Source organism: Haliotis cracherodii, unplaced genomic scaffold, assembly GCF_022045235.1.
Source record: "Haliotis cracherodii isolate W230 unplaced genomic scaffold, xgHalCrac1.p SCAF_14, whole genome shotgun sequence".
NCBI lineage: Eukaryota > Metazoa > Mollusca > Gastropoda > Lepetellida > Haliotidae > Haliotis > Haliotis cracherodii.
In genome coordinates this window covers 19,319,698-19,442,458 of record NW_027266269.1, presented here as the reverse complement: position 1 = coordinate 19,442,458, position 122,761 = coordinate 19,319,698, and the positions used below count along the sequence as shown (strand labels likewise).

General features: G+C 41.5%; 5 protein-coding genes across 5 annotated transcripts in view; 2 read left to right on the top strand and 3 right to left on the bottom strand.

Moving 5' to 3' along the window:
- Positions 1-16,677: 16,677 nt before the first annotated feature.
- LOC139461058 (uncharacterized) lies at positions 16,678-53,035 on the bottom strand. The gene is made up of 15 exons (XM_071242573.1): positions 52,925-53,035; positions 39,459-40,160; positions 37,096-37,526; positions 35,639-36,364; positions 31,102-31,342; positions 29,731-29,983; positions 28,175-28,315; positions 27,265-27,311; positions 25,475-26,176; positions 23,621-24,078; positions 22,030-22,746; positions 20,193-20,433; positions 19,342-19,594; positions 18,730-18,873; positions 16,678-17,633 (listed from the first exon to the last, which is right to left on the bottom strand). The coding sequence occupies exons 1-15, from the start codon at positions 52,983-52,985 to the stop codon at positions 17,477-17,479; spliced, it is 5,274 nt and encodes a 1,757-aa protein (XP_071098674.1). The 5' UTR covers positions 52,986-53,035; the 3' UTR covers positions 16,678-17,476.
- An 8,705-nt stretch (positions 53,036-61,740) lies between these two features.
- Positions 61,741-74,749, bottom strand: LOC139460617 (perlucin-like). The gene is made up of 5 exons (XM_071242085.1): positions 74,695-74,749; positions 73,142-73,224; positions 71,514-71,604; positions 68,859-69,078; positions 61,741-61,893 (listed from the first exon to the last, which is right to left on the bottom strand). Exons 1-5 carry the CDS (start codon positions 74,747-74,749, stop codon positions 61,872-61,874), a joined length of 471 nt encoding a protein of 156 aa, XP_071098186.1. The 3' UTR covers positions 61,741-61,871.
- Positions 74,750-76,141: 1,392 nt separating this feature from the next.
- Positions 76,142-87,160, top strand: LOC139460616 (perlucin-like). Its single transcript, XM_071242084.1, has 5 exons — positions 76,142-76,187; positions 81,162-81,250; positions 81,970-82,060; positions 85,853-86,084; positions 87,130-87,160. Exons 1-5 carry the CDS (start codon positions 76,142-76,144, stop codon positions 87,158-87,160), a joined length of 489 nt encoding a protein of 162 aa, XP_071098185.1.
- A 9,310-nt stretch (positions 87,161-96,470) lies between these two features.
- Positions 96,471-103,547, bottom strand: LOC139460615 (uncharacterized). Its single transcript, XM_071242083.1, has 3 exons — positions 103,356-103,547; positions 98,909-99,290; positions 96,471-97,306 (listed from the first exon to the last, which is right to left on the bottom strand). Exons 1-3 carry the CDS (start codon positions 103,545-103,547, stop codon positions 96,471-96,473), a joined length of 1,410 nt encoding a protein of 469 aa, XP_071098184.1.
- A 14,951-nt stretch (positions 103,548-118,498) lies between these two features.
- The window catches only part of LOC139460614 (probable methyltransferase-like protein 24), a 15,266-nt gene continuing 11,003 nt past the window's right edge, over positions 118,499-122,761 (top strand). The window contains exons 1-3 of the mRNA XM_071242081.1: positions 118,499-118,550; positions 120,334-120,556; positions 122,134-122,243. Coding sequence (XP_071098182.1) covers positions 120,386-120,556; positions 122,134-122,243 — 281 coding nt within the window. The 5' untranslated portion in view covers positions 118,499-118,550; positions 120,334-120,385. The remainder of the gene's footprint in view (positions 118,551-120,333; positions 120,557-122,133; positions 122,244-122,761) is intronic.

Below are 122,761 nucleotides of genomic sequence, written 5' to 3'. Positions count from 1 at the left end.
TAAGTCCGGAATTGCTTCGTAATTGTTTTTATGATTTCAAACATGTTTTACTTTTTATATTTGGTTTGCCATGGGCGTTTTATTCCACACGTGAACACGATTAATGTGTTCAGATTCCTCTCACATTTCATAAATGTGCGAAAAGTACATTTGTAACATTATTCTTATAATGTTTTTATAACCCTCTACAATACCACGTGGACAGGCGTATCATGGTGTGTTGATTATATGTTGAAAGTTAATTAAACAATACTTTTTAGTAATTAACATTCAGAACATGTTTCAGTGTGGTGCAGTGTGTGACTTGGTACACTTCAGTAATTGGTAGCGTGATAAAAAATCTTTTCGATATATTTTCAAACGACAGTAATTTCAAGTTACTTTACATCTGTATATAGAACATTCAGCTTACAACAACAAATCATGCGTTACGTTAGAATCATCATCGTAAAATTGAGCATTGGGCATTCTTTATTATTCCTCAACCTACCGATTCTTTCCTCTCACAAAACCAATAAAGATAATTGAAGAATCTCATTTTATTTTATTTTATATTCGACTACCGAGCAGAGGTTTTGAGAATTAAAATCCGTGAACAAACTAATTAAAAAGCGGCCGTAATTCAACGTTTGAACAATTTATCACGCGTTGCCCTCATGGCTCATAATTGAACTTGCCTACGCTGTTTTCCTCAATAGTTCAAGGTCGCCCCAAACACACTGCTGGTGCAGACTGAAAGGAACGTATTGCCTTCATATCAACCCCAGTTTGTATGTTGAAACGTCCAGTGTTGTTCTGAAGCAAACACTGTAGGTAAGTGGAGGTCATATTAACCTGGAAGTAAAATCCTGTCTGATGCAGTACCTGGGTGTTAGTTCGCTAAACCCTTTTGAAAGGTTGGTAGGTTGATTTTGAATATATACTGAGGGGCAAAAGCAACCATACCTCTCAGTTGATTTTATCACATTTCTACATTCCAAGTGAAAACATCTCAAGTTATTATATCCAAAAGGGATATGATACCCCAGGAAATGAACTGTACTAGCGCTTAGTCAGCAATCAAAGAATACTCCTACTTATTCTTATATTTTTTTCAAATATAACTTGATAAAAACACTTTAAAATTGAAAATAAATTCGCATATTACACAACTGCTGATTGGTATCTTAGACACCTCATCTCGGAAAATCAATGAATTTGCCTTTTTCGGCAAACACTTAAAACATTTCAAACATAGTAGGGGGGTCATGTGTTTAGAAATTCATTTCTTAACCCAGTCTTTATCGACCCAATTCATTTTCACACAAAATAAACCAGCCACAGAGATTACATTACAAGTATTACAGAAATAAATGATGGTTAATAATCAAATTGTTGCCCCCTCACTTTATATCGAGCATAAAGCACCTGCGGATTTTGTCCGAATCATTTAATAAATTGCCTGATAAATGTGAATTTAAATGAAAAAACTATTGATTCATCCTAACTAAAAATTGATTTGTCCTACTTTCATTTTTTAATTCATAATTTCAATTTTTAACGTTATAAATAGTTCTAAAAACGTCCGAGTAAAACCTTGTGAGATTTTGAAAATGGGAGCTAACAAATTTGTGTTGAATTAATGTTGTGCATAGCCAAACGAGTCACTTAAGTCAAGGGACGTAACTCCAAACCTGACGGTATTCCGAATTCAACCACAGATTGGCCCCTTCTCGGTTTTTTGTTAGATTTTTCGTAATGTAGTTTAAAACAGCGCCAACTAACCGAGAAACTAGTCTGTCCCAGATTTAGTTTTGTCGGAATCTTGTTTATACACAGACTGTTTATTTGGTCGCAATCTCTCAGTAAACAATGTTTCGATTGGCTGGTGAGAACCATGTGCCGGGTCTCTCTATGCTGCCATGCCTTCCAGTATTCTGACCACAGAGGCATCGTGCTGTTTGTTTGATGTTTAGATTGAAACAGAATCCTGCGTAATCCTACTGGAAAACACTGAAATGTGGAACAAATATTTTCCAATTTCAGAGGCATGCTTTAGAGAGTGATTTCTTCGTTTTTCATTGTCTTTGCTTTTCTTATTTCACCAACTTTATGACAAGAATTTATTTTTTTTCAAGTCGTATCTGTACATATTATAATTATTCTTAAAGTAAATGCAATGTAGGCATTGCACTAGCTGACCGCCGCTACACTAATATTTCACAGATGAGGCTAAACGTACTATCATTCCAGCTGTGCCAGAGACCACAGACCCTCACAGACAGAGAGGGTCACTCTCTCAGACAGCCACTGATTAGGGTCTTAACTTCAGGTCACATGGTCGGCATATATGGTCAGTCCGACTGTGAGACACGGGTAAGTTAGACAATTTAACAACCTTCCGACATTTGAAGGCCTTTCCAGCAGTACAACGCTCGACCGCATACAGCAGGCATCACAAGAGCCTGTCTACACAACAACAACGTTGATGTTCTCCCCTGGCCCTCCAGATCCCCGGATTTAAACCCGATTGAGCACCTGTGGGATGAATTGGATAGACGACTACGCCGACGCCAACCACAACCCCAGACGTTGCAGCAGTTGGCTTTTGCGTTGCAGGCCGAGTGGGCTAACATTCCCCAGGATGTGATTCGCATACAGGTCTCCTCCATGGGCAGAAGATGACTACAATCACCAATTATTCTCTCCACAACATTTTGGCTCCATACCTTGTACGCTTCCTCGCATAAATGTATTTTCCAACCTAACACAAATCTGGCGTTTAATTTTTTGAAGGGTATATTAGTCACAATCGACAAGTAAGGCTCATATGAAATACTATCAAAGTAAGCACACAGCCCCCTAGACTAACGATTAGTCGCTGAAAATGTAAGATTTTGACAGAAACAAATAACTCCTTTTATATTACAAAGGAGCCCCGATGAGATGGTGAGATAACCGGAGGAAAATCTGGACTTGCTTCATTTAGAACTTGTACATTAAGTGAGTGAGTGAGTGAATATGGTTTTCCGCTGTTGTTTGCAATATTCCAGCAATATCACGGCGGGGGAACCTGAAAATGGGCTTCACACAAAGTACTAATTTGGGGAATCGAACCCGGGTCTTTAGCGTGACGAACGAACGCTTTAACCACATTGCTACCCCACCGCCCCTTGTATTTCAGAAAGGGCTTGGTAGAAGGGAATGTTATATGGTTCAGGGACTGTGCGACTACCAGTACCCACCCTCCACCCTGTTCCTACGTGCCTGTCATTAGTCGCCTCTTATGTCAAGCGTGGGTTGTTGCAGACCAATTCTGACCCATGACACGAGGGGACGTTGCTTATGACATCAATCACTGGTTTGTCTGGTCCAGCCTCCATAGAACGCTGTGATACAGTTTGGGCACTGCTGTTTGTGGTGTTTAACAGGAAACAACCATAAAAGATGAACTGTTGTTAAATAAGAGTTCTTTCTTAAAAAAAGGTCTTAACAAACTCGCCCCTGAATGATTGGGGCGGAAGGTTAACGGTTAAAGCGTTAAGTGATGGGTACAATGTGTGAAACACATTTAAGGTGTCCCCCGTTGTGATATTGCTGGAATATTGCTAAAAGCGGCGTACAAACATACTCACTCACCCAATGGGCACATGTTCTATTGTTGGACTTATATACAGACGTGACATGCGAGGTCTGGGACTTTGTCCTCAAGAGAGGACGAATCACGCGCGAGAAACCGTTGACGACGAAAAACAGGTGTGGTTATGTTTCGGATAAAGGACGCCAAACAGGTTTTGTTTGAGTTTGACTCTCTTGTTGAAACGTTAACAAATTAAAACGTTTAATTAAACACCACCGACTATATCCTCTCACTAACAGTCGGAAGCAAAGCGTTACAGCCCAGCTGAACGTTCTGGTCCAATATATGTGTGTCATTTGGGTCCCGTGTAGTACAGTTATGTACAGGTAATGTGCCCCAACAAATGACTACACTGTGGCTCAAACGGTATGAACCTTGAGATTTACACGGACGCCATGGACGTAGGTACGTTGGCCTTTAATGGAGAGTACCGTTTGCGGGAATAGTTCACTTTATGCACCTTTGAGTTTGTTTGTTTGTTTGTTGTTTAACGCCGCAATATTCCAGCTATATGACAGCGGTCTGTACATAATCGAGTCTGGATCAAACAATCCAGTGATTGTCATCATGTGCATCGATCTACGCAATTGGGATACGATGACATATATCAACAAAGTCAGCGAGCCTGTCCACCCTATCCCGTTAGTTGCCTCTTACGACAAGCATAGTCGCCTTTCACGGTAAGCATGGGTTACTGAAAACCTATTCTACCCCGGATCTTCACGGTTCCATTGTGAGTGAATGTTGTTAAATGCCGTCGCCAGCACTGTAACCGTTTTATCGCAGCAATCTGTAAACAATCGAGCCAGATAAACTAGTGGTTGATATGAGCAACGCCCTGCCTCATCGGGTACGATAACACACAATTAACTAAGTCATCGAGCCACACTATCCGATCCATTTTCGTAGATTTATACGACATGCCAAGGTTGCTGGGGGCTCGACTCAATTATTTAATGGTCCCCGCCATACAACTTAAATATTTCTGTGTGTGGCGTAAAAAACAAACATGCAAACCAAATAAAATGGAATACTAAACAAATCACATAGGTTCCCCCATCTATAACCAGACGAAGCATTGGTGTTGATGTAAGCCTTCGTTACCCTATGCACCGACTTCGCGGGTTCGAATCCCTCGAGCAACACAGTTGTTTTCATTAAAATAACAGAGTGAGTGACCGGGTGAGTATGGTCGAACCCAGGACTTCGGCTTGACATGCAAACTATTATTCACTGGGCTACCCCACCGCCCCTCAAATGTTGTATAGGCCTTCCGACATTGCCTCGCGTGATGGGTGAGGCCAGACCAAGACAGTGCATCATCGATCTTTGATCGTGATGAATTAAGTCAAAATATGGTAGAAGCAGCTATTCAGGGCGTAGTAGTAGTTTGTTTGTTCGTTGTTTAACGCCACAAGCAGCAATATTCCAGCAATATGGCGGCGGTCTGTAAATAATCGTGTCTGGACTAGACAATCCAGTGATTGACATCATAAGCATCGATCCACGAAATTGGAGCCGATGACATGCATCAACCAAGTCAGTGAGCCTGACCACCCGAACACTTTGTCATATTCATGCAATCTGGGAAGACCTGCACGTAATGGAATCTGGGCCACACACATCAGTATCCCAACCATGCCTTGCTGTCGGGGTATGATGACAGACAGTCAAGTACATCAACGAGTATGACCAACCGATACCTGACCACTTGCAATTGACCTCCCCTCCCCCCCCCCCCCCCCCCCTCCATACTGACAACGGCAGCAGGTCATATTGAAAACACTCTGATTTATATGTTTACTGTACCCTACCGATTAATGTGATCGAACATTGTACAATACGTTGACTTTACCCAAGCGATTGACCAGAACACTGTATAATACGATCACTGTACCCTGGCGATTGACCAGAACACTGTAGAACACGTTCACCGTACCCTAGCCATTGACCAGAACACTGTACAATACGTTCACTGTACCCTAGCGATTGACCAGAACACTGTAGAACACGTTCACCTTACCCTAGCGATTGACCAGAACACTGTACAATACGTTCACTGTACCCTAGCGATTGACCAGAACACTGAACAATACGTTCACTGTACTTTAGTGATTGACCAGAACACTGTACAATACTTTCACTGTACCCTAGCGATTGACCAGAACACTGAACATTACGTTCACCGTACCCTAGCGATTGACCAGAACACTGAACATTACGTTCACCGTACCAAAGCGATTGACCAGAACACTGTACAATACTTTCACTGTACCCTAGCGATTGACCAGAACACTGAACATTACGTTCACCGTACCCTAGCGATTGACCAGAACACTGAACAATACGTTCACTGTACTTTAGTGATTGACCAGAAAACTGAAAAAAACGTGTACGATTTCCATATTGATTTACCAGAACATTGAACAATATGCTCACTGTATCCTAGCGTTTAAGGAGAAAACTGAACAAAACGTTTACGATATCCCTAAGGATTGACAAGAGCACTGTACAATACTTTCACTGTACCAAAGCGATTGACCTGAACACTGAACAATATGTTCACTCTACCGAACAAAACGTTTACGATATATTCCTTGCGATTGAGCTGAACACTGAGCAATACGTTCACTGTTACCCTAGCGATCGACCATAAATCTGAACAAATTGTTTACGACGTGTGGCGAGCGGCTGCGCTGAACACTGAACAATACGTTCACTGTTACCCTAGCGATCGACCAGAAATCTGAACAAAACGTTTACGATATATTGCTAGCGACTGCGCTGAACACTGAACAAAACGTTCACAGTATCCTTAGCGAATTACCAGGACACTGAACAATATGTTCACACTTCTCCATCGATTAACGTGGAGAATCAAATAGTGAACTCACTATTTCGAAAACATTACGTTAATTTCAATGCAAACAATTAACACTTTACAGCGCATCATTATTACGCTTAATGCTCCGACGTTATGATGGATAAGCCGTTTTCCTTGACAGAACTGGCAGTAGTTTGAATAACGAGGATTTAAGATATGTAACGAGGTCAGCTGATGTACCGCCTAGACATGGTAACATGTTTGGTCAAAAACTTCAAATGTTTAAATGACGTCTTTTGTATCTGTGATGTTTCATGAAAATATCACATTTCATTTTGTGAGTGTACGATGACACAAGACACTAGACATAAATTATTAAAACTGCATGTAGCATAACGTAATATAGAAATTCCAATTTACGATTTATTCCAACAAATTCATCTATACGATTAAGGAAATTCATCCACGAAATTCACTCATTTTTCAAACGCGTAATTATTGATAAAAGGATATTAATGCGTCCTCTTTAATTACAATTATAGACATGTCAATTTAAAAATAAACAAATGTGGTATATCAGTAATCAATTACGATAAAAGAAATGTATGCACTTGGCCTACCTGGGAGTAGGGGCAACAGAAATCGCCACATCACTGCTTCGTCCGACCTCCGAGTGCAACAGACACCAATTTCGGTGACATGTCTATCTTCTAACCCGAATAACGATACCACAAAGGGAGATAACTGCTACCTAAACCCCCCAAAATGTTTACCTTTTCCAAGTTTTGTTCTGTCTCACAGCCGTACGCATATAAGATATTAAAGGCGTGGCGTCATCTAATGAATTATTTATGACCAATATATGGATTCAATATAGCTTCAATAACTTATCACCGGATAATGCTGAAAGACTTAACGTTGACAGCACAATATTTTATTTTCGTGTGATTGTGTACCCAAAGGGAGATGACTGGTGATAGTTAGAATCACTTGAGGACACGGAAAGCTTAATTTGAGTCTTGTCATTCTCAACATTGTCTCAGCCGAGAGGTCAAATGTGTACACTGCGCTTGATAACGTTTGCTGTGTTGGACGCGGCTCACTAACACGGTCGCATTTCCGATAAGTCGTTTGTTGACATGTTAGAGGATGTCGTAGGCTGCTGGCTCAAGTCTCTTTTGGTCTTAGGATATCTTGACCAGTGGCTGAGACAAGGAGGGTCAGTAGTGGGGGGTGTCACTGCGGATATAACGGGGGAGGGAGGGCGGATCGGGTGTGTGTGTGGGGGGGGTGGGGGGTGGGGGTGGGGGCTGTTGCCTGAGGATCAAGGCCATGTAAGTTATATTGTCTGTTCCGATTGGGGAATCGGGTCAGTGTTTTAAATATTGAATATGAAATAATGTTCAATTATCCTCTCTCTCTCTTTCTCCCCCTCCCCCCTCCCTCTCTCTCTCTCTCTCTCTCTCTCTCTCTCTCACACACACACACACGCGCGCACACAAACACACAATATAACACAGCCTCGCACAACATTACACAGCCTCACACATTACACAGCCTCACACATTATACAGCCTCACACATTACACAGCCTCACACTACATTACATAGCCTCACACATAACACAGCCTCACACAACATAACACAGCCTCACACAACATTACGCAGCCTCACACAACATTACACAGCCTCACACAACATTACACAGCCTTACACAACATCACACAGCATCACACACAATATTACAAAGCCTTACACACCATCACTCATCCTCACACACAATATTACACAGCCTCACACAACATCATACATCCTCACACAACATCACAGAGCCTCACAAACATCACACAGTCTCGTTCCGCATTGCACAGTCTCACACACAACATTACACAGCATCACACAATATTACACAGTCGTACACACTATCCCTCAGCCTCACACATTACACAGCCTCACACACCATCACTCAGCTTCACACACCATCACTCAGCCTCACACATCATCACCCAGCTTCACACACCATCACTCAGCCTCACACAACATTACACAGCCTCACACACATCATCACTCAGCTTCACACACCATTACACAGCCTCACACACCTTCACTCAGCCTCACACAACATAACACAGCCTCACACAACATTACACAGCCTCAGAAAACATTACACAGCCTCACACAACATTATACAGCCTCACACTATATTACACAGCCTCACACTACATTACACAGCCTCACACAACATTACACAGCCTCACATTACATTACACAGCCTCACACAACATTACACAGCCTCACACACCATCACTCAGCCTCACACAACATTACACAGCCTCACACAACATTACACAGCCTCACACACCATCACTCAGCCTCGAACAACATCACACACCACCTAACTGACGTGAAGTCCGTCTTAAACACAAATGAAAGAACGTGGTATGGTTTTGCCTATATTTAGATCTATACATTAAGAATCGATGAGAGGGACAATAAAGTACTTCAACTTTTAAGTGTGATCCCAAATATAACATTTGGTACATTTGACAACTATCTGAAATGAACTGTGCGTTCATTTAACGTTCCAAGATTCTTTCCCTTCATGTCGAGCACCGGTTCAGCCTTTAGCGTCTACATTCAACAACTTTTAAGGATGGACCTCTGTGGCCACAAGCTTTAAAGAATCGATCCACTCCATCATGTCTTAAGGCATTGTGTTTGTGCGAAAGCTGAGCATCCACAAACAATGTGTTGGACACTCTCATTACATTTATTGCATAATCTACATTTCATGTGTACCGTGAAAATCTGCGGTGGAATAGGTCTTCAGCAACCCATGCTTGCCGTAAAAGGCGACTATGCTTGTCGTAAGAGGCGGCTCACGGTATCGGGTGATCAGGCTCGCTGACTTGGTTGATACATGTCATCGATCCCAATTGCGTGGATATTAATCACTGGATTGTCTGGTCCAGACTCGATTATTTACAGCACGCCGTCACATAGCTGGGATATTGCTGAGTGCGGCGTTAAACAAAAAATCAACCACCATTTCATGTTTACATTTTGATGCAAAAACACACATTGACGGTTTCAAGTGGGAAGTGACTGGCCCTAAGCAGCAAACAGAGAGCCTTTTGTTTCACTTTTCAGGCCAGCCGACTTCATCCAACGAAGGACTCTGCAAGGTTGCTGTATTTCTCAACAGACTCACATACACTCGATACAGTGGTCGTTCAGATAGTTCTTTGAAACAGACTGGGCTGATTTAATATGGCGCTTTGCTTGGTTGACACTCATTTCTGTACCATCGAGCAGTACAGAACCATCAACAAAATCAACAATAATAAGTTCCATTTATCATTAATATTGTCATTGTTATGCATATTGAATGCTCGGCGATACTTAATATACTCACACGCAAAAGAAACGCAAGTGGTTTTAAGCAAATAGGTAACAAACACGGAACCATAAATTGATACGAGTTTTAGCATGTAGTGAAGCCTGATGGCATCAATATTTTTGGTTGCATTTTGGAAGCCCCGAGTAAAAACTCAACATAAAAAGCGAATCGCCTAAACGCACCATATCATACATTCATTTATTGCGAAATCGAAAATGCACGAACTGTCACGAACTGTAGTGGGTATAAAACTGTGGCCGATTCTTGGACCTACCACTCTTTGGTCAACAATGCCACGCCTAACTCAAATTCAGAGAAACCAGGCTATCGGACGTTTGGAAGCTGGAGAGTCTGTCCAAGATGTCGCCGACCAGCATGTCGTCCTATTCTCCAACCACAGTATCGACAAGCACGACTTCCTCGGGCACAGGGTCATCACAATAGGCGTCATCGTGAGTGGAGGCGTGGCATCTTCTCTGATGAAAGTCGCTTTTGTGTCTCCCATGCAGACGAAGAGTCAGAGTTTGGCGGCGTCAATGGGGTGGACCTAGCGTCATGATATGGGCAGGGATTGGACTTAATGCGAGACTTGGACCCAAGTGCTTTCTGAATGTTGGTCAAGGTCGGGGACACGGCGCCACTGCTCAGCGGTATATCGACGAAGTCATCTTCCTTTTAATCCATTAAACTGTCTTCAGTCAATTTTTTGTCAATCTTGGCCTATTAGTATTTCTTGTCTTTACTGTTGAAAATAAATAGCATGTATACTGCATACTCGACTTGCGTTTCTTTTGCGTGTGAGTATATGTATACGTTATCCTGGTCATGGTAAGATAAGCCTGACCAAGCCACGGTGTCAGTGTCAGCGGTGTTGAGTTTAACGTGTTTTAGCTGTCTGTTAGAAATGCCCAAGGCAACTGTGCGTCAAGTGTTTATAGCTCCATCTAAAAACCTAGCCTGACCCAGATTCACATGCACAGCCTGGTGCATTTGTCACAAGTGGGTGTACGTTTTGAAAGGAGCCGGATTGGCTTGCAAACTACGAGACACGATACTGACGAGGTTAACCAGTTACAAAGACTATTTTTTGGAGATACACTACTGGGCAAAAGAAAGCATTTGAACCAAGTTTTAATGGTGGCTTAAAACGAAACAATCAAGACGTGGTTATGCTATGGTGTTGTATTTGATTAAAAGACAATGGTCAACATATATGGAACAGACTTTTACATATAGATTTAAAATATATTACTATTCTCTTTTTAAATTAACATTGAAGTGTGAAGAATATTTGAATTGTGAAACCGTGAGTACATTCCGTCAAGGTTTAGATGCAGTGCGCACTGGATCTTAATGAAAACTGGTAGAAAATGTATCATCCCTCGTAAAGAAAGAGTTTGCAAACTACATTGTATGTCAAGTTGGCCTAATAGAGGACGAGTTTCATTTCCTAGTAGTGTGACCTCACCTACGCCATCTCTGTGTTCCTTCAAAATGTTATTTACACCCAAATGTCCACAAGTTACATATACTTTAATGTACTATTAACCCACGCTCAATAATATCTGTATAACATTAAAGAAGAAAAAACACGTATTTTATCATTGTGATTGTCGCCATAAATGTTTTTTACATTTTGTACAAAGGGCATGTGGCCTGTATAATACTGAATAAATACGTATATATTATTTTGATTTTGATATCTGTCAACCACTGGTATGACCATAATAAGTTCATGGACCCATCTTCTCCAGTCGAGGGAGTTACCTGACTGTAAAGGTCCAGTTTCCACCATTACGTAACTAGGCTGGAATTATGGAGTTATATTCTGACTTGACTGATGAGTATGTGCATAGTCCAATCAAAATCGCGTAAAGAAATCGACATCCGGGTCGTAAACAGCCGTGCAGATATCGGTCGATGCAGGATTTGCAAAGCATATGTGCCGTCAACTTAGCGTCAACAGATATTTCCAAAATCTGTTCATGTTTTTGAAACACGGAGCTCACGTTATTTGATGCACTTCGCGAAATAAGACCCGCTTTATTACAAATAGATCTTGATTATCGATCAGATAGTCTTGACTGTGCGACGCCAATTGATTTGAAGCAAATGTAAGTGATATGAATCTGATTGGTCAATAGCTGGAAGGGAAATAACTCGTAATAGTCACTGGTGGCGCTGCGACGAGCCCAGAAATTCCAGCCTAATTCGGCAAGGGTGGATGCTGGTCTTTCACAGTCAGTTAACTCCCTTGCACCGAGAAGACCAATGGATACGTCCCAGGCTAACTTACACTCGTCTATCTTAGAAAAAGGTGCATGGTGTGTTGGTGTTGACGAAAATAATAAAATGCCGGGTACATACTACATCCATGAAAAATGGATTTGTCCAAAACATCACAAACTTTATCGCCGAAACACTGCAAACTTAAGGTCCAAAACACAACTATGATACCTTATCAAATACATCACATCAAATAAGTAAACCTTTTTGTGTCTGTTTCATGTTTAGCCACCGCTAAACATGGGTGTATACTTTTTTTTGCCCGGTTTGAATAAAGTGCTTGGCCCCTCCCCAGAGAAGGAAATATAGCAATGACAGATACAAATTCCGCAAAACAATATTCCAATATTGATGTTATGTATACGATACACTGGCTCCTAAAGAAAAAACTTGCGAGTGACCAATCCCAGAACCCTTGTTTGAAGGGAAAACGTTTGGAAACTTCACTGAAATAACAACGGGTGACAATTTAAAACAGACAGTTTATTGAGCAATTTAGTAAACATATACATATATACCTGGCTTTGTACGTGTGTGTAACAAAACCACAAGCATAGCTTTTTACACACTATCTCACATAAATACTCACACTTCCTTTATCCCTTAGAATTGTCGTGAAGGAAGAAAATATTGATATGAACTTTTCCACAAAACACAAAAAAATCTAGACATGTGTTATAGGCATCTCTGTTCCTGACGGACTGTTTCCTTATTAGGCTTATACACAGTAAGTTATCATAAATATGTGTTTGATATGTGCTAATACACCTTGTAATCCTATTAACAGGAAATAAAATCTCAAAGGCTAACACCAATATTCGTGTTGAACGTTTTGTAAAATAAACAAAGATTTTTCAACAATGTAGTGCTGTCTGGTCAACATATACTACTCTAAACACGTTAAAGAACACCACAATTGGAAGGCTGGGTGTTACAATGCCCGCCAGCCATGACAGACTAACTATTGTAATATGAAAAACGACCCGTGAAGATCTCGGGTAGAATTGATCTTCAGCAACCCACAGTTATTGTAAGCGGCGACTATCGGGATCGGTTGGTGAATGTCATCGTATCCCAATTGCGTAGATCGATTCTCATGATGTCAATAACTGGATTGTCTGGTCCAGACTCGATTATTTAAATGACGCCGTCATATAGCAGGAATATTGCTCGCTGTGGCGTTAAACAACAAACAAACAAAACACATGAAAAAACTCGGGTGTTCTTTAACCTCTTTTGAGTTGTAAATACACATGGAGAACGGTTCAGCGCCTCCTTCAATGGTATTTTCCATGCACAAAAAGGCCATTTTCTTAAATCGTATCCAGTATTTATTTTCTGAAACACAGTTGTGTTTTCAAAGTGACAAACTCTTTGACATCGAGAAACCGAAATCGGTTGCCTAATGACATGCGTTGCTACTCCTCCATAGCAATATCTAGTATATGTACCATTTGACTTGACTCAGTGCTTGGGAAATGTACAATGTTCTTGTACCTCAGAGTAGGTGGTATTTTAAATATTTATCTAAATTATATCAATGTCAAATGTGGATATTTGAAAAAAGATGCATGAATGTTTGAGATATATGTAAATAAACCAGGAATGGTTCTGAAACTCTTTTCCTGCGGTATATGTTTGTTAGATTCTTTTTATCTGTTTGGATATGTTAATAAACCTAATGCTTGGGGAGAGTGAGTGAGCATGGTTCTACACAAATATTTTACCAATGTCCGAGTCTTCATCGTTCAGGCCGAACGCTTTAACCACCAGGCTACCTGTCTAAACATGAATGGCTTAAATCTTTTGGAAAAAAACAATAAAAATACATTGGTTGTAAATACACATTGTCTACCGTCAACCAAAGCGTTAGATTTAAATTAGAACTACAGAAACATCATTTCATTAGACAAACTACAATTGTCCATACGCCACAAGGACATAGTCGTCCCCATCTGCTTGCAAGGGGCAACGTTAGCAGACAATAACGTAAACTGAAGGTGGCATGTTTAAGGCAAGTTATGAATTTTACCACATTCACATATGATGCTATCATATATACGTTCTTTCACTGGTCCCCCCAAAAGGATCAATGTTTTGAAAATCAAAAAGCGTCGCGACGCATAACGAGAAAATAATTCCAAAATGTTTTAAACCTTGTACAACGTTGACATTAACACATTATTTTAAACAAAGATATATTTTAAGATAAATCCTTGTCCGAAAGAGGCAATTGATTATTTTGTACCCACAAGACATTATTGTTTCAGAACAATGTATTTAACTTGTAACAACTGAGAACAACTTTTTTTTCAGCATTTCCGTTGTTTATATAACTAATTTTAAAACCACTTCCCAGACCCCCCATAATATCAAACGGTTGGCTCCTATGTGGACGTTGGTGAAACCTATTTCTGTTAATCTTGATTTTTAAAACTTTTGAACAATTGTCAATATTTTTTCATCTTACCATGGCTACATTCACAACTACACATGTCCAGGATACCACGAGTAAATGTAACGGAACTTCCGCACTGATGGGTAGAGACAGATGTTTATTTGCGGAAAGGGATTAAGCAACAGAGAGGCCAGATGCGGTGTGAACGTGGAAATTGATGAAGATACACGCGGCAAAATATTTGGATTAATACAATTTCAAAGAAGAATCCTTCTCCGAATTCCAGGTCAGTTTCTATCATACTGATACAGTTACTTTTCATATATGTTGTTTGTCAAGAATAAAAAAACAACATTTTGTTACAGACAGCACATACTATATTTGTAATATAGAAACTTTCTTAATTATTTGGTTTTCGTTATTTATTAAAAAATTACAGGATTAAAACAATTAAAAAATAAACTTAAAATATTCCGTTGAATATGGTTTAAGTGGTGTAGAGCTGGAGAATATTTTTTAAATGAAATGTAAATTCTTGAAAAGGAAGGAAGGATACGTTAATTAATGGCTTTTCTATTGGACTATTTTAAGATGTATTTTTTCTGACTATTTTAGGATGTATATTTTACTGAAAACAGGAGTTGGGTATTCAGATCTGCATGCTAAGTAATAAAACAACAGCCTGATATAGGACATACCATGTTCACACACAAAAGCTTGATGAAGACACTGACATAAACCTCATATGAAGGCTTGGACTGGCATTTATGGTACACTTGACATTGACAATGACAGATCGTGCAGTGTTTACAAACATAAACAAAGCACACAAACATTATTTTATATATAGATAACATAAAAAAACAACATTTGATTGTCACTATGAAACATATTTGAAACATTAAACGCACTGAAAGGCATCATGACACAACAACGCAGTCTTGTGACGAAAACAGCAGAAGAGCAAGGGTACATTCGTCACCACTCGCCAAGACAACAGCTCGTTTCAACGATCACAAAACAGACAGAAGGGGGGTACGAGTAGCGATTCGTATTGACACGGATTTTTTTCCGGAAAGACTCGAGATATCACGAATGGGTTTTTTTCAGTGTCCGCTTCTAGCAATGAAACTCGCCTTTGGGCTTGTGCCAGAATGACACGAGTGGTAACCTTTGCAAAAAAGATTGATAAGTTTATTATTTACGTCAGTTATATTGATACTAACACACGAGTCCTTACTTACAGTTATCTAGAGTAGAAGAACAGACATACAGAGAGTATCAAAAATAGTTTCATGAGGGCGTTTCCATAAATATAATTATAAACTAGGTTTAATTTCGTTTCATGCAATCACTTCTGTAACGAAAGTCGACCATTCATCTAGTGCTCACCATGTGTTGACTGAGTGGGTGAGCTGGGTTTAATGCTGTTTCTGGTCACAATCAAGGCCAGCATGGGATTCGAACCACAATCAGCGGATCCTGGTGCGTCTAAGGGACGAAATAAAATTTAAACAAGGAGTAGGTCGTTGACGTTTTCCACGTGGTGGAACCGACGACTTTGATGCAACTTAGCAGAGACTTGCAGCTTTCGGCCACTAGACCACCCCGTGAGTGGGAAGTTACACCACATTTAGAAATTAATCAGCAATATCACAACGGGGGACAGGAATGGGCCTCAAACTTTGTTCCCATGTGGGGGAATCGAACCTAGGCCTTCGGAGTGACGAGCGAATGCTTTTAGCACTAGGATCACACCTTTGAACTGTGAAAAAATAACCGGATAAACAGTCACAAACAGCGTGTTTGACACACGTCGTTGTATGGGATGTTTTGAATGAGACAGTACGCATAGTGCGTATCCACATATACAAGGGGGAATACGCTGTTGCAAAAATGTATAAAAAGTTGAATTGTGGAAAGAAAAAACGAACAAGAAAAAGACGTGATGCAGGTTGGTGATGATGACGTCATGTTTGTCACATGTTGTGATCACTATGTACTTTGTGACCTTCATAGAAGCTGATGTTTTTGTTCAATTGAACCACCTAGTCCTAGGCGTCATGTCATCAACCGAAATTCACAGGCTAACAATGAATCTCTTGTTTCAAAAGGTTAAGGTGTACCTATAAACTGTAAGGGGGGGGCAAAGGAAACTATACCTCTCAGTTGATTTTCATCGTATGTTTGATTCTCAATTGAACATATCTTAAGTTAACCATATTTCACCGTTATATGTCCATCCTTGTAATTCTGATTCAGTCCAACAATTTATTCGCCTTATGGCAACCTAAAATTATCAAGACTTAAAATCTGTTATGTTATATTTCAAATGTTCCTCAAGACCAGAAATGTACAGAAATGAAACATGGACTTCTATTTGTAAAATTATCCTGTACTGTATTTTATCCACATCGTGTATTTGGGCCTACGGCCTATCATACAATAAACATTTGATTTGAGATATTACATAAAAATAATAACTGTACTTCTACATTGCTTATTTCCTTAAAATAAAAATTGATTTAAACTTATATTTATTTTTTCTTAAAATCGTATAACACACAACTGCTGATGGTCCTATCTTTGAAAATCAATAAAAATTTGCTTTTGTTTCGGCACAAATGTACAACATTTTTAAACATAGTAGGGATCTTGAGGTTGTACGTTCCATTGAACCAGTTTATGTTAACACAGCCTCAGATTACCTTTTACAAACTGTTGCAGGAATAAGTGATAGTTAAATAGACATAATCAAATTCAATTTAATTCTTTCTATTTTCAATTTCATTAAAACAAACTCGGTGTACTTTTCTTTGCCCCTCAATTTATGTTTTGTATGAATATGCGTGAAATAAAATTAAACGATCATCAAGAAGGGTAAATTCTGCGATTTTCTTATATACAATCGTTGTGACCAGGTTTGTCTGTTTACGGGGGAATGTTTTGTCAGTGATTGGTATATCTAAATAAAATTGAAACTAAAAGTGTCACAATATAAGTTGCGCATGATGTCATCGGTTTGTGTGCTCCTCCAGCAGCGACAACAGTTATTCCTGATACCTCCATTGTTACTGCACGACTTCGTCTTGTATTATCGGCGGATCTGTAACGAAAAAGGAAACACATTTTCTTTATAATGATATAAATACTCAAATCTATCAGTGAAATAAATCCCGTTTCTGGAAGAGACCATACTAAGATCTTCGCTTCTGAGAGGGGTGATGTCGCCACTGGTCAAAGTTCAAGGCCATTTATCATGATTCACAGTTGGTTAAAGAAACTTGGCACTTGGTAATTGGCAGTTGTCTGGACTATTTACATGTTCCTAACATGTTGTTTTGTTTGTTTGTTTGTTTAGTTCCATCGCTATTGATGACACACGCTGAATGTGTACAAGCGCCTTAAAATGGCGGGCGATCTATAAATTTCAATAAAAAAACTTCCGAAGATTTTTCCTAGCATAACATTCCATTCAAGTACGTTGGGAATATGGTAGTCGGCAGTTTGGATTTATCTAATAATTTCTATAACTTTATAGTTTTTAAAGGAACAATTTTCTTACTCGTATATCAAACCTGACGGAAGTGGTTTTACTCGAATGAGTTTTAATTCGAAGGTTGTCAAACACGCAGTTTATATGATTTGGTGGTGTGCTTAGAACCGACTTATATCCTTTATATTATATCATTAAAAGTGATTGTTATATCAATTTTAACCAGGATACTTGATGAGATAAATAGCGCGTTTGACAAACACCAATGAATGAACTAGACATTAAAATACAGTCAACCAAATAACAAATCCTCTTTGTTTTCCGCTGCACATTGAGAAATCAAAAGCACCATGCAATCCTATTAACTGTACAGTCTCACTTTTCGCAGTACAGTCACGTGCAGTGTGCATAATGACGTGCTGTGTGACTGCCCCCCCCCCCCCCCCCCCCCCCCCCCATTCGTATATCACACAAAATTCACGTCTTATGTAATGTACATTCGCTGCGAAACTACTTCATGTGGTCAAAGGACAATCTAACGTTGGTAACAGCTTGCTGCAGTAATAATATCTTTATGATTGGAAGTTGTAACAAATGTTATATTTTGGATAACACTTTCTTAGTAACGTACATATCTAACCCACTCAGCCACCGAGGCTCCCACAAAAAAGGTACCGGTGCCGTCACAGAAAGTGTAATTGCTTACTTGGTGGTCAATGTGACCGTCTGGCCGTTCTTGACCTTGACTCCGTCTCTCGTGACCTCTGTCCATGTCTTGCCGCCATTAAAGCTTGCCTCTATCGGCAGACCAGGGAACGGGCTTGTAGCAATCAGCACGTCTTTGAACACTCTGGAACAAAGTTTTACACCCAGGTCACAATTTTATTTAAGTTTTCTATAGATTACATCGGTATCTGACTAATGTTTAGCAGGGTACATCCACAATACATGCTTTATCTGCGTCAAATATAGCCTTTACATATTATTATTCATATTGACTATCTAACGAACACTAAACATATCTCCTCTTTTTTAATTGATTTTTCTACGCTGTTACATTTTCACCTGTCGCTCAATTAGTATTTGCACGTCGTATGCATCCAATTCTAATCAGGGAGAGAAAAGAATTAATCTTTTCACTTGTATATCCCTCAATTCCAAAACTTACTTTTAATTTCATAGCGTGGTCGAATATACATGCAGGGCCGCAGTTAAGATATTAATTTCGACATAAACAATAATTATAAACAATACATGAATAGGTATCTTCAATATAATGATCATTATTATGATCCATGAAAACATCCAAGAGACCTACCTGCCTCCCGGGGGAGGTATACGGTATGGTATGCCCATCCTGTCGAGGAGGAGTAAATCCTGGTGCCCAAGAGAATTGGCAAATTTCTCCCAGTCAATACTCTTGGCCGATTCTCGCTGCGTGGCATCTTCGATGCTTTCCCATGAGGACTTGTGCCACACCCTCTCAGCTAGAGCCAGCAGTCGGGGGAAGATCATGTAGAACATCTCGTTAGATGTCCGCACCGTCTCTGACCACAGGTGACCTTGCATACCTTGGATGGGGAAAGACATTTGGGTGAGTGAGTTTGTGAGTGAGTTTTGTTTTATGTCGTTGATAGCAATAATTCAGCAATATCACGGCCAGGGACCAAAAAATGGGCTTCACATATTGTATCCATGAGCAGAATCGAACCCTGTCCTTCGTCGTGATGAGCGAACACTTCAACCACCAGACCACCCACCACTCAATTGTGCATGAGAGTGGGTGGGAGGGGTTTTCTTTATGGCCTCCCAATCGTGTTAAACTTGTAAGTCTTGCAGGGGCGGTCGGGTAGCCTAGTGGTTGAAGCGTTCGCTCGTCACGCCGAAGACCCGGGTTCGATTCCCGACATGGGTACAATGTGTGAAGCCCATTTCTGGTGTCCCCTGCCGTGATATTGCTGGAATATTGCTAAAAGCGGCGTAAAACCATACTCAATCAATCAATGTAAGCCTGCATCATTTGGGGTTTTCCTTCCACATCAAGCTGACACGCCGCCATATAACCGACATACTGTTCAAAGCGACCTTAAACCAAACTCACTCACTGCATTCCGTAAAAAGGCCCTTGAGCTGCAGGTTAAGATACAGATTATTCTTGTAATGACCTACCTACAATATTTTCCGGAGCGGTCAGCGATGGACACTTTTCGTCGTGTTTACCACAAACGTCTGCCCTTGTGATAGGCTTGCCGGTTCTCTGGACGTCAATGTTGCCATAGAGATTGTCTGGCATGAAGCCAAACGTCTTCCTGGTGTCGGTGTACCGGGTGGCCCAGTAGTACCCTCTCTCCTCCGGGTCCGGCTCATACGGGTGGTCGAAGTACAGGTGAGTCGCTTGGGACATCACCACCTGCAAGTGGGTGAGTGAGTGAGTGAGTGTTGTGTCCTACATTATTCCTCTGTATAGTTTGGGATGTTTCTGAAAGATCGCTTTCTCAGTCATCTCTGGAGAAAGGTTAACTAAATCTTAAAGTGAGGTGAGGTGAAATTGGGTTTAACGTCGCGTCCAAGATTATTGCACTATGTAGCGACGTGCATGCACGTGTGTGTGTGTGTGTGTGTGTGTGGCTGCTTGTAATAGTTCGGATTGATGCCGATTTATAGTGCTAGCTCACAGAGATACCATGCCGCAGTTTAACATGAATACCCCACTCAAAAACAGTATACTGACTCCGAGCCGACCAGTCCTTGTCTTAGCCCCTTAATGCCGAGCGCCAGACAGGGTAACAACAAGTACCATCTTTTAATGTATTTTAGTATGACGCGGCCGGGGATCGAACCCCGGACCCTCCGCTCTCCAGGCGGACGCTCTACCACAAGACTGTGGTCACTAAATCTAAAAAAAATTGGTATGTAAACTGGCGGGCAAAAACGAAAGTTATAAACTTGAAAATTTGATTTGACCCAAAAAAGACATACGTTACCGAAACGTTATTTGGCTGTAAACAGACGCCGAAACACTGCATACTTAAGGTCCTATACACAACTATACCCGTATCACCATCGAATAACCATTTCGTGTTTGTTTTATTTTTAGCCACCATCAAACATGGGCGAGTATTATCTTGAGTTGCCCTTGAGTTGCCCTTGTTGTACTTCATATGTTTGTACCCATATATTTTACTTTCATCTATCTGATTTAAACTGTAATATATGCTCTGCTGTTTTCATTTTTTTATGAATACCTAAACGAACGATAGAAGAAAAATGTTTACCCAAACAAAATAGACCACCCACTGAACATGTTGCAACTTCGGAAACCTAACGTGTTGTGGGTAAAACAATAATCCTTTGGCGTCTCCTTTCAGAGACACAATTTGTATGTTTTGATTTGTTTGTTTGTTGTTTAACGCCGCACTCAGCAATAGTTCAGCTATATGACGGCGGTCTGTAAATAATCAAATCTGGACAGGACAATCCAGTGATTAATATCATGAGCATCGATCGACGCAATTGGGATCGATGACATGCATCAACCAAGTCTGCGAGCCTGACCACCCGATCCCGTTAGCCGCCTTTACGACAAGCAGAGTCGCCATATACGGCAAGCATGGGTTGCTTAAGACCAACTCTACCCCGGATCTGCAAGGGTCTTGTATTTTTTTAAGCACTGACTGACACAATAATAGGTATCAGATAAACATCAGGGGCCTAAATACTTTCTTGTATGGATTCAGATCTGCTGACTTGCCAAAGACCAGCCGTGTAGTCACACTCCACCCATGTAGGTTAGATCAATGTGTACCTAACTGACAAGAGTTGTTGTTTCCTAATGTGCCATTGAACCCTTCATGGCAAAGGATCGATCGGGTAGCACACAATAATTTTTACATTATTTTTTCGAGTATTTTCTGGAACAAATTATTTCTTCCAAAACAAATTCCGGGCCCACACCAACACAGGAAATGGCCAGTCATATTACCGAACAGAGAAGTACTTTACCTACCTTGTACCCTGAATTAGCAAAGATGTAGGCTCGAGGCGCCGTGCCCCACTCCCAGACATTGTCCCAGGCGTTAGCGTACACCGCCTTGTTGATGAACAGACTCAGGTCAAAGGGTTCATTTCCGCTGGCCGTCAAGCCATCCTCCCACGAGCCAAGGTTAACGCCAAGGTCCGACGAGAAGAGGGACGCCCTTTGGATCATGTACTCCTTCAGCCTCGGGGAAAACTGCTTTAATCTTTGGCACGCGGTGGAGTTGACCCATGCCCCGACGGCGACCTCATCACCACCAAAGTGGAACGTCCGCAGCGGATTGATATCTCTGTGCATCTTTTCTATCTCCGACATCACATATAGTACGAATGTGTAAGTTGTGTTGATGCAGGGGTTGACAGCGTTATCACTGAACATCTGAGTCGAGGAGTACTTGGACGTGTCCTGGGGATCACGGAGGTTGTATATGTCAGCATTTTCAAAATCCCCCTCGCTTAAAAGTTTCAATCTTCTGGCCTCCAAAGCTCTGATAGCTGCATGCGCATGGCCGGGCATGTCGACTTCCGGTATGACCTCGATCTGACGTTCGGCTGCGTAGCCAAGGATTGTCTGGTAGTCTGTTTTAGTGTAGTAACCGGAACCGGAGTTGTTTGAGAAGGGTCCTGACCCGAGTTGGGGCGACAGACACTGGGTCTGAGACAGATCGTGGCATCTCCTGCCACCAACCTGGAAAAAGGAAACATATATTTATGTCAAGAACCCTCGTGTTGTTGTTTTTTAATTTTCATATTTCATCATGGCAACCAAATTACTTAAAAAATAACCAACCATCTGCTTCCAGAGAGCAAGTCTCGCGAGCTTGTTAATTTTCAGTAGTACAAAAAAATGACGTAAATTTAGATCGATATGGTGAGGGAATTAACTCTTTGACTTGTAATTCTACAATACTTCATAATGCAGCACGTTTCGTACATTATTTGGTATGTAGTTTTATGTTTTATTGAAGGGATCCCTTAATTTTAATAATATATTTTCCCATTTAAATCTTATTTCGACGACTAACCGTAGGTTGGTAATTAGGAAACCCTAAGCAATGTTAAGGAACGTTCGTAATTATGTGGTAATGTGGTACAGATATGTCACTGACTAACCAGTGTTTTCAGAGGGAATCTGGGGATTCGAACAAACAACCAGCTGATCCTTGTATGGCTAAGGGAGGCAACTGTTGAACAAAATTGGTAAAGCAGTGACTAATGTACGCCTTTCTCATCGAGACTGGAACATAACAAAACAGTTTTCGCCTCAGAACAATGTCCCACCCGTGTCTGAAAAGTACATCAGATGGTGTTACATCCGTGAGTTGGAATAGACGACCTGAAAACTATGGTGGTCTTCAGTGAGACTGAGGGATCAGGTGGTTAGTCTCAGTGATTGCGTGTCATCGTACCCCCACGGGAAACTGTTGGCGCATGATATCAATCACTGGATTGTCTGGTCCAGACACGATTGCTTACAGGCAGCTGCCATATGGGTGGAATACTGCTAAGTGTGGCATTTAACGAACCAATATACAAACAAACAAACAAACAAACAAACAAACCATGGTTAGCTCCTCAAGACCTGGGATCTCGAGTCTCCAGCCCTCGTCGTCCGTCAGATGAAAGTGGAACTTGTTAAGCTTGTACATCGCCATGACGTCAAGAAGTGTCAGAACGGAATCAAGCGAATGGAAATTCCGTCCAACGTCTAAATGCATGCCCCGAAACTCAAAACGAGGCTCGTCCTTCACAGTCATACCAGGTATCGTGCCTCTCACTGGATGTTTCAAAGCGAGGCTGAGGATGGTTTGGATGCCGTAAAAGGCCCCGGATGTCGCTACGGCCGTGACCTCTATTATTTCTAGTCCAGGGTCAACAGTTAAAGTGTAAGCGTCTGGGGACGAGGATATGTTACCGTTAACCTCGACACCAGCTTCGGCAAAGTTGATCAGGATATACTGTTTCGGGGGTTTCTCATCCGACATCTTCGGTTCTTCCATGCCAAAGTCTATCATGCTCTCTGTTGAAGACACAAGGTAAACCAACTGAATGCAAGGACGGTATCTTAGAGTGTCTGTCAGTTGTCAAAAGGATAAAATCAACTTTGGAGGGGATTTACAGTTCAAGTCAATAATTACAAGCTCTTAACGTCATATTTTCACTCTGAAAATGAACACACATCTCTGAATGTTCACAGATATGCAAAAGTCAACAAATACCAGCTCTTATCCATACCAAAGAAAGGCCGATAGCCACGGTTCATAGTTTGGGTTTAAAACCCTTTTTTAAGTGTTAGTTTTGTTCCCAACGTTCATAAATTCATTGAAATGAAGACTGTCTGAACGTATCAATTCATAAAAACGGCATGCCACATCATATATCTCAGAAAGTAGTGTCCAGACACCTTCCGTCATTAGCTGCAGATCCATTTCGCCCCGTAGTACTACAGTAATTCAGCTTGAAATGTCCGTGAAGGTCCGGGGTTAAATAGGTCTTCAGCAACCCATGCTTTCCTTAAATGGGGACTATGCTTGTCGTAAGAGGCGACTAGCGGGATCGGGTGGTCAGGCTCGCTGACTTGGTTGATGCATGTCATCGTATCCTAATTGCGTGGACTGATGCTCATGATGTCAATAACTGAACTGTCTGCTCCAGACCGCCGTCATATAACTTGAATATTGATGGGTGCGGCGTTAAACAACAAACAAACAAACAAAACAAAAATACATTGGGAATACCCCACGCAGACAAATTATACTCCGAACCGACTAGTCCTTGTTTATCCCCTTAGTGCCGAGCACCAGGGACGGTAACAACAAGTAGCATCTTTTAACGTCTTTTGGTATGACGCAGGCGGGGATGGACACCCAGACCTTCCGCTCTACCACTAGATCATGGAGACCATGGGAATCATCCTTGATTTGCAGTAAGAATTGGTGTTCTTGGAGCCTATAGTCACTTTCCCTCTACATTTATCATTATTAGCATCGTCATCAAGCTTGGGAATACCCTGGGGAAAGGGAGATCTTAAAGAAATAAGTAAGAGATTCCGTGGCATTCGATTCGCTACTCAAACAAAACTGTTTCTTTAGCGCTAATGTTTCTATAAACCGAAAAGACTAGGTCACTTCGACTAACGGAATACTGTTTCTTGCATTGATGCGCTGAACAATGTCACTAATTCGTATTATTGTCAACAGTTTTTGTGGGTTAATGACTGAATAAGAAGTCTGTGAACAGTTGTTATTGTTGACGTATATATTTATAAGAATTGACTTCAATATGTTTTTAAGGCATAAACGTAAAAAGCGGTGTGCACTTTGCGTGATTCCTCCGTTTTTTTACTTTATAAAGCAATTTAAACATATTGAAGTTAAGTCTTAATTGGAAATTGGAGGTTTTTTCAGAAGACTTACGTCTGAGGTAGTCGGCTTGATTCATGAACATCGGATGACTGACGATGACCCAGCAACAAGTTGCCAAGGAAACGGTGCCCTGCTTTCCCGTCTCCATGGAAACCGGTGTTGGAATGATGGGAAGAGGCGCAGTCCCAAGGTCATGGACTTTTTCGTTCCTGCGGAACCGTGTTGCTGGTGAGTACGGATCATAGTAGTCCTTGAAGTTATCAGTATTGTACCGTTTCCATTTGTTGGGAGTGTCGAAATCCGCCACAAAGCTCAGCCCTTCTCCCGTGGTGGAGGAAATAATTCGAGGTTTCATACCCTCCGCCCAAATGTACCAGTTTGGCATCACGTCAGTGCGCGATACGGACCAGTTCTGGATAGTAATCTTCAACTTCCGCTCTTCACCTGGTTTGATGGGCTCAAAGCCGTGGACTGTTTCCATTTTAAACAAACACCCATCTATGTGGGTGAATTTGACTTTCGTAGCTTCGAATACGAACCCGTTTGGATAGTCGGGTTCTATCTTGTAGATGCTGAAGAGATACAGACCCCAGTTTCCGGCCTGAATATCGTGAGCTCCTTTGTTGGTTAACGAGATTTGGGCAATGAAAGATCTGGCGCCATTTTTAAAGTTGTCAAGAACGGCGTACTTCACAACGAGGCTCTGAGCAACGTTGTCGACGATTGGTTGATTTACGATAGGCACTAATGGTGCTGAAAAACAAATGTGTTATAATTTCTCAAAGTATATATTTATGTTGAGCTATGACATTTAAGGTCAATCTAACGAGTGTTAACAGAAGTGGTTAGAATAGAATAATATAAAAGGACCACAAATATACAATAATTTCGAATTGTTTTGATATCGATGCAATTTGATATTGAATCTTTGTCAAATTTATCATTATCAATTAAATAACCTCTACCACGTATAACCACTTATAACACCACATGCCTATGATGTCCTCGTATCATTAATAAAGATAGGGGCAGTCGGGTAGCCTAGTGGTTAAAGCGTTCGCTCGTCACGCTTAAGACCCGGATTCGATTCCTGACATGGGTACAATGTTTGAAGCCTATTTCTGGTCTCTTCCGCCGTGATATTGCTGGAATATTGCTAAAGTGGCGTAAATATATACTCACTCATTCTATAAATATAGATTTATATATAAACGAATTTGAACATAATGAGTCGGGCCAGACTTTATAAAACATGGTCTACGAATCCGTTAAGTACAAAAAAAATTAAATGTGACAAAAATAATGACTGTAAGCGGTGGATTTATTTACTCCTCTAGCTAGAAGAAACAAGTATAATGTCCAAAAATACTCATTTCATCATAATCTTGCTTCTTATCACTGTGTTTGGGCAAAATGTGGGAGGGAAGACAAATATATGACAGTAGTTCATCACTTTGGTAATGCCAACGACAAAACTTGGATCATGAGCTGTACGAAGCCTTGGTTCGAACCCACGATAGGCCTATCCTAATACAGTAAGGGAATGCAACTCTGTACAACAGAACATTGCTCAAAGGGGTGCCAAGCCCTACTGACATATTCACCCTGAAAGAGTGAGTGAGAATGGGTTTACATCGCTTTTAGCAAACTATCACAGTAAGGAACACTAGAAATGGGCTTCACACATCGTACTCGTGTGGGGAACGAACTCGTGCCTTAGGCGCGACGAGCGAACGCTTTAACCACTGTGCGATCCCACCGCTCCCTTCACCTTGAAGGGTTCTGTGGCACATTAGGAAACGCCGTCATTTGTCAGTTAGGTACACATTGATCTAACTTACTTGGGTGGAGTGTGACAACACGGCTGTTCCTTGACAAGTCAGCAGATCTGAATCCAAACAAGAAAGTAGTTAGGTACAGTTGGAAACTATCTTCTGATATTCCTCAGTCAGAACGGTGGTCTTATTTTTTTGTCACTTTTCAGTTTTGGTGAGGTGAAATTGGGTTTACCTCACATTCAAGATTATTGCATATATTGTTTTTACGAGCATGCTTACGTGTGTGTGGCTAGTTTTATCTGTCCATAATTAAGATCGTGTTATGGTGCTAGCCCACTGAGATACCTTGCCGTAGTGCAATATGGATGCCCCACGCACGATCAGACACAGTAGTATACTGACTTCGAGCCTACCAGTCCCTGCTTAACCCCTTAATGCCGAGCGCCAGGCAAGTGTCACCATTTGGTATGAAAATCGAACCACCGACTTTCCATTCACCCGACAGACTCGGGAAAAAGGAGACCCGTGAAGATCCGGGTTAGAATAGGTGTTCAGCAATCCATGCTTGTCGTAAGAGACGACTAACTGGTCAGGTGGTCAGGTTCGCAGACTTAGTTGATGCATGTCATCGTAACCCACTGCCTAGATCGATGCTCATGATGTCAGTAACTGGATTGTTTGGTCTAGAATATTTCTGACTGCTGCGTTATATAATAAACAAACAAGATGAAGGAGCGTCCATTAACGCAGAGGTTACAAGAGACATTGAACTTCGGAAATGTGTAAACGTCAGAACTGTGACCACAGTAAAATGATGCTCGTTCAAAATCCACATTCAACGTAGATAGATCACTTTACGTATTGTGATATCCATTTTTCAACAGCGTCTCATACATGAACAGAGATATTCGAAAGCAAAACACTGTTTTTATTGTCGTGATGCAGCACTTATGACAGCGTGTCACGATCTCACCTTGTTCGCAAGAGGACGGGGTCACTGTTGCTGATGATGACGTCGTCTGTGGACAAGTACCACGTTTGTCCGCCATCTTGACTGTACTGGACCGTGAGACCGGGGAACGAGGAGGTTGTTTTCAGGATCCCGTCCTCGATCCTACCAAAGACAGAAGGAAGACAGTTACAAGTGTTACACTCAATTTTGAATCCACACCGGAAAATCGGTGTATAGGATACCTCTGCATCCGCATATGTACATCTTTTTTATCATGCGGCAATGTCGTGATACGTCAGCCTCTGTAACCAAGTGCATAAGGTCTCTTTATCACTATCATAGCTTCGTTTTGAGTCAGATTTAAAATTAGAGAGTAAACACACCAGTAAGCACTATACGTCAGGAATGGTATTCGTTCCCAGGGCTCCATGTTGGTTTTTTTAAGTCGCCAAGTGTTTTCTCACATTTCTCACATCTTTTTTGCTCACTTAGGTCCAGTCTTTTGGGTATTTGTAAACCAAAGAGTAAATATTTTTTTAATAATGCTGTTTCAGGTAACTATTTATTTTCTTCTGTTCATGTGGTGCCCCAAGTGTGTCACCTGTCACGTCAGTTCACAAAATGACTATACTTGTCGAAAGAGGCGACTAACGGGATCGGGGGGTCTAGTTCGCTGACTTGGTTGTTGCATGTCATAGATCCCAGTTGCGTGGATCAATGCTCATGATGTTAATCACTGGATTGTCTGGTCCAGACTCGATTATTTTAGATCGCCATCATATAGCTTGAATATTTCTGAGTGCGGCGTTAAACAACAAACCAAAAACAAACAAAACGTGTCCCTTTTGAGCATTATTCACTGCGGTACAGTTTATGTACAGGTGAAGCCTGATTTCGGTCAGGAAATCGGACCTGTAAAGACATACAGATACGCAAGCTAAGAGGGCTAAATTGGGCAATTATGGACAGTGGTATATTGAAACAGTAAATGAGGAACAGGTCGATTGAAGATTGAAGCGCTTTACCACACGACCAATACGCTCGGAAGAGTTGCCTCCCTTGAAAGGATATTAACTCTAATATCTGAAATGCAGTTTATCTCCGAATATGACACACGGGCGCGTCTTCGAAGCGAAAATCTTCTTAGCCCTAACTCGAAGACAAACCCTTTTAAAGACTTTGTGTACTGCGCGAAAACACAACAGGAAAAACATCTATGAGAATTATTGGAAACAGACTGACAACGAGACTTTTTATCATTTTTTTTATCTGCCTTCACCAACATCCCCTACAGAACTTACACTTCTTCGCGTTCAAGGTTATAGCGATTCAATTTATTTAAAAATGTCTCCTGAAATCATGTCCAAGCACCATTTCAGACACATTAATGTTTACTTACCAGAAGTTTATTTACTTGAAGTAAAATTGTATTTCAAAGTCTAAAAACAGTTTGAAACAGTTAGTCGGCGTGCAATCAGAAGAGACTTGTGCGCATGCGTGCTAAGGGAAAGTGCGCAATGCCAAATTACCCCGGGTGGGAAGTTGCATCCCAAGTGAGACCGACGTGACGAACTCACCTGCCACCTGGCGGGGGAATTCTGTACTTCACACCGAGACTGTCCAGGCGGTGAAGTTCTCGACGACCGACTGCACGTGCAAATGACTCCCAATCAGCTGTCATATCCCGGTTGCGTGCTTCTTTGTCAGACATTTTTTCCCATGATGCCCTATGCCACGCCCTCTCAGCTAGCGCCAACATCCGGGGGAAGAGTCTGTAGTCGATGTCGTCAGACGTTCTGACTGTCTCGCTCCACAGCTGACCTTGGATTCCTGGACGTTAATAACAGTACAAGTACAGCACAAGGTCACATCCGGGTATACTCCCGTGACAGTCGTGGAAAGTATGAGGAAATCTAGTAATCTAATAGCCCTTAGCGCTTCAACCTCAAAGCTCTGTCCTGTTTACAAACGGTGCCTATTTCAGTCTATTAGACAGCACGAAAATTTTGATTTTTCAAGGGAATATAATATGTTTGTGATCAAGCTTTGTTTCTCTCATCCCGCAGGGGGCACGGGTGGCCCTGTCGTCTAAGGCGCCGCGATTCGCTGTGCAGAGTTGCGTCCCTTGGGCACGCCAGAAACCTATGATTGTGGGTTCGAATCCCGGTTCGCCCCAATTATGTTTCTAGGTTTGTCAGCACCATACCCGTGCTCGTGGGTTTCACCGAAGTGGTAAACGTCTGAGACCTGCACCACTTCGGGCTTTCTTCCCACATTAAGCTGACACGCCGCGATATAACTGGAATACTGTTAAAAGCGGCGTTAAACCCAACTCACTCACTCTCTCATCCCGCAAGGCAGCTTGGTCTGTTTGTTGATAGTTCTATGATACTGCTCGTGGCAAGCCTGGCAGTGAGTGAAGAACTCTTCATGTCTACTGCCCACATGTTACAGACAAGCTGACAGCTTTATTACAAACCTTATCTTTCTCCACAGTGGCATTTTCTGCGAACTGCACTTGAGTAGGTGGATATTTATTTAATTAAAATATTTGGTCGGTAGGTCGAAATAAAAAGTACTGAATGAAACGTTTTCAACAGAACAGGAGCTATGAGGTTTAATTGGGCCGGTGATGGAATTGTCTCTCATAAATCTGAAGTCACTGGGTGTAGGCCTTTAAAAACTTGACACCATACATTTGTGTTTGAGTGTTTCATTTCATCATTTCAGGTTTTCAAATATTTTGAGATTATTTTAACCATCAAAATGATTTTTTTTCGGCGGCATTAACATTATGTCTGCATGGCGAAAAACCAACTCAAAGCGTTCATTTCCCATAAAATTTTACAAGAGGCGTTATATCGCCTCCATTCGTCACCACTCGTCCCTTTCCGTTACTATCATTCGGCTTGTCCCGGAATGGCACGAATGGTCTCGAACGGACGTACCTGCAATATTTTCCCTGCTCTTCAAAGGGGGACAACTCTGACTGTGATCCCCGCACACTTGTTCCCGGGTCAATGGCTTCCCGCTGCGAGCTGTGTCGATATTTTCGTAAATATTTTCCGGCATAAATCCAAACGTCTTCTGGGAATCTGTGAAGCGGGTGGCCCAGTAGTACCCCTTCTCCTCGGGGTCAGGCTCATAGGGATGGTCGAAATAAAGGTGGGTCGCTTGGGCCATGACAACCTGGAGAGATATCGGTCAATGTTTGCCAATGTTTGTTTGTTTGTTGTTTAACGCTGCACTCAGCAATATACCAGATCTATGACGGCGGTCTGTAAAATAATCGAGTCTTGTCCAGACAATCCAGTGATTGACATCATGAGCATCGATCCACGCAATTGGGATACGACGGCGAGCATCAACCAAGTCCCGTTAGTCGGCTCTTTCGACAAGCACAGTCACCTGTTACGGCAAGCATGGGTTGCTGAAGACCAATTCCACCCCGAATCTCTCCGGATCGACATATTATATTGAGTGTCAGATGGTGAGGTGGAATGGTGATTAACATCGCGTTCAAGATCATTCATTATTGCACTTGTATAGCGACGTGTGCATGCACGTGTGTGTTTGACTGCTTGTACTAGTCAGGACCTATGCCTGTTTGAGAATACTAGCTGAGATACGATGCCACAGTTTAACATGAATACCCCACTCTGACACCGGAAACTGACTCCAAGCCGACCAGTCCTTGTTTTAGCCCCTTAATGCCGAGCGCCAGACAAGGTAACAATAAGTACCATAATTCAACGGACTTTGGTATGACGCGGCCGGGGATCGAACTACCAAATAGGCGTCCTCCGGGACGACGTTGTATCCACCACACCACGGAGGCGGTCCCGAGTGTAAGGCTACACATGCCGCCTTAGACTTGTTCTCAGGAATCGAGGACAATGAACGATACACTGAGTTACATGCTGTCAGCAGACTTGTACCTTTAGCTCAGTTAGGCGGTGATACTACGACCTCTAGTCATTGTCACATATACTTTGGAGTTTTCCATTCATTTTGATGGAATTGGAAGAAATACAATAGATAACCAAAGACCCCAGTTGCCCTCTTGATAAGTGTGTAAAGACAAATAGTGAATGAGCTATGCTCTGGAAAAGAACCCTTACTGATTTCACTGAAGTCTAATTTATTGGCATGGAAACAGGAACATATAAAAAGAATTTAAAACATAGACACCAGTTTATGGATGGACTGATATTATGATTGTGTATATATATATATATATATATATATATATGTGTGTGTGTGTGTGTGTGTGTGTGTGTGTGTGTGTGTGTGTGTGTGTGTGTGTGATTATCTCTAAATACGAATACCAATATCGCAGGTCACTTCAACTTTGAAATAGAACCTATAGAACTTCAATTTGAAAAATAGGTTAGACAATGTCTGACTTGAAAAAAAGGGAAAAATAAACAACGTTTCTTTTTCTTTGAATTCTAAAATAAAAGTCCCGAATACACAAACCTCCAAATTATGCCAAAAGTCGGTAAGTGTCAGCTTGCCTCGAAACTTCTTCGTGATAAAAATGAAATATTGTTTGGAAATTCGGTCTTTTCCCTTTGACAGGATAAGGCTTTTTCGGGAATCTCGCAAGATGCCGACATCGTGTTAAACTCGATTTTTTAATTCGCAGATTTGTAACTTCGCGTACAAGGGAAGACGCGTACTTTAAACGTTGATGCTTGCATTCCTAACATTAGACGTTTGCTGTATCCCCGACAAGAAATATTAGCTGGGAAATTTGTTTACTTGGTAATGTAAATTTGCGGTAGTGTGTACATGGTGTGTCTGATTAAGAAATACATCGATATCGTCAACACTTTAATACAATCAGCTGATTTCAGACTTCGGAGTGGTTCGTGGACAGTTGCTCTATTCAAATAATTTATAAACACCACACGTGCCTTAAGCTCCATAAAAATCTGTGAAATATTGCTGGGTCCAGGATATGTACCGCCGAACCTCTGTCTCCTAGTAACCATAATCCTTAATTCAATCAAGAAAGGCCTTTGAGACAAGTGAAGTTAATACCATGTGGATTCTCAAAAACATTTGATTGAAATTTTCCAAAATCAGAAATGAACAAGTTCTAGGCTGTCAAAACATTTGATTCTTTGTACACCACCATTGACATTCCTTAATTAAAGCGGTTTGGTTACAAAATGTGGGGGCCACCAATACAGTTACATCTCTATCTTCAGGGGTTCGGATCAATTCATTAAAAATGAAAGCAACCTCTAAAATTTACTGAGAAAACAATATGTGAAATGCTGGACTTCCTCATTGATAACGTCTATATAAACATTTGGAGAAAAGACATTTAGGCAAGATGTAGGCATCCCCATTGGCACTAAGTGTACTCCTCTTCTTGCTTGATCTGTTTCTTTTGCATATGAACAGGAATTTCTGTTTGGATTGGAAAAGTCAAAACAAGGTAATTTGGCGACGACGTTTTTCTTAACCTTCAGGTATATGGATGATCTCATATCGTTCAATAATCATCAAATAGCCAATTCCCTTCCACTGATTTACCCACCTGAACCAGAAATAAAGGAGACCTTTGAGACCGCCTCATTTGTTTCATATCTAGATCTATACAGATTCGAAATGACAAACAATTCTACACAAGACTGTGTGACAAGAGGAATGACTTCACCTTTACAAAAGTCAACTTTCCCTGACCGCCTCCGTGGTCTAGTTGTAGAGCGTCCGCCCGGAGAGCGGAAGGTCCGGGGTTTTATCCCCGGCCGCGTCATACCAAAAGACGTTAAAAGAAGGTACTTTTTGTTACCCTGTCTGGCGCTCGGCATTAGGGTTCTAAAACAAGGACTCGTCGGCTCGGGGTCAGTGTACTGTGTCTAAGTGGGGTATTCATGTTTAACTACGGCATGATATCTCAGTGGGCTAGCACAGTAAATCGGCATCAGTCCAGACTAGTACAAGCAGCTACACACAGATACACGTGCATGCACGTCGCTATATAAGTGCAGTAATCTTGAACCTCACCTCACCTCAACTTTCCCATCATGTCGTGCAGTGTTCCTGCAGCTCCAACTCTTGGTGATTACATTTCACAACTTTCGAGATACAATCAGACATGCTCTTCCTACCGTGATTTCACAGAGCGTCATACAACTGTGGCGCTAAAGTTGTTTGATCAAGTTACAAAATTTAAGGCCTCAGTAAAGCTTTATGGTAGACATACCACTGAAGGAACTTTTCCAAATATGACCCATCAGTGACAAAAATGATGTCCGATACAATTCCTTATCTTGACTTGTACTATATGTTCCCGTGTTTTTTTCAGGTGAATACTTGACTAGCCTGGCATGTATTTGTGACGGGTGCCACTGTTCAGGTATTATACGTTCACGTTTTCGCGAACACGTCTGTTCATCACCATTTGAAAGTGATTGATAGTCACATGCTCATGAGATGCTAAGTCGCTTATAATAATTATGATGTACGAATCTGTAAAGTTTGGATTATGTCTTTTTGTGGTTTAAATAAAAAAATTGTGACCATTCATTTTTGTATATTCCTCGGGGAGCTGAGAATGTATCATGAATGTACACTGATACGTCGACCGGTGCTATATTTGTATTTACTATGTTTCCCAATTCAAATTTACATGTCATCATTATTATGGCTATTTACCATTAATAGTAAACTGGGCACCACATATGAGTGCAGCTTAGACAATTTAGACAAGTACCAAAACATATTTGAAGTTTCCAAAATTGCTGTGTATAGACAGCATACCATTCGTCACCACTCGCCTCTTTCCGTAACCTGAAAGAAGACTCGTCCCCATATCGATGAATGTTATGTGCGAAAATACGACAAACCAATCGGACTGCGCGTATGATTTCAAGTTCTTCGTCAAAGAATCCCTCAGAAATAATTTTAGATTTTACGTATGTCTTGCATCTAAAAATATACCCATGATACAGTAAAATGTGTTCAATCATACTGTATAATTCCGCACCTCCAGATGTGCTTTAAATTGCATCTGAAATATATGTAATACATGGGGAAATATATGTGAACCATTTCGCAAGGAATTGACAATTGTTTAAGGTATGCCCGTTTGCGCTAAGACGGAACCCGGTCGCAAAAATGGCCATGAAAGGGGCACGAGTCGCTATTCGGCTTTTCCCGGTATAAAACGAGTTGGTCACGAATGGCAAGCATACTTATCCGGCGATATCGATCCGTCAATGGTACGAGCGAAATTTGGACAAGCTTATGAGAATGAAAGTATTACTAAAAAACACTTTGGCCCTAGAATCCCAACTCGTTAATCCAGTGCATTATATATCCATCCTAAACCGAACAAAAACAGTTAGGGATCGAGAATATTTTGGGGGAAAATCTTATAAAACTCTCTCCATTATCACTGATTCATGAACTTTATTGTTCATTATATAACCATTCGGCTTGTTCATGAACGGGTTTCAGCAAGCTTACCTTATAGTTGTGGTTGGACAGGTTATACGCCCGACCTGCGCTACCCCACTCCCACACGTTATCCCACGTATAGGCGTAGACTTCAGCACTTCCGGCAAGGTCACGGTCGTATACTTCACTCCCGCCATGCATCAGTCCATCCTCCCAAGCGGCGAGGTTCAAATTCTTGGATGCAGCAAGCTCCGCAACCCGCGTAAAGAAATACTCTTTAAGCTTCGTCGTTGACACCTTTATTGAGTTGGACATCGTCTGACACGCCGTGGAGTTGACCCACGCCCCCTTTGCGACCTCATCGCCTCCGAAGTTAAATATTCTTAATGGCTGAATCTCTTGATGAAGGAGAAGAACCTGATCCATCACGTATTCGATGAATGCGTAGGTTGAGTTTAGGCAAGGGTTCATGGCATTATCCGTAAACATCTGAGTTGAGAAGTATTTCGAGGGGTCGTTTTCTTCAACCAGCTTAAACTTCATGGCTTCCTCCGTGTTAGTCCGCGCGTACTTTATGTGCCGGACCTCCATAGCCTTGATGGCGGCTCGAGCGTGACCCGGCATGTCGAACTCTGGGATCACTTCAATATGGCGGCGCTTGGCTTCCTTCAAGATATCGCGGTAGTCTCGCGTGGTGTAGGAGCCAGACCCGGTAGTGGTGAACGTCGGCCCCGAACCGATCTGTGGGAGCAGACATTTTGTCTCATCGATGTCGTAGCAACGACGGGCACCGATCTGAAGCAAAGGAAAAACCAGCAAGTCAGCAATCGAACTGAAATTGTACAAATATATTTTACGTGAGAAAAACATTTAAAGATGGAGGTATTTTGCTTCCTATAAAAATATAGGATCCATTTTAAACCTAGACTGAGCGAATGTTTTTTAATGCCGTATTCAGAATATTCCAGCCAAAATCACGTCAACGAGTAGACTGGGAATGACTGGTTCTTCGTTGGCTGCGATTCGACCGCCTTAACATTCCATTCATTAGTCCTTGGTATCAATTGAACCTATCAGAATATGTGATGTGCCGTTGTTCGAGCTAAAATCCACATTAACAGAGCAGTTTGTTATAATCGTGTTGCCCGAAACGTTCGAGGTGGAAACATTTATCCGTGTTTATATACATTGGTTATCAACGGCGCCCAGTCTGCTTCCCAGAGTGTAGCGCAAGTGCTGCCAACACACGGAACCAGGCTGAAGGGGTGTGGCACAGACTTCTACCACATTTTGGGGCCGCCATCTTTTAGCCGCCATATCCCAGATTGCTGGGCATACCATCAGTGGAACCGGTTTAGTTGTGTTTAGTATACCAAGGCATAATATCTTCACAAAATGGCACGGTCCCACGGAACGGCCGAGTATGGGCCATCCGGCCATTTTATTGTCTTGGTGTATGGGACGCAACTCAAGCTTTTAACACCACAAGCCCGAATTTGACATTTTCAGGGACTTTAAACACTCACTTGGGTGAGCTCGGGAAGTTTCGGAATCTCCAATCTCCATCCCTCGTCATCGGTCAGATGGAAATGGAACTTGTTGAGCTTGTACATGGACATGAGGTCGAGGAGTTTGATCACGTCTTCCTTGGAATGGAAGTTCCTGGCCACGTCCAGATGCATGCCCCTATACTCAAACCGGGGAGCGTCCTTGATGAACGTGTCATACAAAATACCGCCATTGTTTTCAATCAGATTCAGCAGCGTTTGAACGCCGTAGAAGACTCCCGATTGGCTGTTGCCCTTGATGATGATGATCTGACTGGCTGTGTCCACATCGAGGCTGTAGGCATCCGGGCTATGAGCGATGACGTCACCAGTGATAGGGACATCTTCCATGAGAAGGCGGATGACCTCGTACTCGGCTGTTGGAGCTCCGATCTCTATGTTGGCTTTTTCTGAAAAATGGAAATAAAAATATTAATAAAGTAAAATATTATTGGTAAAGGGCAAATATGCTCAACACGACTATTTGCACCCAAAGTCTGGACATAATATGTTCGTTTTTCTCATGATGTCTTTGAAACTCACTGAATAGTGAGGAAGGAATGTTCTCTTTACCAGTTGTTAGTTAATTCATATAAGCTGCTAAGCAACAGAAAACATACGACCATGTTGATGATGGCCAAAATTAAACAAACAAGAAATGGTACACGATGGTGTTTGTATTTTAAATGGGTATCATAGTTGTGTTTGGGCCTTAGCTGTGCAGTATTTATGCGACTGTTTTCAGTTGTTGTTTTGTTTCTTCAAATCCAATTTTCAAGTGTATGCTTTCTTTTGCCTGGCAGTTTTGTCCACAATTCCTGCGACTCTAAGAATGCAGAGATGCATCCGCCCTTTGTTGACCAGGGATTTATAACGCGATGATATTAATGGTAAAGGGTGTGCAAAAAGTCGGAATATGGTGCACAAATGAAATGTGAGTATAAGTGCTAAATACACATTGGGCTGGGAGCACATGTGAAGTTGGATGGGGTTGCTCATGAGACATGAAGCCTTGTGAGTGCCATGTGTGAAACTGAAGCAATGTAACCGTTAGCCACAGGACTTAATTTAATCCATTCTCCATCTCGCTCAGACCTGTTGGGTTGTTATCAGATAATTGGTGTCCACCAGCATTACATTCCATGCGTGGATGGAGATTGTGGTATCTTTGTTACTGCACCAGGAAGCCCTGAATCATCCTACTCAGCAGTCGTCATCGTTATCGTCAAACATTATCTTGTATTCGGCAACGTGGGTAGCTTAAGTACACAAGCCTGGTCATACGGGTAAGGTCAGAGTTATTTCAGGGTACTCCGCATATGATACATATGCCATGATGTTATGGTACATATGACATCATACATATGATACGATACATATCATACATATGACATGATAAATATTATAGATATGACATGATACATATGATATGATACATATGATACACAAGATATGATAAATATGCCATGATACATATGATATGATACATATGCCATGATGCATATAATATTATACATATGCCATGATACAAATGATATGATACACATGCCATGATACAATCGATATGATACTTATCACTTGATACATATGACATGATAATATGATACATATGACATAATACATATGCTACATATGATACGATACGCAGGATACATATGATACATATGACATGATACAGACAATACAAGGTCATGATGCGGTCATGGCAAAAATCAGATATGGTGAATTTTATTTAGTTCGTCTATGGCAAAGTCCACTCATGTCATAGCGCCCCGTACACCCGCTATTGACACATGACACACTAGAAGTGGGCTTAACGAACCAAACCCGTTATAAAGATTAGCCAAAAGGACATTGCCCCTAAAGACAAAGCGTGAGTGAGTTGTGTTTAACGCCGCATTGAAGACGTTTACCACTTCAGTGAAACCCACGAGCACGGGTATGGTTCTGACAAACCTAGAAACATAATCGGGGCGAACCGGGACTCGAACCCACAATCAGGTTTCTGGCGTGCCAAAGGGATACAACTCTGCACAGCGAATCGCGGCGCCTTAGACGACTGGGCCACCTGTGCCCCCCATAGCGTGAGTGAGTGATTTGGGGTTCCATGCCGCTTTGAGCAGTGTTTCATGATCAGTTGTAAATACTGGAAACATGATTTGACCACCCGATTTTACTAAACAATAATTTTCGCTTGGCATGTTGCGAGTTCTAAAATAGATGTTGTTTGTTTTGGGTTTTTAAAAAAAGAAATTCAGATCCTCCTTTCAAAGCAGTGACTTATAAGGAAAGTATGTCATCGGTCCCCTAATCATAAAGTTTAAAGACGTAGGCAAGTGTACCTCTTAAATAAGCTGCCTCTTCATTGAGGGTGTCCGGTGCGAGGATCACCCATGTCGAGGTGTCGAAGGTCATGTTAACTTCTCTGTCGACCTGCATCTGATGGGGCCGAGGAACTATTCGGATTTCATCATCCTCAAAAATATCCTCAACTCTGTTCCTTGCGTACCTGTCTTGAGCGGTGTAAGGAGAATACATGTCGTAATCGTACCTCTTAAACTGTTCCACGTTTGCGAAAGATTCAACAAAGTCCAGTTTATTCCCAACCGTACTCTGAATCACCTTGGGCTCCAGAAGAGGTGCTATGATATACCAATTGGGCATGATGTCCGTTTTGGCCACTGACCAGAACTGCATTTTAAACTTGATCTTTCTACTTTTCTTTTGAGGAAAGTCCAAAAAGTCTTCCGTTGGTTCCATCTTGAAATGGGTTCCCGTGAGATGGGTGACAACAATTCCTTGCCCAGGTAGAACATACCCGTCCGGGTGTGGAAGGTTCCCTGGCTCTATCATATAGATACAGTCGAAGTATATCCCCCATTGGTCTTCTTTGCTCAGCGTCTTTGGCCCCTCGTTGGTCAAGGTCACCTCGACTTGTGTCGTTAGTTCATTTTGGGTGTTGTCCTTGACCTTCCAGCTGACCTTCAGATGCTGGCTGAAGAGGTTGAGAGTCGCCTGGTTCCATGTCTGACACGTGACCAATGCTGAAATATAACGAATATATTTCATTATTGTGTCAGTTTGTTTGTTTGTTGTTTAACGCAACACTGAGCAATATTACTATATGATGGCGGTCTGTAAATGGTCAGGTCTGGACCATACAATCAAGTGACGACCAACGCAACTGGGATCGATGACATGCATCAACCAAGTCAGCGAGCCTGATCATCCGATCCCGTTAGCCGCCTCCTACGACAAGCGTAGTCGCCTCTTATGGCAAGCATGGGTTGCTGAAAACCTCTTCTCTATATTGTGTCAGTGAACATATATAGTACAACATATATATTTGTAGGAATCTGATCTATGGCAGGTCCACACGTTATTTATTTGCTGGCCGCAATGTACAATCACATTGTCATATAAGGTCATACACATATGACGTCAGTCTGCGATAATGTCACGTCGTGTTTTAAGCCTAGATATCTAGAGATGTCTACATGTTATATATCGTAATACCTTCAGGGTTACTTTCAATGTATATCTATATAACTAGTGTATATTCCCCGCATATGAAATCGACAACAGGTCACGGTTATGCCATTAACTTTACAGTTTTATACTCCGCACACTTTTGAATAGAAAACTCTACTAAATAACCGCTACTGAATAACTCTATGTAATAACACAATACAATGATGCAATAATGCAATGTAGTAACACAATGCAATAATACAGTGCATTAACGCTATACAATACACAATGCAATAAGACACCACAATATCAATGCAATAACACAATGTAATGGCAGCATGCAGTAAGACAATTCAATAACACAATGTCATAACACTATAACACTACAAGAATTGGAAAATACTGTCTTTTGTTGGTGAATGCAGATTTTGGTTCTGTCTGTTTTGATTCTAACTGATTTAAAAATAAGGCACCTGAACATTGCATTTGTCTGCATTTCATGCGGTGTCGTGTACAATATTGTGACCTTCCTCCTGGATAAATACCCTGTCGCGATACAGCGTATGACTGGACTCTGGTCATTGGAATAAGGAAGTTATAGCATTGCCTGTCAATCATGCTGGCCTCATATGGTAGGCCAAAGTCGCAGACTTGATGGTTGTTTTGTTGTTTTACGCTGCACTCAGCAGTATTCCAGCTATATGACGGCGGTTTGTAAATAATCGAGTTTGGACCAAACAATCCAGGAATTGGTATCATGAGCATCGATCCACGCAATCGGGATCGATGACATGCATCAACAAAGTCAGCGTGCCTGACCACCCGACCCCGTTAGTCGCCTCTTACGACATGTATCTAAGCCTTTTACGGCAAGCATGGATTGCTGAAAACCTATTCTATCCCGGATCTTCACGGGTCGAATTGCGCTAGGTAATTTTATTCTTCACAACATCGTCACAAGATAGCTATAGATTTATCTTTCGCAATACGCAATTTCGTTAACAACACTGAATACTATTACAGGTATAAAACGGTCTGTAAATAGTCGAGCCTGGTCTATACAAACCAGTGATTGATATTGTGAGCAACGAGCCACGCCGTTGGGGTACAATGACACGCAATCAACCAAGTCACCGAGACTGACCACCCGATCCATTTAGTCCCCCTACAACCAGCATAACAATCAAGTCTACCCCAGATTCCTCACGAAATGTTGACTTTTTGGTGTTCCGTAGGAGCTGTGCGCTTGTTGTTTTAAATGATATTGGTAATCAAACGTTAGTACGTGCCGACCTGAAAGTGAACGTACACTGTGAATGTATGACCGAGATAAAATGACGCAAGCCACAAACCTCGTTGGAATTGTTCCAACATCAATTGAAATAAATTTACAAATAGTTTTTAAATTTATATTTATCTGCACTTAGGACGTTCCCCCGAAACACATCAGCATATTACATCACTCTTATTTATGCTTGATTATTATGCAAACATTATTTACTGTTCTATCATATGCATCTTCTCGCCTCGTAACAATTTGCCATTGCCACAGTGTTTGTTCTTTTTACTGGAAGAAAGACCTTATTGTTTTCCAGTTCGATTAATTTCATAAATCGGTTATTCAAACAAACATTTTTATGATTTGTAATCTCGGTTAACTGAGGAAAAAAATCTCGCTTACTTAGCATCCATCTTGCTAAAAATGTATTTACAAAAACATCCAACAGTTGAGAATTCGGAAGGGTTTGTCTTTAGGCATGTTTGTGCTGCACGACAAAATAAGAACTATCGGCTAGTTGAGATCTGTCTGTAAACACAGGTGACACATGACACACATACAGTAGGTGACAATATGAGCATCACAAACACATTCAAAGGCACAGCAAGTGTTCACCCGCACTAACACGGGAACATATGGTAACATCGTCCACAATAATGGTTTGCCATATGAAAACTCGATTATTTGCAGGATTATCTATCATAGAGCAGGGTTCGTTCCACAAAGCGATCTAAACGCTACAGCTGTCGGAGGTAAGTGTAGGTTCGTTAATTAAGATCATCTTAGAGCTGAGGTCACTTTGAAGAACGGGCACCTATCGCTACGAACATCGTAAGTATATGCTAGTACTGGAGTATAATAGTCATCGCGATACTACCGCAAAATGGAGCCAGTGACTACGACTGTCGTAAGTCTGTGTTTAAGTATATGAGTTAACGCTGAGATTGTTGGGTTTTTTGTAAATGAAACGACAAACTGTCTTCAAGACACTGGGGATCCTCAAGGTCATTCTGTCCAACACAGGATTCTAGGAAGTTAATTATTGTTACTCGGCCCCGTGTAAATACAGTGTGATGGTTCAAATCTTGCACCGTTGTGCTCAGGGTACCTCGCATCGTAGTAACCTGCCGGTCAAATGTATACACTTGAAAAATGGATTTCACCCAAAACATTACAAACATTATCAAAACGTTACTAGGCAGAAAACAGTTACCGAAACACAACCATGATACCCCTATCAAATACGTAACCATCATATTCAGAATGTATACACCCTTGTTTGATGGTGCCTAAAACAGAACAACAAGGGATGGTTATTCGATGGTGATGTATTTAATACAGGTATCATAGTTGTGTCTTGGACCTTGTGTTTGCAGTGTTTCGGCGACTGTTTTCAGCCAAGTAACGTTTGCAATTTTTGGTCAAAACCAAGAGAAAACTTGAGTCTTTCCTTTGCCCGGCGGTCAAGTTGTAATTAACACTCACTCACTCATTCAATCACTCACTCCAGGCACCAAAGCTGAAAATATTTTCATTAAAAATTACGTGAGGTGTATTTTATCAGCGCGGACTGAAATGGGAACATTTGGAAGAATTCGCTTTCAAAATAGGGTTACCGATAACGGGGTTTTTAATGTTGTTGAAACGATAAGACTTATCTGCTTCACAACTCTGAGATTCAACGCTGTGGAGGTGACAAATGAAGTAACGCTCTACAGTGTTACATTGTGCCTTGACCTGACTCTGTTCTTGCATCCAGGGATAACTTCATGGAGGTCATGGAGGTCCAATTAGCAGGATGTATCAAATATCGTTATATCAAATGTACTCACTCACTCACTCACTCTTCAAATAAAACGTTTCCCCATACTTAATCTTGTTTGTATGTCGCTCACTCACTAACTCAAATAAAACGTTTCCCCATACTTAATCTTGTTTGTATGTCACCCAATCACTCACTCACTCTTCAAATAAAACGTTTCCCCATACTTAATCTTGTTTGTATGTCATTACAGCTGTCCCCCATGGAGACTGGCGGTTTGTCTCAGTCCGCTGCGTATTCTACTCCTCTTAAGAGGCGTGTGTGTGTTTGTTTGTTTGTTTGGGTTACAGCATTCAGAACAGTTTTCAACAACATTTCGCAACTCGCTAGGCCGGACTACAAGGTTTCCGTACTAGTATGGTTTAACTGTAATCAGATAAGTTGTGTATATAATATTTAAGTATTTTGTTTAATGGTTTGAGACGTACAAATTTCTTATTTCTTTGACATGATAGCTTTTAAAAATGTTATGTAAATATGCTTATCAAGATCGGTCATTTTACACAGATACAAAGTTCTTTTTACAGCGGTATTGGTACATCCCTCTACCTTGATTGACTTATGTTGCTAAGCGATGGCATGGCATATTTTGAGGAAATATTTTTGGAATTTTGAGGATACTGTCAATAACCATTTCTTTAATTACTGGCAACACACTCTTCTTAACGGAATGACCCGGCTGACCAAGAGGTCATAACGTTCAGCACTCGCTCCCACAAAAGGGGTTTCGCACATACAGACCCTCTTAAAGGAGGTATTATTAAGTTGGCTCAGGGACCTGGCATCCCCCCCATATCTAACCACAAACTCGCCCACTAAGCTATGTATAGGATGACTGGTTTTTGCAGTGAGTTGCGTCTGTTTAACGAGCGTCAACAATGGTCTGAATCAAGGTGCCACGCTGGGCCCAACAAATATTTAAGTATTGATTCTAACGTTTTTAAATCACGTTCGTTGTTTGTCGGAACATCTAGGGAAGATCCGGCTAGGGGGATGGGGGTTAAGATGTTTGTATTTTAGCGTACGATTTTTGTTTTTCAAATTTGCGCTTATCATCTAATCAAAATAAGTGGGCATCTCACGCAAACGATTAAAAGTCTACGGGTTAGCAGTAATGATTCAAATATGATACATAGGCTTTAACAAACTCGTGGCCTCTTCGTGACCGGGGTTTAATCATGGTTATTGCGTTAATCATACCGGGAGGTATAATACACCTGTGTGACGTGCTTTTAGCGTGACAGTTTTTTTGTTTCAAGGACAATATTCATTCGCATTGTCAGATAACTATGTCATATTTCACACCCTTGAGAAGTCAGGATGGCGATTTAACTACATTGAGTCAGGTTATTTGTGGATCGTTGTTGCATTAAAGATGAATCAAGTTTGTTTTCAATCTGACTTGGTTTTTCTTCGTGTGATTTGGATTATTTCAAGGGGCAAGGTTTACATAGCAGAACACGTGAAGTATTACGATAAAAATAAGTCTTAGAAAACACAAACACACTGCAGTGGGTCCGCCTTGGCGCGTTTCTAGACCTCAGAATCAACTCGAGAAACAAACATATGATTCCCCAATAAAACACACGGACATGAAAAGCATGTATCTCATAGCCACGATGCAGTTAGTTGAGGATTATTTTTTGTTACTTAATGCGTTACGTTTGGGAGGACAATGCCAGCCTTGCGCAAAGGAATGTATACATATGTATATCAAGATGAGGTCAAAAAGGACCCCCCTCTTTTTGGAGGTGACATTTTTTACCCCCACTTGATCCTATTATGATGTATGCACGCCTGTAAGTATGAAATCAGCTCCGGACATTACGACTACTCCCTTAATTCGAACTTCAGTTATAACAAATACTAGGCTATAACGACCATTGTATTTGGTTATAGCAAAACCCAATTTTAATTCCTTTGTTTTTGCTAATATTCATGTGAAAAATAGAACGTCGAATAAAACGAATACTCGGTACATCACAGATAAATATAATTCCATAGGTTTGTTAATATTGTGGCTATCATTGTTATTAATGTTATGTGAAGAACTTCAGATATAACGAACAATTTGTGATAGTTTTGAAACAAGGAATATGTGGGAGAGTTCGTGATATCCGGGGTGTACCGTTTAGTGATTGTGTTCTGCTAATTTGACCTCCATAAAGATGTCACTGGATGCAACAACGACGTCGACCAGGTACTTTAAAGTCAGGTCAAGGCACAATGTAACACTGTAGAGCGTTACTTCATTTGTCACCTCCATAGCGTTGAATCTCAGAGTTGTGAAGCAGATAAGTCTTATCGTTTCAACAACATTAAAACAAACCCGTTATCGGTAACCCTATTTTGAAACCGAATTCTTCCAACTGTTCCCATTTCAGTCCGCGCTGATAAATTACACCTCACGTAATTGTTAACGAAAATGTTTTCAGCTTTGGTGCTTGGAGTGAGTGAGTTTTGCGCCGATGTGAGGAATAACATTGTACCTGTGTGGGGAATCGAACCCGGGTCTTCGGCGTGACGAGCGAACGCTTTAACCACTAGGCTACCCGACCGCCCTGTATACATGGAACATCCCCACACTCGACCCTCGGCATAACGAACACTTAATATTATCCCTTCATACTTGATGTGACGACATTTAATACTGAAACATTCAGTCGGAATCAGTCATTGATATACTGGGGGCGGTCGGGTAGCCTAGTGGTTAAAGCGTTCACTCGTCACGCCGAAGACCCGGGTTCGATTCCCGACATGGGTACAATGTGTGAAGCCCATTTCTGGTGTCCCCCGCCGTGATACTGCTGGAAGATTGCTAAAAGCTGCGTATAAACATACTCTCTCACTCACTCACTCACTGATACATTGTATCAGTGACAGTATATCAGTGATAGTATATCAGTGACAGTGTATCAGTTACAGTGTATTAGTGACAGTGTATAAGTGACAGTATATCAGTGACAGTGTATCAGTGACAGTGTATCAGTGACAGTATATCAGTGATAGTATATCAGTGACAGTGTATCAGTGATAGTATATCAGTGACAGTATATCAGTGACAGTGTATCAGTGACAGTGTATCAGTGACAGTGTATCAGTGACAGTGTATCAGTGACAGTATATCAGTGACAGTGTATTAGTGACAGTGTATCAGTGACAGTATATCAGTGACAGTATATCAGTGACGGTATATCAGTGACAGTGTATTAGTGACAGTGTATCAGTGACAGTATATCAGTGACAGTATATCAGTGACGGTATATCAGTGACAGTGTATCAGTGACAGTGTATCAGTGACAGTATATCAGTGACAGTGTATCAGTGACAGTGTATCAGTGACAGTGTATCAGTGACAGTGTATCAGTGACCGTGTATTAGTGACAGTGTATAAGTGACAGTATATCAGTGACAGTGTATTAGTGACAGTGTATCAGTGACAGTATATCAGTGATAGTATATCAGTGACAGTGTATCAGTGATAGTATATCAGTGACAGTATATCAGTGACAGTGTATCAGTGACAGTGTATCAGTGACAGTGTATCAGTGACAGTGTATCAGTGACAGTATATCAGTGACAGTGTATTAGTGACAGTGTATCAGTGACAGTATATCAGTGACAGTATATCAGTGACGGTATATCAGTGACAGTGTATTAGTGACAGTGTATCAGTGACAGTATATCAGTGACAGTATATCAGTGACGGTATATCAGTGACAGTGTATCAGTGACAGTATATCAGTGACAGTGTATCAGTGTATCAGTGACAGTGTATCAGTGACAGTGTATCAGTGACAGTATATCAGTGACAGTGTATTAGTGACAGTGTATCAGTGACAGTATATCAGTGACAGTGTATCAGTGACAGTATATCAGTGACAGTATATCAGTGACGGTATATCAGTGACAGTGTATTAGTGACAGTGTATCAGTGACAGTATATCCGTGACAGTATATCAGTGACGGTATATCAGTGACAGTGTATCAGTGACAGTATATCAGTGACAGTGTATCAGTGACAGTGTATCAGTGACAGTGTATCAGTGTATCAGTGACAGTGTATCAGTGACAGTGTATCAGTGTATCAGTGACGGATTATCAGTGACAGTGTATCAGTGACAGTGTATCAGTGACAGTGTATCAAAGACAGTGTATTAGTGACAGTATATCAGTGACAGTATATCAGTGACAGTGTATCAGTTACAGTATATCAGTGACAGTATATCAGTGTCAGTATATCAAAGACAGTGTATCAGTGATAGTATATCAGTGACAGTGTATCAAAGACAGTGTATCAGTGACAGTGTATTAGTGATAGTGTATCATGTGTTTTAATTGAGTGAGTGAGTATCTTTTTACGCCGCTTTTGGCAATATTCCAGCAATATCACGGCGGGGGACACCAGAAATGTGCTTCACACATTGTATCCATGTCGGGAATCGAACCCGGTCTTCGGCGTGAACGATTTAACCACTAGGCTACCCGACCGCCCCTAATGTGTTTTAAGAATACGACAAAATACGCTCATCACATCATGAAAATTAATTCAACCACACATCAACATTTTTTTATGAATATTAATATATAAACAAGGCGATTAACATACAAAGTATAGTCATTTGCAATTTTTTTTAATTCTATTATCAACATGAAAACAACATGTATTTGTTTATTCCGCCACATGGAATCCAGCCATTGTAAACATTCGAGTTTGCCTGTTTAATCCATACACACCGACCAAACTGTTCTACTCCCTCTTACTAAATAAAAGTTCTTGACGACTCACACAACGAATGATTGCCTAATATATTATCATGAGGCCGACGTGATAACCCGGTTGGTTACAACCTAACACTCAAATCGAAATTCAACCAGAGAATACCTATCCACCACGTAATTAAGTATATTCTCAGCCATCGTGTGTTTGATGAAAGGCTTGTAACGCAAACCTATTTGTTAATCTATGAAAAAAAGGATTAGCTCATTGGCCTCAAATATGTTATCTTATCCATGTTTACCTCTAAAAAAAAGTGATGGAAAATGGAAAAATTATTTTTAGGCTATTGGCTGTAAGACATTGGTACGAAGGCTTTTACATAAACGGTCCCTGCTATATATAAGCAAACATTTAAGCTAACAATAAACATAATTCTCAGCTGAGCAGTTGTTTATTGTGCGGTTTAGACCTTCCGGAAACCTAAACAAAGGTATTTCAAATACGCTGACATAAATGTCGTTGTTTACATGTAGGTTTTATCCCTATTCCAGTTATTTACATCTTTGACAACAAAGCCATTACTGTGTTTGTACTTGTCACGCGAGAGGCCGCGTTGCCGATCATCTTATCTATAAAAAAGGTATATTTTTTATTTAGGTGTCAGGTGTAAACACAACCGATATATTGGGGCTATCTACGAGGGAGTATGTACAATGTCAACATTGTGTTGCGTTATTCTTACACAGGGCTAAGCTATGCGAGGAACAGAAACTTTGTGAATACTGTCGAACCTCGTTGTGTCGAAGTCGTGGGGACCTGGAAAAAAGTTCGAGTTACCCAGGGTTCGAGAGACCCGTGGTTCGAGACATCAGGGAAATATTATGAGTTCGAGACAGTCGGGAATTCGACACACACAAGTTCGAGACAACGAGGTTCGACTGTATATGCATACATTTTCCGGACTGTTCCCTTCCGCGGATTCCCGACAACGATTGGTCTCGCGTAGTCAAAGCGTGTATAGTCCCTGTGAGGATTCCTCGGTGGAAAATATTCTTGTTCCTTAGTACAGTGTGTTTATAGCCCTGGGACGTTTATCACTATTTATCTCAGGCCTGTCTGGTCAAGATCCCACATGGTCACAATGTGTGAAGCCAACTTCTGGTGTCCCCCGTCTGGAATATTGGTAAGAGCGGCGAAAAACCATACTCTCGTCACGATTATTCACAAGCCGCAGTCATATATAAAATATAGATGAGTGCAAAAAACAGAATCGTCTCGAAAGAGTCGAATACAATCGGGTTGCATCAATCTGTTACACAATTAGTGTGTCAAAGACAAAGACATTGATGTGTGCTCATGTCCAAAAGCACTAGTTTTCGTATTCCAGAGTTGGCTATTCACATGCATGCATGACTGGCATATAGCAAGGAGCTATGACACACCGCCATCTTAAAACTACGAGGAGTGTAAAGGGACTCTTCCGCAAAACGATCTTCGTGCGAGTCGATTGTAAGTCTTCAACACTGAATTACGACAGTCGTAGACAGTCGATGGCTTTGTGAACCAGAACCCAGGGTCCCGTTCCACAAAGCGATCTGAGCGCTGAGATGATCGTAATTCCCATACTTTAATAAAGACTTACGACAGTCGTAGCGCTACGATGGCTTTGTGGACCAGAACCCAAGGTCCCGTTCCACAAAGCGAGCTTAGCGCTGAGATGATCGTAATTCCCATACTTTAATAAAGACTTACAACAGTCGTAGCGCTACGATGGCTTTGTGGGCCATACCCAGGACTATACTGTGGCGGAAAACAATTTCCGAACCGAACAACAGCTACATTAAACTTCAGTTTACCTTGTTTGCGCCAAAAAAAATACATGCATTCGTGCACAACCTACGATCACGGATTAATAAGAACGCACTGGCACTTGGTTTTGGACGGATGGGTAAATAGATATATTCAGAGTGAGTCAAGATTACAACCAGGGTAGTTATCTGTTTCTAGAAATGACTCAGCCGGGTCACAGCCACAACTAACTTACGTAACTATGATGGCCGAGAAGGGCCATTATGTTCCCACAAGACATTGTTTGTTTTATCTTTTATATCTTAATAAAGATAAATACATGCGTAAATTTTACTTCGCATGTTTGTACTCTTGACAATGACAAAGAATAACGAATAAAAAAATGTTTTACTTTTGTCGTCACCTGACAACATTGATATTTTCATGTGTGGCGCACTCAATAAGACAAATGTAGTATTGTATCTCCATATGTATACTATAACGGTATGTCAGAAAGTATCGAAGGTACACACGATCATGTTATTACATGATCCAAATTATATCCCAGTGTATTTTTTCTCTACCTTATAATTTGTATGTTTGTTGTTTAACCCCGCACTCAGCAATATACCAGCTATGTGACGGCGGTCTGTAAATAACCGAGTCTGGGCCAGACAATCCAGTGATTGATCGCAAGAGCATCGATCTACGCAATTGGGATACGATGACATGCATCAACCAAGTCAGCGAGCCTGACCACTCGATCCTGTTAGTCGACTGTTACGACAAGCATGGGTAGCTGAAGACTTTTTTTTTACCTTTACCTTATAAAGCGACATTGCGATAATGCATGCAATAAAGTGATATTGTGAATCGACAGAGTCCTTTCGTGCTGTCGCATCGTATTATCGCTATCTCGATGAAACAAACTAACAAAACAAACTCTGTCTCGCACTTACATGCATGTGGGGTGATAACACTATATCCAATCTCGTCCATCATACATGTACACTACTGATAAGAGTGGCTGTCTAGGCCGTCAGGTATATACAAATGTTGAAATCAAGGCAGGAGTTTAGAGAGAGTGTTATAACATATATAAAATACATATGAGACACGTTTGTAATACAACATCCGGCCACTTATGATCTGTGAGACACTATGAATAAAATCAAATCAATATACATGCAGTAAAATAGACAGGGTGTGCTTGACGTCATTGCACTCATATACCGACGTATGAGTGTGTGAGTGAGTTGGGTTTAACGCCGCTTTTAACAGTATTCCAGTTATATCAAAGCGTGTCAGCTTAATGTGGGAGGAAAGCCCGAAGTGATGCACGTCTCAGACGTTTACCACTTCGGTGAAACCAACGAGAACGGGTATGGTGCTGACAGACCTAGAAACATAATCGGGGCGAACCGGGATTCGAACCCACAATCATAGGTTTCTGGCGTGCCCAATGGAAAAACCCTCATATTGACATTTTAGAGATGACATCATCAAATATATGCTACAAATGACGTAAAACAAATTAATCGTTTTTTCAACATAATATTCTTTTCTACTTTGACAAACATGTATAAAAAAAATGCTGACGAAAGGAAATAATTTGATAATTAGAAAGATTTAATTTGGCTTCGATAATCTAACAATCACAGCACCAGGGAAGACGGAGATTTAACACCGGGGACGGCCATTTTGGAAATCCATCTCGGATCTCTAGGGTCAAACTCACCTCTAATTTTTCATAGACAAAAAAAAACAAAAAAAAACTATATAAAACGTCGCGAAGTAACGATTATGGGGAATGCGTCAGACAGCTCGGGCATGGTGGATGTCGCGTCAGTTCGTGTAAATGTTTTTTGGAAGGCGCTGCCCTTTAACACAATGATTTTACAAAGTTTTTATGCTAACAGTAAAACTCGTGTGAAAGAAACAGACAAGCAACGAGATAAACATTGTGACCTCCAATCTCATTAACCGTTAACTCTCATGAACTCTGGTGAATTAAAGGGATATCTGTATATAACTTTTCTTAAAAACGTTTTACTCAAAGATGATGGTTAATGTGGAGGTTATCTACAATTCAAAATCAATGTGAGTTACGATCACTTAGGTGCAAATGTTGGATTCATATCAGTTCAACTTTTCCTTTGTTAAACAGTATTAAAGAATTGATTATTATCTCAATGGTTGGGTTGTCCATACGTTAATTTCGAAATCAGCCTATTATTCCAACATTATAAGTGAGAATGAGCGTGAATGTTGTTTATTGCCGAAGACAGCAACTTTACAATTATGCAAATGAAAATCGGATATTTAAAAAAAGAAATAATAGCGAATTGTGTTTTTTGAACGAGATAACAAGGCATGGACTAGAAGTATAGTTTTTGGACGATACAAAACCACTAATTATTATTATTATCATTATTGTTACAAACTGACCATCATCAGTTTCATCAATTGCAATATCATCATAAATACGTGTACACACGATTGCAAACTGCCGATTAAAATAACCCTTGGTTATTCCACGAACCAACCGCGAAACGCATAAACGCACTTCAAATCTAAATGTCACCAAATCCCCAAAATAAAACTATTTATCTTTTTAACCGTAAAAGGTTTTTATTGTCAAATCCCAAAGAATAGTACAGTGTTTTTACCGGTCGGTTTTACCGAGCCTCCTATCCCGCCTGCTATTTTGACCGTTTTTCCCTCTTACCTGGAATAACAACGACCAACAGCAGCCGCAGCCCCATGTCTATCCCCAAGTGCGTCAGCATCCCCCTAGCGCGTCCCCTGGATGTGTCAGCCGCGGACGAGAACGCGATCAACACCCCTCATCTTTGTTGATTGTTTACTGCCACCGATTTAAAGATTCTGCGCCGCCTTACGAGGGGTTCGTTGTGAGTGTTATCGGTGTTCTGTTGGAGATCTGCCAACGCTGAGCTGACTCGGGTCAAGGGAGTTTGATCGAGTTGAGCGTGTTGGTGAGGTTGGCTGTTGGCCGATGCGAATTTGTGTGTGTGTGTGTCAGTGAGTGAATGAGTATAGTTTTAACCCGCGTTTAGTATTTCTTTCAAGAATGTTACGACGAGGAACCAGAATTATGCCTCACACTGTGCACCCATGTGGGGAATGGGACCCGCGCTTTCAATGTAAGGAGCCCCAAAATATGTGTGTGAGGGGGTCGATGTGATATTACATATGTACCAAAAGTGGGTTACTTGCTCCAGACACAAAAATGTGACAAATGGACTTTCATGCGGCGAAGCAGACTACACTGACCAAAAATGTTAATAGTAATATTATTTTTGGGATACCTTTTTTGTAGTGAAGTCTGAGCACACAATTTCATAAAAGATCACGATCCCTCACGTTTTTGTTCCGTATACATTCATGGGTTAGCGAGTGTATTAATTAGGAGAGTCGACGCATTTTACAATTATACAGCCAAATGAAGACCGGAGATTCCAAAAATTGGCACCAATATTGGAACCATGATGGGAATAGAGCCCGGATTGTCAGCGTGATGATGGTCTCTATGTATGACGTCCTTTATGATATGACATTTGACAGCAAATAAGCTATATTTGATTTTTTAGGTATTTTTTCCCGTGGGTGTCTGTCTGTGTGGGTCTCCGTCTACCTGCCTGTTCATCCGCCCGTCTATTTGTCTGGTCTCTGTCATTGTATCACCTAATGGGTAGGTTCCTGGCAGGATAACACCAACAGATCAAACCATGCGTTGGTGTCTTTTACGGATAAATACACAAACATACGAGGTTAGGTGGGTACCAGTATCAGTGTTTACAAACGCCCTTGTCTATCTCCGATCGAGTCAAGATTGACCATCGGAGTTCTTTCTACAAATTACTCGGGTAAATGTCATCATCGTCAAAATAAAAGTCTAGATACCGAAACTCAGTGTCCAACAAGGACGTAGCTGAGACCCTCTACAAATCTAGGCAACTCTGGAGCCACAACTTGCAAAGCAATGTCATTAAAAACGCCAACCGGATCAGTTTCCATACATGTGCATGTCGACCGAATTTAAAACAGACTGTTGTATTTTGGCCAAAATATTTTACCAGTTTTTCCTTGTCGATGTGTGACACATCTGGGTGCATTTCGCAGCTGTTTCGTAACGTTATGATAGGCTAGACAGACTCTAATTTATATGAACAAACGTGACGTCTCATAGACTAGAGTAGCTTCCCTTTGGCAAAGGCCGATTTCTCCAGAGGGCCAACAGATGAACTGACACAAAAGTTAATCAATGACATTGATTTGTTTGTTTGTTGTTCAACGCCACACTCAGCAATATTCTACCTATATGAGGCGGTCTGTAAATAATCAATCTGGACCAGACAATCCAGTGATTGACATCATGAGCATCCATCCAAACAATTGGGATACGATGACATGCATCAACGAAGTCAACGAGCCTGACCACCCGCTCCCGTACGTCGCCTTTTACGACAAGCATGGGTTGCTGAAAACCTATTCTACCCCGGATCTTCACGAGCCTTAGGTCTATAGTCACTATTGGTGACGTAGTGCGGCATCGATATAATCTATTGATATCCTAAGTTGCCATCGATGGATACTGAAATCGGCCCATGGATATATTCCATCATGCGCTTCACTTTACACAGCTTTAGTCTAAAGGTCGCCTATTGTTCCTCTCATATCTGTCGCCATAGGAACGGTTGGTTCTGTTGTATAGCGCGTCATAATTCAATGTCAGGGCCATACGAGTGAGTTCGAATCCTGAGATCATTGGTGTTCGTTGCATTATTCGCGCACGTGGGTTTCCCCAAAGTGATAAATGTCTATCCCTCCCTTTGGGGTTTCTTCTCACAGATTCGAGGGAGACTGGCGGCCCTGTCGTCTTAAGGTCGGGCCTCACTGTTACATCGCAGCGCGCCGGAAGACCAAATCTCCCCCGGATCTTCACGGGTCCACCGACATTGAAACATTACGTGTATGCAAGAGTATTTTGCCTGTATGCAGTTACGCCACCCGTCTAAATAGCAACTTTCACGTTCAGCGTTATTGACTGCTGTAACTATCCGACCGACCTATCACTGACCTTATGTAATATATTAATGCGCACGCTTCAGTAAAACCTGCAATTTTTAAGTATCGTTTGTGAGAGGTGAAAAAACTGTTTTCGTGACCAGAATTTAAGAATGACAATATATGATAAAACTGCTCTCACGCTTGTGTGCTTGGGGATGGTAAATATCCCATTTTTGAGATAAACACTATCGTTAAATATAATATTTATTTCGAATACAGGATTTTTACCATCCCAAAACACACTCGCGTGGTGACGTCTCTATATACAGTGTAGGTGTGTTTATCTGTTTAAGTGCACACCTATCTGTCTATCTGTCTATGTCAGTTTGCCATCACATTCCTGATTGACGTCATGTCTGTCACTAAGAGTTCACCTTGAGTACTTAAAGAAAAATACTGATAACATTTAAATTTAAATTTACAATAAACATGTTGGTTTTTTTTTTTAATCTGCGGTTGTAGTCAAGAATTGGATGCCCTGAACTTTCAAATGTCAACCATGAAATGAGTCAGTCAATATCTTGTCTTGTTACTTTACACCCCCGTGAAGATCCGGGTTCGAATAGGTCGTCAGCGACACATGCTTGTCCCCGGGGAGATCCGGGTTTTCGAATATGTTGTCAGTAACGTATGCTTTGACCCCGTGAAGATCCTGGTTAGAATGGGTCAGCAGCAACCAATGCCTGGTCCTCGTGAAGTTCCGGGTCCGAATTCATCTTCGGTGATCCATGCTTGGCCCTCGTGAAGTTCCGGGTCCGAATTGGTCTTCGGCGATCCATGCTTGGCACTCGTGAAGTTCCGGGTCCGAATTGGTCTTCGGCGACCCATGCTTGGCCCTCGTGAAGTTCCGGGTTCGAATTGGTCTTCGGCGACGCATGCTTGGCCCTCGTGAAGTTCCGTGTCCGAACTGGTCGTCAGCGACTCATGCTTGTACTCCATGTAGATCTGGGTTTTAATTGGTCGTCAGCGACTCATGCTTGTACTCCGTGTAGATCTGGGTTTGAATTGGTCGTTATCAACCCATGCTTGTCCCCCGCGAAGATCCGGGTTCGAATGGGTCAGCAGCAACCCATGTTCGTCGTAAGAGTCGAATGACGGGATCGAGTGGGTGGTCAGGCTCGCTGACATGGTTGATGCATCATGATTGTCTTCGTAACCCATTTGCGTAGATTGATGCTCATGACAAACATCACTCGAAAACGTGGTCCAGTCTCGATTATTAAAATAATTTACAAACCGCCGTCATATTGCCGGAATATTGCCGGGTGAGATATATGCATATCTTGGTTTGCTATATTTTCATTTTAGATTTTCCTAGTTATACAGTTCAAACCAAGACTATTATGTATCTGACATTGATGTCACATATTCATACCTTGACCTACAGAATGTCAGCTTCTTTTAAACTTTGCATTTGATTAATCGGCACGGATTTCGATTAAGAATAGATCTGTTTGAACTGTGATAACAGTCAAATGGTATCGTAACGCTAATACCCCGTTCACATGCACACCATTTACTCATGCAAGTAACTTAACAAACGTGTGTATATGTAAATTGACGATGCGTTCACAAAACAATTAACTAAGGTGTGTAAATATGGTGTATTAAATAGTGTAAGGCACATATATTCATCAGTCTGTTCAAGACTTCCACCATGAAAAGGTTGTTTTTCCAATTACCTCACAAAAATCTTCACATGAAGCAACATGTGTTTGATGTAATCTATACACAAGATTTTGACTCCTGGAAACCCCATAAATACTGTCCGCCCAGCACTAGATGTCCGCATCAAAGCTGGTATAGCTGTATACTGAAGAGCGTCAACTTTAGAATACAGAACTGATGACAATTTGTTTGGTGTTGGCAAATCATCCTCTTACGTTGACATTAATGTTCACATTACAACATATGCATAAAGTGCAAAATTAAATTAACATTTGCACATGCTCCAAACATGATGCAAAGTTTCTCCTGGTGTAAATATACACACATGAGTAAACGCGTTCACATGACAAGTATACTGGCGTATGTATATTTACAAACGTATGCAATCATACACCTATATGTACATTAGTGCATGTGAACGGGATATGAAGGAGCTGGCGCTCAACTGGTAAAAAGATTAATATATTTGCTCAATCAATCTCAGCAGGCCTTGATCTGAAATCGATTCCTTATTTGGAAGCAAACGTCTTTTTGCACCTTGAATCAGTCGACCAAATTTTAATTTTTGTTTTAGGCTGGAATCACACAACGGCCGCTAATGACGATTTAGCTGATTGGGATTTCCTTTATCTTAAAAAATACAAAAATGTGTTAGGTAACAATTACGTAACATTAAGAATTCACGCACTATGAATATATATATACCGTTTTGTATAGAATCGATAATAGGTAATAGCTATAGATATCATGAAGAAACGCAAAGGTTTTGTTTGTTTGTTTGTTGGTCAACGCCCCACTCATCAATATTCCAGCTATATGACGGCCGTCTGTAAATATTCGAGTCTGCATCAAACAATCCAGTGAATGACTTCATGAGGATCGATCGACGCAATTGGGATACGATGACATGCATCAACCAAGTCAGCGAGCCTGACCACCCGATCCCATTTGTCGCCTCTAACAACATAGGCTGCTGAAGACCTGTTCTTAATCGGATCTTCACGGGTCCAAATCTTAGAAAAAAAAACATTTAACGAAAACCCTTAAAATCATCCCTTTTTATACAGTTTAACCAGTGTCTAAAACCAGTTTATAAGTCCAGATCACTCAAGTTTTGAAAGGACAGAGTCGGTTCTCATTTAATTTGTCTTTACAGAGAAAAGAGTTGTTGATGAGGACACTATCAGATGAAGAATGAATATAAGATGAATTACAGATCGTTAAAAACCCTTCCTTGGCAGAAATGGTTCTAACACGTCATATTTTATAGGTACACACAGCTGAATAAAAGTTTTGTGTGATCACCGCGTTTTCGGTCAGTAGGTGTTCCCCGTACATCGGAAGAATCCATTTCCTCTGAAGGGGGACCGCCGTTTAGCGTGACGCGGTGCACGTGGATGCCATGCTCTACGTGAATTTGTCCACGCACCACGTCGTCTGTCCCAGGAGCAAAACCATCCACCCATGCTGTTGTTATCGGCTGCGCGATTTCAATGTCGTCTTGAGTATTCTCCCGCTTGTTTAACAGCAAATTAAAACAACAGTTATTTATGTGCGTGAACGCCTCTGTACAACGCTTGGATTCGGTGTGGTGCCGGACACAAAGTTTTGTCGAAATAGGTGGGCACTGCGCGGAGTTCGCCAGGCATCTGACCTGTGTCCGACTTAACGTCAAAACAAACACAAGGTGACATGCGTCGATATGAAGGCTATGCTTGGACGGCGAAACGTTCCCATCTAGACACACTGAGCGGAAGATCTTTCCCCGAAACAAGAAAGGGCCGTTATTTAAATATGGTCGGTTAAGACTATCGAGAGAGAAACCGCGTGGTGTTTCAGTACTGACTTGTAGATGTTGTGGACTTGATAGTCTGTGCGTACGCGAGTGAGTGATTACGTGCGTGCGTCCACGCGTGCGTGACTGGGGGCGTCCATGAGTGAGTGATCATGAGTGACACGCATTGAACCAAATTTGACAACCCGGGTCATAAGGTCGCCTGATACGACAAGCATAGGTTGTTGGGGACCCCATCTAAAACCCTGGGTCAAGCGGGTTATACTGTCAAGTTTCCAAATGTAACAGGTACATTGTCCTCACATAGATCAGTGCAATCGGAGGAAACGATCTGATTTGAATGAGATTGCTGATTAGTGGAAAGCATGTACTTTCACGTGACACATTTATATACTGCTCAAAAGAAGTAAAGGACACCCGATTCTTTCATATTATTTACTACAGTTAACCTGGCATGGCATGACAGCTTAACTACAGGACTATGAAAGAATCGGGTGTTCTGGAACTCGTTTTGAGTAGCATGTAAACTAGGGGAGATGTAGCTTACTGGCGGTGTGTGTGCCATGCACTTGACAAATAGACGCTTAATATTATAATAAATAATACGACTCTTATCTGTAAGAGACCGCTTTCAGATGAAAGACGATTTATGTTCTCATTTTTTTATGTTGGTGAATTTGACATATTATGTGTAATTAAATATGTGTTAACCACTTACTTTGAAAACATCTGTAAAGAATATCTACAATTATGAGATTTTAGGGTTTTAGTTGCCTTGGAAAAAAAACTGTTTTGTATTTGAAGAATTTAAAAGGCACACCTTTTCCCCTTCCGTCCGTTATAAAAAGTTTCTGTCTAACTAACAACTTTGCCTCGCCGCATTTCGTTAAATCGGCGACAGATTCAAGCCAGTCAAACCAACGCGGCCTTGATTTCAATCGATCTGCCACTTTATCGATTTTTACAGTTTTCTCAAGCCTTGAATTTGTCAACGGAATATTTAGCAATTCACTGAATATTTTTCAGTGTTAAAACATTGATTTGTTTATGAGAGGATTGTTTGAGCATCTGAAACAACCCGGCAGAATGGTACTTGGGAAGGGTTTATTGAAAAATGAATGTTTTGAATGATTTGTAGCTGTCTAAATTTTCCAAATATTGTTTTTAAATGTTTTTAGGAATATTCTTACTTGAATCTTCCTTAATATGTTGCCTATCATTGTAATTTATTGGGAAAAGATTGACCCGAAACCCCCGTGATATTTTACATGATATTAAAATCAATTGATAAAATTTCCAGTTTGGACAAAGAGTAAATTGAGCAGACGACTCTCCCTGAATTCTGTGTCCCGAAACGCATGTTTTGCCCGTGCAATTTGTCTCGTGCGGCGACAAATGCCAGTCGCAGCCCGTGCAACAGGTGTTAATGTTATAACAACGCTAATCAGTACGTCAACTATTAAGACTGGGTTTACTGAAGGTTTATTAAGTTTCTTTCGCTTTTTCTTGTAAGTCAGTGGCACAATGACATGCGTCGATAACGCATTTGTCTTGGCATTGGAAACTTTAGGTATTTTTTTACGTGCTTATATTTTGCGAACACTATGTAATTCGAAAATAGAACAGCCTCCTGTTGACCCTAATGTTTAAATGAACCGGTCCGCCAGGGTCGTCATGGGTTTAAATGATACAGTAGGTTTGATGACGTTGATCTCTTTTTGAGACAATGAAACAGTAAACACAAGCAAAATATTTGGGTCAGCTGAGGAATTAGTGAGTGAGTTGTGTTTAATGCCGGTTTTAACATTATTCCAGTTCTATCACGGCGTGTCAGCTTTATGTTGGAGGAAAGCCCGAAGTGATGCAAGTCTTAGACGTTTACCATTTCGGTGAAATCCACGAGCACAAGTATGGTGCTGACAAACCTAGAAACCTAGAAACCGGAGTTCGAATCCATAGATTCATAGGTTCCTGGCGTGCCCAAGGGACGCAACTCTTGCGGCCCCTTAGACGACTGGGCCACCCGTGCTCCCAGCTGAAGAATTTAGGATAAGACATGTAACAGAAAATTATGTCTTTCACGTGGTTACTCGAACACGAATAAATACAAAAATAGGTCAAAGTATTATTGAGTTCGCCATGATTCATTTCAATGGAAATTTATTTCCTTCAAATAAAAAGTGACCTTAAATGTCTGGTTGAAAGCAAAGTCCATGTATGCATAGTTTGTGATAAGGGCGTAGACAACGGTTGTTGCCCGGTACAGAATGCATTTGACAGATTGGTTAAAGAGTCGGAGGCATAATACTTGATGTAGGCCAAGGGACGGCTATTGCGCGACCAAAACTCAGGGGTAACAGTTCATTACTCCACAGCATATTTTAGACAAAGGGTGAAGGTGACCTAGTTTTGAGGGGCGGGGGACTTCGCAGTGCAGATGAACGAAAAATGGCAGTTGAAGGAAACGGTTTTATTTCAAAGGTTTTTAACATTCAAGCTATCGTGATAAACAGCAATCTCATTAAAATCATATCTTACTTTTCACTACCGCTGAACAAAGATCTTAGGACATGCCATTACAGGTCACGTCAGAACAACCTTCCCGAACTTTGACCAACTAAACCAATGAAAAGACTAACAAGCAGACGACATCAGCCAATCAAAATGCAGCTTTCTCGAGCTATACGGCACAAGTTTCAAATAAACGGCTTTCATTCCAGACTATGCTCAGAAAAATACTTGACAAAGTTTTCGTTTTGAAACTCAATAAAAGAACACTCTGGGATGTCTAATAGATGGCCAAGATTGTATGGCAGTACTTCCCACGGGCTATGCAAAGTCTCTTTAGTTCATATGTTTATCCTTTTGAAGCATAGATGGGTGATGTTTTCACGGAATCAGTCGTACAGCCTGCAACTGTCGTTTGGAATACTCCGTGTTCGCCCGACTGTCACTTTCTTGATCTAGTAAACGACGCTCTGACTGGTCGGATGAAAGATCGTTCTGACGTGACGCGTAATAGGATGTCCTAAGATCTTTGTTTAGCGGTGGATTTTAATGACTGGATGAACAGCATGTTGTGGTCATAGTCCAAGAGTCCACACTGTCCGAAACACATCTTCTAGTGAGGAGAAAGGGGCAACCTAAAACAACAAGAGTGTGAGTGAGTATTGTTTTATGCCGCTGTGAACAATATACCAACAATTTTACGGTGGGTGACACCAGTTAGTGCTTCACACATTGTACCCTTGTTAGGGTTCGATCCCGGACCGTCGCTATGACGAGCGAACCCTATAACCACCGAGCTACCCAAACGCCCGAATCAGTCCGGAACACTTGTAAAGCTTATCATGAAACAACTAAATGAAAATGACATGTACATGAATATGGAAGTGAAATCCGTGTAATGTTTAAAGCTCGTGTCGACCCCATGTTAAAAAATTCAAGGTCCCCTCACCCCTCAACCCCCACCATTAAGCATACAAAACATTTATACGGAAGCTTTTTAGGGTCACTTGTTTTTTGTTTTTTTATTTCAAATTTGAAGATACTAAGTTGAAATTTCAAGTTAAAATCTTAAAATTTCAAGATCATTATCTCGAAATTTCAACTAAGTACGTATCTTAAATTTCAACTTTGTATCTTGAAATTTCAACATAGCATCATGAAATTTCAACTTAAAATAAATTTAAACTAAGTATCTTGACATTTCCGTAGATGTAAACATTTTACATACAAATTGGAAACGTATATAAACATTACTAAATAATTTGTTGATACGTTTTCAACAAAACTAATACGACTAGCAAACGCAAATTATTTCGTAAAATATTTCGATTCATCTTTCGTATGTTAAGTGCATTCCTCCTTTTCCGAGAGACTATAGCCTTGTATCCTTGCTTGAACAGACTTGTCACACTCCCGTTTCAGGAAACTCTACATAGGTTCAATGTATGAAGCGCAACCTTCAAGTCACAGACCCGTGAACATCCGGGGTAGAATAGCTCTTCAGCAACCCATGCTTGCCGTAAGAGGCGACTATGCTTGTCGTAAGAGGCGACTAACGGGATCGGGTGTTCAGGCTCGCTGACTTGGTTGAAGAATGTCACCGATCCCAATCGCGTGGATCGATGCTCATGATATCAGTCACTGGATTGTCTGGTCAAGATTCGATGATTTACAGACCGCCGTCTTATAGCTGAAATATTGCTGAGTGCGGAGTAAAACAACCAACCAACCAACCAACTTCATGGCACATGCCGTTCAATGGATTGAGTATTACTAACAGCGGCATAACGCAATACTCATACACATAAGCCAGTGTCCCAGTGTCCCATTGTCCTCGGGTCCAAGCGAACGAACTACGGTGACCCTTAACGAGTTGTTGTCATTCAGCAAAGCAGTGTGTTTAGCAGCTGTTAATTAAGCCGTTGGGGGTTGTCGAGGATTATTCCAAATACCTGACATTGTCTTGGGAACGCCGCGCATGCGCGTTGTTTAAAGTTGTTAAACATGCACTATTACATTGCGCGTATTTGCAGGTGATTGTGGCGACTTGGGTGCGAGTTATGTGTCGTTGTCGGGAGTATTTTAGCTGTGTCATGCTGATCTGCGTGGTGTGGGCCAGGAAGACAGTGGTCAAGAATGTGGACACATTGACCCCAACTTTCACGGAGCTATGCCAGAATCAGCTCATCAGTGTTCCCGGGGCTCAAGGGTCTGTGTACAAACACCACATCAATATAACATCTCAACACAAGTGTATTGGTCAGATGTTGTGGAAGTGACAAATAATTTTACCTAGACTTTGTTTTAGCATTTATTTAGGAATTGTCTTGTCCTTGTTAAAAGTAGGTGAGTGAGTATAGTTTTCCGCTACTTTTAGCAATATTTCAGCAATATCACAGCTAGGGACACCAGAAATGGGCTTCACGCATTGTGCTCATGTGAGAATCGAAGCCGGCGTCACTAGCTATCGAGGTAAGTGCCGGCCGCCTCACCAGTCCTTGTTCATGAGTACAGGGGGGGGGGGGGGGGGGGGAATTCTCCCGTAAATGTAACAAACACAATAAAACAAGGCCCCCTTCGACTGAATAATCACCATGCCGTCACCACTGACACACCCTTCTGCTCACGACCGCCTCCGTGGTTTAGTGGTAGAACTTCCGCCCATACGCGTCATACCAAAAGACGTTAAAAGAATGCACTTGTTGTTACCCTGTCTGGCGCTCGGCGTTAAGGGGCTAAATCAAGGACTGGTCGGCTCGGAGTCAGTATACTGTGTCTGAGTGGGGTATTCATGTTAAACTGCGGCATGGTATATCAGTGTGCTGGCACTACAAATCGGCATCAGTCCGGACTAGTACATGCAGCAACACACACACACACACACACACACACATGAATAATCCGAACAGTCGATAACAAAGGCAGGGGTGTAAGGTGTGCGTGTGTCGAGTACAAGCAGAGCATGTGCTCCACGTGCAGCGCATGACACCCCACGGATCTCGCTTATTCGGTGTAAATGGATTCTCCCGTTGCCCGAGGAACGAAAACTGTTATAAAACGCGCTTTTCGCGCAGATGTATTTGGAGTATTTTCAACAGTGAGGCTGCTTTAGTTTCACTCCGCCCAATTGTGATGGTTGAATGTTGAGGCGACAAGAGTTGTGTGCCCTGACAAAAGGCTTGCACGGTGATATTCATAATCTGCATAACTTTCGGGCTATCTTTATACACTGATCTGACACGCCGTGACAAAACTGGAATACCGTTAAAAGCGGTGTTAAACTCAACTCACTCACTTGTGTGACTGAAGGTTGTGAGATAGTGAGTGAGTGAGCTGGGTCTAACGCCGCTTTTAACAGTATTCCAGTTATATCACAGCGTGTCAGCTTAATGTGGAACGAAAGCCTGAAATGATGCAGGTCTTAGACGTTCACCACTTCGGTGAAACCCACGAGCACGGGTATGGTGCTGACAAACCTAGAAACATAATCAGGGCGAACCAGGATTCGAACCCACAATCATAGGTTTCGGCGTATCTAAGGGACGCAACTCTGCACAGCGAATAGCGGCGCCTCAGACGACTGGGTCACCCATGCCCTCTTGTGAGATAGCAACGCCAAAATACAAAATAAAGAAATACAGTACGATCGCTTATTTACATAATTTGCATTCAGTATTTACTACATACAGCAGCATTCCAGCTAGATCAGATCTGTACTCATATAGCAACATGCGCGAGTGCCGGTGAAGGTCAGTATTCAAAAATAACAAACGAATCACACTGAAATTCAGTGCTTCTTAACGCTGCAGTCAACTATATTCCTATATCACGACTGCCTGTAATGGTCAAGGCTGGAGCAGGCAAACTAGTGAGTGACAGCATGAGCAATAGTCCACTCAGTCATCAACCAAGTCAGCGAGCCTGACCACCAGATCTCGTTAATCGCCTCTTACGACAAGCATAGTCGCCTTTTACGGCAAGCATGGATTGCTGAAGACCTATTCTACCCCGGATCTTCACGGGTAACATCAAACGACAAATGTTTTCTTTATATTTCAGTGGATCGAACTGCAACCTTGGTAGCCTGGTGTGTGAATCCCTTGGCTACAGAGGCGCTGACAATATGTTTTTAGTAGATGTACGCTAACCCGTGAAGATCCGGATTGGAATTGGTCTTCAGCAACCCAGGCTTGTTGACAATGCTTGTCGGGAGAGGCGACTCATGGGATCGGGTGGTCAGACTCGCTGACTTGATTGATGCATGTCATCGATCCCAATTGCGTGGATCAATGCCAGTGATATCAATCACTAAATGTCTCGTCCAGACTAGATTATTTACCGTCGTCATATAGCTGGAATATTTCTGAGTGCGGCGTTACACAACAAACAAACAAGAAAAATACCATGTTATATTTTACGTCCGTTTCTTAAGGTTCATGGAGGACTTGTTTGAAATAATGATGTTTTCAGATTTTACTTTCGGTTTAAAAGTTGGATAATAACCTCCTCCTTGGTCTGACCGCCTCCGTGGCCTAGTGGTAGAGCGTCCGCCTGGAGAGCGGAAGGTCCGGGGTTCGATCCCCGACCGCTTCACACCAAAAGACGTTAAAAAACGGTAATAGTTGTTACCCTGTCTGGCGCTCGGCATTAAAGAGCTAAAACAAGGACTGGTCGGCTCGGAGTCAGTATACTGTGTCTGAGTGGGGTATTCATGTTAAACTGCGGCATGGTATCTCAGTGAGGTAGCACTATAAATCGGCATCGGTCCGGACTAGTACAAGTAGCCACACACACACACGTGGATGCACGTCGCTATATAAGTGCAATAATCTTGGACGCGACGTTAAACCCCATTTCACCTCACCTCACCTCCTCCTTGGTCTTGACAGAGAGTGTTAGCGTGGGGAATTGAGCCTCTCCAAAGTCCCTATTCCCTGGGCTTACATTGTCTATCAAGTCCCCGGAGTCTGTTTTTATCGTTTGCATCCCCATGCAATTGGGATACGATGACATGCTTCAACGAAAGTCCGCGAGCCTGACCATCCGATCCCGTTAGTCGCCTCTTACGCCAAGCATAGTCGCTTCTACGGCAAGCATGGGTTGCTGAAGACCTGTTCTACCCCGGATCTTCACGGGTCTAATCTATTGAGGAATGCGCAAGGATGAAGTTCGTCGAAGGTGTCAGGATCCGGGTAGGGTGGGTTCGAATCCCAGTTTGTTTTTGTTCCTGTCATCCTTTTTTGTCACACGTATAAAAATCTAGACCTGCCTTTTTATACCATTTGGGCTTGTTAAAGTTAATTTATTTTATTTTTAGGCTCTCACCTTAAGAAACGAGTTCTTTTTCAAATTTCAGTCTGCACCAGGTTTCAACTTTTACCATAAACCAAGCCACTCAGATTATGTCAGATTTTCGGGAAATCCGCGCCGTCATCGCCCGTCTATACTTCGTGCCTCAGGGGCCGTGGCCAAATGACGTCACGTGGTACAGTACAACTACTTTCACGTTTATAGAGTTGTCACCTACTAAATAATAAGTGAGAAAAGTTCTCCCTCCAATCTGGTCAGTTTTGAAACAAGATGTCCTGAGACAAAAAAGAGGGAAAAATCAAAGAATGATGTTACGGTATAATTGATCATGCCGTGAACCACTATGTATACTGTTATTTTAGAGTTTAAAGACATTCTATTTTATCATTCACATGTAGATAAAGTGGTCGCTGGGAAAGAAATCTTTACTCTGTTGCGTTCCTTACCTGTACCAGGATCTGCTGAGTCCTGGAATCTCCCCAGTAATGATTGTTGGTCTGACAGCACCATACCAGGTATGTTTTAACAAACTTGTACAAATATACGCCCTGCGCGACGTTTCTCCCCACCGTCCTTCTCCCTAGCCCTAGCCCTTTCGCAACACAGTGCACGTGTCAGTCATACCTACTTAATATACGATAATATGTTAAAGAGGGCAACACGTAAAAATGTAAGAGTTTAAAATGAAATTATCACAATTTTTTAATGAACTTACATGAACGTGCCACTGGTCCATAATAAAACCACAGTCGTAATTTATATATTAATTGTCTCTTTTAAGATAATCAACCCTCTGTCAAATCTTTGGACTTAGAATATGTCTATACAAACTCCATAAATCATTGACGAGAAGTCATTACCGTATGCCATTCAGCTTAAAATATATGACCAATTACGGCAGAATTATGTCTAACGTCGGATTACGTACGTCGGACTCATGATATATTAAGTCACAAAATGGTTCCCTGTCATTTATTTTGTCTTCTTGTCACAAATACTTATCAAACCACTGTGGGATTCGTGCTTTCAAACGGAAACGGTATTTGGAAACATATTTGCATTCCCGGATTCTGATTATAATTTGTTTTCATTAATATATCGTTTTCACGTAATCATATTGGCGATGGTTTATGTATTAACATTAATATATATACACTCGCAGGTCATACATAATGTCCCCGTAGAAATTCCTGAGTAGAATAAGTCCCAAGTACTACATGATCAAAATGAGGAATATTGTTCATCCGGTATATTGACGCCGAGCAGACCAATCCTTGTTTCAGCCCCTTACTGCCGAGAGCCAGACAGGGTAACAACAAATCTTTTAACGTATTTTTGCACCACGCGGCTTAGTATCCAAACCAGGACCTTCCTCTCTCCCGGCGGACATTCTACCACTGGACCACGAATCTCCCCTGTAATGACTGTCAGCACCATACCTGAGCAGGCCTATTTCAATCCAAAATTGTAAGAATCAACGACCCCTTGGCGTCAGTCTGTCCTCCAACATTAAGCTTACCCAAGCTGATGGACCTTAAATACGGTTAAAAGAGGCGTCGAGCCCAGTCTTATCAAAATCCCATCTTTATTTCTAAAACTATAAAATCACATCAAGATGTGAGGACACCTGAACCCCGCGCAGATTCTGACCCTACAATCAAAACGAAGGATGCGTGGGTTCTTGAACCATTCCGATGTCAGCTTTATAAAACCATTCGGTACAATTTCCTAAACGTCTCGAATTGGAAATTTCAATCTCTGCACAAATAGGGGCGGTCGGGTAGCGGTTAAAGCGGTCGCTCGTCACGCCGAAGACCCAGGTTCGATTTCCGACATGGGTAGAATGTGTGAAGCCCATTTCTGGTGTCCCCCGCCGTGATATTGCTGGAATATTGCTAAAAACGGCGTAAAACCATACTCACTCACTCACTCTGCACAAATATACAGTACGCTAGGTGGAAAAAGGTTTGGATGCTGATGCCACGGCGCTCATAAAAGACAGGATTTATGAAAAATATCAAAAATTTAATAGCACGGATTTATTTTTCGTTTTTTTCGGATTCGTTTTCGAGTTACAGAAATGACACATGCTTGTCTGAATGTTCCGAAAATTTAGAAGTCTTGACGCTGATTGCCGGATCAGAAAGTTGACCCGACGCGACCTAGAATGAAGGTGTCATAAGATCTTACACAGAAGGTTAACCTGTCAGAGTAAAGGTCTGTTAGTAATGAAATTAACTGTAGAGATCAGCTCTCTCACTCAATCTCTCCAATTCTGTCATAAACTTACGGTCTTTCACAGAGGAAGTTGAGTTTGACGGTGCAGTCGTGATCGTTCCACTTGTAGCCGTATCTCTTGTTGAGATGGGCGCAGTTTTCAGACCCCCCGCCGTTGTCCGGCTGTCCGGGGATCCAGTTGGTGTAGGTGAAGATCTTCTGACTGTCCATCCAGAACCACTCTCCCTCGGTGTACAGGTCCGAGCCGTCAATCCAGGTCAGCTCTGATGCCCCTGCGTGGACACGTGGACATTCACAATGTGGACATTCACTATGTGGACATTCACAACGTGGACATTCACAATGTGGACATTCACTATGTGGACATTCACAAAGTGGACATTCACAACGTGGACATTCATAAGATAGACATTCACAATGTAGACATTCACAACGTGGACATTCATAATATAGACATTCACAATGTGGACATTCATAATATAGACATTCATAATATAGACATTCACAATGTGGACATTCACAATGTGGACATTCATAATATAGACATTCACAATGTGGACATTCATAATATACACATTCATAATATAGACATTCACAATGTGGACATTCATAATATAGACATTCACAACGTGGACATTCACAATGTGGACATTCATAATATAGACATTCACAATGTGGACATTCATAATATAGACATTCACAACGTGGACATTCACAATGTGGACATTCATAATATACACATTCACAATGTAGACATTCACAACGTGGATATTCACAACGTGGATATTCACAACGTGGATATTCACAACGTGGACATTCATAATATGGACATACACAACGTGGACATTCATAATATGGACATTCACAACGTGGACATTCATAATATAGACATTCACAACGTGGACATTCATAATATAGACATTCACAATGTGGACATTCATAATATAGACATTCACAATGTGGAGATTCACAATGTGGACATTCATAATATAGACATTCACAATGTGGACATTCATGATATAGACATTCACAATGTGGAGATTCACAATGTGGACATTCACAATATAGACATTCACAATGTCGAGATTCACAATTTGGACATTCATAATATAGACATTCACAATGTGGACATTCATAATATACACATTCATAATATAGACATTCACAATGTGGACATTCATAATATAGACATTCACAACGTGGACATTCACAATGTGGACATTCATAATATAGACATTCACAATGTGGACATTCATAATATAGACATTCACAACGTGGACATTCACAATGTGGACATTCATAATATACACATTCACAATGTAGACATTCACAACGTGGATATTCACAACGTGGATATTCACAACATGGACATTCATAATATGGACATACACAACGTGGACATTCATAATATGGACATACACAACGTGGACATTCATAATATAGACATTCACAACGTGGACATTCATAATATAGACATTCAAAACGTGGACATTCATAATATAGACATTCACAATGTGGAGATTCACAATGTGGACATTCATAATGTAGACATTCACAACGTGGACATTCATAATATAGACATTCACAATGTGGAGATTCACAATGTGAACATTCATAATATAGACATTCATAATATAGACAATCATAATATAGACATTCACAATGTGGAGATTCATAATATAGACATTCACAATGTGGAGATTCACAATGTGGACATTCATAATGTAGACATTCACAACGTGGACATTCATAATATAGACATTCACAATGGGGAGATTCACAATGTGGACATTCATAATATAGACATTCACAATGTGGACATTCATAATATAGACATTCATAATATAGACATTCACAATGTGAACATTCACATCGTGGACATCCACATCGTAGACAATTACAACGTGTTTTGCCATTTCATTCTAAAATGTTTGAGGAAAACAGGGATGCATGTATCGAGTTTGAAATAGAAGTGATCTAGCCTGATAGGTGTCTTGTAACCGGCATACGCGAAAAGTGATTTTGTAAACACTATCCAATATGGCGGAACGTTCGTATTTTCCGAAACATTATACACGATTCTTGGCTTATCAGCGACATTTCAGAATTGTCATTAGTGATTTGATGAAAAACAGATACCGGTGATCACTAATAGATCTATGCTATTTTTGAAAACCAACTCTTCGAGTAAATATCCGATATATAGATTTCTAATGACACTGGTAAATATCGGTGAGTGGTGATTTAATACTGTGTGAAAAAATGGCGACATTTACGATGTACCTAATTATCAGAGGTCACTTTCAGTAATTCTGCTTTGCCCAAAACGACAGTGAATAATATCACAGAAGAGGGAATTCCCACAGAATTGAAAACTGTGAAGTGTATAAGTGTGCGTGATGTATTTTGAATTTTATTCGACTTCGAAGTGAGGGTTGAAGAGGAGGGACATCTATATTGCTGTGGCATCCAGAGTGTTTACACTCTTAAAAAAACATAACATTCAACACAGACGTCGGTGAACATTCGACTGAAGCACGAGCAACTTGTCAATGACTTACTATCAAGAAAGTAGTTCGGAATTCGATCTCACATATAAGTGTGATACCAGTTATCTGAAATGGGTTTCTCACCTACAGGTGTGTAAGAAAAAATGTTCCGGGCACTGATACTGAAAACCAAAAGCCAAATAGCCAAGGCATCTTACCTTTAACTGTATCCATATATTGCTGGACGCTCTGTGCCTTGCTGGCTGAATCTATTGTTGCAAGTTTGGCTTTCATTGCTTCGCAATAAATCTGTAACACCAAGGATCACTCGTCATTTACGTTACACATTACAGGATGAGAAAGTAATTTATTACAAGTTGTTGCAGGATCACTCGTCATTTACATTACACATTACAGGATGAGAAAATAATCTATTACAAGTTGTTGCAGGATCACTCGTCATTTACATTACACATTACAGGATGAGAAAATAATCTATTACAAGTTGTTGCAGGATCACTCGTCATTTACATTACACATTACAGGATGAAAAAGTAATCTATTACAAGTTGTTGCAGGACCACTCGTCATTTACATTACACATTACAGGATGAGAAAGTAGTCTATTACAAGTTGTTGCAGGACCACTCGTCATTTACATTACACATTACAGGATGAGAAAGTAGTCTATTACAAGTTGTTGCAGGACCACTCGTCATTTACATTACACATTACAGGATGAGAAAGTAATCTATTACAAGTTGTTGCAGGACCACTCGTCATTTACATTACACATTACAGGATGAGAAAGTAGTCTATTACAAGTTGTTGCAGGACCACTCGTCATTTACATTACACATTACAGGATGAGAAAGTAATCTATTACAAGCTGCAATCTGCATACCGAATGGTAAGAGTGCAAGTATTCGAACTCTTAATAATTATATCACAGCACAGCTAAATCAAACATATTCATTTGAGGATATTGACATTAATGTCACAATGAATATACAACAGGATGTACATTTCACCCAGCAGCCTGCTGCACCTCCAGGGCCCCGTTCCACAAAGCGATCTTAGTGCTACGTTGATCGTAAGCCTATGATAAAGTATGGGAGCTACGACCAACGTAGCACTAAGATCGCTTTGTGGAACGGGGCTCAGATCAGGAAAGTGTTAGGACACTTAAAACAATATTCTTGTTTCTCATTACTGTTTTCAAAAGAGAAAATGTTGAAAACAATTTTAAACGTTGCTCCTTGCACTTATCTTACTTGTACTGGCACCTCGAGCTCATTCCTGTTGTATATTGCTGGCCCACTGAGATACCATGTCACAGTTTTAACATGAGTACCACACTCCGGTATACCGACTCCGAGCTGACCGCTGACCGGTTTCTTAATCATTTTCCTAACATAGTATACCCAACGTCAGCGTAAATCGGGAAATTATGAGTGAGTGAATGAGTGAGTAGTTCAAATATATATAACCTTATCAAAACGTATCTGGGATTCGAACACACTATCACTAGTTGCTGGCACGCCGCAGCTTAGAAGATTCAGCGATTCGCGAACTGTGACAGCAAAGGAGAGATAATATTGTTTTAAGCCGCATACGCAACCATAGTGCCATTTACGGCATGTCGCAATGATAATACTTCCGGTTCTTAAACTTGAGATGCGTTGGCGTAGCGTAGTGGTTAAAGTGTTCCACTCATCACACTAATCACAAGGTTCGATTCCATTTAGTTTACATTTGTGAGCCAGCGTAATATTACTTGAATAGCTCGTAAACACTTGTCCGTATTAATGTGGTTCATCTGGAGCGCCACAACAGCTCTACCCACCTTTGCTTCCGCCCAGTTGACATTCATGACCTCCACGTGGAAGCAGGCGTTGCCAGACTCAACAAAGCCATCACTACATGCATCTGAAGTTACATAACATTAGGAACATGGTACATTTTAGCGACTTCATGTGTTTGCTGTCAATGCTTCAAGACACACGGAATCTTTCACCACAGTCCTATTTCTGGAAAATCCGGCATGTCCGATGAACATTTCATTTTGCTAAATCTGGGGCACAATTAAGTTGTTTCCATTATATTCTGGAACAAGTGGAACCCGCTCATCACCACGAAAGTCTGCATATAGTATTGTAGCAGAGGATGTACCACCAATGAATGAGTGAGTGAGTTGGGTTTTACGCCGCTTTTAACAGTATTCCAGTTATATCACGGCGTGTCAGCTTAATGTGGGATGAAAGCCCGAAGTGCTGCAGGTCTCAGACGTTTACCACTTCGGTGAAACCCACGAGCACGGGTATGGTGCTGACAAACCTAGAAACATAATCGGGGCAAACCGGGATTCGAACCTACAATCTACAAGGTTTGGGGTGTCCAAGGGACGCAACTCTCCACAGCGACTTGCGGCGCCTTAGGGGACTGGGCTACCCGTGCCCCATCGCCATGCTAGATGTACAACACAACGGCTAGCAGTGTGCACATTTGAACGTAATAGATAATGTTCAACCCACTTTTTCTGCAACTTACTAATTAATATTTCCAGTCCTTGTCATCCACATCCTTGTCCTTGTACACTTCGTACTAACTTAACCACGTGTACCTCGCGGTGTTTCACAAACTCATAGAGTGTTAGTCGGCTGTAAATGTAACGTCGTTTCATTAACAAAACTTAACAGTAGATCGCTCCTTTCTCCCTTTTGATATGTTAGATACCAGTAATATTCGGAATAACAAATGTTCAAGGGGAATTCACAATGTATTCGATACATACATATATTCGGACCAGTGAAGATCCGGGGTAGAATAGCTCTTCAGCAACTCATACTTGCGGTAAAAGGCGACTATGCTTGTCGTTAAAGGCGACTAACGGGATCGGGCGGTCAGGCTCGCTGACTTGGTTGATGCATGTCATCGTATCCCAATTGCGTGAATCGATGCTCATGATGTCAATCACTGGATTGTCTGGTCCAGACTCGATTACTTACAGACTGCCGTCATATAGATGGAATATTGCTGAGTGCTGCGTAAAACAACAAACCAACCATCCATATATTCGACATGAACGTTTGTTTGTTTTGTTTGTTTGATGTTTAACGCTGCACTCAGCAATATTCCAGCTACATGAGACTGACTGTAAATAATCGAGTCTGGACCAGACAATCCAATAACTGACATCATGAGAATCGATCCATGCAATTTGGATACGATGACATGTACCAACAAAGTCAGCGAGCCTGACAATCCGATACCCGTTACTCGCCTCTTACAAGAAGCATAGTCGCTTCTAAACGACTAGCATGGTCGCCTGTTACGGCAAGCATGGGTTGCTGAAGACCTATTCTCACCCGGATCTTCACGGGGCCGACATTTACGTACCTATAGCACTGAGCCCAAGGACTGTGAGAGACAGACAGAAGAGACGTCCGATCATTGTGCTTGTTGTAGACGTGTCTTTACCTCGTCTGGACACCTGACCTCAATATCACATAATATCACAACTACAGTCCAGGGACAAAATAACTTCCATCTTAATAATGTGCTTATTTATAATGCGCAAATTCCACAGTTTAAAGCATGCTCAATGCGGTACATCATTGTCCCGGTCTATGGATTAGTGTGCACTCGATATTCATTCTCAGCTTCCTTTGGAGTATACAACCCGAGCTGCCTAGAAGGTTAACAGTTCCATCTAATCATGTCGGGTACCCATTCACTGTTGGGTGAACCGGGACATATTTCGAACAAAGTCTCTTGCCTAAGGCGACAACTATATATTCCAGCTATATGACGTCCTTCTGACCAGACACTCTAGTGACTGACATCATTGAAAACGATCTACGGAAATGTTTGTTTTTTCTTTAACGCCGCACTCAGCAATATTCAAGATGTATGATGGCGGTCTGTAATGGACCAAACATTCCAGTGATTGACATCATGAGTATCGATCCACGCAACTGGGACCGATGACCTGCATCAACCATATCAGGGAGCCTGGCCACCCGACTCTGTTAGTCGCCTTTTACGGCAAGCATGCATTGGGTTGCTGAAGACCTATTCTACCCCGGATCTTCACGGGTCCCACGCAAATGGAATACGATGACATGCATCTCGTTAGTCGCCCCTTAGGACAAGCGTGGGATGCCCAAGACCAGGGCCCACTTGCACAAAGCGATCTTAGCGCTAAGACTATTGTAAGCCTATGTTAAAGTATGGGAGTTACGATCATCTTAGTGCTAACATCGCTTTGTGCAAGTGGACCCAGTTCTAACCAATCTTCACTGGGTACTACAGAAATGAGCTTCTACCCACGTTTGATTGGTTGGTTGGTTTGATATTTTAACGCCACACTCAGCAGTATTCCAGCTATATGACGGGGGTCTGTAAATAATCGAGTCTGGACCAGACAATCCAGTGATTTACATCATGAACATCGATCCACGCAATTGGAATCGATGGCATGCATTAACCAAGTCAGCGAGCCTCACCACCCGATCCCGTTAGTCGCCTTTAACGACAAGCTTAGTCGTCTATTACGGCAAGCATGGGTTGCTGAAGACCTATGCTACCCCGGAATCTTCACGGGTCCAATCGATCCGATGGGGCAACGCTTCAACGACCAGGCTATCCCACAACCAGGTATGAATGTAGGTTATTTGTGATTAAAACTGTACCAACACGAACCACTTCAAAAACTGCTATCAATTTTAACTTGCTGTCACCGACATAGCAGCGTCTTTGTATTGAGCAGTCAAGAAGTCAATCTTGGCGCTTTCAAATAACACACGCTGACTAAACGTGACTTGTGTGGTCCTCTGCAAATACGATGTCTCCATTGTCCGTGGTCTGTTTGGGTCTGCTATGGATTTCAGGTGAGCATCCGAATGAAAATATATTATCTCATAAAAGTGATGGTGACATGTTAAATTTTTCGGAGTCATTTGGGCAGGTTAATTGTAACAACGTTCACTCGTCACGCTGAAAACCGGTTAGATTCCTAACGTGGGTAGAGAACATAAAGTTGAAGACTGATATTCCCGCCGTAAATATGGCCGGAATGTTGTGTAAAGCGGCGTTCATCAGACCATGTGCATTATCGCTTTATATAATACTGTGAAATATTGATAGCTTTTCAAATTAGAAAATTGCTATAGTTTCGTTTTATTTAAGTACGTTGGTTGGTTGGTTGGTTTGTTGTTTAACGCCGCACTCAGCAATATTCCAGCTATATGACGGGAGTCTGTAAATAATCGAGTCTGAACCAGACAATCCAGTGATTAATATGAGCATCGATCCACACAATTGGGATCGATGACATGCATCAACCAAGTCAGCGAGCCTGACCACCCGATCCCGTTAGTCGGCTCTTACGACAAGCATGTCACCTTTTACGGCAAGCATGGGTTCCTGAAGACCTATTCTACCCCGGATCTTCACAGGGATATTTCAGTACTTTACTGTTTTGGAATACATTATTGAATTCCGCTTTTGGTCACAGTTTATGTGCATTATATTGGTAAAAATAAACACTACTGACACAGCATAAATCATTGATCCTCTACAAGGCAAAAATCAACTAGATCTGCGACCGTGTCAGTATTGATCAATAACCTAAAAAACGTTAAGTCCCCAACACAACACAAACAAACATGTACTTGTCGCTTTTCTATGACTGTCGCTTTGTCTTGTTCTCTCGCACGTTTCCGCTCTGGCTCTATCTATCGCCGTTATTCGACACTTCTCTTGTTTTACCTCTCAAATCGTCCAGTGAAGATCCGGGTTGCTTGTCGTAAGAGACGACTAACGGGATCAGGTAGTCATATTCGCTGATTTCGTTGTTTGTTTGTTTGTTTATTTATTGTTTAACGCCGCACTCAGCAATATTTCAGCTTAATGACGGCGCTGTGTAAATAATCGAGTCTATACCTGACACTCCAGTGATTGACATCATAAGCAGCGACCCACGCAATTGGATTATGATGACATGCATCAACCAAGTCAGCGAGCCTGACAACCCGATCCCGTTAGTTGCCTCTTACGACAAGCATAGTCGCCTTTTTGGTTGATGCATACTATGGTATCCCACTTACGTAGATATATCCCACTTGCGTAGATATCAATCGACCCGTGAAGATTCCGGGGTAGAATTGGTCTTCAGCAACCCATGCTTGCCGTAAAGGGTGACTCTGCTTGTCGTAAAAGGCGACTAACGGGATCGGGTGGTCAGGCTCGCTGACTTGGTTGATGCATGTCATCGATCCCAATTGCTGGAATATAGCTGGAATATTGCTGAGAACGGCGTAAAACAACAAACCAACCAACCAACCAAAGATATCAATCACTGGATTGTCTGGTCCAGATTCGATTATTTACAGACCGCCATCACACAGCTGGAATATTGCTGGGTGCGGCGTAAAACAACAAACAAGGTAACCCTTTTCGCTCATCTGTCAATGTCATGTTTTCTTTCTCTATCATCCATTTTCTTTCTTTCTCTCATCATCCGTATCACATTTCGTTCCGACATTTCACCAAGACAAATTACTACATACAAATTTCACTTAAGAAAATTCAACTTTATCCCCTCTTCTTTTTCTCGTCTATCATCTCTGCCCTTTTCCCTAATCTGTCACTGTCGTCACTTTGCAAAGGAACCTCATCGGTATCGCATTTGTCTTCACAAAATATATACACTGCCCCAAGATACAGGATACTACACACAATATCACCAAGGGGAGTGTAATCCTAAAAAAAAGTTAAAGACGCCGATTATTTTATGTAACTATGGTTAATATGTCATGTCATGATAGATTAACTATATTAATTTGAAAGAATCGGTTGTTCAGTAGTATATATTGCAAAAAACACAACACAAGATGGCATTCATCTTTCGATCGCCCATGTAGTGATATGGATTACCTGTGACAAAAGGGACATTTAAGCTTTGGTTGTTTGTAGGACAGGTTTACCTTACCACGATCGACACTGTCTATAGCGTTGCAAACTAAAATATATACTCTTCAAAATAAGAAACTTGACACTCACTTTCAAAATGTAATATAATGCGATTGTTTCAAAATAGAACACAGAACCATAATTGAAACACTGTTTGAAGATCGATGTACACAATGTTCAAAACATTAATCGTGTCACCTAGACAGACACACGTACACGATACAGTTAATGTCACAGGGGTACAGAAAATGTCAGTATCGGTTGTGCCCACCACGTGCATCAATCACCGCTTGACACCGACGACCCATAGATGCAATCAAGTTGTCAATAACACGCTGTTGGATGTGCTGCCATTCATGCTGAAGTGCATCAAGAAGCCCCGGAAGTCTTTTGGGCGGTGGATTCCTTCTGCAAACGCGTCGATCCAACTCGTCCCACAGATGCTCAATCGGGGACAAATCTGGTGACCGGGATGGCCAAGGTAATGTCTGGATGTTGTTGTGGTGTAAGAAGTCCTGACAAACACGTGCAATATGCGGTCGAGCGTTGTCCTGCTGGAACTGTCCGCTATGAACGTTGACGTGAGGAAGAACGTAAGGCTGTAGGATCAAGTCTCTGTAACGCACACCTGTCAATGCACCTGCCACATACACGAGAGGCGCCCTACCACCGTGATGAATTCCGACCCATACCATGACACTCCCGCCGCCAAATGGGACAACCTGCTGCATACAGTTGGGGGCGTAACGTTCACCCAGACGTCTGTAGGCACGTGCGCGCCCATCAGCACGTGTGAGTAGGAAACGGGACTCGTCAGTAAACAGTACATTTCTCCACCTTGCACGTGCCCATCTAACCCTCTGTTGGCACCAAAGCAGACGGTCCGCCAGATGACTTGGGGTCAATACATGACGTCGAACAGGTGTTCGTGCAAAAAGTCCAGCCTCCCTCAGTCTGTTGCGTACCGTTTGATCTGATATTCTGCGTACCCCAGGGATCTGTGTGGTTGTCGACGTGGTTGTGGTAGTGCGGCCTCGGAGGTGTCGCAGTCAGATGTATCGATCTTGTGCTTGGGTCGTCACCCTTGGTCTTCCTGACCTTGGTCTGTCGTCACCTCTGTTGGTGTTGTTGTATCGGGTCCACAGTGTGGAGATTGTCTGTCTGGATACGCCAAAGTGCCTGGCCACTTCTTGCTGAGTTGCTCCAGCTTGTAATCTCCCAATGGCGTTGTTCCGTTGAGCTGCATTCAGTCTTGGCATTCTGTCACCGCCTCTACTGCCGTTAAAAGGACTGTATGAACAGCCGTTGATGTGGATTTTTATACCCATTCAGCAGGGGGGCCTGAATGCCTAAATGCAGGATCCTGTGCTGCACGTTTTTTACAGGCGGTTGCGTTCGGATGAAGCTGTAAAATTGACCCCCAAACGCTACGTTTATGTGCTTTGCATTTGTTTTCGCGAATTATAGACACATCATCTTTCTGTTTGACTTATTTGGTTCTCATTTAATGTAATTATTTTAGATCTTTGGCAAAAAGTGGTTTACATCTATGTCAAGTTTCTTTTTTTGAAGAGTATACACACACACACATATATATATATATATATATATATATATATATATATATATATATATATATGTATATATATATATATATATGTATCACTCAGGGCTGCACAATATGTCATAATAAACACTTTTGTCATGTGAAGGATTTCTTACCCTATAAACTTTAAACAAATATAATATATGGTTGACATTTTAAATTTATTTCCAACAGAACTGACACAATGACCTTGTTTAGAGATTAATGAGGTCAAATTCCTGCCTTAACGTGTATTTTCCAATACGCTGCCGGAACATTGAAAGAGCTTTCCTGAAAAATATTTTTTGGCAAGAAGCCGTATTTGTAAAATGAGGAAATGCGCTCTGCAGATTAATGTGGATCAAACAAGACAGGATCCAGGATCTGTTGGTCGTGGGTTCGAACCCCAGATAACCTTGATTCATACCTGTTGATCTTTCTGCTTCACGTTACCCGTGAAGATCCAGGTAGAGAATAGGGTTCACGAACTCATGCTTGTCGTAAGAAGCGACAAACGGGATCGGGTGGTCAGACTCGCTGACTTCTTTGAGGCATGTCATCGTATCCTAATGGCGTCGATTAATGCTCATGATGCCAATTACTGGACTGTCTGGTCCGCCGGAATATTGCTGAGTGCGGAGTTAAATAACAAACAAACAAACAAACAAACATGCGTCAGATCAGACCTCACCCTCCATCAAATTGACATGTTGATATGTGATCGACCTGTTGGGATGCCGGGATTGAATTGGCCCCAAGCAAATTAGAAAGGTCTTGTAACATCTATACGGCAGAGTATAAAATTGTGTTTAATTTATTGTCAAATAATTGTCAGTGCTTGTTTAAAAGGTTCGCAAACTTCCCTCCTCGTGCTTGGTCCCCGTCGAGGTTTCCATCTCATGCATTAAAAAATCTTGAGCGCCCGTAGAAGAGTAGAAGCTTGGGGGTTCGATACCCGGCCGCGTCGTACTAGAAAAAGCTAAAAGATGTTATTTGTTGTTACCTTGGAGCCAATTCGGCATTGAGGGTATAAAACAAGGACTGGCCAGTCAGTATACTGTGTCTAAGTCGGGTATTCATGTTAAAGAGCATGCATCGTGCGTCACGTGTAGTTTGTATTGTTAGTTTTGAGAGTTTTCGGCATTGCAGGGTTGCGTCCGTTAGTTGTAACAGGATATGTGGTTTTTAATCAGTGATTCCCCTTGAGAGTATTTACCAATCATACCTTGCCGAGTCGAAAGTACAGTTCATGCTGTTTAACTGCTCAAAGTGTCCGTAACACTCACTAACTCTGGTTCCCCCACAGCATCTTCTCTGTGCCCTGAAGACTTCACGAGGGAGGGGGAGTCGTGTTACAAGGTCGTGCCGGTCAACATGTCCTGGGCAGACGGATGGGTGAGTTGACCGAGTGAGTGTGAGTGTGTGAGTTGTCTTGGAAGTTTCAATTCGTTACTTTTACTTATCCTGTTATTGGAAATAAGATGTGTGCAAAGCGTGATCATAAGGTTGAGAATGTCCATTGTTTCGTAAGGTTTGCTTGTTGGTTGTTTCATGCCACTCTCAGCATCATTCCAGCTATATGACGGCTATCTGAATATAATCGCGGCTGGACCTGACAATCCAGTGACTGACATCATGAGCATCCAATTACAGTAACCCAGCCAATTACAGTTTACTGTCCCCAACCATCGATAGCTTAGACGGGCATCCAGTTCGGGTAGCTTTGTTTCATTTTGTTTGTTGTTTAACGCCGCACTGAACAATATTCCAGCTCTATGACGGCGGTCTGAAAAATAATCGAGTCTGGACCACACAATCCAGTGACTGACATCATGAGTCACGCATATGGAATACGATGACATGCAACAACCAAGTCAGCGAGCCTGACCATCCGCCTCTTACGACAAGAATAGTCGGGTTTTTCTACGGCAAGCAAGGGTTGCTGAAGACCTATTCTATCCCGGATCTTTACGGGTCTTACTTACGGTCGCCGTCATATAGCTGGAATATTGCAGATTGCTGTGTTAAACAACAAGGAAACAAATACACGTAAAGAGAAAAGCGCTGCGTCGACTGAGGGTTTCACGTGATGCTTTCTGACGATGATGTTGCAGATGATATGCAAGACGATGCAGTCGTTCATGGTGGAGATCGACAGCCGCGAGGAACAGCTCCGTGTGTTCGGCTTCCTACAGCGCCACCACGGTGAGCAGCACTCGGACAATGTAACGCCATTACAATGTTACATTATAGCTGTGTGAGGTTAGGACAAGGTTACATTAGGTCTGAGTGGCATTGGTACAATGCTACGTCATTACGTGACAGGTGGACAATTTTTATTATGACTGTGATAATATGACATTGTTACATCATGACTGTTACTATATGACATTGTTACATTGTGAGTGAGTGAGTTGGGTTTAACGCCGCTTTTAACAGTATTCCAGTTATATCACGGCATGCCAGCCTGATGTGGGAGGAAAGCCCTAAGTGATGCAGGTCTCAGACGTTTACCACTTCGGTGAAACCCACGAGCACGGTATGGTGCTGACAAACCTAGAAACATAATTGGGGCGAACCGGGATTCGAACCCACAATCATAGGTTTCTGGCGTGCCCAAGGGACGCAACTCTGCACAGCGATTGTTACATTGTGACTGTGAAAATATGAGTTACATTGTGACTGTGACAATATGACATTGTTTCATTATGACTGTGATAATATGACATTGTTACATTATGACTGTGATAATATGACATTGTTTCATTATGAGTTTGACAATATGACATTGTTTCATTATGACTGTGATAATATGACACTGTTTCATTATGACTGTGATAATATGACATTGTTACATTATGAGTGTGACAATATGACATTGTTTCATTATGAGTGTGACAATATGACATTGTTACATAATGACTGTGACATTATGACATTGTTACATTATGACTGTGACAATATGACATTGTTTAATTATGAGTGTAACAATATGACATTGTTTCATTATGACTGTGACAATATGACATTGTTTCATTATGACTGTGATAATATGACATTGTTTCATTATGACTGTGATAATATGACATTGTTACATTATGAGTGTGACAATATGACATTGTTTCATTATGAGTGTGACAATATGACATTGTTACATTGTGACTGTGATAATTTGACATTGTTACATTATGACTGTGACAATATGACATTGTTTAATTATAAGTATAACAATATGACATTGTTTCATTATGAGTGTGACAATATGACATTGTTTCATTATGACTGTGATAATATGACATTGTTTCATTATGACTGTGATAATATGACATTCTTTCATTATGACTGTGATAATAGGACATTGCTTCATTATGACTGTGACAATATGACATTGTTACAATATGAGTGTGACAATATGGCATTGTTACATTGTGACTGACAATATGACATTGTTACATTATGACTGTGAAAATATGACATTGTTTCATTATGAGTGTGACAATAGGACATTGTTTCATTATGACTGTGACAATATGATATTGTTACATTATGACTGTGACTGTACGACATTGTTTCATTATGACTGTGATAATATGACATTGTTACATTATGACTGTGATAATATGACATTGTTACATTATGACTGAGTGATAATGACGTTGTAACATTATGACTGTGACAATATGACATTGTTTCATTATGACTGTGACAATATGATATTGTTACATTATGACTGTGATAATAGGATATTGTTACATTATGACTGTGACAATATGACATTATTTCATTATGACTGTGATAATATGACGTTGTTACATTATGACTGACAATATGACATTATTTCATTATGACTGTGATAATATGACGTTGTTACATTATGACTGTGACAATATGACATTGTTTCATTATGACTGTGATAATATGACATTGTTACATTATGAGTGTGACAATATGACATTGTTTCATTATGACTGTGATAATATGACATTGTTACATTATGAGTGTGACAATATGACATCGTTACTTTGTGACTGTGATAATATGACATTGTTACATTATGAGTGTGACAGTATGACATTGTTTCATTATGACTGTAATATCATGACATTGTTACATTATGAGTGTGAAAATACGACATTGTTTCATTATGACTGTAATAATATGACATTGTTACATTATGAGTGTGACAATATGACATTGTTTAATTTTGACTGTGATAATATGACATTGTTACATTATGAGTGTGACAATATGACATTGTTACATTATGACTGTGATAATATGACATTGTTACATTATGAGTGTGACAATATGACATTGTTTCATTATGACTGAGTGATAATGACGTTGTAACATTATGACTGTGACAATACGACATCGTTGTGTCATGACAGTGTTACAATATGACTGTGATATTTTACAATGAGACATGACAAAAAGACAAACGCCGTGACAATGTAGCATTGTGACAAAATGACAATCTGACAATGACGCTCTGTGAAAACAATGTGCTGTACAATATGATAAATGAACGAGTAGTCACATTTTAACGTCATATCTGCACTAACCTAAAATTGAGGAAGTTTAAATCTGAATAATTGCTCCATTCACATTATTACTCCCATCCTAATATGAGTAAGCGGGATTAATTTCAAACGAAGCAGGTAAGACCTTTTTAACTTTCAGTTCCGTCTGACGTTCAAAGCCCATTTGACGGAGTGGTCCTAATGAGGACTGGAGACGTATATTTAGACATTAAATATATAGCTTCTTTCTTCTAATGTACATGCAAACAAAAAGATTGTTTGATGTATTTGAGACAATCGAATAGCCTAGACAAGGAGGCAAGTTTTTTTTTTGTCTAATTGATTGAGGATTTTATATGTGAATCAAACTTTAATCTTTGTGTCTATTATTTGACATCCGGTCACATCTTGATGAATGAGCAACCATGTGCGCATATCTTCATAGACTCCATTCGTTTTTGTTTTTAATCTGAAACAATCCTTCAGTCTTTGTACGTCTTGACACGTGTGATCGTTTGTTTGACGTCACTTTCAGAATCTGTGTTCTTTTGTAAAATCATTTAACGTGTCACAGATTAGTTGTGGTACTCACATCAGATAATACTTATGATTTATTTTTGTCACATTGGCATTAAAAAAGATATATTTGTTTGTTTGTTGTTTAACGCCACATTCAGCAATATACAAGCCTTATGATGGCATACAAATAATGGAGTCTGGACTAGACAATCCAGTGATTGATATCATGAGCATCAATCTTCGCAATTGGGATACCATGATATGCATCAACCAAGTCAGCGAGCCTGACCACTCGATCACGTTAGTCGCCTCTAAATGACAAGCCTGGGCTGCTGAAGATCTATTCTCTACCTGGGAAAAACAATATTTTAAGCAAACATAAGCGAAGTACCGAATTGCGGCATATTTCTTGAATTTAATGGAATCTGTTTGTTTATGGCGATTTGCTCTGTAGTTGACAGAATACCAGTTAAACAAACGTATTCAAAGACATGTAGTCCAGATCAAATAAAACAGTGAGCGACAGCATGAGCATCGGTCTTTGGCGAGGGAGTGCAACAGCATACAACGAACCATTCCGCAGCAGAATCAGGTTTCATGACACTTGGACATACAGGTTCCATGACAATCTGACAAGCATGATTCATGACAATCGGACAAACAGGTTCCATGACAAATCTGACAAGCAGGTTCCATGGCAATCTGACGAGCAGGTTCTATGACAATCGGACAAGCAAGTTCCGAACCAATCTGACGAGCAGGTTCCATGACAAATCTGACAAGCAGGTTCCATGTCAATCTGACGAGCAGGTTCCATGTCAATCTGACGAGCAGGTTCCATGTCAATCTGACGAGCAGGTTCCATGTCAATCTGACCGGCAGGTTCCATGACAATCGAACAATCTGTTTGTAAGAGTGGAGCTTACCTTTAACAATAGTCTCCATCTCCACACAGAGCAAAACAAGTTCTGGACAGGGGGCACTGCCCTCTACGGTCAAATGCAGTGGACATGGATGACCACTGGAAATGCCATCGCCTACACGAACTGGATCAAAGGACAGCCGGACAACAGTTACCATAGCGACACGGGTAACTGGGACACGTGCCTGGCGCTGGACATGAACAAGCAGGCGGGATGGAGCGACGAGCAGTGTGAACAGACGAACTACATGTTGTGTGAAGCCGAGTGAGTGAGTCAGGCAGTGAACAGGCTAGCCATATAGAAAGTCAGTGAGCTGGTCGGTTAGCCATTGAGTAAGTCAGTGAGCTGGTCGGTTAGCGGTTGAGGTGAATCAAAGAGCTGGTCGGTTAGCCATTGAGTAAGTCAGTGAGCTGGTCGGTTAGCCATTGAGTAAGTCAGTTAGCTGGTCGGTTAGCGATTGAGTAAGTCAGTTGGCTGGTCGGTTAGCCATTGAGTAAGTCAGTGAGCTGGTCGGTTAGCCATTGAGTAAGTCAGTTAGCTGGTCGGTTAGCGATTGAGTAAGTCAGTTAGCTGGTCGGTTAGCCATTGAGCAAGTCATCTGGTCAGTTAGCTATTGAGTAAGTCAGTGTGGTGCTGACATGCCTATTAGAATGAGTGAGTGAGTTTTCAGCCGTTTTAGCAATATTCCAGCAGCATCACAGCGGGTACACCAGAAATAGGCTTTACCCATTGTACCCATTCCTATTAGTAACATTCTACCCGGAGAGCGGAAGGTCCGGGGTCGCTCCCCGGCCGCGTCATACCAAAAGACTTTAAAAGATGGTACTTATTGTTAACCTGTTTGGCGCTCGTCATTAAGGGGCTCAAAACAAGGACTGGTCGGCTCGGAGTCAGTTTACTGGGGTATTCATGTTAAACTATTGCATGTTAATCTCAGTGAGCTAGCACAAAAATCGGCATCAGTCCGGACTAGTACGAGCAGCCACACACACACGCGTATGCACGCACGTCGCTATAAAAGTGCAATAATCTTAGACGCGACGTCAAACCCTATTTCACCTCACCTATTAGAAACATAATTTATCCACACAAAGAACAACATGAACACTTATCCAGGATAAACGTGCATTTCTTCAGAGTCACTCGTATATAATTAATTACCAACCCGGAAGACAGCCGACAGCCTGGTTGTCCACCATCACGTGTGTCATCTCCAGACGCATCACCTACAGTAGGAGACTCGCGGAAATCATTTGTTTATTATAATTAATATATGTGTTGTTCTTCCAAACTCTCCGATTTGTTTCAGCGCTATGTCGGGAAGCATACTCGTGGGATGAGCATTGGCACTTCTGACGTCGTATGTGGCTGACATGTCGCGTTCTGATGTGTTTGTGTTACAAAACCGATGAGGTGTATTTTTCCCTGATCAGTCATTCAACATATTACATTGGATGAAACTAGGTTTTACTGTTTTTTGTGTTTTTGATGGTTTACTGTTTTAAGTGTAAAATTACATAAGTCGGAATAAAAATACATAAATGTGTGTATTATACTATTTGTAGCTTGGCATGAGTTGTGGTCGGAAGAAGTTCTCGAAAATACAGATGTCTTTAAAGCACAGATTGTTAGAACAGAATGTGTATTAAACTCAAGGCCATACATAAGAGTATAAATAGGATTTGCAGTGATTCCATGAATGATTTACGATCAAGTGGGACCACATTTAATCACGTGGTCAGAGCTCCAGATAAATTGCGTATTGTCGTACAATACGCACAATAAATCTTTATGACGTTGACGGAGTGAACTTTGAGTTATTTTTGTAAAGAAGGACAAAAATCAATAATGTAATACTCTGCTTTGAAGATAATGTTTTTGTATGTTTTAAAACAAAAATATCCTCTCTCTAGAAAAAATATTAGACATAATATATTCAGGCGTGGCGTGGCTGGGGGTCGAACCACGGACCCTCCCGTTCTCCGGACAGGCGCTCTAGATTCGTTAATGAATTAGATGAAAAGATGGATTGACACAAACAGCGCCATCTTAGAAGGGAAATATCCCACACAGATGAAGAAAATAATATTAAAGCAAGAGTGAAAAAGCTTGATTACGAAAGCTATAAGGTTAAGGTTTTGAGCCTGCGTTCTTTTTATGACCAAGATAAAAATTTAATTGTCAAAGAGCACACAAACAGTTTGAATGCAATACAAGTTTTCCTGAATAAGATGGATTATCTCGACAAGTCGTATGATACAGTTTTTGACAAAGATGCTCCGGTGGAACGCATTGCTGTTAGCCGCCAGTTAATTTGTCCACACTACACCTGTCATGCCACCTCAAGCGATGACGATCACTGTAACACGTGGCCCGTGCTGCACGTAATGCTCGAGACACACATCGTCTGCTGATCTACTTGACAATTGTGTTTGCATTTGAATGGCGTGGATGTGCGCAGGTGGCCTCCCAGAAACAGGGCAATCTTGACACGTGTTGCACGTAAAGCACGGGCTGGGGACATCGCGCTACGTCACGGCAGTTCCGTTTACCTTTCGAAATTATTTTGTAATCACTAAGAACTGCTTTCACCTCTGAATTTAAACAATACCTGTCTGTCTGAACTTTTTAGTTGATTATGTTTGGGACATGTTTGGGCACCAGTATATTGATGAACCGGATCACGCTCTTGCTCGACAATGACTTCTGAAGAACTGATTTCTGTGGTGGCGTGTCAGCGCTATCTAAGAGGAATACCCTTAGTCATTTTGGTGAAATCCACGTTGGTATGGTGCTGACAACCTAGAAACATAATCGGAGCGAACTGGGATTCGAACCCACGAACATAGGTTTCTGGCATGCCCATGGGACGCAACTCTGCATAGCTGATTACGGCGCCTTAGACGATTGGGCCACCCAAACCACTTGCACCATCAACCATGTGGCTAATGGCTTTCCACGCATTTGAAGCCACGTTGATATCTTTGTAGGTTGCTGAACCCACGTGATATAAACATGGATGCTGCTCTACCTCGAGACTTTATCATTTCCCGTCAATGTTTGCTGCAGGCGATGTTGTTGGTACAACTGAGCGAACAAGACACTGCATGTTACTGCGAGTGTTCGTGAGGTTTCACCTCATAGAGAAATAAAGTGACTGTCTATCTGTCTGAAGTTGACGTCACAAGTAGGAGTAAGTGTGTAAGCACAACAAAAGGGCATTGTTTCTTGTAGTCGATTTTTTACTTCATCTTCACATTTTGTTTACACCGCAGTGTTTTGTACATTGTATTTCATGATCTAGTCGTCGGTTCAAGCTCAAACAAATAAAATGTTTCCACTCAATCTAAATATTCAAATGTCATATTAAATATGCAAGATACTGAAAACTTTACCTTGAATGTAATTACCTAATAATAACAATAGTATTACCCACAGTGAACTGAAGTGCTTCTTAGGTTAAACTACCGAAAACACGTAACACCATTTCAGGCTAACCAACGTGGTCTAGACATGTTAGCATGGATAGATACAATCTCATTAAAATCAGATCTTAGTTCTCGCTGCCGCTAAACAAAGATTTGAGGACATTTCATTACAGGTCACGTCAGACCGACCTTGCGCGAACTTTGATTGATCAATGGAATGACCAATCAGAAGGCAGCTTTCTCGTGCTTTGCGGCACTTATTTCAAATTGGCGTCAAGGCTTCGCAACATATTTTGACAAATTCTCGATTACAAATTGGCAACCTAAACAAAGGAACATTCTAGAATGGCGAATAGATGGTCTAGATTGTACGGATTCAGTCGTTAAACCTGTAACTATCGTTCGGAATACCCCGTGTTAAAGTTTTCGAGGTTGTATGATTAGAAATCACATTCCGACTGTCACTTTCATGATCTGGTAAGCGACGCTCTGATTGGTCGGATGAAAGGTTTGTTTGGCTACCCTGTAGCTCAAGACATGAGCTTCACACATTGTACCCATGTGGAGAAGCGAACCCGAAACTTCAGCGTGACGAGCGAACGCTTTAACCACTAGGCTACCCGACCGCCCCGTCACAAGTATGAGATTTCCCCCCTGTGCGTTGACCAGAAAGCAGCAGAAATCACTTGTTTTTTATACAAAACTAGCGTTGCTGCTTCAGTGTGGGTTACATATAAATTTACTCGATGTTTTTGCAACCGGCGCGCTGCGATGTTACGATGAGGCCCGACCTTAAGACGACAGGGCCACCAGTGCCACTATACTACAGAACCAACCGTTCCCATGGCGACAGATGTGAGAGGAAGAATAGGCGACTTTTAGACCAAAGCGCTGTAAAGTGAAGCGAATGATGGAATTTATCCATGAGCCTATTTCAATATCCATCGATGGTAACTTAGACTATCAATAGATTTATATCGATGCCACACAACGCCATCCATAGTGACTATAGACCTAATATTCTTAGATACTGCCACACATTCCTCGGCAAATTTTAGACATTTCAGAATTTTTTTCGTTTAGGTTTCAAATTTTGAATCGAGAAATTTATCAAAATATATTTCGATAATTGGTCTTGAATGGATTGGCTAATGACTAATGTCGACTTCCTGTCAGTCATTTTATTGGCCACTCCTTTACCCAGAGTTCCGTGCGGTCAGCCTAGTACCTTTGCCACAGGCCAGCGACAGGTGGCGATCCGTCCAATCTTACACAGTCCATTCAAAATGGAGCGTGACTATCTATTTCAATTTGTGTATTTATCCTTTGTTTACATTGTTTGTTCGGCTCCATGGGTGTCATTGAAGCCGTACGTAGAGTTTGAGATACGGTCACTTTGATGTGAGTGAGTATTGTTTTACGCCGCGTTTAGGGTGCACGGGTGGCCCAGTCGACTACGGCGTCGCGATTCGCTGTGCAGAGTTACGTCCCTTGGGCACGCCAGAAACCTATGATTGTGGGTTCGAATCCCGGATCGCCCCGATTATGTTTCTAGGTTTGTCAGCACCATACCCGTGCTCGTGGGTTTCACCGAAGTGGTAAACGTCTGAGACATGCATCACTTCGGACTTTCCTCCCACATTTAGCTGACACGACGCGATATAACTGGAATATTGCTAAAAGCGGCGTTAAACCCAATTCACTCACTCACTCACTCACTCACTACGCCGCTTTTAGCAATATTCCAGTAATATTCCGGCGGGGAACAACAGCAATGGGCTTCACACATTGTACCCATGTCGGAAATCGAACCCGGGTCTTCGGCGTGACGAGCGAACGCTTTAACCACCAGGCTACCCGACCGCCCTCACAGTGATGTACAACATAATATTGATCCAGAGGATCAACGCGGCAAAGACAGTTTGTACAATACCTACCTATTGATGCAAGTACCTGTACTGTCATAGAGCGTATGTAACCCAAAACATAAAACAAATTGTAATTGGTACCTTCAGAATCAGAATGGGAATATGGCACATTTCAGTTTAAATATTTATGTAATATTACAGTAGAAACAAACATATTATGAAAACAAAACTAGTAATATGTTTTCACAACAACGACAAAAAACGAAAAAAACAAAAATGTTATTGTTTTCAAGGAACATGGGGTACTAAGTTGACACAATCATAGTGGTACACATGATACTGTTGACATTGACATATCTACAGTGGTAAAATTATTGATATTATTTCATAGTTAATCTATTCAAAGTAATAGCTACTGTTGTAATATGGCTTTATAATGAAGTAGATCTGCACAAGGAGACATGCAGATATTGTTAAAATTGAAACCCACAACGTTGTGAGTGCGTTTGTTATGTTTAACCATGAACCATACTTCTCTATGAGAGTTACTCCTTAATGGTAATATGTTTACGATTGTAGCCTGATACGTCAATTATTCACACTGTCCACAAGTGCTAATATCTCGTTACACGGAAGCTAGGTCAACGTTTTCCGCATAGCATAGCGCATATGCTATATGTATGTTCCCGGCCCTCTCGATAGGCAGACTTCGCTTCCTGGAAATGGGTCAACGTTTCCCGTATATAGATATGCGGTTGGCCTGTCTCCGTCCCTCGCAACAGTAAACGCTTCACCGCAGCAAAATGCTTTATGGGGAAATAGCTAGATTGGTACCCAGCCCTTCGCCTATTAAGGAGAGGAGCGCAAGGGCTCTGGGGCAGGTAAACCAGTCTAGGACAGGACGTGGCTCATGATTGTTGCCGAATAACATGTTTAGTGTTAATTTAAGGTTAGGAATGTTTAAAAAATATTTTCATAATTATGTATGTATATTCGTATGTACACATATCATTATACACATCTGAGACCAAGATAAGGTTTCTTTTAAAAATTTGGTTACATCTTTCCAACGATTACTCATCCCTATGGCATATGCCCCATGTAATTTTCTCAGACCCATAACAAATTAGACACGGCGCCTGGCGCCGTGCAATAAAGAAATATTGTCATGCGCCCTGCTGTCGCAGTTGTAGTATCATATCTATATAATTATGCAAAAGAATATGTAAATAGAACCGAAAGGATTGCATTAGACCAGTCTGTTCTGATTTCCGAATAAGCACGTTTGCCAGCTGGTTTTCACGTCTTTTTGATCGTGCAAGTTATTTTCAGGCTGAAAAACATTTTAAACAAAAAACAACACAGTATCCAAGCTTTTATTGATAAAATATACAGCTGTGTCCAACACACGTAAATAAATAAAGGCTTAATCGTACCTATTGCAGTTTCATGATTGCGACACACCATGCAACATCTCACTCGGCCAGGAACATACAAAATGTACATATATATGATATATATTGTGTGCTGTACAGTATAACGAGAGGGGGCGTGGTTTCTGTTTAACGTACGCCGCTTTGAACATTATTTTAGTAATATCACGGCGTGTAAGCTTAAAGGGGGAGTAAAGCTCAAGGTGATTCAATTAAGACGTTTACCACTTTGACGAAACCCACTAGCAAGGGTATGGTGCTGACAAACCAAGGTAATAATCACATCTAAGTGGGACTTAAACCAACGACCATAGGATTCTGGCACGCCCAAGGGGCGCAACTCCCTTTATATCCGCTGTTCATGTGAATATTGCTTAACCTAAACACCGTCAGAAACCTGCAATTCTTTCGTTCATGGGTGACAATTCTGAAGCAAATCAAAAACGTATACGTAGAAGGTATGCATGTCATTCACTCATAAACAAAAGTAATTGTGATCATATCAATTCACTGATGACTGAAAAATAATAATTACAGTGCTACCTTTATAACGAACTCGCTTATAACGAACAAACGGATATAACGAACCTTTTTTTAGTCCCGGCCATTTGCTTTATATATGCTTATAACGAACTACAGTTATAACGAACTAAATTAAGCGGTCCCTTTGAGTTCGTTATAACCGTAGTTTACTGTAATATGGATTTATATGATATTGACTTGTTTGATTCATCCTCTAACTCCGCAAACAGCAACAGCCCGTAAATAATCGAGTCTTGGCGATCACGCTGTAGGAGTACGATGACATGCAATCAATCACGTCACCGAGCCTGAACACACTGTCTATTACGTAGCTTCATAGACCGCAGTCATATGGCTCGAATATTGTGTGCGGCGTAAAACAACACAAACAAATCTTTTGACAAGCATGTTTGCTGGAAACCACAGAGGTGTTTTCATGTCTGTGAGGTAGTCGAGTTTAACGCCATTTGGAACAGTATTTCAGTTATATCACGGAACCTTTCAAACTCAATAGTCTGTGTAAAGAGTTTAAAAAGCTTGACGATTTTTAAATTCGTACACTGAATTTTATGAAACAATGATAATAAATCTTCTGAAATATAAACACCACTGCCCCAGTTTTGTTTGTTTGTTGTTTGACGCCGCACCCGGCACTATTCCAGCTATATGGTTTATAAATAATCAAGTGTGGACCAGACACCACAAGCATGGATTGCTGAAGACCGATTCTAACCATTATACCAAAGATTAAGACAATTAGAAGAAGCGTTTTAACCAAAACACATGATAACACACGAATATGATCACACTTTTGTTACATAATATATGTTACAACGTTGAACCTATAAATGATTTGTGTAATAAAATAAACGATTATCATTAATTATTGATAATTATTAAATAATCATTTAAACACAATTTGGCAACAACCTGCATACGGTCGTATCGGAATAATTAATATTCATAATTATTCTTAACCATAGGGAGGTCAAGTGTCGCGCTATAGACTCTCAATGAATACCCGCCATAGAGCAGCCCTCTACAAACCCAAAGCAAATACATTGTGGACTATTTAGAATGTGAATTTCGCAGCCAATTCCCACCATAAAAGCAAAAGTGTTTATCTCAAATTGGTCATGAAGGTGCACCTTATCTTAAATTATCAGCAATATTTCTTCTGAAAGACGGGCAGTCTGTAACTAATCGTATCTGGACCGAAGTTAACAATCCAGTGATTGACAACACATGCATCGATCTACACAATTGGGAAACGCTGACATGCATCAACCAATACTCTCAAACGCTACTTGTCATAACATACGCAATGGAGGACACCGACGTGTTACCGAGAGTAGAAGTAGCGGTTCCCGTGACTTGGCCAAGTCCATTCAGTTTTTTTTCGGGTTGATGTGAAAGTACACGTAACGCACGTGCACAATGAATTAATGTGGACGTTCCACATGCAATATGTACCAAGAGCGAGTTAACACTTGCGTCCGGAGCGTAAATATCGAGCTGCCGATTTATTGAAAGACAAAGTGATATTCCAGATCACCATCTATACTGTATTTATGTCATATTGCTTTTGAATGTTACTGTCACGCGGGTTCCAGGAAAACGCCGCTTTCGATCGTGTATTCAGCGCACCCCAGGGGTCAAGTGACAGGCTGAGGTTGTCTCATGCGTGTCTACCAGTAGCTGGTAAGCCAGGATAAGCTCAATCAACTCACAAAACGCGTTGGAGACAAGTAGGCGGTGCACAAATTTGGGGCAAACATATTTGGTTTGATACAGGTAGAGAGGGTGTACGCTTGTTCTGCACGTGCAGGTTATGATGAAATTGACAACGCTTCCACGAACACACGTGTTGCTCATAGGCCATTTAGAGGTCAGCGTGACAAGTCGATACCAGAATTTTCTAAAAGTCGTTTCATAGAAGTATATTACAAACAAACAAACAAACAAACATGTCAAAGTTTGGTAAAAATGGCCAAATCATTCAGGCTCGATAATTAGCCTTAATGTGATGAATTACATGGAGAAAGAGTGTACAAATATATCTCAAGCAGTGTCAAAAACTAGACTTGCCACTGTATGTATCTACGCTGAAGCGCATCAGAGCAGGAGCATCGCTCGTGACAAAGGCGAGTGTTGACTGTTATCGGTGCAAATTTCCTGTCACTGTTTTCACAGTCAATGGGTACCTCACATCATCACGTACTGTTATGTGCTATTGAACTCGCAACTGGAACTCGTTGTTAGCCAAGACAGGACACGCACATATCCATTGTACTACTAGTAGCGGACCACCCGCTACCCCCTTCACAATGGTACACGCCAATGGGCGGACCTCATACAAGGTTAATTGGTAGCCACAACGCAACTTATCCTGGCTCACCAGTAGGATTGTTTTTCGCATCTCCGATATACAAATATCAGAACTAGGCTCGCTATAAACACAAAAAGTGTTTGACTGTTACACAGATGTATGCACAAGCGGCTCACTGTTGCCGTGAGAGATGTATACTGAAGAAAATAAGTTAGGGATCATTACTATTTGGGGGATAATTTTTGTATTGAAGACTGAGCACACAACTTCATAAAAATATCCCCAAAAATATTCATGATCTCTTACTGTTTTCGTTCATGAATATTCCTGAATTATGGAAACAATCAAGGAATTGGAAACACCAAAGGGAAGTTACTCCACTGAAAACACCATGCGATGACCTTTGAGCAACACCAGCTGTCTGACAACAGTACGTATTGACGGGAAGGGTTACCTCAACGGTGAATTGTTTGATAATGCTCAGTGGACAGCATCCATGAGGAGCCAACCCCATAAAATAAAATAAAATAAAATAAAATAAAATAAAATAAAAACACCAACTGAGATCGCAAAAGTTATCTAAAGTTAGCTGAAGTGTCCCTTGAGATCGTCCGGATCGTGTTAGCTACACACAGGCTCTAGTAAAACACATGGTCTCTGTTCGCACGAACATCTGGATGATGAGTGAGTGAATGTCGCTTTACGCCGCACTCCAGCTATGTCACGGGGACATCTATATAATGGAGTCTGGCCCACGCAAACCAGTGCCTGAAAACATGAACACCGATCCACGCCATTGGGCCGATGACACGTAATCAGTCAGGTTACAGATCCTGGCCACCTGATCCACTTTAGTCGCCTTACGACCGGTAATGGATTCTGGGGGTATATTCTAAGCAATTATAACGGGCACTTGATGGTGAAGCAGGACGAATTAATGGTCTTCCCCCAAAAGCTACGCATTTCCCAATTAGTCAAGCCAGCGTAGCAGTCCCGAGTCAGTCACACGACCTGTTTCTTCCACAACCGTATCAAGGATGCTATTTGAAGGACATTAGGGGAGATAACTCTCAAATGCAAACTGCCCGGACGCACACACGTTCGCATGAAGCGCCGGGACAATTCATCTGACACCAAAGATTCATACCAGGGTTCGAACGCCACTGTCCTGTAGGAATAAAACACATTGTTTTTACTGGAAATCCGGTCTTCGGAAAAGAGCTGTTCATGACATAATAGTTGCTTTTTAGATGGACCTGGGCGCCATCCGGGTACTCACAAAAGCACATACAATAGTGGCCAGGGCAACTTCCGGCCCGACAATGTCGACTACACCACCCGTACATTCCTTTAACGGACTGTTGGGGTTTCGCTGGCCCACAGATTATGTTCCTAAACCTTTCGTTACAAGGCTGCTGTGTTGTGTTCTGCGGTGGAGGGGATGCAGTTGATGACGCTGTAAAATTTTGGGAAACTGCAGTTGTAGTCATCGCTGTCGTCATAGTCGTTGTGGCCTGTGTTGTTGTAGTCGTTGTTTGAGTGGTTGTAGTTGGTGTGGTAGTCGTTGTAGTTGTAGTAGATACGGTCGTGGTTGGTGTTGTCGTGGTTGGTGTTGTCGTGGTTGATGACGTGGTGGAAGAGGGAGGTTGGGCGTTGGGTTGGACGTAGGCGTAATGCAAACCAGCCCGGGGGTAGGTGTAGACGATGCCAGATTTGATGTTGTTGGTCACTGTCGTGTCGTGGTTGTTACCACTGCGACTGATGGAACCATGGCCGTTGTCTAGACCGTTGGTCGTGCTGTCCGAGTCGCCAAGGATTCGGATGTCTGCGCAGTTGATGAACTCTTCCTGGGGTCCACACCCGAGGCATTCTTTACACCCATTGTGGTCTCGGCCCATGCGGTACCCTGAAACATGAGTGAGTGAGTGAGTGAGTGAATGAGTGAGTGAGTGAGTGAGCAGGCCAATCTTCCTGAGGCAAGAGAGTTAACTGACTATAAAAGTCCAGTTTTGATTTGATGCACTTCGCGATGGAAGACCAAATTTTATCACAATATAGATCTTGATTGTCGATCAGATCGTCTTGACAGGGCGCAGCCATTTTGATGGAAACAAATGCAAGTGATACGAGGGGTGGAATCTGATTGGTCCATAGGAGAGGCATATAGGGGACATAACTCGTAACAGCCACTGGTGGCGCTACGAACGAGCCCAGGAATTCTAGCCTAGTTCGGCAGGGGTTGAAGTAAGTTAACTCTCTTGCCTCGGGAAGATGTCACGGGGTATGATGGAATATAAAGTAGTGACGGTCAATCTCATTAAATTCAAATAGTTTACCTTTATGCAGGAAGATCTGACAAGCCTTTCATTGGAGGAAGCGTCTAGTGAATTTTACAAACAGGTAATCAGTATAGAGTCTCTAAATTTGCGGCAGGAGCATTTGGAGAAGCACATCCGATTTCTGTATTTCGAAGATTAAAGTACCGCCGTCATATAGCTGGAATATTGCTGAGAGCGGCGTTAAATAACAACCAACCAACCAACAAGATTAAAGTTAACGAGCAGTTATAAGTGATCAATAAAAAGAGAAAACGGGTGCATAATCGAGGGAATTTATGTGTTCTGTGTTTCTTTTCTATCGTTCAGGCCGTTATTTTCAAATTAAACAACGGAGTGATAATGAAATTAAAAATATTGTTGCGGTGTAGGGGGTATGTTAAAACATACATTTCAAGGAGGAGCTGAAATATGTTTTTATACAACATATTATTGTTCACAGCATCCAGTCAAGTGAACAACTATTTTGGGGGAAACCTGAGGCAAAATTATTTTGCTCCAGTGCTTTCTGTTACGGAGCAGGGCCCCGTTTCACAATTCGATCGTAGCGCTAAGATGATCGTAACTCTCATACTTTAACATTGACTTACGATAGTCGTAGCTCTAAGGTCGCTTTGTGAAACGGGGCCCTGCATGCCAAATGGTGCACACCTCACTCTACAGTAAACAGTTAGGCTTTACAGGTAACAGCAAACATGCTTTACAGGTAACAGTAAACAGTTAGGCTTTACAGATAAAAGTAAACAGTTAGGCTTTACAGATAAAAGTAAACAGTTAGTCTTTACAGGTAACAGTAAACAGTTAGGCTTTACAGGTAACAGTGAACGGTTAGGCTTTACAGGTAACAGTGAACAGTTAGGCTTTACAGGTAGCAGTAAACAGTTAGTCTTTACATGTAACAGTAAACAGTTAGGCTTTACAGGTAACTGTAAACAGTTAGGCTTTACAGATAAAAGTTAACAGTGAGGCTTTACAGATAAAAGTAAACAGTTAGTCTTTACAGGTAGCAGTAAACAGTTAGTCTTTACATGTAACAGTAAACAGTTAGGCTTACAGATAAAAGTAAACAGTTAGGCTTTACATGTAACAGTGAACAGTTAGGCTTTACAGGTAACAGTAAACGGTTAGGCTTTACTGGTAACAGTAAACAGTTTGACTGCTGGAATACTCACCAGTGTGATACTTCCACTGTAACACACAGATCTGACAGCTCAGTCCCTCAGGCATACGCAGATGCATGTCATAATACTCCCTTCCGCTACCGGTGTAATAGCGAGTAGAATTAGTTTCCTCAATTACTAATGCTGGATGCGTTTTGAAGCATGTCTCAAGGTTTGGACCAACAGGACCTTCTTGACGTGGACAGAGTCGGAACTCAAAGTAGCCGAGCAGATTCTGTCTAGTGTACACAGTCACATTCAACTTCTGGCCCATTTGGATTGTTTTAATCGGAGCCTGCTTGGAGTAGATCCCAGGATATTCGTTTTGCTTGATGACGTCATTGTATGCGTCACCGCACGCGCCGCATCGTCCAGCGGCGTTTTGCCATTGTTCCTGCATTAAAAAGGACATCACAATGTCGTGACAATACATTCAACAACGGTGGTGGTGATGGTGGCGATGATGGTGGTGATGGTGGTGGTGATGGTGATGATTTTCACTAGATCTATCTTTCTTTCGTTTTTTCATTCTATGTATGATTCCTTTTAGCTTGTACGTTATTTGCATATAGTTTTTAAACGTCATGCGTGTGTTGCTTTTTCAGTCAAGTTGCTCTCCCTCCAATAACATTCTTTTCACTTTTCCATGACACACACTCCCAACCCCTCCCCTCCCCCCTACCTCCGGGCAACAGAAGGCATACACGTACAAATTGGGTTTCACAAAACAAAAATACAACGTTTTCAAAACGCGACAAAGATGAGCACAGTCGCCCAAACACTGCAAACCCGGGTCCAAAACACAGCCATGATCAAACACACCACCACTGAATAACCATAACAATAACGGGCTTGGTTGATGCGTGTCATCGTATTCCAATTGCGTCGATGCACATGATGTCAATCACTTAAATGTCTGGTCTAGACTTGATTATTTACAGACCGCCGTCACATAGTTGGAATAATGCTGAGTGCGGCGTCAAACAACAAGCAAAGAAAATTTTGCTGTTTGGGTGCATATTTGTCAATATGCTGTTACAACTTGCGTTAATAAATTAGATATCAATCAAATAATTTGTCTTGTTTTTTGTGAATGTGAGTTTGAGGAATACACTTACTGCCACACAAAACTTTTAAGAATATAATAAGGTAAAGCCATGAGACGAAATGAAGATAAATCTTCTGCATGTGTCACATAAACTTGAGCAAGACACATTGTTTATTCAAGTGACTCCTTACACAACATTTCACAAACCAGACAACACATGATCGCGCGCAAAACAATCAAACTGTCAGCATTTCCGGCCCGTAAAGGACCTCGGGCGATTTTTACATAAGCAAATAGTTTTCCTTGAAAATTTTCCACATAGCAGATGCTAAATTTGAATGCCATATATTTTTTTAAAACTTAAAAGTACAATTGCCTTGTCCGCTTGGTGGCGACTAACGGGATCGGGTGGTCTGGCTCGATGGCTAGTGATTGCTTACAGACCGCCGTCATATAGGATGGAATGTTGCTGATTGCGGCGTCAAACAAGAAACAAACAAAATATTATTATGTTGATGTTGGGACAGGTTTAACTACGCTTTAACATTATTTTAGTTTGGTTCTTTGTTTATTGTTTAACGTCGCACTCAGCAATATTCCAGCTATATGACGGCGGTCTGTAAATAATCGAGTCTGGACCAGACAATCCAGTGATTGACATCATGAGCATCGATCCACGCAATTGGGATCCTATGACATGCATCAACCAAGTCACCGAGTCTGACCACCCGATCCTGTAGTCGCCTCTTACAAGCATAGTCGCCTTTTACGGCAAGCATGGGTTGCTGAAGACCTATTCTAGAACGGATCTTCACGGGTCTCATATGGGATGGAACGTTGCTGATTGCACCGTCAAACAAGAAACAAACAAAACAGTATTAAAAAAATTGAATGGGCGATTAATTAATTAATTCATGTATGTAAAATCAGTAAATTATAAAACAATAGTTAAGTCCTTATGTTCAATGTAAACATCAGTTTGATATTAATGTTTCGCTATACAAATGATGTGATCGAAGGGGACACTACGCATTGAACAGTATTTTAGTTTGTTTGTTTGTTGTTTAACGCCGCACTCTGCAATATTCCAGCTATATGACGGCGGTCTGTAAATAATCGCGTCTGGACCAGACAATCCACTGATTGACATCATGAGCATCGATCCACGCAAGTCAGCGAGCCTGACCACCCGATCCTGAAGTCGCCTGTTATGACAAGCATAGTCGCCTTTTACGGCAAGCATGGGTTGCTGAAGACCTTTGCTCGTCCCATATCTTCACGGTCCATTTTTTTTCGTTGTCATGGTGACTGACTTACTGTGCTGAGGTGAGGGGTAAATAACGTCGCGTTAATGATTCTTTCGCTCATATAGAGATGCGCATGCGCGTACTGTTATGGCAAGAAACCACAAATGCTAAAGCCAAAAACGAAAACATGAATTGTTTTTTTGCCGACCCTAATCTTGTGTCCCCGACGCCTAAACTCATTTCTCGTTTGCATCATGGCATTGATCCCCATCCTGATAGTGGTCATATTGCATACAACCAGACATTGTCTTCATTTCAAAACAGGTCTCCACAAACATATTGCAAATTACCGTTCTTCAAAGAAAATAGGGCAAAACACGGGACCTACCTACCATTTTTGGGACGGAGTGAAATAGGAAATACAGGTATATATTTTGGGGGCCAAATGATTCGAACACACGACCAGCGAAACACGATAAGACGAAGGAACGTAGCGAATCAGGGCGACGGACACGCAAAGTGCGCTTTACAAGAAATATCTATTTTGCTAACTATAAACATCGTCGAGTTTTGATCACGTGGTTACAATACAGGGAGGAAACGGCAGGCAGGTGACTGCGAGCAGGTATATTTAGATGGGAAATTGGTCAATGGCTCCATAAACTACACTGGCACATGTTTGTCCTTCATGTCGTGCTGGTAATGTACGCACGATAAGACACACTGCTAAATGTAGCCTAAATAGTGTCGCCGACTGCCGACTTACTCGAAGATTAACCACCTTATATCAAAACTCAACGGTCATTTTTATCGCTAGCAAAATAAATGTTTCTTGAAAAACGCAGTTTTGCAATTTTTGTCATTACTGTAAATTAAATTCCTTGTCGCCGGAATGGCTTGTTTTTACTAAGTTTAAGCATACTTGCAGTTATCTTTGTTAATAAATCGTCGCGATAGTTCGTGATGATACTTCAGATTGCAGGACTACAGCTACTGACAAAATGTCGTGCTGCAAGTTCACTGAATCTTCTGGCAGGCTTTCCCATCCAATCTTGTCAAAATGAGCAATCACTTGGCCTCAAATAGGAGCCACGCGTCTTGACAGGTCGGGAATGTGAGCGCGACATTTATTTCTTTGGTCATAAATATTAGTTATAAAATTTATTCATGATATGATTTAGTACATTATCGAGGTTATTGTGCAAGCACGGGGCCTAAAAGAGGTATGCCTCGATCTCGAATCTTTTTCAATACGTATATATGAAAAGGTAGATAGATAATGTACAACTACAAAATATTTTTTCAAAGCTAGTCTGTATTGGAGCTGCCAGTTTGAAACTTGTGCCGTATAGCTCGTGAAAGCTGTTTTCATTGGCAAATGTTGACTTCTTGTTAGTCATTTCATTGGTTAGCAATATTCCAGCTTAATGACAGCGGTCTGTAAATAATCGAGTCTGGACCTGACAATCCAGTGATTGATATCATGAGCATCGATCCACGAAAATTGGGATCGATTACATGCACCAACCAAGTCACCGAGCCTGACCACCCGATCCCGTTAGTCGCCTCTAACGACAACTAAGGTCGCGTTTTACGGCAAGCATTGGTTGCTGAAGATTGATATCATGCGCATCGACCTACGTAATTGGGATACGATAACATACATCAACCAATCCTGACCACCTGATCCCGTTAGTCGCCTCTTACGACAAGCGCTGTCGCCTTTTTCGGGAAGCATAGGTTGCTAAAGATTGACATCATGAGCATCGATCTACGTAATTGGGATACGATAACATGCATCAACTAATCCCGACCACCCGATTCCGTTAGTCGCCTCTTACGACAGACATAATCGCCTTTCACGGCAAGCATGGGTTGCTGAAGACATTCTAACGGGAATCCTCACGGGTCACGCTGCTTGTAGCAACATTCTTTTAAAATCAGGGCGGGTTACAATATGAATTAGTTCCACGCATTGTCCTCATTTATAGAATAGAAAGCGGGTCTGGGCCGTGATGGACTACGGCTTTATCCACAAGGCTACCCAACCACCCCTTCATTAGGAAATATGAATATGAATTTTAATCGCATAAATCTAATTCCTATGGCTCATAAAAATACATTCAAACGCTGTAAGACAAATAAACAATAAAAAAATACTTACATAAAACCCACCACAGTTCAACAGCTCATCTAGATAGTTCATTGGCACGTTGACATCGCCTAGCCTCCATAAACTCGATCTCATCGTAGGCTCTATAAGACGAGCTCTCCCATAGGCTAATTCCCACAAGCACGTGAAATACGTGAATATTGAGAAGAGAAAGAGTCGGACATATCCAATGTTACACGGCATAGCGGTGACGAACGATTGATTAATAAATGCAACAGTTGAGAAGAAAACGTCACAACAGGTTGGCTCACAGCTCACAATTTGACATTTTGTATTTGCGTGTAATTAGCAGTAGACGTCCTTTCAGAGTGAAATATCCTCCGGATAATGAAACATATACCTCTTTTGGCGATTATCAGTCTTTTTATCTGAAATGAATTAACGTTATGTGCTTGGATTTGAACGAATGGATCCGGGAAATATTCTGTAAAATCCACAGGTGAAATTCAAAATCCATTCAATATCAGTTAATACTAAAATTCGATAAAATGTATCCAGTTACAATCGAATTTCACCAACGCACAATTCAGCTGCCTAAGGTTTGTCAAGATGGCAAAATATTCAACAAAATGTCCTCCACTTTGCCGACGCTGTCCTGTTGCCGGGGATAACAATAAGTTCTCATATTTATATACGATCCACTGACATCCTTAAATGGTTCTGATAAGCGGGGATTTATATATGACGATGCTACGAGGAGTGTGAAGTCATCGCGTGGGAAGATTCCGTCGTTTACTTCCGGGTTAGTGCCGAAAGTTCATCGAGTAGAATATTTTCCTCCGATGGTCCAAGATATTTGTTGAATCCTGTCAGTAGTGATCTGTTAAAATAAGGAATATAATGACAAAACTTATCATACAGAAATTCTGGTTTTCAGTAGTCCATTCATATAATGTTCACAGCAGTTTTGCCCTTAACGCCAAATAGAATCTGTTTCGGTGGATAATCTGGACTTATTATTATTATAAAATTATACATTTACAATTATTTTTTACAGTTTAAACATTCAAAAGAACAAGATTCCTGTAAGTTTTACAATGAGAATAACTTCGTTCTTCTTTTGACACAAGCGATGTTAAAGGCGAACTGAAAATTAAGGAATATGCTTTTATGGTGCAATTATCGTGACAAATGAAGGTTAATAAACTTGCGGAATAGCTTTACTTCGTCTTAAAATCCACCTTTAACCTTCTTAAACCTCATTACTCTTTGTTAAACCTGACAAGCGTGTTTAAACAAGTAATTAAACCTGCCCGACTGTTTATAATTAGCCAGGCATGATTAGTGAACGTCACTATGCAATACACACCGCAACTTGTCAATCATGTGTCAAGGCCTGTCTGTGTCATGTGACGTCATCAAATATTGGGCACCACACGACGTCAACAGTTGTGATAATTATATAAATGTGCAGGTAAAGCCAAATTACGTTTCTACTACCATCATCATCACCATCATCATCAAGGTTAACATCAACAACAATAACAACAACCAGAAAGATGTTTGGTTTTTGTTTAAAGCTTCAACCAGTCTGAACACCCAATCCATTCACCCGCCTCTTACGATTCCCGACATAGGTACAATGTGTGAAGCCCTTTTCTGGTGTCCCCCGCTGTGATATTGCTGGAATATTGCTAAAAGCGGCGTAAAGCCAAAACTCACTCACTCACTCACATATCACGTATCACAACACGTGGATGCAGGTCGATGCTACCCCTATTTCGACACATGAAGAGACATATACTTTCCATTTGTTGTCACGAGTAGATGGTACCCCTATCTCGACATATTGTCACGAATAGATTCTGCTGTTATCTCAGCGCGTGGTCGATACTGCCTCTATATCACTATAAAGACAAAGTAGAAGATAGAGCGATATCGACGCATGGGTGAGGAAAATACCCCTATGTCGACGCACTGTCGGGGCAAAGAGATCTGTCCCCTAGTCCCCAGGATCCACTGACCGTATGTTCGACTTCCAGATTCACCCCTTGATCTGACACACCATTCCACGATCGCGTGGTTCGCCAAACATCTTTGACGTGTGTCACGGAGGCATTAAACCAAAATAACTGACACGCCGTGATGTAAGGGAAATAATGTTCAAAGGGTTCGGGGATCGAAATCAATCATAAACCATAAGGTCACTACACTCTACTATAACTGTACACTGTACCGCACTGTAACTCACCGTGTCGGATACCCTGTGCCAACAACAGCTGAGCGACTTCTGACGCTGTGAGTGATCGCGGTTCTCTCTTAAAACATCACACTTATTACCAGCGACATAAATTAATATGCTCACTCGCGTATATACGTGATTCGCAATTCACATTTCACCGTGGGCGATGTGTACGTTTGCTTAATCCATGTATAAGTATATTAGAGCTGGCGTATTTGCGATGGGGGGCCCGGGGGTATCGACGGAGACAGTCTGAGGGTGAGGGCTGACAATTCTCCATGCGTTTGATGGAGACATAAATTAGTATTTGATGGATGACGCATCAAAATATTCGCATCCACGTCAAAGGCTTGCGATTGAAGGTGCGTGCGATGTCTGTTTGTGCTCGCATCACTTAATAAAATCTCATCACTCAGATTTGAGGCCCCTTGAGGCGTTCATAGGCAAACCTCTAATGGCGACTATTTAAGGCCATTTAGTAGCATTGAGTTAATGAGAAAGATTTGCGATGAAGGTCTCGTGGATATTAATAGAATGATTGACTTAAGCAAAATAGTTGTTGTAGGAAAGCAGGCGTTTATGGCCATTGCTTGGAGTGAGTTAAAACCTGACGCCGCATCAGCATTAATTCAGCCATATAGCGACTGCTTGGAGTGTTTTTTGTGTGGTTTGGTTTAAGAATTGTTTAAGGCAATCAGAGTCTGCAATATTCCAACAATATCATGACGGCCTTTAAACGATTGGACCCGTGAGGATCCGGGGTAGAATAGGTCTTCAGCAACCAATGCTTGCCGTAAAAGGTGACTATGCTTGTCGTAAGAGGCGACTAACGGGATCGGGTGGTCAGGCTCGGTGACTTGGTTGATGCATATCATCGATCCCAATTGCGTGGATTGATGCTCATGATATCAATCACTGAATTGTCTGGTCCAAACTCGATTATTTACAGACCGCCGTCATATAGCTGGAATATTGCTGAGTGCGGCGTTAAACAACAAACAAATCAACAAAAACTTTAAACGATTGAGCCCGGGCCACAAAAGCCAGTGATTGATATGAGCACGGAGCACGCCGTCGGGGTATGCTGACACGCGGTAACCTACTGTAGCTCTCGCGTTACAGGGCTGCGTGTCTCTTCGATCCTGAGGGTTAGGGTATGTTAATTCACACTCTACCCTTAGCCCTGGGACACCCTTTCCGATGAAGCACCCCTTCACGGTACTTACGGTTGGGCCCCACTTGCCAAACCCATACCCCTTCGCAATCCTTTGGGCTGTGCACCATTGGACAAACTAACACCCCTTAACGACCCTTTGTGTAAGACACCCCTTTACGATCCGTGGTTGTAGTTGCCTGATGGGGTATGAGTGAGCCATCTATTTTAACGAATTAATCCTATGGTATTTGAAGAAAATACATTTTTTATCAATTTTTGAGTTTCGCTGATAAATGTAAATAGCCTGGTGCTGATCACTTCTTAAAAGAGTGATCACTTTGGGATGGCACGTGGTAAAGTGTCGGCCAATTGGATTAACGATTATTTACAGACGACACCTATATAGTTGGAATATTGCTGACTATTGCGCCGTCAAACAACAACCAACAATATCTGGATTATTAGCCTAGCTCAGCTTCAAGCTGGCAACGTGAGTTCGATCTTCCAAGAAGCGCTAATTGAAATCCGAGAAAGTGCGTCTTTTAAAATGCACTACTCCCGATGTAAGAATAATAATTAAATATTAATCATAAAAAAAATAAGTTAATAAATTTGTGTCAGGGAATAAAGAATGTATACATGAAAATGTTTACATAATTGGCATTTAACTTTCAAAGCGTTACCCTATTGTTAGGTCACAGCTGGAGATCGTCACCAAATCAATTCTACAGACAATCCAAAACCAGTTCATCAAAACATTTCATGGCCATTGTTTAGTTTATGTAATATATAATGAATTTAAATTAAATTGGACAATTTCGATTATTAAAAATATAACAAGTTTGAAAGAAAGCATTTAACAATAAATTTCAAACTTGTGACTTGATTGTCCTCTTATATATTTATAATTATCACGGATTAAAACACTAAGTATTTGGTTGAATCGAGATTTTCGTGAATGTACTTACGTTTCTCGGTTGTAAAATATATGTCTTGGAGTCAAGTCGCTTTGACCTGTCAAATCTCTACCATAGCAATGAATTCATTCACACAGTCCCAAACCCACCACTGCGTACTGAGCCCAACTGTGATATATACAAATGTAATGTACACGACAGGGACGGGAAACAGTTGATTGACAGATGACAAGCTCGGCGCGGTGACAAGGTGCACGAGCTTCGTCGCGACCTGTTTTCTTGGCATTGCTGAAAAAGGCATTGCTTGAAAGAATAAGAGACGGGACATTATTAAGTCAAAGCGTGACTCACAAGTAAGACGAAAATAGTTTATGGGAATAATTCAGCTCTATTTCTTAGTGCACTTTAGAAAGCATTAGATTTGACGAGCCAGATTTCGCATTTTGTCGTTATGGGACTGTTAATAGCGGTACCCAAGTGAAGACCTGGATTAGAATATGTCTTCATCAACCCATGCTTATCGTAAAAAAACGACTAACAGAATCGTGGGAAAGGCTCGCTGACTTGTCATTGTATCCCATTTGCTTGGAACGATGCTCATGATGTCAGTCACTAGATTGTCAGGTCCAGATTCGATTATTTACAGACCGCCGTCATACAGCTAGATCATTGCATAGTGTGGCTTTAAACAACAAAGAAACTTACCGTTATTCAAAACAAATATAAATCTGCACACATCAAAACCATCGCTGAAACTCTGCAAACGTTTGGTCCAAAACACAACTATGACATCCGTATAAAATACACCACCCCAAAAATAAATCTTGTTTAATTTCATTTTTAGCAACCATGAAACGTGGGTGTAATCTTTCTTTTCCCAGGCAGTGTACTCGAGTCTGGGGAACCAGTGGTTAATGGTGTGATCAACGACTCGGTTGGGTCAGACATTTTAATCACCCGATCCTCATTTGTTTAGTCCCCCGGGGAGCAGATTTCCAACCACGGCATGTCAAAAGCCATTAAAAACTAACTGTCACTAATATCCAAACGACATCAACAGACTAATTACACTTGCAATGAACCACTCAAATATTATACTACATTGACTAGTTTTAGTGGTAGAGCGTCTGCCCGGAGAGCGGAAGGTCCCCGGACGCGTCATACCAAAAGACGTTAAAAGATGGTACTTGTTGTTACCCTGTCTGGCGCTCTACATTAAGGGGATAAAGCAAGGACTGCTCGGCTTTGGGTCAGGATACTGTGTCTGAGTGGAGTACTCCTTTTAAACTGTGGATGGTATCTCAGTGGGTTAGCACTATAATACCGGCTTTAGCCCTGACTAGTACAAGCAGCCACACACGCCTCTGCATGCTTGCACGCGCACACCTCGGAGTCAGTATGCAAAGTGTCAGGGGGTATCAAGAATAAAACTGTGACACAAACACGCACGCACAAGTGCATGCACGTGGCTACGTGGCTCCGTTAAACCCCATATCATCTCACGTTATAATTTATCGACCGCCTCCGTGGTCTAGTGGTAGAGCATCCGCCCGGAGAGCGGAAGGTCCGGGTTCAATCCCCGGCCGCGTCATACCAAAAGACGTTAAAAGATGGTACTTGTTGTTACCCTGTCTGGCGCTCGGCATTAAGGGGCTAAAGCAAGGACTGGTCGGCTCAGAGTCAGTATACATGTTAAATTGCGGCATGGTATCTCTGTGTGCTAGCACTATGAATCAGCATCAGTCCGGACTAGTACAAGCAGCCACACACACACACGCACACACACACACACATACACACACACACACACACACGCACGTGGCTGTATACGTGCATTTATCTTGGACGCGACGTTAAAACCCAATTTCACCTCATCATTAATCGACAAGCATGAAGTACTCGGCGCTAATTCTTTCTCGTGAATCCAATGGTGCCTATTCCAAATGAAACAAACATTTTATCATTTTCTGTCATCTGACAATAGTTCGAAAAAATATGTGACATCTTTCCCTATTTAAATATCCACGCCATATTTGGGGATGGTGAGTTAAAACGGTCGCTCTACTCATTCTACTCGGGCCACAAAATGTGCTTCAATAAACTCCCCAAAAATACATAAATCAAATAGTGCATGACTTTGATTGACGACAAAGCCTGATTTGAACAAGAGCTGAAACAAGCCCCATATTTAACATCACGTTTCAGGACACGCTTTGAGTTCGATGAGGGAGCGTTCGGTGATGCATTGATCTGTACTCGTATATAAACATGATGGGCGATGCCTGTACGTCATTCAACGAAATATTGCGTATCATTATCAAGTGTTTCCTTCATAAAAACGTTGTACTCTTTCACGTCAATTTTCTTTTCACGAGACTGACGTAATGCTTAATAATAATAACTCATTGTTTATCAATATTAATCTGTTTCTCAATCAGTTTTACTTTTACAAGGAAGCCCTAACATTTTTTTATTTTATGTAATGCAACAATTTTGTTTTGTTTGTTTGCTGTTTAACGCCGCACTCTGCAATAGTCCAGCTATATGACGGTGGTCGGTAAATAATCGAGTCTGGACCAGACAATCTAGTGATTGATATCATGAGCATCAATCCAATGTTGATGACATGCATCAACCAAGTCAGCGAGCCTGACCACCCGATCCCGTTAGTCGCCTCTTACGACAAGTATGGGTGGATGTATTGCACGGATTGTTGAGTGCGTCGTTAAACAACACAGAAACACAGAACCGATTGAACCGATTGAACCGATTTGAAACCGATTTGTAATATGCGATCTGGTTGATTTTGTGTCATGCTCCAAATGGCGTGAAGTGTTCCGTATACAATCGTCCATGACGGGTACATGCTGGATCATTAAGACTCATTAAGACGATCTTGCAATAGCTGCAAGACTCCTGAATCCAAAACGACAACCAATAATGCGCGGCTATTCCAGTTCAAAAATAATTAATATTATTTCTCGTGCTTTTTAGCAGCTTACAAATTTATACAAATATACCCGATGCTTTCATGTTCACTGTTGTTCAAGAGACGGGCTTAGCCTTTGGGTCTTCGGCGTGACGAGCGAGCGCTTTAACCACTAGGCTACCAGACTGCCCGGCTAAATTATAACATCAACATTTCATGTGGACATCAGTCCTAACTATCCCCAGGTTCACTGCCAATACCCATCAGAGTTAATTAAGTTATCCTAATGACTAAAAGACTTCAAGAACATACAAGCTGAGACAGGGAAATCACGCTGGGAAGCCTGGTAGTTAAAGCGTTCGCTCGTCACGCCGCAGGCCAGGGTTCAATTCCCCACAAGGGTATAATGTGTGAAGCCCATTCCTAGTGTCCACCATCGTAATATTGCTCGTATTTTGTTAAAGGCGAAATCCATACTCACTCACTCGAGAGTACAAAACACTCACCCACTCGAAAGTACAAAACACTCACTCACTCGAGAGTACAAAACACTCCCTCACTCGAGAGTACAAAACAGTCACCCACTCGAGAGCACAAAACACTCACCCACTCGAGAGCACAAAAGCATTCACTCAGTCGAGAGTACAAAACACATACTCACTCATGCGGGAGTACAAAACACATACTCACTCATTCGGGAGTACAAAACACATACTCACTCAGTCGAGAGTACAAAACACATACTCACTCATGCAGGAGTACAAAACACATACTCACTCATTCGGGAGTACAAAACACATGCTCACTCATGCGGGAGTACAAAACACATACTCACTTATGCGGGAGTACAAAACACATACTCACTCATGCGGGAGTACAAAACACATGCTCACTCATTCGGGAGTACAAAACACATACTTACTCATGCGGGAGTACAAAACACATACTCACTCATGCGGGAGTACAAAACGCATACTCACTCATGCGGGAGTACAAAACACATACTCACTCATGCGGGAGTACAAAACACATACTCACTCATGCGGGAGTACAAAACACATACTCACTCATGCGGGAGTACAAAACACATACTTACTCATGCGGGAGTACAAAACGCGTACTCACTCATGTGGGAGTACAAAACACATACTCACTCATGCGGGAGTACAAAACACATACTCACTCATGCGGGAGTACAAAACACATACTCACTCATGCAGGAGTACAAAACACATACTTACTCATGCGGGAGTACAAAACACATACTTACTCATGCGGGAGTACAAAACACATACTCACTCATGCGGGAGTACAAAACACATACTCACTCATGCGGGAGTACAAAACACATACTTACTCATGCGGGAGTACAAAACACATACTCACTCATGCGGGAGTACAAAACACATACTTACTCATGCGGGAGTACAAAACACATACTTACTCATGCGGGAGTACAAAACACATACTCACTCATGCGGGAGTACAAAACACATACTTACTCATGCGGGAGTACAAAACACATACTCACTCATGCGGGAGTACAAAACACATACTCACTCATGCGGGAGTACAAAACACATACTTACTAATGCGGGAGTACAAAACACATACTTACTCATGCGGGAGTACAAAACACATACTCACTCATGCGGGAGTACAAAACACATACTCACTCATGCGGGAGTACAAAACACATACTTACTCATGCGGGAGTACAAAACACATACTTACTCATGCGGGAGTACAAAACACATACTCACTCATGCGGGAGTACAAAACACATACTTACTCATGCGGGAGTACAAAACACATACTTACTCATGCGGGAGTACAAAACACATACTCACTCATGCGGGAGTACAAAACACATACTCACTGCCTGGACATAGTTAGGAGGAACAAACAGATTTGTATTGCCTGGTCATAATTAGGAGGAACAAACAGATTTGTATTGCCTGGTCATAGTTAGGAGGAACAAACAGATTTGTATTGCCTGGTCATAGTTAGGAGGAACAAACAGATTTGTATTGCCTGGTCATAGTTAGGAGGAACAAACAGATTTGTATTGCCTGGTCATAGTTAGGAGGAACAAACAGATTTGTATTGCCTGGTCATAGTTAGGAGGAACAAACAGATTTGTATTGCCTGGTCATAGTTAGGAGGAACAAACAGATTTGTATTGCCTGGTCATAGTTAGGAGGAACATCATAGCTTTTCTGTTATGATGATAAAAAATACAGTCCTCACGACGTCCACTCATTTATTACACATACGTCCTTTTGACGTACGTGATTAATTAGTTCCTGCTTCACAGAAAAATACGTCACGCTGACGTACTGCGGACAACACATGCAAAAAGATATTGTTTACATTTCATCTCCTTCGACTTACATAATGCTGCCGCGATTTGTGTTGTGTAACAGTTGCAACAGTTGTGTAATACTGCTACTATTATTAATACTAATAATAGGCTCTTGTGGTAGAACTGACCCGTGAAGATCCCGGTTAGGACTGGTCTTCAGCAACCCATGCTTGCAATAAGAGGCAACTATGTTTGTCGTAAGAGGCGACTAACGGGATCGGGTGGTCAGGCTCGCTGATTTAGTTGAGCATGTCATCGTATCCCAATTGCGTAGATAGGTGCTCATGATATCAATCACTTGATTGTCTGGTCCAGACTCGATTATTTACAGACCGCAGTCATACAGCTGGAATGTTGCCACGTTAAACAACAAACATGATAGACTTGTATTGAGCATAAATTTATTTGTCTGATGATCCTCTTGTGAGGCATGTCAAGACTCAGGATGAAAACAAGGCATTCCACAGTTTTCCTAAACGAGCCAAGAATGTGGGACACAATCTCCATTTCAATGTTGATTTTGTTGATTGGTCTGTACTGCTGGACGGTACAGAAATGAGTGTCAACCAAGTGAAGTGCCATATCAAATCGGCCACGACTCAGTTTTTCAAGGAGAGACTATCTGAACGACTACTGCTTCGATTTTATGTACAGTGTGTTGAGAATATCAGCAACCCTGCAGAGTCCTTTGCTTGGATGAAGGTTTGGTGTTTGCTGCTCAGGACCAATTACTTCCAACTCGAAACCGTCAATGTGCGATTTTGCATCACAATGTAAAAATATGAAAATTAATGTAGATTATGCAATTAATTTAATATGAGACTGTCCAACATATTGTCAGTGGAAGCCCAGCTTTGGCACAAACACAGTATCTTAAGCGATATGATGGAGTGGCTCGATCATTTTATTACCGTCTTTCCCATGCTTGTGGTTTTGACACAGAGGCCCATTCATGGTACGACCCAGAATATGTAGAGGGCGTCAAAAAACATCTTTGAAATAGGCCCTTATACAGTCTCAGACTTATCAAGGCCAACAAACGTGATCGTGTCCTTTTTTCATAAATCCAATGAAATCATTTTTTTCATTGAATTTTCTGTCCCTTTTGACATCAATGTGATTGACAAGGTTCCGGAAAAATATGCGAACCTCGCTTTCGAAATGTCATGCTTGTTTGTTTGTTGTTTTAACGCCGCACTCAGCAGTATTCCAGCTATATGACGGCGGTCTGTAAATCATGAATCGAGTCTGGACAAGAAAATCCAGTGATTGATAATACGAGCATCGATCTACGCAATTGGGATACCATGACATGCATCAACCAAGTCGGTGACTTTGACCACCCGATCCCGTTAGTTGCATTTGTCGACAAACATAATCGCCTTTTACGGCAAGCATGGGTTGCTGAAGACCTATTCTCTTCCTGGATCTTCACGATTCTGGGTGAGGTGGGTTTTGGGGTAGGAACGCCGTGATATTGCTGGAATATGCTAAAAACGGCGTAAAACCATACTCGCTCACATCATTCATTTTCATTCCGCTTTGACACAATCTATTCAAGCTTTTGGGTTTTTTTACATGAAGATAAGCCCACTTAACTAAAAGTGTCTAAACAACGAATACTCATTTTTCAATCTGGCAATTAAAAGTCCATTTTCACAATTGAGTGAAATCCTCCAGAAAGCAGGTCTGGTTTCATGTGAACTCTCCTGTCACATGTCACGTGGTAAATGACATTAACTATTCCAGGTCAACGTAACGTCACTCCAAATATGTAATTCTGTTGTCATCGTATCGTCAAATTTAGCTTCAAACGACACATATATTATATAATTTATGTTATGAAAGTATGCATTATTTGCTATCATGTTGTAGTCATGTGCCTGGATTCACTTTTAAAATGCTATAAATATTCACGTTACGTCCAAAAATAGCGGGGACCTGACCCAGCTCTTTTCTATACGTTCCAGCCTTTACAAGGGAGTTGTTTTAATAATTTTCACCAGGAAGGACAATAATAGTGAGTGAGTATGGTTTTACGCCGCTTTTAGCAATATCCCAGCAATATCACAGCGGGGGACACCAGAAATGAGCTTCACACATTGTACCCAGGTCGGGAATCGAACCCGGGTCTTCGGCGTGCCGAACGAATGCTTTAACCACTAGGCTACCCGACCGCGCCAAGACAATAATAGAAAAACTAACTTTGTTGCAGGTTACACCTCCCATACACACTGACTGGGCAAAAGTTGTCAAACAACCAACGCGCTTTCCATGGAAGGCTTTGAGTGAGTGAGTGAGTGAATATTGTTTTACGCCGCTTTTAGCAATATTCCAGCAATATCACGGCAAAATCAGAACGCTTTAACCATAAGGCTACCCGACCGCCCCTGGAAGGGCTGTGAACTTTGTTTCAGTTGTATTCCGTCTAGTCTTCCAAAGCTTACAGAAAAAAGCGAAATGTGAAGCGGGTTTAACATTTACTTGGTGGGGGTCTGAAATAATCGAGTCTGGCCCAGACAACCCAGTGATTGACACCAAGAGCATCGTTCTACGCAATTGGGATCGATGACATGCATCAGCCAAGTCAGCGAGCCTGACCACCTGATCCCGTTAGTCGTCTCTTACGACAATCATAGTCGCCTCTTACGACAATCATAGTCGCCTCTCATGACAAGCATGGGTTGCTGAAGATCTATTCTATCCCGAATCTTTTAGGGTCAACACAAAGTAAATACTCAAATAATACTCAAGCTAACAAATAGAAATCACATAGCCATAGCTAAACAAACAACTCATGACAAGAGTTGGCCCTTCTCTCACGTTGAAGTTAAGCCGAGATAAGCATGATTTGCACGTTCTCCACGCGATATCTCGCAACGGTGCTATTCATTAATCAAATTCACTTGTCGGGCAGCTCAACGTCATATTCGCCTGCTTAAACAAAGGGCTGAGAGTCTCTATTAGGTTAACTGCAAAGAAACGAGAAATGTAATTGGGGAATGTGAGTATGTGGCTCTTGTACTAGTCCGGACTAGTGCCTATTTTATAGTGCTGGCCCATTGATATACCATGCCGCAGTTTTACATGAATACCATATCAAATACCCGTGACGATCCGGGTTAGAATAGATCTTCAGCAACCCATTCTTGACGTAAAAGGCGACTGTGCTTGTCGTAAGAGGCGACTAACGGGATCGGGTGGTCAGGCTTGCTGATTTGGTTGATGAATGTCATCGTATCCCAATTGCGTAAATCGATGCTCATGATGTCAATCATCGGATTGTCATGTCCAGACAAGATAATTTACAGACCACCGTTATATAGCTGAAATACGAGGGCTGGTCAAAACAACCTAACAAACAAAACCAACAATTTTGAAAGTGTTTTTAATTATATTTTTAGTCTCTCTGATTTGTAATAGACTTCTCATATCGAAAGTGAAGCTTTTCAATTCCAGTCAAGAAGAAATTTTCTGAAGCCACCCTGAAAAACCCGTTCACGGCAGCTTTGAGGTCATCGTTGTCGTCATAACGCTTTCCGCGAAGGTGTTCTTTCAATTTAGGAAACAGGTGGAAATCACTTGGTGCCAGGTCTGGCGAGTATTGGGGGTAAGGAAGCTCTTCGAAACCACATTGTCGCACAGCAGCCTTTGCAAGTCAAGAGATGTGAGAAGAGGCATTGTCATGAAGTAGTTGAATCCAGCAGTCAGCATTCGTCGCCGCTTTTTTTTGATAGAATCTCTCAGGCGATGAAGCAAATCGGCAAAGTAGGCATCGGCAATCACCTTTTGACTCTCTAAGTAATCAACAAGGATCACAGCCTTTGCATTCTGGAATACAGTGGCCATAACTTTCTTCACTGATCTTTAAGACTTGAATTTCTTTGGTGCCGGAGAATTGGCATAGTGCCATTCTATGGACTGACGCTTTGACTCGGGATCATAGTGGTAGAGCCATGTTTCTTCACCCGTTACTAATCTCGTTTTGAATTTGACGAAATCCTATAAATTTTCTCTGGCAATGTCAGTTCTTATTTCCTTAAGATCAGAATTTACAAACGTTGGCACCCAACGAGCAGATATCTTATTCATCGGTAAATGTTCATGAATAATAGTTTCAATGAATCCATGGCTTAGACCTGTGTCTTCCTCAAGTCCAGCAATGGTAACACATCTATCTGACAGTATACATTTTCCCATCTCCTGGATTGAGTCCTCATTGATGGAAGTTGAGGGACGTCCAGACCTAGGGTCATCATCAAGGCTTGTTCTCCAAGCATTAAACATAGCTGCCCAACGTTAAATAGTGGAATAGCCAGGGCACCTATCCCCATACACTTGTGACATGCGGTCATGTATTTCTTGGGGAGTACTTTTCTTTGAAGTAAAAAACTTGATGACTGTTCGGTACTCGTTCTTTTCCATTTCTGTGTTCATGTGGACCCCTCTATCGCGTTTAGCTAGCTGTCACTAATATCCAAACGACATCAACAGACTAATTATACTTGCAATGGACTACTCAAATAATGTACTACATTGACTAGTTCTGGTGTTAGAGCGTCCGCTCGGAGAGCGGAAGGTCCCCGGCCGCGTCATACCAAAAAACGTTAAAAGATGGTTATTGTTGTTACTCTGTCTGGCGCTCGGCATTAAGGGTCTTAAAACAAGGATTGGTCGGCTCGGAGTCAGTATACTGTGTCTGAGTGGGGTATTCATGTTAAACGCATTGTAAATTTACGAACACACACGAGCCGTGAAGATCCGGGGTAGAATAGGTCTTCAAAAGGCTACTTTAATTATTTGTGTAAGAGGCGTCTAACGGGATCGGGTGGTCGGGCTTGCTTGGTCAGGCTTGGCTGATGCATGACATCGTATTCTAATTGCGTGGATCGATGTTCATGATCTCAATCACTGGACTGTCTGGTCCAGACTCGATTATTTGCAGACCGCCGTCATATGGCTGGACTATTGCTGAGTGCGGCGTTAATTAAACAACAAACAAACAAAATAAACGTATACACACGTAAAGCTACATATAAGCAAAATTCCTTACGTGAGTAAATGGTGTGAATATGAACAGGGTATTTAGATGTCTTGCACACAAGATATTTACCTGCATTTGAGTGCAACAGTTTGTGTACATTATTGCTGCATTTGTTACACGACTATCAATTGCCTTTTCAACACACAATTCAATTTTGCGCAGTGTTGATAGCTCGCATCAATGTTGTCTTTTGATTTTTGGCCTTCCACCCGTGCTTATGGACTTCACAAAGTGTACCTATAACGGGATTAGAACCCGGACCTTAGCTTTAAACAGTGGGCCACCCCCATCCGCGTAATTCCTGACATAATATTATAATACTTCTTAAAGCGGTGTTAAACCAAGCTCACTCACTATGTTCTAATTAAATGTACACTGTTCGTGTCATATTTTATAGTTTATAACTGTATGCCCTAATCCCTACAGAATGCAATATCAATAAACTGAGTTGAATTCGGAAGAAATTGTCTCATGAAACATATTCTACGTGGTCTGCACTTTCAAGAGTTACTTCCCATTAATGCTCTCGCGCAGTGAGAAAGGGAAGTGTTAATGCGGAAGCGGGATTGAAAGACAATTCGAACACAGTAAAGGTGAATAAACAAAGATGAGCATCGATAGATGTAAATGACAAAGCTCTCTTGACATTAATTCTGACGCTGAGAGTATTTTTTTCTATATTTATGTCATAAGTTGTTTGACTTGGAGACGTACCTTTACTCAGTGTCAGGATGATTACGAATACGAGTTACGGCGTCAACAGCAGATCACTAGGTGAGACATGTCTTATGGCATGTCATGCAGCATGTAGATCTAAAGTAAGGTTGGTCAGTGAATCGTGAATTTTGACAGTGACACAAGTATTTAGTAGGTATCCTGACGTGAGATATATGAGTGAGATTGTGAGAAATGCATCTTTGAGAAATTGTGAAAGAAACATGTACATGTCCCTATAAATTATGTCTTCAACTACATATGTCCAAAATAATCCTTTGGTGTTTGTAATATGTTTGGTTCTTTGCTTATCAAAATACTGTATGGATGGTTCATGGTTCTTTGATATCAATTACCACTGATTACATCTTAGTTACAATCAAGAAAACATTGTCCTTTTGTAGCCTACATCATCAATGTCTACAAAAGTGTATATGTATGTATTTTTATATATATTCAATGACACACAAAGTTTGGTGTATGGTGATGATTATAACTTTTGTAAAAGGATAATGATTATGAAATGAGTATAAAACTGAGAAACTTTTTTGTTTTCAATTTGATATTAACAGGTCCATTTTGACTAACAGTGATCCGTTTTAACCATCAGTAAACCATATGACAGACAGTGATTCATTTTGACCAAATTTGGGCCGTTATGACCAGAGCTGGTCTTTGTTGATGTGTCATATTCAAGTTCCATTCTTCATGTACTTTAGATACCCTAAACCATTTTCCTCATTCGTTTCTTCGGACTCATGTCACTATCTCCATCTTCCCGTCACTAGACCACCTCCAAGGTCTGATGCTTGGAGCATCTTCCCAGAGAGACGGAGGTTGGTGGTTCAATCCCTGGCCGCGTTATACCAAAACACGTCAAAAGCTCATACTTGCTGTTAAATTGCCTGGCGCTTGACATAAAGGAGCTAAAAAAGGACTGATTGGCTCGGAGTCATTATACTGTGTGAGTGGGTTATCAGTGTTACACTTCGGCATGGTATCTTAGTGGGTGAACACTTTAAAACCAGCATGAGCCCAGACTGGTAAAAGCAGCCACACAAGCACACATATACACGTCAATTCTTAAAGTCCAATAATCTTGACGTTAACCCCTTTTCACCTCACCTCAGCTCCCCATCACTAACCTAAAACATATCTCTTACTCTTGAGAGTTATTTGGATAGTGAATGGGTACATGTCGAATAGGGGGCACGGGTGGCCCAGGTGTCTAAGCGCTGTGATTTGCTGTGCAGGGTTGCATCCCTTGTCCATGCCAGAATCCTATGATTGTGGGTTCGAATCTTGGTTTGCCCCGATTATGTTTCTAGGTCTGTCAGCACCATACCCGTGCTTGTGGGTTTCACCGAAGTAAATGTCTGAGACCTGCATCCCTCTGTGCTTTCCTGCCACATTAAGCTGACACGCCATGATATAACTGGAATACACTTAAAAGCGGTGTTAAGCCCAACTCACTCACTCACTCACATGGAAATGTCGGACATTTACCATTTTAGAATAAAGATTAGAAGAAGTTTTGTTTCAAATGCTGTCAGAAGGTGTTTCAGACTTGATATTTTACAGACCATCGTCATATAGCTAGAATATTGCTGAGCACGGCATTAAGCAACAAACCAACCAACCTTTTCTCCTTCACATTTCCAGTATAATATGAAGTGATGAGATCTGGCTAAAGGAGTCGCAGGAACTTTCAGTGATGTGTCTACGACGTCGGCGTCGGGTGCTCATGTACCTGCTGGTGGCAATGGTATCATTCGGAGGGGTGTACTACATCCTCAATGGGCTGAAGCAAGCATCAAACAGACACCGACAAAGAAATGAGCCAAAGTTTTGGCCAGTTGGATTGCGAAGGCACGCTACAGAGAGGGTATGTAGACTGATATTTGTAGTCACAAGGGGCCACCAGAACTGTTTGTGATGTTTGTTTGTTTATTGAAATTATTTTATTCATTGTGAAACACATCAGGTACAAGTAATCACACCTTAAAATGCCCCCTCCAAAGTATAAATATTAATACTGTTTTGTTTTTTTGGGGGGAGGGGTGGGAATACTCATAGTCCAACAAATATTCAGATTACCCCGGTACCAGGGATTTATCTAGACCTCCCCACTGGCCCATGTTGGGTTCCAAGTCTGCAGCTACTGTCAATAAAAATTCCCAATTTGGAACTAAACATTTCCCATATCATCTTGCAATGTATTAATATATATGACTAATAACTTTGTAGAAGTAACTTGTGTTTACTTATGACATGACCAATAAATAGGAACAGGTTTTACTGCATTATTTTATATTATTGCAATATTAAATGCAATCTCAAAATTCCTCTGAATTAGGAAACTATGAACTTTACAAAAAGCCCAATCTTGTACAAAATTTTACGCATCAACCACAAGTAAATCACGACTTGACCCCTCCAAAGTATTAAATATTAATGCTGTTTTTTGTTTTTGTTTTTGTCTTTTTTTGGGGGGGAGGGGTGGTGAATACTCAGCCAAATGTCAAAGCTAGAAACTCTATAGTCACTCTTGTAATCAGCCTCATTTCTTTAGCTAACTTAAAACAAGCACGTCAGTACTGGATCCGTGGAGTGGAGAAATGTAGTGTGTAGAAATCTTTGAAGTATGGAAGACGCTGCTGGTCAGACCTGATGCTGTGCCCAGACATCTGGCAATAGTATTATCAATGCTTGTTGTGGTACCTAAAAGTGGGTGAGTAGGTAGCCTTGTTGTGTTACCTAAAAGTGGGTTAGTAGGTAGCCTTGTTGTGTTACCTAAAAGTGGGTTAGTAGGCAGCCTTGTTGTGTTACCTTAAAAGTGGGTGAGTAGGTAGCCTTGTTGTGTTACCTAAAAGTGAGTGAGTAGGCAGCCTTGTTGTGTTACCTAAAAGTGGGTGAGTAGGTAGCCTTGTTGTGTTACCTAAAAGTGAGTGAGTAGGCAGCCTTGTTGTGTTACCTAAAAGTGGGTGAGTAGGTAGCCTTGTTGTGTTACCTAAGAGTGAGTGAGTAGGCAGCCTTGTTGTGTTACCTAAAAGTGGGTGAGTAGGTAGCCTTGTTGTGTTACCTAAAAGTGAGTGAGTAGGCAGCCTTGTTGTGTTACCTAAAAGTGAGTGAGTAGGCAGCCTTGTTGTGTTACCTAAAAGTGAGTGAGTAGGTAGCCTTGTTGTGTTACCTAAAAGTGGGTGAGTAGGTAGCCTTGTTGTGTTACCTAAAAGTGAGTGAGTAGGCAGCCTTGTTGTGTTACCTAAAAGTGGGTGAGTAGGTAGCCTTGTTGTGTTACCTAAAAGTGGGTGAGTAGGTAGCCTTGTTGTGTTACCTAAAAGTGGGTGAGTAGGTAGCCTTGTTGTGTTACCTAAAAGTGGGTGAGTAGGTAGCCTTGTTGTGTTACCTAAAAGTGAGTGAGTAGGTATCCTTGTTGTGTTACCTAAAAGTGTTGTGTTTCAGCCCCTGAGGCCCATCCCCTTCCTGGTGCCCCAGATCCATGTGAAGGAGATGCCCCCCATCCTGGTGTCCCCCAACATGTCCGACGCACAGGCCGAGGAAAGCTTCTTCAAGTACGTTGTGTGCAAGGTCTCCTTGACCTTGAGCCCTTATCTACTCTTGAACCAAAGTAGCTATGTTATGTTATTTTTGAGTAAAATGAGCCCTGTATTCATGTAAGTCGTGTTAACTGTTTCCTTTACCTTTAGAGTTGGTCTTCATCCCTGGAAATAATTAATGCTGAAATATCCCCATTCGCAACAAATACAAATTTCCTGAAAAATATATGTCGAGAATGGTGTTCCGTCAAAATGAGCCAGAGCCATCCTTCACACCGCCTCTCAATGCCTTGTGAAGGAACGAATCCGCCATCACCGCAAAATCAAGACCATCTCCCTGACAGACATCTCTGACCACATCAACCAGGTCAACGCAATGCTCCAACCAGACATCTTCTCCTCATTTCGCACTGTCCCCAAGACCCAGGCCAACAACAAACTATACTCCAAGGCCAAGGCCAACCACATCAAGAAATTCCAACCCCTCCTCGCCAACAAGCCCTCAGCTTAGCTTGGCAACGGTATAAGGATCT

Coding starts and splice junctions, on each gene's coding strand:
- LOC139461058 (XM_071242573.1), bottom strand. CDS start 52,985: ATGCTGACGCACTTGGGGATAGACATGGGGCTGCGGCTGCTGTTGGTC. Junction 29,984..31,101: donor GAGCAGGGAAAATATTGCAG/GTACGTCCGTTC, acceptor ATTAACGTCCAG/GAATCCAAGGTCAGCTGTGG. Junction 22,747..23,620: donor GTCTTGAGGAGCTAACCATG/GTTTGTTTGTTT, acceptor TCCTTTTTCCAG/GTTGGTGGCAGGAGATGCCA.
- LOC139460617 (XM_071242085.1), bottom strand. CDS start 74,749: ATGATCGGACGTCTCTTCTGTCTGTCTCTCACAGTCCTTGGGCTCAGT. Junction 73,225..74,694: donor CCTTGGGCTCAGTGCTATAG/GTACGTAAATGT, acceptor ATGTAACTTCAG/ATGCATGTAGTGATGGCTTT. Junction 61,894..68,858: donor AACTTCCTCTGTGAAAGACC/GTAAGTTTATGA, acceptor TTGTTGTTTTAG/GTTGCCCCTTTCTCCTCACT.
- LOC139460616 (XM_071242084.1), top strand. CDS start 76,142: ATGTCTCCATTGTCCGTGGTCTGTTTGGGTCTGCTATGGATTTCAG. Junction 76,188..81,161: donor GGGTCTGCTATGGATTTCAG/GTGAGCATCCGA, acceptor GTTCCCCCACAG/CATCTTCTCTGTGCCCTGAA. Junction 81,251..81,969: donor TGTCCTGGGCAGACGGATGG/GTGAGTTGACCG, acceptor ATGATGTTGCAG/ATGATATGCAAGACGATGCA.
- LOC139460615 (XM_071242083.1), bottom strand. CDS start 103,547: ATGCCGTGTAACATTGGATATGTCCGACTCTTTCTCTTCTCAATATTC. Junction 99,291..103,355: donor TGAACTGTGGTGGGTTTTAT/GTAAGTATTTTT, acceptor TTTTTAATGCAG/GAACAATGGCAAAACGCCGC. Junction 97,307..98,908: donor ACAGTGGAAGTATCACACTG/GTGAGTATTCCA, acceptor CTCATGTTTCAG/GGTACCGCATGGGCCGAGAC.